This window comes from Scyliorhinus torazame, chromosome 20, assembly GCF_047496885.1.
Source record: "Scyliorhinus torazame isolate Kashiwa2021f chromosome 20, sScyTor2.1, whole genome shotgun sequence".
NCBI classification, from domain to species: Eukaryota; Metazoa; Chordata; class Chondrichthyes; order Carcharhiniformes; family Scyliorhinidae; genus Scyliorhinus; species Scyliorhinus torazame.
The window spans coordinates 1,142,879-1,287,057 of NC_092726.1; the positions used below are offsets into that span (position 1 = coordinate 1,142,879).

Consider the following 144,179-nt stretch of genomic DNA (forward strand, 5'->3'; position numbering starts at 1 on the left):
ATATGGGATTGGGGTGAGTGGTATATGGTATTAGGGTGAGTGGGATGAGGGATATGGGATTTTTGTGAGTGGGATATGGGAGAGGGTGAGTGGTATGTGGGTTTGGGATGAGTGGGATTGGGGTGAGTGGGATGTGGGATTAGGGTGAGTGGGATGTGGGAGGGTGAGTGGGATGTGGGATTGGGATGAGGGATATGGGATTTGTGTGAGTGGGATATGGGAGAGGGAGAGTGGGATGTGGGAGAGGGTGAGTGGGATGTGGGAGAGGGAGAGTGGGATGTGGGATTTGGATGAGTGGGATGTGGGAGAGAGTGTGGGATTTGGGGAGAGAGTGAGTGGGATGTGGGATTAAGGTGAATGGGATGTGGGATATGGGATTTTTGTGAGTGGGATATGGGAGAGGGTGAGTGGGATTGGGATGAGTGGGATTGGGGTGAGTGGGATGTGGGATTAGGGTGAGTGGGCTGTCAGGAGAGGGTGTGGGATATGGGATTGGGGTGAGTGGGATGTGGGATTGGGGCGAGTGGGATGTCAGGAGAGGGTGTGGGATATGGGACTGGGGTGAGTGGGATGTGGGATTGGGGTGAGTGTGATGTGGGATTGGGGTGAGTGTGATATGGGATTAGGGTGCGTGGGATGTGGGATTGGGGTGAGTGGGATATGGGTTAGGGTGAGTGGGATGTGGGATTGGGGTGAGTGGGATATGGGATTAGGGTGAGTGGGATGTGGGATTTGTGTGAGTGGGATGTGGGATTAGGGTGAGTGGGATGTCGGGAGAGGGTGTGGGCTTTGGGATTGGGGTGAGTGGGATATGAGATTAAGGTGAGAGGGGAGATGGTGAGTGGGATATGGGAGAGGGTGAGTGGGATGTGGGATTGGGGTGAGTGGGATGTGGGATTGGGGTGAGTGGGATGTGGGATTGGGGTGAGTGGGATGTGGGATTGGGGTGAGTGGGATGTGGGATTGGGGTGAGTGGGCTGTAGGTCTGTCTAAGTTTTAGTTACTCCTCAAGTCACTGGCTGTACAATCAGGTAGGGGAAAAAATACAGAGTTTTGTCAAATTTCATTGGTTCCTTCAGCTGCCTTTAAATTTGAGACATGCACAGAATGGGCACCAGGTGGCTGACAGCTATCTTTGTGAACACAATGTGACTTGTATCTCTTTGACAGGTAATGACGGTGTTTTTACTCAGCTTTGGATCCCTCTTCATCTACTTCGTAACATCAATAGAGTAAGTCTTGGCTTCAAGAGAGGAACTGAGATAGTGCTGCTGATGCCTAGGGTTCATCAGAAGCAGCAGACCTGGGGATATGATGACCTTTTGCCCACATTTCTATTAGCAGTACTCATGTCAAGAGGTTATCCGACTAACATCGCCTTCCTGAAACTGACAACACCAGACAGCCCACTCACCCTGTGCCAATCCCTCACCCAGTCCCACTCATACACACACACACTCACACATTCTCACACAAACACAAACAGAACCGCACTCACTGTGGTAGTCACCACTAACTGTATTAGATGTAGTACGGTAAGTCTCATATACTAGAGGTACATGGATAAATCCCTACCTACTGGCTCCGCCCAGTAGGTGGCGTATAAATGTGTGTGCTCACCGGTGCTGCTCCCATTCTGGTAGCAACTACAGGAGGCACAACATCTTTGCTCAATAAAGCCTCGATTATTCACTACTCTCGTCTTTGTAGTAATTGATAGTGCATCACTCACACACGTGTACTCACTCACATACCACAGTTTAACAGGATATTCCTCTAAATAGTACTGAGCTGCCTGCGGATGAAGGCTGCCGTGTCAGGGCAAGGTGCCCGATAGTTGTCCACTCCCTGTGAGAATAACCCACTGCTGCAGTACAAACATTTCCAATTCATTGCCTTGTATTCTCACTGAAGGTTCCCACCTCACCACCCATTTCACAGCACTTCCCCATGACAATGTGCCACTGTGCCAAGTAGAAATCGGCGGGACAAAATAAACGTGCTCAGTTCGCAGCCTGGATTTAGGTGACCACCTCCTGTCGAAATGGATGGGACCAAGTGCCCGTATTTAAATGAAGCTCCTCTGACACCTTTCAGAACCGAACATCACTTTAGAATCAGTTTGCTGAAAGGCCATGTCGGTGGAGCAGGACAGGAAGCGGCCAGGCTGTGAACGAGACAGGGTCAATTAGTGAAAGAGCTGGAGGTCGGGTGGAACCCCTATTGTTGGACTAGAAGCTCCAGGTTCCAGTCCAACACCAGGACTTGTTGGCCGCAGAAGGAGCATTGAATGCTCAGGAATCCTCCCAACGCTTCCCTCACTATTCCCCAAAGGGTAAAAACACGCTAAACAAACGGTGGAAGCTGAAAACAAGTCTCATCCTCGCTCTTACCTGATTCTTTGGGGAATTTAAAACCTTTGTTTTTGGATGTGCGGTTTGAATAATCTTAAGGGCAGCACGTTAGCACAGTGGTTAGCACTGTTGCTTCACAGCTCCAGGGTCTCAGGTTCTATTCCCGCTTAGGTCACTGTCTGTGCGGAGTCTGCACGTTCTCCCCGTGTCTGCGTGGGTTTCCTCCGGGTGCTCCGGTTTCCTCAGCACAGGTCCCGAAAGACGTGGTTAGGTGAATTGGACATTCTGAATTCTCCCTCTGTGACCCGAACAGGTGCCGGAATGTGGCGACTAGGGGCTTTTCACAGTAACTTCATTGCAGTGTTAATATAAGCCTACTTGTGACAATGAAGATTATTATTATCCAGCCAAAAGAGAGCCAGTGCTCTGTTGCCCCACACATCTTGATCCTACCTTTAAGATATCACAACATTAATCACCTTCCTAAGTGTGCTTTCTCTCGCAGTTAGTCGCAGGTGAGCCTGGAGTAATATTGTCTGAAATTCCCTTCCCCCCTTATTCTGAGTCTGACAAATCTTCACGCCTGAGGGCAAGCTGGCTGTGGGAGTGATGCGCAATCAATTACTCTCAAGACAAAATGATTCATAACTGAAGGCTTTAATCTGCTAGAACTCTTCCCCAGCAACTTCGATACAGAAAGTGAAGGCTGCTGGGACGGCACCGGTTCTTATACTCTGCCTCTCAGGGCGGGGCTATGTACATTATCCAATGGTAGACTCCTGGGTCTAACCAATGGTCATCCACCTCTCAGGTACCGCAATACCTGGTATTACCACAGGGAGCTTGCCATGTAGATGAATGCTTTGTGTAAATCTCCTTGGAGCAACCAGAAAAGGAAATTCCTCTCCTCGGGATTCTGGCAGTGACAATATTTTCATGAACTGAATTTGCTGTTCTTTTTCCACAGGAGCAATGACAGCACCAAAGTGGTTTTGACTACTCTACAGACGGTTGATCTGTGCTTCAATGTGTTCTTTTTATTTTACTTTGGACTGCGCGTAAGTAATTATCTTTTGTTGAAGTTTTAGTGTAAATGGGTCTCATTTCATTGCACACTTGCCTCTGAAAAGAAAAACTCACCTTTCACTCCACTATTGCCTTTCTCAGCTTCAAAATGACCCAAGCGCTTGATAACAATAAGTTCCTTCTGAAGTGTAGTCACTGTTGTAATGTAGGAAACATGGCAACATGTTTGTACAGAGCAAGATCTGTACAACAATCTGCTTCAGTGCTATTTGTGGAGGGATAGATATTGGCCAGTGTAACAGGGAGAACTCACTCGCCTCTTCTTTTTCAAATTATGTCATGGGAACGTCTGTGCTGAGGTAGCAGAGTAAAAAGAGCGTAGTTCAATGTCCCATCTGAAAGGCAGCATCTCTGACAGTGCGGCACTCCCTCAGTACTGACCCCCTGACAGTGCGGCACTCCCTCAGTACTGACCCTCTGACAGTGCGGCACTCCCTCACAGTACTGACCCTCTGACAGTGCAGCACTCCCTCAGTACTGACCCCCTGACAGTGCGGCACTCCCTCACAGTACTGACCCTCTGACAGTGCAGCACTCCCTCAGTACTGACCCCCTGACAGTGCGGCACTCCCTCAGTGCTGACCCTCTGACAGTGCGGCACTCCCTCAGTACTGACCCCCTGACAGTGCGGCACTCCCTCAGTACTGACCCTCTGACAGTGCAGCACTCCCTCAGTACTGACCCCCTGACAGTGCGGCACTCCCTCAGTGCTGACCCTCTGACAGTGCGGCACTCCCTCAGTACTGACCCCCTGACAGTGCGGCACTCCCTCAGTACTGACCCTCTGACAGTGCAGCACTCCCTCAGTACTGACCCTCTGACAGTGCGGCACTCCCTCAGTACTGACCCTCTGACAGTGCTGTGCTCCCTCAGTACTGACCCTCTGACAGTGTGGCACTCCCTCAGTACTGACCCTCTGACAGTGTAGCACTCCCTCAGTACTGACCCCCTGACAGTGCGGCACTCCCTCAGTACTGACCCTCTGACAGTGCAGCACTCCCTCAGTACTGACCCTCTGACAGTGCGGCACTCCCTCAGTACTGACCCTCTGACAGTGTGGCACTCCCTCAGTACTGACCCTCTGACAGTGCAGCACTCCCTCAGTACTGACCCCCTGACAGTGCGGCACTCCCTCAGTACTGACCCTCTGACAGTGCGGCACTCCCTCAGTACTGACCCTCTGACAGTGCTGTGCTCCCTCAGTACTGACCCTCTGACAGTGTGGCACTCCCTCAGTACTGACCCTCTGACAGTGTAGCACTCCCTCAGTACTGACCCTCTGACAGTGCGGCACTCCCTCAGTACTGACCCTCTGACAGTGCGGCACTCCCTCACAGTACTGACCCTCTGACAGTGCAGCACTCCCTCAGTACTGACCCCCTGACAGTGCGGCACTCCCTCAGTACTGACCCTCTGACAGTGCAGCACTCCCTCAGTACTGACCCCCTGACAGTGCGGCACTCCCTCAGTACTGACCCTCTGACAGTGCGGCACTCCCTCAGTACTGACCCTCTGACAGTGCTGTGCTCCCTCAGTACTGACCCTCTGACAGTGTGGCACTCCCTCAGTACTGACCCTCTGACAGTGTAGCACTCCCTCAGTACTGACCCCCTGACAGTGCGGCACTCCCTCAGTACTGACCCTCTGACAGTGCAGCACTCCCTCAGTACTGACCCTCTGACAGTGCGGCACTCCCTCAGTACTGACCCTCTGACAGTGCAGCACTCCCTCAGTACTGACCCCCTGACAGTGCGGCACTCCCTCAGTACTGACCCCCTGACAGTGCGGCACTCCCTCAGTACTGACCCTCTGACAGTGCGGCACTCCCTCAGTACTGACCCTCTGACAGTGCTGTGCTCCCTCAGTACTGACCCTCTGACAGTGTGGCACTCCCTCAGTACTGACCCTCTGACAGTGTAGCACTCCCTCAGTACTGACCCCCTGACAGTGCGGCACTCCCTCAGTACTGACCCTCTGACAGTGCAGCACTCCCTCAGTACTGACCCTCTGACAGTGCGGCACTCCCTCAGTACTGACCCTCTGACAGTGTGGCACTCCCTCAGTACTGACCCTCTGACAGTGCTGTGCTCCCTCAGTACTGACCCCCTGACAGTGCGGCACTCCCTCAGTACTGACCCTCTGACAGTGCGGCACTCCCTCAGTACTGACCCTCTGACAGTGCTGTGCTCCCTCAGTACTGACCCTCTGACAGTGTGGCACTCCCTCAGTACTGACCCTCTGACAGTGTAGCACTCCCTCAGTACTGACCCCCTGACAGTGCGGCACTCCCTCAGTACTGACCCTCTGACAGTGCAGCACTCCCTCAGTACTGACCCTCTGACAGTGCGGCACTCCCTCAGTACTGACCCTCTGACAGTGTGGCACTCCCTCAGTACTGACCCTCTGACAGTGCAGCACTCCCTCAGTACTGACCCCCTGACAGTGCGGCACTCCCTCAGTACTGACCCTGTGACAGTGCGGCACTCCCTCAGTACTGACCCTCTGACAGTGCTGTGCTCCCTCAGTACTGACCCTCTGACAGTGTGGCACTCCCTCAGTACTGACCCCCTGACAGTGTAGCACTCCCTCAGTACTGATCCTCTGACAGTGCGGCACTCCCTCAGTACTGACCCTCTGACAGTGCGGCACTCCCTCACAGTACTGACCCTCTGACAGTGCAGCACTCCCTCAGTACTGACCCCCTGACAGTGCGGCACTCCCTCAGTACTGACCTTCTGACAGTGCAGCACTCCCTCAGTACTGACCCCCTGACAGTGCGGCACTCCCTCAGTACTGACCCTCTGACAGTGCGGCACTCCCTCAGTACTGACCCTCTGACAGTGCTGTGCTCCCTCAGTACTGACCCTCTGACAGTGTGGCACTCCCTCAGTACTGACCCTCTGACAGTGTAGCACTCCCTCAGTACTGACCCCCTGACAGTGCGGCACTCCCTCAGTACTGACCCTCTGACAGTGCGGCACTCCCTCAGTACTGACCCTCTGACAGTGCGGCACTCCCTCAGTACTGACCCTCTGACAGTGCAGCACTCCCTCAGTACTGACCCCCTGACAGTGCGGCACTCCCTCAGTACTGACCCTCTGACAGTGCAGCACTCCCTCAGTACTGACCCCCTGACAGTGCGGCACTCCCTCAGTACTGACCCTCTGACAGTGCGGCACTCCCTCAGTACTGACCCTCTGACAGTGCAGCACTCCCTCAGTACTGACCCCCTGACAGTGCGGCACTCCCTCAGTACTGACCCTCTGACAGTGCAGCACTCCCTCAGTACTGACCCCCTGACAGTGCGGCACTCCCTCAGTACTGACCCTCTGACAGTGCGGCACTCCCTCAGTACTGACCCTCTGACAGTGCTGTGCTCCCTCAGTACTGACCCTCTGACAGTGTGGCACTCCCTCAGTACTGACCCTCTGACAGTGTAGCACTCCCTCAGTACTGACTCCCTGACAGTGCGGCACTCCCTCAGTACTGACCCTCTGACAGTGCGGCACTCCCTCAGTACTGACCCTCTGACAGTGTGGCACTCCCTCAGTACTGACCCTCTGACAGTGCAGCACTCCCTTAGTACTGGACCGGGAGAGTCCATTTTAATTTTTATTCTCAAGTCTGGAGGGGGACTTGACCCCACAACATACAAACTCAGAGTTGAGAGTGCTATCCACTGATCCAAATCCCACGCCAGTGACTCAATTTTAATATCTCAGCCTTGATTTGAAATTCCTCCATGACCTTACCTCTGTAATCCCCTGGAAACTCCTGAAATCTCCGCCCTCTACCAATTCTATCCTCTTGGCTGTTCCCGATTTTTATTGCTCAACTATTGTCGGCTGTGTGTGGGGCCCTCAGATAAGGTATTGGTGGAGTGGACATCAATCTTTCTCTGAGTTACTATGGAACAATGTCTGGTCGTGACGGGACCAGGTCTAAAGATTACTTGCTCTTTCCATTTACTCACAGTTCCTCGCAGCTGATGACAAGCTTCGCTTCTGGTATGAGCTCAACTCCATTGTTGACTTCTTCACCATCCCTCCCGTTATCGTCGCACTCTATTTTCACAAGGACTGTATTGGTGAGCGTACAAATGGCATCATTGCTGATCTTCTCTTCTTGTGCAGTCATCACCCACATTTAAAATATTCGTGTTGTCTTCTTTGCATCGAAACATCTCCCGGTTATTTCGCGAAACCAAGGGCTGCGGATCTGTTGCCGCCACCTCAGCTCGGCTTTGGTGGATTGTTCTAGAATCTCTGTCATTGTGCTCCGAACAAGCTGGGTACTCTGAGAAATGGGTTTGGAGTGGCGGATCCGATCGCTGGCACCTTCTCCATTGATGCACGATCAATTGCACAAAGACTAAAGTTGGGTACAACTGTGGCTTTATTACAGTCAGATGCGTGGCCTCCTGCTGCAGCCGGCGAAATGGCAGGGCACTGGAGGTCATGCATATTTATACAGTTCTCCCTGGGCGGAGCCAGAGGCAGGAGCTACCGGCGAACCTGTAGTGCAGGTCCTACCTTACATCTCCTATCACAGTGGTTCACCGCATCCATATTATCCGGGAGGATTGATGGTGCAACATCGCGCTATCCTCTTCTGAACCTCTGACTGATGCTGTTGGTGGCAGTAATATTATCACCAAAACGTGATAAGCCCACGTAGCACACCTCTCACTGGAGGTGCTGACCCAACCAGACAGCTGTCAAGAGAACCAGGCTGACAAGGCCCGAGCTCTCAAGCTCATAGTTGCACCACAGGAGATGGTGAAATTAACTTGAATAAATCTGCCAATTAGAAACTGTAGATAGTTTCTCGGGGAGCAGGTGGTGTTGTGGTGGTGTCACTGAATCAGCCCTCCAGAGACCCAGGGAGGTGAGTTCATGTCCCATTACTGCAGCTGGTGTAGTTTAAATCCAATTGGTAATTCTGGGATTAACAGCTAGTCTCGGTAATAGTGACCATTGCCGACAGTTGTGAGAACCCATCCTGTTCACTAATGTCCTGCAGAGAAGGAAATCTGCCATCCTTACATGGTCTGGCCTACATGTGACATCAGATCACAACAATGCGGCTGACTCTCGGCTGCCCCTCTGCAATGGCCAAGCTTTCAAACAGCTACTGAGTCTAAAAGGAATGGAACTGGACGGACCAGGCAGCATGGGCCTGGGCACACGGCACACCTAGCTACATCCACCCTGCAGGATTCTCCTTACGAACCCATGACAAAATTGGGAGAGTTGTCCCCAGGCTAGTCAGGCATGACATGGTCATACTCACAGAATGATCTTACAATGTCCCAGACACCACTGTCGCGATAGGCAACACAGGTGTTGGCACAGTGGTAAACAGTCAGGAGGCAGTTTTCTGCGGAGTCCTGAGCATCAACTCGAGACCCATGAAGTCTGTGCCGGACAGCCCACCCCCTGACGCTCCACTTGCCTGGATCAGCGGTGTCATGATATGCAGACAGGCAGCTAATGAACACAGAGAACAGGACATGACCAATGAGCAGGCAGGACACTCAGGGGTGGTATCTCACTATAAAAGGCACGAGGCACTCACACTCTGCCTCTTTCCACTGATGAACATCTACAGAGTGAGTCAGGGTGTATGTACAGTATCACACCTCCGGCATGTGGCTAAGAGCTAGTCTGGTTCAGCCAGACAGAGTAACCACACGTAGGTTAGCAGAGAGTCGAACTCATAGAGAACTGTGCTAACTGTGCTGCTGGTTCAATAAATCAGATTGAACTAACTTCAAGGTCTGGAGTATCTTTTGGTTCAAGCTGCATCCAGTTGCAGCCTGTGTTATCCCAGAGTACATAACACGACAAGCGCAGCTCCAACAACATTCAACACTGTACAGGGAAAAGTACCCATCCACCACTTTAAACATCCACTGTCTCCATCACTGACCCACCAGTGACAGTCGTGTGTGCTAAATGCATCTGCAAGATGCATTGTGGAAACACACCAAGGCTCCTTCGACAACTCTACCACCTAGAAGAACAAGGGAACCCCACCACCTGGAGGTTCCCCTCCAAGTCACTCACCATCCTGACTTGGAAATATATCGGCCGTTCCTTCACTTTCGCTGGGGCAACATCCTGGAACTCCCTCCCTAACAGCACTGTGGCTGTACCTACACCACAGGAACTGAAGCGGGTTCAGGAAGGCAGCTCACCACCACCTTCTCAAGGGCAACTAGGGATGGGTAATAAATGCTGGCCTAGCCTGGGACACCCACACCACCTGAAATAAGTTTTTAAAAGTTTCTACTCAAGTTCTGATCCATCAAATTTGACATAAAGTCTGACCCAACCAGATGACCCCAAGATCTCACCCAACTGGATTACCTCGGATCCAAACCAACAAGACCACCCAACAAGATAATGCAGGATCCCACTCAACCACATCCACCAGGATCCCATCCAACAGGATTAACCCAGAATCCCACCCAACCAGATCAATCCAGGATCTCACCCAACCACATCACACCTAGATTATATCTAACCTGATCAACCAGGATGCTAGCCAACCAGGTCAACCCTAGATTCCTCCTAACCCTAGGTCCCTCGAGACCAGATTCACCCGGGTTGCCACGCAACTAGCTTTAAGCTGACAGCTACCTAAACCTTCGATACAGAAGGCAGTTGAATATATGTGCAGATCGAGATGATGTTGTTTGTTTTTGATGTGGTTCCAGGTTTGAGGTTTATGAGGTCTCTCCGCCTGCTGCAACTGCCTGAAATACTGCAATATTTAAGGATCCTGAGGAGAAAGTAAGTTCTGCTGTGACTGGTCAAGTAGATAGTACCAACTTTGTAAAGTGATGTCATCCACAGAGTCGATTGCCAGAGGATGTTAAGTGTGGAAGACATGTACCTCCTGAAGATCGCTTACTTTGTCTTTCGAGACACTTTTCAGCCTGGCCCAAGAGGGTCAGCTGACTCCTCGCTGGGGATCTGCATATTCCAGGGGCTTGACTGCAATGGGGAAGGAAATGATGCTCTGAGCAGACAGTATCTGGAGTTCTGTCAGCAGGAAAGGTATATGGCTGGGGGGGGGGGGGGGGGGGGGGGGGGGGGGGGGGGGGGGGCAGCGCAGATCGCAGATTCACCAGGATGAGTTACATAATGGAGACTGGTTGCCTATCCTAGGCTTGTATTCCCTGCGGGAAAGGAGACAGAGAGGTGATCTATTCGTAGTGCGAAACACTTAGAAAGGATTCAGTAAGATAGCGGGATAGGATTGCTTTCTTCCTGAGAACGTGGGCATGGCCATTCGAGAGGAAAACCCGGAAGCATTTCATCAGACAAACAATGTGGAACTCTCTTCACCCGGAGGCGTTAAGCCATTGGGAATTTGCAAGACTGAGATTGATGGGTGTTTACTGGGTCAAGCAAAGTGGATTAACAAAGCTCAGCTAAAAATGTGTTTAACATCTAGACGACACTGCCACTGACTCTCTTAACAAAGATCATGGGCTGGATTCTCCGCTCCCGAAGCCAAAATCGCGTTGGGCGACGGGCAGAGAATTCATTTTCACGCCCATATTGGGAGTGGCGGCAGTTTTTGTATTCTCCGCCCCGAAAAGCGGCGTGCTCCAGGAGTGCGTCACGCCGATTATCCATGGCCTCAGGCCATTGCCTGAGGCTCGCCCCGCGATGCTCCGTCCCCGAACGGCTGAGTTCGCCACGGCAGGAGTTACGTGTGCTCACACCATCCGGGAACCTCGCGTGGCGGCTGCGGACTCAGTCCTGGGCCACCACAGTCGGGGGAGGACCTATCCGCGGGCAGGGCAGAGGCTTCATTTGGGGTTGGGGGCACAGTGGGCGGGAGGTCCGATGTCCCCAAGCGGCCGAAGTGGAGGGACTTCCTTTGCAGTTTTGGCTGAGTCCGCCACGGAGCACGACACGGCCGCTGCAGGCCGCCCCCATGCACATGCGCCACCACCGAACCGTAAGTGCTGAGGGCCGTATCGGCAGCTGGAGCTGCGAGCTCTAAGCTGCCTCCCTGCTAGCCCCCAGCAAAACGGCGAATCGATGGCCCTTTCGCTGGCGTAAAATACCATTGTGTTCAGGCGGGATTCTCTGAAAATGGAGCTATGTCCTCACGCCGGCGGGAATACCGGCGCCAACCACTCTGGAGTCAACAGCCCCCGAAAGTGAGGAATTCTCCAATTTCACGGGGGCTAGGTTGACGCCGGAGTGGATTCCGCAGCTCCAGCCGGCGCGAGTTTGCGCATGTGCGGAATGGCCGGCATGATCTCGCGCACGGACCGGCCGGCATATTTCCGATCATGCGCAGACAGGCCAGGGTATTTCCGCGTGTGCGCGGGCGTTCCGTTCGCCGGCCCACGGGCAATATGGCGGAGCCCTACAGGGGCCCAGCGCGGAGGAAAGAAGGCCCCCACGGAACCAGCCGATCGATAGGCCCCGATCGCGGGCCAGGCCACCGTGGGGCCCCCCCCCTGGGGTCTTATCCCCCCGCATCACCCCCAGGACCACCCCAGCACACTTATCTGCCTGGTCCCGCCGTGCGTGAGGTGAGTAGTTCACGCCGGCAGGACAGCCCAAAACATTACGTCCAGTTGGTCTATTGGGGCCTGGAGAATCGCCGGGAGGGCTGCTGTCAACGGCCCCCGACCGGCGTGGCAGGAATCCCGCCGGCCCCCGAAAAACGGCACCGGAGAATAGGGAAGCCGGCGCCGGGGCAGGATTCGCGCCTCCCCCGGGGATTCTCCGACCCGCCGCAGAGTCGGAGAGTCCTGGCCTTAGGACGGGATTCTCTCACCCCGGGGCAAGGCTGGAGAATCGCCGATACCGGTGCGAATCACGCCACGCCGCCCGACCTCTGATTCTCCAGAGAGCAGAGAACCGGCGCCATTCGCCCCGGCGCAGCGCCGGTTGGGGGCCGCTCTATGGGGGCCCCCCGGCAGATTCTCGGACCGGGATGAGGGCTGAGCGGCCATGCTAAAAAATGCTGAGTCCCGCTGGCGCCGTCCACACCTGCTCTTAGCCGGCGGGACGTTTGGCGTGGATGCACCTGGGGGCGGCATGGTGGGGGGGAAAGGGGTCTGACCCCGGGGGGCGCCTCCGCTGTGGCCTGGCCCGCGATCGGGGCCTACCAATCGGCGGGCCAGCCTCTCGGGCTGGGGGCCTCTTTTGTTCCGCGCCGGCCTCTGTAGCCCTACGCCATGTCGGGGCCGGTGTGGAGAAGGGAGCCACTGCGCGTACGCGGACCCCACGGCGCCCAGTTGACGCCGGGATCGACAGCTGGAGAGGCGTGGGTCACTCCAGTGCCGTGCTGGCTCCATGTAGGGGTCAGAATCGCTGATCCTGATGGCATTTTGATGCCGTCGAGATACGCAACGGCGTTTACGACGGCGGTTCACACTTAGTCTCAGGATCAGAGAATCCAGCGTGTCATTGGAATGGAGTTTAAACCTATGACCTGCGCACCCTGAAGAGAGGGTGCGATCCAATGAGTCAAACCAACTTCTGTTGAAGTTTTAGATCTTGGGCTTTCAGGTGGCAACAGGGAAACATCTGACAGAGAAAGCAGGCAAGAATAATATCATATATTTAGAGAGATTGAAGGGATGATTAATTCGTTCATATAGGGAGGGAAGGTGGCCAGAATTAAAAAGGTGCTGCGACAGAGAGGAGGGCAGGCAGGGGGTTTGGGTCTTCCGAACCTGATGTATTATTACAGGGCGGCGAATGTGGAGAAGGTGCGGAGCTGGGTCAGAGGGGTTGACTCCCAGTGGGTCAGAATGGAAGAGAGTTTGGGTAGGGGGTCGGATTGAAGGCGTTAGCGACAGCGCCGGTCCCGACGGCCCTGGGGAGATACTCAGGGAATCCGGCAGTAATAGCTTTCGACAGCACTTCGGTTTGGGGGCAGGGTCAAGGGAAATGCCGATTCGGGAGAACCATAGATTTGAGCCCGGGAAGTGGGATGGAAATTTTCGGAGATGGGAGGAGAAAGGAATTAGGACGCTAAAAGATTTGTTTCTTGGGGGTCGGCTTGCAGGATTGAAGGAGCTGGGAGCAAAGTATGGGCTGGAGCAGGGGAAATATTTAGATACATGCAGGTTCGAGACTTTGCCAGAAAGGAGATACAGAGCTTCCCGGTGGAGCCGGCCTCCACATTGCTGGAGGAGGTGCTGATGACAGGGGGCGCTGGAGAAGGGGGTAGTATCGGCGGTTTACGGAGCTATTTCGGAAGAGGAGAAGGCGCCGCTGGAAGGGATGAAGGCAAAGTGGGAGGAAGAGTTGGGAGAGGGTATGGAGGAGGGTTCTGGTGTGAAGTGCTCCGGAGGGTGAATGCCTCCACCTCGTGCGCGAGGTTGGGGCTGATACAGCTGAAGGTGGTGTATAGGACACACCTTACGAGGGCGAGGATGAGCCGGCTCTTTCAGGGGGTAGAAGATGTGTGTGAACATTGCAGGGGGGCCCCGCAAACGACATTCATATGTTTTGGTCCTGTCCAAAGCTGGAGGATTACTGGAAGGAGGATTTTAGGGTAATCTCTAAAGTGGTGCACGTGAAACTGGACCCGGGCCCTCGGGAGGCCATTTTCGGGTGTCGGACCAGCTGGGGTTGGAAACGGGTGTGGAGGCTGATGTTGTAGCCTTCGCCTCGTTGATTGCCTGAAGGCGGTTCCTGTTAGGGTGGAGATCAACCTCCCACCCTATGCCCTGGCATGGCGGGGGGACCTGCTGGAATTCTTGACTCTTGAGAAGGTTAAGTTTGAACTGAGGGGCAGGATGGAGGGGTTCTACAATTCTTGGGCCTTATTCATTATGCACTTTCGAGAATTGGATCACATCGAACATGAGGGGGGGTTGCGGGCTGGGAGGGTTGGGGGGAGGGGGGCTGTGTTAATGGCGACTATGGGTGATTCCTGATTCCTTTTTGTCATTTGTTTATGTTAACATGCGGGCCAATGTCTGGGGTTTGGTGGGAGGATGGGATCGTTGTTATTGATATGGGGATTGACATTACATTTGTTACTGATTATTGTTTATTGTTGGGTGTAAATTTGGGAGAAAATGTGAAAAAGGAGAAGAATAAAAAAATATTTAAAAACAAAGAATAATATCATATTTCTGACACTCATCTTGCTAACTTCCTTTCACATCTTTAATTTACAGTACAAAAATCAAATTGGCAAGTTTGCTGTCTGTATTTCTGGGTACATGGTTCACAGCAGCTGGTTTCATACACACGGTGAGTTCACAGACTGGCTCTTTACTGCCACAAATGAAGCTACTTCCATGCATTGTAACAGGAGTTTCATGTTCTCCAGGTTTTTGGTAACAAGACTTTGCATTATTGACAGCAACAAAGGCAGCTTGGGTTTAAAGGTCTTTTGTGTTTCAATACAATTGCGAGGAAATTCAACTTTAAGCTGAAGAAAGCACGATTAGGGTTGGGTCGGAGAATCGCCTGGGGCTGGCGTGAATCCCGCCCCCGCCGGTTGCCGATTTCTCTGGCACCGGATATTCGGCGGGGGCGGGAATCACGCCGCACTGGTCGGCGGGCCCCCCCCCGGTGATTCTCCAGCCTGCGTTGGGCCGAAGTCCCACTGCTGGAATGCCTGTCCCGCCGGCAAGAATCAAACCATCTCTCTTACCGGCGGTACAGGCGGGCTCCGGGGTCCTGGGGGGGGGCGCGGGGCGATCTGGCCCCGGGGGAGTGCCCCCACGGTGGCCTGGCCCGCGATCGGGGCCCACCGATCCGCGGGCGGGCCTGTGGCATGGGGGCACTCTTTACCCTCCGCCTTGGCCACAGCCTTCACCATGGCTGACGCGTAAGAGACCCCCCCCTGCGCAGGGATGACGTCAGCAGCCGCTGACGCTCCCGCGCAAGCGCCGACTTCCACCGGCTGGCAAAATCCTTTTGGCCCCGGCTGGCGTGGCGCCAAAGGCCTTTCCCGCCAGCTGGCGGCGCGCCAACCACTCCGGCGTGGGCCTAGCCCCTCAAGCTGAGGGCTTGGCTCCTAAAGTTGCGGAGAAATCCACACCTTTGGGGCGGCCCGACGCCGGAGTGGTTCCCGCCACTCCAGCCCGCCGGGACCCCCCGCCCCGCCGGGTAGGGGAGAATCCTGGCCTCGGAAACTGTTATCAAAAAATTTGTCAAAAAGATTGCTTTTAAGACAAGGGACTGGATTCTCCAATGGTGGGGCTCTGTCCCCAGGCCAGCGTCAAAACGCTGGCGTTTCACTCTGCACTTTCCTTATGAGGGCATAGACAGAGGGGATAGTCAGAGGCTTTTCCCCGGGGTAGAGGGGTCAATTACTAGGGGGCATAGGTTTAAGGTGAGAGGGGCAAGGTTTAGAGTAGATGTACGAGGCAAGTTTTTTACACAGAGGGTAGTGGGTGCCTGGAACTCGCTGCCGGAGGAGGTGGTGGAAGCAGGGCCGATAGTTACGTTTAAGGGGCATCTTGACAAATACATGAATAGGATGGGAATAGAGGGATCCGGACCCAGGAAGTGTAGAAGATTGTAGTTTAGTCGGGCAGCATGGTTGGCACGGGCTTGGAGGGCCGAAGGGCCTGTTCCTGTGCTGTACTTTTCTTTGTTCTTTGTACCTGCAGGGGGCTGGCAGGGCCCCGGAGTGCTTCTCGCAGCTCTGGCTGCGGATACGGGGCCCTGCACCTCCGGTCGGGAGTCCGCACACGGCTGTGGCCTGCGGCGGACGCCCCGTGCGACATGGCGGACTCTCACCGCGGACCTGGATAGAAGTAGGTCCCCCAAAGATAACACGTGCCTGCGGATCGGTGCCACCTGATCGCTCCCCTGGCCGTCCATGAGGCTCCTCCCGATGATCGATCCCCCCGCACCCCCCCCCCCCTGCAGGCTGTCCGTGGGCTGAGTCCGCAGCCGCCACGCGAGGTTCCCGACGGCCGATACGTGGTCAGAGCCACACCGTCGGGAACTCGGCCAGTTACCCTCGGAGAGTCGCGGGGGGGGGGCCTCTGTCAATGGCCCCCTTACCCGCGCTGAGTAGACCCCGCGCGCGATTCGCGAGTGATTCTCCGGGGATCGGAGAATCGTGGGACTGGTGCCGGCCACGAATCCCGAACAAACTCCCATCTCCGCCCCCGCTCCGATAGCGATTTCGGCGAGGAGAAACCTGCCCAAGGTCTTGAAGGCGGTGGAAAAGTTTCAAATTGGGATTTCAGAGAAGAGTGCCCAGTTTACCTGAGGCCATGGGGAATGGTGTTGTTGGGTGGGTTGCGTTGGAGACCATGAATCATTTGGACATAAGGCATTGGGGGAAGCAGAGGCCAATGGGATGGGGGCTGATGAATGGGTGGGACTTGGGGCAGGATTCTCCGACCCTCCGCCGGGTCGGAGAATCCCCGGGAGGCGCCTCAAATCCCGTCCCACCGCTGGCTGCCGTATTCTCCAGCGCCGTTTTCCGGGCGGTTGTGGGCATTGCTGGCCGGACTAGCATTTATTGCCCATTCCTCACAGCAGTTAAGAGTCCACCACATTGTTGTGGATCCTGAGCCACATGCTGGTCAGACCAGGTAAGGACGGCAGATTTCCTTCCCTAAAGGACATTCACGAACCAGGTGAGCTTTTATGACTATTGACAATGGTTTCATGTTGACTGTTAGACTTTTAATTCCAGATTTGTATTGAATTCAAATTTCACCATCTGCTGGGGTGGGATTGGAACCTGGGTTCCCAGAGCGTTACCCTGGGTCTTTGAATGACTAGTTCAGCGACAATACCACTGCATCCGTGAAGCTGTTCAAACACTTGCAATTTGTTCTGTAGATTTATTGTGCTCAGGGTCTTCAATTTCCAGGGTGATAGTTTACAAAAGTCCATGTTCTGTCTAAACAGGTTGCTTGGGCTGGTGGAAGGCTGAGGAAGGAGAAGAATTAAACAATCTGACAATGTCATGGACAATTTTTGTTGCTCCCAGAGCTGCACCTTTGCCGTAATATTTCAGTATGGTAATCGTTCATTTGGGTGGTCAGAGTCCAGTGAAAGAATTCCTTGCATGACTCTCATTAATTGTCACATTCTTTGTTTTCAGATTGAAAATTCAGGAGATCCCTGGTTGAAAACACCCAATGAACAAACCTTAACCTATTGGCAGTGTGTCTATCTGCTCATGGTGACCATGTCAACGGTTGGGTATGGTGACTTAACTGCCAGGACCACTGTTGGCCAGGTCTTCATGGTATTCTTCATCATCTTGGGCCTGGTAAATTTATTGCTTTATTTTATTCTGTCTGACAATTTATAGCCTGGACTGTTTTCTTTCCTTCTGCCTCCAATGTGCGCCTGCTTCGACTGGTGGCTAGAAGGGGCCAGCTTTGGCAAGATGGAAACCTAAAGAATGCCCAGGAGTCAGTTAAATACAGATGCCTTACTCATGGCAAAGCTTCGCTCACACACCATGCTGACTGGGTCACAGCCGCCATTTCGCATACTGCAATCCTGCAGTTCGCAAGGAAGGTGCTGAATTCTTTAACTTTTGTGCTATTAGGAAAGGTTCGTTCAATGCACATTTCTGCTGAATAAGGTGTTGAGAAGAGAGATCCAAATCTCACAATCATCTGTTCTTTGGGCATTTTTTGGACACTATGCAGCTTATTAAGGTGCCAATACAGTGGGTACACATTACTGACCACATCAGTCAAGCATTTTTAAACATTTAATTCATTTCTATAGGACTTTATTCTAAAGTAATATTACATTTACGCAATTGAAATTTTATTTGTTTTGTAAACACTATATAAGAAGGCTGGATTGAAGATCTGAATAACTTGTGTAGTGTTGTATCTGGATAAGATAGTTTCACTCAGCAGGAACATTTACAGGTCACAGAAATGTGTTCCCATGTGGGTCCAGCATTCCTTCCAGAATGTAGGGCGAAATTCTCCGCCGTCCGCCGGGTCGGAGAATCGCCGGTGGCTGGCGTGAATCCCGCCCCGCCGGTTGCCGAAGTCTCCGGCACCGGATATTCGGCGGGGACGGGAATCGTGCCGTGCCGGTTGGCAGGCCCCCCGCTTGATTCTCCGGCCCGGATGGGCCGAAGACCCGCCGCTAAAATGCCTGTACCGCCGGCGTAAATTAAATCACCTATCTTACTGGCGGGACAAGGCGGCGCGGGCGGGCTCCGGGGTCCTGGGGGGTCGCGGTGCGATCTGGCCCCGGGGGGTGCCCCCACGGTGGCCTGGCCCGCGATCGGGGCCCACCAATCCGCGGGCGGGCCTGTGCCGTGGGGGCACTCTTTCCCTTCCGCCTTCGCCACGGTCTCCACCATGGCGGAGGCGGAAGAGACTCCCTCCACTGCGCATGCGCGGGAATGCTGTCAGCGGCCGCTGACGCTCCCGCGCATGTGCCGCCCGGAGATGTCATTTCCGCGCCAGCTGGCGGGGCACCAAAGGCCATTTCCGCCAGCTGGCGGGGCGGAAATTCCTCCGCCGTCGGCCTAGCCCCTCAATGTTGGGGCTCGGCCCCCAAAGATGCGGAGCATTCCGCACCTTTGGGGCGACGTGAAGCCCGTGTGATTTGCGCCGTTTTGGGCGCCAGTCGGCGGACATCGCGCCGTTTCTGGAGAATTTTGCCCGTGTTGTGGGTTTTGGGAGGCAAGACGACTGCATTTGGCTGGTGTCTAATCCCTCCCAGTGGGCCACAGCACTGAAGTCAGGCACTAAATGTGCAGCAGACTTCCTTCCTAAGCCCTCAGTAAAAGAATGCAGGACATTCCTCCCATCCATGCCTCCAATAACAAATCCCTGTTCCTTTCTGCCTCTAGCCATCAGTTCCCCATCTCTCCTTGTCCACTGTCCACTCTGGGAAACGGCACACTACCTTCCCTCCCCAAGACACTGATCTATCCTGACCCATGCACCAATCGCGCCCAGGCCCAGTGATTGCATTCACCCAGGGGAGAAACCTCTATATGGAGTGACTGAGGTCAACAGCACTGATGCACATCAGAGGAAGTGAGATAAACACATCAGGAACAATGGTTATATGCCCATAGAGTGCAAAGCAAAGAGATGGGAATGGATGGGTGGTGTGTCTAATCACCAGCATGGACTTGGCTGGATCGAATGGCCTGTGCTTGTGCTGTAGACTCAATGTAATCTGAAGGCTGTGTCAAAAAATTGAGAATTCAAGTCTCACTCCAGAAACTGGAGCACAAAAAGCTTGACCAGCACTCCTGTGTAACACTGAGAGAATTGGTCTGCTGCATTTATCCCTGAATCAACCGAACAAAGGAGATTATCTGGTCATTATTGTATTGCTGTTTGTGCAAGCCTGTTGTGTACAAATTGGCTGCTGGATTTCCTGAATTACAACACAGAATGTACTTCAAAAGTACTTACTCGGCAGTAAGGATCTCCTTTGGCCAAGAAAGGCGCTATCGAAATTAATTATCTGGACAATGCTCATGGTCTATACATGGCAAAGCCCCAGAAATGGTTGTCAGCTTTGAGATGGAATTATGTTAACACTGGAAACCTTGCTAATTCTGACAGGCCCTGTTTGCAAGTCATGTCCCTGAGATTATCGAAATTATCGGGAGCCATCGGAAATACACTGGTAAATACAAACGGTTCACGGGTAAAAAGTGAGTATTTTCCATCTCTTTCCTCAGTCACTTTCCCGCTGATTCGTTACACTATTCCTGATCAATGTTTGCCTGATGTCTGAGTCATCGGGCTCGGGATAGACCAAACATGACGGGATACATTTCACACACGGATGTCACACAGGCAAAAGTCTGGATCAAACTTGCACCTGATTGGCTGAGATTTAGTAATCCTAAACCAATGGAAAATCGCAACTGAGAATGGGCAGGAGTTGCTGCTGGACGAGGTGAGTATCACTAGTTAAACGTTGTTAAATAATCAGAATTAGCGAGAGGGAACCTTATCGTGTTGCTCACGGTCTAGTTTCTCAACATTCCACCCTGAATATTTCCCATTTGACAGCTACAAGCCTGGATTCGGGCTGGGGTTTACTCAGCACAGCTTGCAGAATGAGGCAACTGATTTGGGAGTTGTTTCCAAGAGCTCTGGTTTCTCTTGGCTCTGAACATCCACTCTGGCACGATATGTGGTGGGTGGATGAGAAACACGACAGAGGGTGAAGGGACTGGGAGAGGAGAGTTAAGGAAAAGCAGATGTAAGTTACGGCCGAGCTTTCACTCAGGAACCTGACCGCTCACTCCTCTGAACCATGGGCTGTTGGAGCGAATTGCAAATGAAGACAGGGACTATTCACCACCTCCATGATGATCCCTGTGGCCGTCCCTGTGTCATGAACTTTCACGCTCCAGTAAATTGATTCAGAATTCTCCCAAGCCACTTCACATAAGTCTCCAAGGGTAAGAGAGGGAAAGAGTTACCACCCCCAATGCCAGATTCCCTATTCTTTCTTTAGCGTGTGCACTAATCACCAAGCTAGGCAATAATTTCCACAGTGGGGGGGAGGGGGGGCGCACGGTGGTGCAGTGGTTAACACAGGGTCGCTGTGCGTGTGGAGTTTGCACATTCTCCCCTTGTCTGGGTGGGTCTCACCCCCACAGCCCAAAGATGTGCAGGGTAGGTGGTGGCCACAGTGTCTAAGTGAGACTTTCTGAGCCCTCCGTTGAATTTTGTTATGGGGCTTGTGTTCAATATGAGACATTGATTGGGGGGGGCACCACAGCTACAGTCTGGGACCCCTGAAAGGCCCTACTTGTGCTGATTTGCTGCACAAAGACCTTCTTGGCCTGTGCGAAAACGGTTAAGGAGTGCCCAATGTTGGCGCGGCAGGTTGAAGCCGGGTAGCTGGGATCAGTGATGAGGGTGCGGTGTTTCATGGTGGCGTGTTGGTTCTGTTCCTTCTGCCACAGGGCATCTGCTCTTATTCCTGGGCACAGTGGTCTTAGCCACACAGGCTGGCATTATGTGAGGCAATCAGTAAGTGGATTGGTAAGGTCCTTGTGTAGTGGCAGGCTTGGGTTGATGTAAACCTCTCTGGGAGCTTTCTTGTTGCAATCTCCCTCCTTATGTGAGAGGGAGGGATGTTGCTCAGGACTGGGAGCCAGGGGAGTTGAGTTGATCAGAGGGTACCCAGGATGAAACATGTTGAGCTGGGTATCTACAAAACTGCGTTGTACCATATTGGTGCACAGTCAAGTAGACAAAGGCAAAAGCTGAAGTCTTAAAGGTTTGAGCATGTGCAGCCCATGAAGAGCCAGCAAGTTTGCTAGGGAGGTTGTTTCCTGCTTTGATCTTTGCTTTTGCCTTGCTCAGATGTTCTTTGTGTTGGGTCAATGATAACACCAAGATAAATGGGATGTTGTTTTCATTCATTCTCTTGCCAGTCAAGGTGATGTTGAGTTCCCTCTTGGTGCTGACACTGTGAAGTCGGAATATACTTGAGACTGTGTTGCTGCTGCTGGGCTGAAGGTGCCATGTCTGGCAGTAGTTGGCCAGCTTTGCAATTAGTGTTGCCTCTAGTTCAGACAATGTCCAAGCCCGAGAGGCACGCAGATATCGTCAGCATAAGTGAAATTACAGGACAGGATTGGAGGCAGATCGTTGATATAGAGATTGCAAAGGGTTGGAGTGAGGACAGATCCCTTGATTATTTCCTCCAGGAGCTTGCCAAGTAGTCAGTGTGCACCCTGAGTTGGAATAATAGTTTTATGGCATCACTTACCCCACGGAGGGAGGACTCTTGATATTTTAACAAGGAGCCCACCGTGTCGTACGCTGCAGTGAGATTAAGAAAGACAGTGCCTGTTTTGGGGTTATTTTCAAAGCCATTTTCAATGAAAGCGGTCAGGGCAAGGTGATGGCAAGGGGCTTCGCCCTTGCTGACAGCCAGCTTGTTCAGCTTTCAGGATTTTTTCTGTCGCTGGCTCCAGCCGCTGTAAGATGAGATGCTTTGGGAGCACAGAGAGCAGAGATATTGGTCTGCAGCTTGACGGTAAGTGTGGATCGATGACTTTAGACATGCATCTGGGTTTAGGCAGTCTTTAACCTTAGTGAGGAATTGAACCAACCAGCAGCGGGTGCATTGGCCAAGGTGTTTGGGGAACTCATAAAGCATGTTGTCAGGGCCAGCAGCAGATTTCCTGAGTGAATGAGAGACGATTCCCCCACTGCCCAGCTGCAAAGTGTCTCATTTTGGTTCAGAAGCTTTTGACCTCTGTGTGATCTGTTGCAGGTATGTCATACTCTGTGGCCACATTACACTCAACAGCCTCCATGATTTCCTGAAGGACTTCGCTTGCAAAGAAAGAGAAGAAATTTCAACAGAAATTGTAATTATGGAGAAGTAAGTTCATAAACGGCTTCATTCCTCGTTTCCTTGCAAGATCTGAAATATATTTCAGCAATTAGCATCCTTGGCAAAGATGGGAACGTTGTCCATCGCTAGTTACCTTGAGTGCGATACATTGAGGACTTCAGACCATTAGAATGTAAGAAGTAAGAGCAGGATTGGGCATTCAGCCTCTGAATCATTCAATGTGACCATGCAGATCTGGGCCTTAACTCCGCTTTCCCCCAAGGTCAGCACGGTGGCGCAGTGGGTAGCACTGCTGCCTCACGGCGCTGAGGACCTGGGTTCGACCCCGGCTCTGGGTCACTGTCTGTGTGGAGTTTGCACATTCTCCCCGTGTCTGCGTGGGTCTCACCCACCACAACCCAAAGATGGGCTGAGTAGGTGGATTGGGTGTGCTAAATTGACCCTTAATTGGGGGAAAAAAAAAATTTGGGTATTCCAAACTTCTTTTTTTTTTAAACTCCACTTTCCCCCTCGCCCTCCCATCACCCAGGGAACTTAAGAGTCAACCATGTTGGCAGGGTCCCAGAATGTGTACCGATGATGGCTGACGTCAATGACTAAATGAAGCAGTTCTATAAAAACTGCAACTGCAATTGGATTATGAGCCGCTGTGTTTATAGAACCGATCCAGCAGCCCAACCCTCATCTTGTTCCAACCAAAGTCCCAAGGCAACCTCCCACCTATCAGGTCTGGAGACCTCATTGTAGAACCACTATTTCACTGGGGTGCATTTCAAACTTAACTCTGGCCATGAAATTGGCTTGAAATGATCCTGAGAGATTTGACAGCCGATTTGTAACAAATACCAGCTGCTCCTCCCTCTGTGTTTGAGAACCAAGCAAAGAAACTGGGAATCACGTAGACAACAATCTAATCTTCATCTTCCCAATTAACGCATCTGCAATGCTTCCTTACAGCATTAACCCTGGCCTCGAGCTTCAGGCCCTGTTCAAACGTCACGTGACTGAGATGGAGTTTTTCCAAGGATCGGTGCTGAATCCCAGCGATTTGGACAGGATTCGGGTAAGAACGTCAAGGCGATGCTGCTGATGAGTTTGTCAGATGTCGGCCTACGTGTGTGCAATTGCCACTCTTCTATTTGGGTTAATTCCTCCGTGAAAATGGTGGGCCCAATAATGGCAGATATCTCCCCAAGCTGCTCTCTTGAATGAACAGGTCCTTTCTTGGTGAGTAAGCATCATCTATGTTGCCTGATGTATTGGCAATTTCCCAACTATTGCCTCAGCCTTATGACTGTCCATGTTCCTTTGAGATACAATACTTTTAACCAATAATTTGTAGAATTTGGGCCTTCTGACACGTTCTCCTTTGTTGAGAAGCCATTTTGAAGGTAACTGGACAGTCACCTGACTTTTCCCAGCAAGAAGGAATGTTGAAATTTAAACGTGCGGCGAAATTTAAAAGTATTTCACAGACAGTGCTAGATAGGTTGACATCAGTTTCAAAGCCCCAGAGCTGGAGTTACTGGAGACTCTGCAGTCCTTTGCATAATGCAGCTTCTGCACAATGTACTTCAGGGTCAACCAAGGTTTATATACTTTGAAGGATATCTCTCCTCAGCCCAGGCTAGTCCTGCATAGAACTTCCAATGTCCAGGCCATATTTGCCAAGAGACAATGGGCGGGATTCTCCGTTTTAGTGGCAGGGTGTTGATGCCATCGTAAATGGTCCGCGCATGAGCGTGGGTTTCCTTCTCCGCACCGGCCCCGACGCAACATGGCAGAGACTTACAGGGGCCCGGAGCAGAGGAACATAGCTCCCCCCTGGAATTAGCCTGCCCGCCGATCGGTAGGCCCCGATCGCAGGCCTGGCCACCATGGAGACCCCCCCGGAGTCGGATCCCCCCTCACCCCCACCAGGACGGCCCCCACAGCCAGAATGCCGAGGTCCCACCGGGTAGGACCGCACGCGAACAACGACGGCGGAACTCGGCCGAGCCCGGCGGGCACACAGCCTGTCAAGCGCGGAGAATTGCTGGAGGGGGGGGGGGGTTGCATTCAGCGTCCCCGACCGGCGCCATTGGCGTCAATTCTCTGGTCGCCGGAGAATTGGTGGCCCGGCGTCGGAGCAGCATGGTGGGATTCGCACCATCCCTGACGATTGTCTGACCCCGCGTGGGATCGGAGAATCACGCCCAATGTTCCTGTCAAGGGCATTCATTGACCTTTGACTCAGCTAATCCGACCTCTGTCTGACCCAGACTATTCCTCTTGGCATGTCCAGTAAGTCCATATGAACATACAAAACTGATGGGCAGCAAAAGAGCAGCTGATCCTGAAGCCTGTCTCATGTCCTGTGATGGCTGGAACCCACGATCAGATACCCCCCCCAGAGGGATTTACTGAGTGTGAACAGGAGTGGTGTCCTGTGATCAGGGTTCCTGAGAAAAATTGTGGCAGCAAGATAATTATTACCATCTTAGTTAACGTTTAAATAATATGTGATGTCCACTTGTCGCCTAAACGTTTCTGCATCTGATAGGTTTGTCATATAAATCCGTGCAATGCAATAATTACATTTGTGCTTCAAGTATCTTGTTCAGGAGATAGTTCTTAAAGGTCAAGCTCCATGAAGTAAACGGGAGGAAATTATGAAGATTTCCAAGCATTGCGAGTAAGCAAACAGTGCCTTTTTATATTTGCCATTCATTATGAATAAAGCCCTTTTTATTCTCACTGTAGCCGGACATTGCAGACGCCTGTTTGATCTTGGCAGACAAAAACTGCCTGAACCCTGAAGCGGAAGATTCTACAAATATCATGAGGTAGGGACCTGGGTGTGAGAAAGTGGGTGGAGTTGCATTCACAGAGAACCCTGACTTGTCAACACCCCAGCAAAAGGCACTGTCTACACTCTGCAGTTATTCAGCACCAAATATTTCCCACGCTGATCAATGGGATCGTAATCTGATTAAAGTTAGCTGAGGACAAGACGTTGGCCAGCGTGCCAAGGGGAGAACAACCCCTGTTCTGAAATGGTGTGGTGGAATCTTTCCCACCTGCCCCAGCAGGCAGGCAGGCAAGTCTTGTGGTCTAATGTCTTAACCAAAACTTAGCGCCTCTGACAGAACAGCACTCCCCCTGTCATGCTGCCTTGCTGACTTGGATGTGACCTACCTATTTTCTGAGCATATTAAATACCATAATTGCTTCCTTAATTATCGATCTGTTTAATATTTCTGTTTTCAAACTGAGGGCGAAATATCACTGCGAGTAATGTTCCAATAAAGTGGTCCCCATGGTCAATCCTGAGTATTCCCAGCTCACATCTCGGAATGCTGCAGATTGATGATACATCCGACCATGGGATACTGTCAATACCCTTTTCCTTCTAACTGCCTTGTCAGTTCCGGCCATCACAGTCCACCTCTGAGTCGGACGCCCCAGTCCAGAGAGTCCAGCACATCCGCAGGCTGATATTCCCAGCCTCGCACCATTCCAAGTGCCACCTTGTGGGCGAAGTGTAAAACTGTCTGCTCTCCCACGACATGTAAAAATCCCCAGTGTTATTGCCAGAAAAGTACTGATTGTTTTGAGCAATATTTATCCTCCAACAGCCATCAATAAAACAGATATCCTGTCATTATCACATTGCTGTTTGTGGGAGCTTACTGTGCAGAAGCTGATTGCTGAGTTTCCTGCACTGTAACAGTGACGAGATTTCAAGGAGCACTACAGGACTTCCATGACAGCAAAACTGGTGCCGCACCTGGATTGATTCAGCAACTGTGGAGGGGCTAGCACCACACGTGGAACACAATCGATTCCAATGAGAAATGGTGCCGGATTCACCGGGGTCTGGATTGACACTTGGGAGGCTGACAAGCTGCAGCTGCCTATACTGCCCACTCCCCACTTCACTCCCCACACACACTCATTCCAGCCATTGGCTGTGCTGGAGCGTGCCCATCCCGCTGATGAATCGGCTGGGGCCAGAGGGCACATGGGAGGTGTGCCCTGGGGGAGACCTATATGGACTGTGGCATTGAGTTCACAGTGGGCTGTTAGCGGCATGCACAGCTGCACGGCTGCCTTGCCGGCTGTGGCAATGGTGTTCCGTGCCCGTCCACCCCGATCCCACAGCCCACCTCCTGGCCACCCCCCCCCAGCCCTGACAGAAGCCCCCCAGCCAGCAGCACAACTGTCAGCAAACTATGGAGATGTTGGACACTTTCCGTACCCCCTCTCTCTCCCTCAGCTGCCACGGCGCCGGTTTCACGATGTTTAAAAGCACAAGTGAACCTTGCCGTCGGGATTTCGCCCCAGTGGAGGCGGAGAATCGCGGAGATCCCAGAGAATACCGGGTCGGGCCCGCTAATGATATGCCAACGGTGTTTACTGTACGTGCCTTCTGGAACGTATTGACGCCGCTGTCGAGGCGATGGAGAATTGCGATTTGGTGTGAAACCGGCGCCCGCCACAATATCAACGTCAAAACCGATTCTCCGCTCAATCCCGTTTCCCGATTCCGGCATCAGCTGACGGTGAATCCCGCCCAAGGAACCCTGCAAAGGGATATAAACGGGTCAAGTGAGTGGAAAAACTTTGGCAGATGGAGTATGATGTGGGAAAATGTGATTTTGTTAACTAGGACAGGGAGGATAGAAAAGCAGCTGTTTAATGGAGAGAGATTACAGAATTCTGTGGTATAGAGGGATCTGGGTGTGCTGGTACATGATTCACAAAACGTAAGTCTGCAGGTACGGCAAGTGATGAGGAAGGCAAATGGAAATTTGTCATTTATTGAAATGGGGTCAAAATATTAAAGAAAAGGGGCGAGATTCTCTGACCCCCCGCCGGGTCGGAGAATCGCCGGAGGCTGGCGTGAATCCCGCCCCCACCGTTTGCCGAAATCTCCGGCACCGGATACGCGGCTGGGGCGGGAATCGCGCCGCGCCGGTTGACGGGCCCCCCCGCGCGATTCTCCGGCCCAGATGGGCCGAAGTCCCGCTGCTAGAATGCCTGTCCCGCCGGCACAGATTAAACCACCTACCTTACGGCGGGACAAGGTGGCGCGGGCGGGCTCCGGGGTCCTGGGGGGGCGCGGGCTGATCTGGCCCCGACGGGTGCCCCCACGGTGGCCTGGCCCGCGATCGGGGCCCACCGATCCGCGGGCGGGCCTGTGCCGTGGGGGCACTCTTTTTCTTCCGCCCTCGCCACGGTCTCCACCATGGCAGAGGCGGAAGAAACCCCCTCCACAGCGCATGCGCGGGGATGCCGTGAGCGGCCAGTAACGCTCCCGCGCATGCGCCGCCCGGCAATGTCATTTCCGCGCCAGCTGGCGGGGCAACAAAGGCCTTTTCCACCAGATGGCGGGGCGGAAATTAGTCCGGCGCAGGCCTAGCCCCTTAAGGTTGGGGCTCGGCTCCCCAAGGTGCGGAGGATTCGGTCGGCGGACATCGCGCTGATACCGGAGAATTTCGCCCAAGGGGTTGGATTCTGCAAGTTTCTGCGCTGAAATCGCGTTCGGAGCGGGAGCGGAGAATGGTCAACAACTCGGAAATCAGGACCGGCGCTGCTCCCGTCCCCGGAGAATCACTCTGGAGACTCCCGTGCGAACTATGTGGCGCGGTTAGGGGGCCATTGACAGAGCCCCCCGCGTTTCTCCACGCAAAACTGGCCGTGCTCCCGACGGCGTGGTTCTCACCACCTATCGGCCGTCGGGAACGTCGGCTGCCGGCTGTGGACTCAGTCCGCGGCCGCCCTGGTCGAGGCAGGGGGTTCAATCACCGGGAGGGGGGCCTCATGGCTGGCCAGGCGAGCGATCGGGCGTCACGGACCCGCGGGCGCGCAAGATCTCGGAGGGGCCTACATTTTTGGTGACGCTCCGCGGTCGAAGTCCGCCATGTCCCACAGGGCGGCCGCTGCAGGCTGCCGCTGTGCGCATGCGCGGACTTCCGACCAGGCGTGCAGGGCCCTGTATCCGCAGCCAGTGCTGCGAGGAGCAGTCCGGGGCCCTGACAGTCCCCTGCAGGTAGGAGCATCGCTCAGGACTTTCTTAAGGAAAGTGCAGAGTGAAAGACCAGCGTTTTTACGTGGGCCTGGGGACAGAGCCCCATTATTGGAGAATCCAGCCCAGGATGTTTTACTACAGCTGTACAGGGCATTGGTGAGACCACATCTGAAGTACTGTGTACAGTTTTAGTCTCCTTATTTAATAAAGGACATAATTGCATTATAAGCAATTCCGAGAAGATTCACTCGAGTGATTCCGGGGATGTGGGGATTATCCTATGAGGAAATGTTGGGCAGGCTGGGCCTGTATCCTTCTTCTTCTTCGGCGATCACTCATAACGAGTCTGATTGTCCGTGTTACTGGCCATGGGTGTGGTCGTTGCATGGCTGATGAGCCCGATCCGAGAACCGCATCTTCGGCCGCACACTGAGCAGTTGTTTCCGGGAAGTGGGATTGGTCCTTGGACTCTCGATCACTGGTATTCCTTTTCCCAGGCTCCTTTCCTGGGCCTCCTCTAGCTGTCCGTGTCCTCGAAGAATTCTGTCCCTTCATTCAGGAGGTTCCTCCGAGCGGGTCTCTTTTGAGCAAGGCTCTCCCAGGTGTTGACCGTCTATGTTATATTTCTTGAGATCAGCCTTCAGGGTTTCGTTGGGGCTTAGATTAATGAGGGTTGGTCTTATTGAAACATAAAAGAGGCTGAGGGGATTTGACAGGGTGAATGTAGAAAGGATATTTCCCCTTGTAGGAGAGACGAGAACTAGGGCACACACTTTAAAAATAAGGGATCTCTAATTGAAGATGGAGATGGGAAGAAACCTGTTCTCTCTGAGGGTGGTCAGTCTGTAGAACTGTCTACCCCAGAGAGCGGTGGAGGCTGGTTCATTGAACATTTTTAAGGCTGAGTTAGAGAGATTAGATTGACTGATGAGGGGGTCAAAGCGTAGAAAGGATAGGAAGGAAAGTAGCATTGAAGCCGCAATCAGATCAACCATGATCTTACCGAAAGCCAGAGCAGGCTCAAATGGCTTACTCCCATTTCTCATTCAGAAATAAAATCCTCTAACTCCCTACTTGCTACCCATCCTCTATTCTCTTAACTCTGCCATTAAAAACTCTCCATCTGACTCCCGTTAATGGTCCATCCTCCCAGTGCCCTGACTCTTTTACAACCTGCAGAGACATTTCTCACAGTGCAATAGCCCCAATTCTCCGACTCACACTGCCAATGGGAACTGCCCCCCTTTGCACGGGTTGCAGTTACCCCTCTTGTGTAACTATTCTCACGACTCTTTAAATATTTACAGCACTTTTGTTTTGTTTCTGGTTTTAGGGCAATTGCTGTCAAGCAGTACTGGCCTGAAATAAGAGTGATTGCACAGGTACTCCAATACCACAGCAAGGTAAGTCAGGTCTCTGCTCAAGGGCTGAGGACTTTATTCCAGTTACTCAATCCTGACCCGTTATTCCACATCCTATAAAACAAGAATGGTTTCTGGAAAAAGAGGAAGGTCAGTAATCCCGCATTCAGTCCCAATTTATTAAATTACCCCCAACCTTCTCCTTAAACAGTGGTTCAGTGGGGCCAACTCTAGCCTCTGAGGCCGTCGGTCAGGGGTTCAGAACCCACTCCCAGATACTTCAGTCAATAATCTTGATTGACAATCCTACCGCCAATACTCAGGGAGTGTTCCTTTGTTGCAGCCACTGACTTTTGAATCTGACCTACTCACCTTGTCTCAAAGTGCTCTTAAATACCACTTCATCACATCCCTCAGGAATTCACCAAAGTTCCTAAGTCAGCACCTTCCAAACCCATCTTGAAGGACAAGGGCAACAGATACCTGGGAACCCAACCATTTGGAGGTTCCCCTCCAAGTCACTCACCACCCTGACTTGGAAATATATCGCCGTTCCTTCACTGTCGCTGGGTCAAAATCCTGGAACTCCCTCCCGAACAGCACAGTAGGTGTACCTACGCCACATAGGCTACAGCCGTTCAAGAAGGCAGCTCACCGCCATCTTCTCAAGGACGATCAGGGATGAGCAATAAATGCTGGCCTAGCCAATGATAACCACATCCTGTAAATTAATAGAAAAAAACATCCTACCTACCCGCCCACCTTCTCCCAATATTCCTCAGTCCCCACTTATGCACAGTCTCCAGATCCCTCGATCCCAACTACCCACCTTCAAACCATAACCCTCCACCACATCTCAGCATCTTCGAAAAATGTTATAGAAATGCACATTGTGGTTATTGTGTGGTACGACAGGCCTACCTGCAGAACCTCCCAAGCTGGGACATGAAGAAGAGGGATAGTGTGATCTGCCTGTCAGAGTTGAAGATGGGTTTTATTGCGCAGAACTGCATCGTGCCAGGTTTCTCCACACTGCTGGCCAACCTCTTTGTCAAGAAGTCCAAAGAAGAGGTAAGGATGAACAGCAAGTAGGTGTTCAATCTAATCTTCCTCTGTCAAGCCGCTGGGATTTGTAAGGGGAGTTGAGCTGTACGAACAAGGCTCCAGGGTCAATGCTCAGGATGCACTGATTATACAAGCTCAGCCAGGATAGGTTGACCCTAGGGCCGAAATGGGTGGTGAGGAAGGGATCTGAGGCAGTTTTTGGATGAGCTGGAATTCCCAAGGCTGGATGAGGAGAGAAGGATGGCGCTGGAGGAGCCGCTAGAGCTGAGAGGTGATGGATGACATAAAAGGGACAAAGTCGGGGAAGGCCCTGGGGCCCGACGGTTACCCGGCGGAGTTCTATAAGGAGTTTGAGATGGAGTTGACACGTCATTTATTGGGGATGTTTAGCGAGGCGCTGGAGAAGGGGGAGCTACCGGAGACACTGACCCAGGAAGTGCTTGGGACGTGATCAAAGATTGTGGGGGTAGAGGCCGGGCCGGACCCTATGGTGGTGATTTTTGGGGAATCGCAATTGCGGAGCTTATGGAGGGGAGGAAGGCCGATGTGGCCTTCGCCTCTCTGGTTGCCCGGCGAAGGATTCTGTTGGAATGGCGGTCGACAACGCCACCGAGGGTGGCGGCCTGGCTGGAGGACCTGTACGACTTTCTCCGGCTGGAAAAGATCAAGTTTGAATTGAGGGGATCAGCGGAGGTCTTTGAAACAAGGTGGGGACTATTCATGACCATATCTGAGGAATTGTTCGTCGTGCGATTGGGGGGGGGGGGGAGGGGGGGGGGGGGGGGTTGGAAAGGGGGACACACGTGCACAAACTGTGAAGTGTGGAGAATGTTTTCTGATTTATTTATGTTTTTGTACCTTTGAATATGTTTGGAATAAAATACATTAAAAGGATAGGTTGACCGGTGTGTGGTGAGGGGAAGGTGGCTGCTGGTCCAACAAACACCAGCTGGAAATGAGTGCATGTGGGATTGGGGTCAGGGCAGTATATCCTGTACAACTAGCTATATTACCCATGGAAGTCACTGGCAATTGATGGAAAACTCTCCACTGGTTGGGGTCATACCTGGGACAATAGAAGATGGTTGTTGGAGGTGGCCAAGGACGTGGCTGCTGGTATTCTTCAGGGTACTCGGCCCAACCATCTTCAGCTGCTTCATCAATGACCTTCCCTCCAGGATTGGGTCAGATCAGCTCGCTGATGATTGCAGCCTTCAGTACCATCGCACCATCTCAGCGGTCTGTGTGCATATAAAACATGGACAACATTCAGGCTTGGGCTGATAACTAACATTTGTGCCAAACAAATATCAGTCAATGATCATCTCTGACAAGAGAGGAATCTAACCAGCACCCCTCAATGGCATTACCATAGCTGAATTCCCCACTTATCAACATCCTGGGAGTTCCCATTGACCAGAAACCGAACTGGACTAGCCACATTAATACTGTGAGCTGGTCAGAGGCTGGGAATGCTGCAGTGATTCACCTCCTGATTCCCCAAATCTACAAGGCACAAGTCAGGAGTGTGATGGAATATCTCCACTGGCCTGGCTGAGTGCAGCTCCAACAATACTCGAGAAGCTCAACACCATCCAGGACAAAGCAGCCCCGCTTACTTGGCACCCCAATGGCTGTCATAATATGCACCCATGTACATCATGAGGTAAAAGCAGGCAGTGACAGACACCCAGGTGAGCCAATCACCAGACAGAACACCAGAGGGGGGCTTCCAACTATAAAACACACGAGGCATCAGCACTCCGCCTCTTTCCACTGGTGACAACTGTAGTGACAGTCAGGGTGTACAAATCATTCAGGCAGCTGTGGGTTGACTCTCTATTACTCTAAGTAAACTAACATTAACTATCTAGACCAGGCTAGCTCTGATCTACGTGTGGAAGGTGTTGAATGATTTGTACACCCTGACTGTCAATAAATCGTATTGAACCAATGCCTACGTTTGGTGTATGCTTGATCATTTCACTGCATCGTGTTGCCGTCCGTGTTACCCCAGGGTGAACAACACGACAATGGCTACTTTAAATATTCCCCCCTCTCGCACCGATGGACAGGAGCAACAGTGTGCACCATATTGCACTGCGGCAACTCGCCAAGGTATCTTTGACAGCACCGTCCAAACCCATTAGCTCTACCGCCCAGAAGGGCAATGGCAGCGGATGCATGGGAACGCCACCACCTGGAGGTTCCACTCCAAGCCACTCACTATCCTGATTTGGCAATATATCGGCCATTCCTTTAATGCCACTGTATCAAAATCCTGGCACTCCCTTCCTGACAGCAAGGTGGGGTGTACCTCGACCACTTGGTTTATAACGATTCACGACGGCAGAACACAAACATGTTCTCAGGGACAAATCAGATGAGCAACAGATTCTGGCCTTGCCGACAGGCAGGAAAAAGCCAGCTCACCCATCAAGCCTGCCGCCACGTTCATGATGCTTTTAGAAGATTACAACTTTACCCTCTCTGCAGCCAGCCCATCTTCCCACAGAAAATCCCATGGTCAGCAAAATTCCTCAATCACCAATTGATATTGGTGGAGGGATGAGCCCTTGTTATACACACATCAGCTTATCTGGGAAAGACCCAAAAACAGCCGTCAGTGAGTGATTCTGATTCCAACCAGGAGCAATTGGGACAAGGTTTAGTTGGGAATATTCCTCTCCAGCAAGGATTAGGATTTGCAGTGAGAATATCAGTTCGGGAATTCACTCTGAAGGTCAGCATGCAACACTTTTTTCACCCTGAACTTTTCTTAACCGTCTTGATTTTTCCTGTTCTTGATGAATTCTCTTCCCATTTACAGTTAAAAACTGGAACCTGGCTTGATATATACCAAGAGGGACTGAGCCAGGAGCTTTACACCGAGTTTCTGTCAGACACTTTCGTAGGCATGAACTTCAGCTCTGTGTGCGAGTGAGTGACTCCCCACCGTTGATAGTCATGTAGCAATAAAGATGGTGTGGGGAGGGATGGGGGAGGGCTGTGGTCAATGTCCCCGACACTCCCTCTCGATCCTCTCAGCACTCCGCCTCTCGTGCTGCCTTTCAATAACCTTTCCCATTGCTTATCAATGATCTAAAGCCTCATGAATCTCCAGTGGCGTTGCTCTGGATTTGAAGCCACACAGACACTGAATGAAATCCACGTTTCAAGTTTAAGCATTACCTGCCGTTTTATGTTGGCACTGTACATTTCTGTGCCCGTGTTTCAAATGGAAAGAGCCTATCTGAACACTGCAAATTGCAGTTTTACTGTCCTGTCAATGCAGCATCTCCAGTGGTACCAGGGCCGGAGAATTCATGTTATAAATAGGGACATGGAAAGAAATCACAAGAAGTCAGGTTTTAAAAAATCGCTAAAAGATTCCCAGTGTATTGGGGAAGTAACTGATTGTGCTCCAGACCTGAGGAGGTTGGGTGGAATACACTCACACCTGTGACAGAAGGTCTAGGATTCCACTCCCATCCCAAAATATAAGTCCAGAATGCCGGCTGAAACTCTGAGAGCAGGACCGAGGGAGTGCTGCACTGCTTGAAGGGCTGGTTTTCCAGCTGAGGTGTTAACCTGAAGTCTAGCTGCTCTCTCAGGCTGGGTGTAAAAGATTTGGTGGCAGCCATGGATAGGGATCTGGAGTCTCTTCCCTTGGCCCACAGCTGAAGATTACCCCTCAACAAGCGCCAATGGTTTTAAAAAATAAATTTAGAGTACCCAATTATTTTTTCCAATTAAGGGGTAATTTAGCATGGCCAATCCACCTACCCTGCACATCTCTGGGTTGTGGGGGTGAGACCCACGCAGACACGGGAAGACTCCACACGGACAGTGACCCCGGGCCGGGATCGAATCTGGGACCTCAGAGCCGTAGGCAGCAGTGCTAACCACTGCACCACCGTGCTGCCCATCACAAGCGGCAACGTTAATCTCTGATCACCATGCTGTTAGTGGGAGCTCACTGTGCGCAAATTGGCTGCTGCGTTTCTCTGGCAGGCAACAATGGGCTTTCTGAGGTTATGAACAAGATATAAATGCAAGTTCCTTCTTTGACTGACACTTTCTTACCTTCCTCTTTCTAAGGGGCTGGACACTCGTGTGTTCACCTCCTCCCCTCACACTCTCCAGAAACAATCATACTGTCCACCCCACTGACAACAGGCAAAACAAAACACACCAGAAACATCACAAAACAAGTCAAGCCCACAGTTTAAATGTCCCCATTGCAGAACCTGTTAGGTTCGCCGTTAAACTATTGCTGCTGCCTGCTGGCAGCTGCATTGATAAATTCCAGGGATGAGGCACTGACCACTCTTGCTGACCTATGATCAAAGTTACAGTCAATCTGTCATGACTGAATACTGCTGCCAATTGTGCCCGTTCCTGGACATGTGCAATACATCACATAGCCTGTTGGTGGTGCTGTTGGTTTGGTTATAGATTCCTGGTCAGACACTGCCACTCACAGGCCCTGCACAGGATAACAAGACAAACCTGTTCTTGTGCAGCACTTTCATGATCTAAAATATCTCAAATTGCTTCACAGGAGTATTAAAATCAGTGACCTAAACCGAGTGAGTGCAGAGATCCTCGAAGATTCTGGGACTGAAGGAGGTTACAGAGATAGGGATGGAAGTGGCCATGGACACTAAAGTCGGTGGAGTTGTGGACAGTGCGGAAGGATGTTACAAGTTACAGAGGGACATAGATAAGCTGCAGCGCTGGGCTGAGAGGTGGCAAATGGATTTTAATGTAGAAAAGTGTGAGGTGATTCATTTTGGAAGGAATAACAGGAAGACAGAGTACTGGGCTAATGGTAAGATTCTTGGCAGTGTGGATGAGCAGAGAGATCTCGGTGTCCATGTACATAAATCCCTGAAAGTTGCCACCCAGGTTGAGAGGGTTGTTAAGAAGGCATACGGTGTGTTAGCTTTTATTGGTAGAGGGATTGAGTTTTGGAGCCATGAGGTCATGTTGCAGTTGTACAAAACTCTGGTGCGGCCGCATTTGGAGTATTGCGTGCAATTCTGGTCGCCGCATTATAGGAAGGATGTGGAAGCATTGGAACGGGTGCCTGCAACAGTAGTGGACTCGCCAACACTAAGGGCATTCAAATGGTCATTGGATAGACATATGGACGATAAGGGAATAGTGTAGATGGGCTTTAGAATGGTTTCACAGGTCGGCGCAACATTGAGGGCCGAAGGGCCTGTACTGCGCTGTTATGTTCTATGTTCTATGTTGGACAGAGCTGAGAACATGGGTGTGAATTTTAAAATGAGAGATTGCTTGACCTGACGCTACAATAGGGTTTCGCTCAGCTGGGTGGACGGCTGGTTTGTGATGCAGTACAACACCAACAGCATGGGTTCAGCTTCCTGTACTACTGAGGCTATCCATGAAGCCTGATGTGTGGCGACCCTCAGGTTAAATTGTCACCAGTCAGCTCCTCCACCCCCCCCCCCCCCCCCCCCCCCCCAACCCTCACAGGGCAACAGACATGGGTGATTTTCACTTTCATACACCAGTGAAGAAGCTGTGTGGGGAGAATGGGGTTTCCTGCACATTAGGATATGCGCAGCAGCGTTTTTCAATGAGTTCAGCTTTAGAGGGCAGAATGTGAGACACCAGCCTAGAGTATATTGGAATAGTTGAGTCCAGCAGTAACAGAGGCAGAGCTGAGATGATGCAGGGATGAAGTCAGATGATGTTACAGCAGTAGAAATGGGTGGTCTTAGTGATGGCGGAAGTATACAGTCAGCAGCTTATTTCAGAGTAGAATATCTTTTTTTTTAAAATATTTTTTATTAAGGTTTTTTAACAACACAATTTTTCCCCTTACAAACAGTAAACCCCCCCCCCCCCCCCCCACCGGTAACAAAATAACGCAAAATCTCCCTGAGCAAGATATATACATGGCAAGATGGTATATTTACATAGCTTTATACACTGGCTCTTGGCCGCACGTACCGTTTCCCCCCACCCTCCATGTCATCTCCCGCTCGTCCATCCCCTCAAACAATCTCTCGTTCCCCCCCCCACCCCCCACCCAGGGTTGCTGCTGCTGCTGACCGACCTTCTTCTAACGCTCTGCGAGATATTCTAGGAACGGTTGCCATCGCCTGTAAAACCCCTGCGCAGACCCTCTCAAAGCAAACTTAATTCTCTCCAATTTTATGAACCCCGCCATGTCGTTAATCCAGGCCTCCACGTTGGGGGGCTTCGCCTCCTTCCACATTAGCAAGACCCTTCGCCGGGCTACTAGGGACGCAAAGGCCAGAATTCCGGCCTCTTTCGCCTCCTGCACTCCCGGCTCATCCACTACTCCAAATATTGCTAGCCCCCAGCTTGGCTTGACCCGGACTTTCACCACCTGGGATATTACTCCCGCCACTCCTCTCCAGAACCCCTCCAATGCCGGGCATGACCAAAACATATGGACATGGTTCGCCGGGCTCCCTGAACATCTTTCACATCTATCCTCTACCCCAAAGAACCTACTCAGCCTCGCCCTCATCAAATGCGCTCTGTAAAGCGTATAATTGTATCAGACTGAGCCTGGCACACGAGGAAGAGGTATTAACTCTACCCAGAGCGTCGGCCCATAGCCCTTCCTCAATCTCCTCCCCCAGCTCCTCCTCCCATTTACCTTTCAGTTCTTCTACCAGCGCTTCCCCCTCTTCTTTCATCTCTTGGTGTATTTCCGATAACTTGCCCTCCCCGACCCATACCCCCGAGATCACCCTACCTTGAACTTCTTGTGCCGGGAGCAACGGAAATTCCCTCACCTGTCGCCTCACAAAAGCCCTCACCTGCATATATCTAAATGTATTTCCCGGGGGTAACTCGAACTTCTCCTCCAGTGCCCCTCGGCTCGCAAACGTCCCGTCGATGAACAGGTCCCCCATTCTTCTTATCCCCGCCCGATGCCAGCCTTGGAACCCCCCGTCCATCTTCCCCGGGACAAACCGGTGGTTACCCCTGATCGGGGACCACACCGATGCTCCCATTGCACCCCTGTGTCTTCTCCACTGGCCCCAGATCTTTAGTGTTGCCGCCACCACCGGGCTTGTGGTGTATTTTGTCGGCGAGAGCGGCAGCGGTGCCGTTACCAATGCCCCCAGGCTTGTTCCTTTACAGGACGCCATCTCCATCCTCTTCCATGCCTCCCCCTCTCCCTCCATGACCCACCTGCGGATCATCGCCACGTTTGCTGCCCAGTAGTAACTCTCTAGGTTTGGCAAAGCCAACCCTCCTCGGTCCCTGTTGCGTTCCAAGAACCCTCTCCTAACCCTCGGGGTCTTATTTGCCCACACATACCCCATAATACTCCTACCTACTCTCTTGAAAAAGCCCTTGGTGATCACGATGGGGAGGCACTGAAACACAAACAGAAACCTTGGAAGGACCACCATTTTGACCGACTGCACCCTACCCGCCAACGAGAGCGGGAGCATGTCCCATCTTTTAAAATCCTCCTCCATTTGCTCCACCACTCTCGTCAAATTCAGTTTATGTAGGGCCCCCCAACCTCTGGCTATCTGGATCTCCAGATACCGAAAACTCTTCTCCGCCCTCCTCAGCGGTAGGTCCCCTATCCCTTTTTCTTGGTCCCCCGCCTGTAATACAAAAAGCTCACTCTTCTCTACATTAAGCTTGTAGCCCGAGAACTCTCCAAACTCCTTCAGAGTCTGCATGACCTCCACCATCCCCTCCATTGGGTCCGCCACGTATAGCAGCAGGTCATCCGCATATAGCGATACCCGATGCTCCTCTCCCCCGCGGACTATCCCCCTCCATTTCTGAGACTCCCTAAGTGATATGGCCAAGGGTTTGATCGCCAATGCAAACAACAGGGGGGACAGGGGGCACCCCTGTCTCGTCCCTCGGTACAGCCGAAAGTACTCCGACCTCCGCCGGTTCGTCACTACGCTCGCCACCGGGGCGCTGTAAAGGAGCTTAACCCATCTAATAAACCCTCCCCCGAACCCAAACCTGCGCAATACCTCCCAGAGGTACTCCCACTCTACTCGGTCAAAGGCTTTTTCCGCGTCCATAGCTGCCACTATCTCCGCCTCTCCCTCCTCCGATGTCATCGTTATCACGTTTAAGAGCCGCCGCACATTGGTATTTAACTGCCTGCCCTTTACGAATCCCATTTGGTCCTCGTGAATCACCCCCGGGACACAGTCCTCAATCCTAGTGGCCAGTACCTTAGCATCCACATTGAGGAGCGAAATCGGCCTGTACGATCCACATTGCAGTGGATCCTTGTCTCGCTTTAGAATCAAGGAGATTGTCGCCTCCGACATTGTCGGGGGCAGGGACCCCTCCTCGCTTGCCTCGTTGAAGGTCCTCACCAGTAGCGGGGCCAGCAGGTCCACATATTTTCTATAGAATTCCACCGGGAACCCGTCCGGCCCCGGGGCCTTCCCCGCCTGCATGCTCCCCAAACCCTTACTCAACTCCACCAACCCAATTGGTGCCCCCAAACCAGCCGCCACCTGCTCCTCCACCCTCAGGAACCCCAGCTGGTCCAGGAATCGCCTCATCCCCCCTTCCCCCCTGGGGGCTGGGATCTGTACAGCTCTTCATAGAAGTCCTTGAATACCTTATTTATTTTTGTTGCACTTCGAACCGTGGCTCCCCTTCCATCTTTGATTCCCCCTATTTCCCTCGCTGCCGTCCTCTTACGGAGCTGGTGCGCCAGCATCCGACTAGCTTTTTCCCCGTACTCATAAGTCGCCCCTTGCGCCTTCCTCCACTGTGGCTCTGCCTTGCCCGTGGTCAACAGGTCAAACTCCGTCTGGCGCCGTCGTCTTTCCCCAAGTAATCTTTCCTCCGGGGCCTCTGCGTATCTCCTGTCCACTCGCAAGATCTCCCCCACTAACCTCTCCCTTTCCATTCCCTCTATCTTCTCCCTATGAGCCCTGCTGGAGATCAGCTCTCCCCTGATCACCGCCTCCCATACCACCCCCACTCGCACCTCCCTGTTGTCGTTGGCCTCCAAGTACCTTTCAATACACCCCCTCACCTTCCCACACACCACACACCACCTCATCGGCCAGCAGTCCCACATCCAGCCGCCACAGCGGGCGTTGGTCCCTCTCCTCTCCCAGCTCCAGTTCCACCCAGTGCGGGGCATGGTCCGAAACGGCTATGGCCGAATACTCCGTCCGCTCCACTCTCGGGATGAGCGCCCTGCCCAGAACAAAGAAATCTATCCGGGAGTAAGCCTTATGCACGTGGGAGAAAAAAGAAAATTCCCTGGCCTGCGGTCATTGCAAACTTCCACGGGTCCACTCCCCCCATCTGATCCATAAACTCCCTAAGTACCTTGGCCGCCACCGGCCTCCTTCCCGTCCTTGATCTGGAGCGGTCCAGTGCTGGGTCCAGCACCGTATTGAAGTCCCCTCCCATTATCAGTCCTCCTACCTCCAGGTCCGGAATGCGCCCCAACATGCGCTTCATAATAGAATCATAGAATCATAGAAGTTTACAGCATGGAAACAGGCCCTTCGGCCCAACCAGTCCATGCCGCCCAGTTTTTTACCATTAAGCTAGTCCCAGTTGCCCGCACTTGGCCCATAACCCTCTATACCCATCTTACCCATGTAACCATCTAAATGCTTTTTGAAAGACACAATTGTACCCGCTTCTACTACTACCTCTGGCAGCCCATTCCAGACACTCACTACCCTCTGAGTGAAGAAATTGCCCCTCTGGGCCCTTCTGAATCTCTCCCCTCTCACCTTAAACCTATGCCCTCTAGTTTTAGACTCCCCTACCTTTGGGAAAAGATGTTGACTATCTACCTTATCTATGCCCCTCATTATTTTATAGACCTCTATAAGATCACCCCTAAGCCTCCTACGCTCCAGGGAAAAAAGTCCCAGTCTATCCAGCCTCTCCTTATAACTCAAACCATCAAGTCCCGGCAACATCCTAGTAAATCTTTTCTGCACTCTTTCTAGTTTAATAATATCCTTTCTATAATAGGGTGACCAGAACTGCACACAGTATTCCAAGTGTGGCCGTACCAATGTCTTGTACAACTTCAACAAGACGTCCCAACTCCTATATTCAATGTTCTGACCAATGAAACCAAGCATGCCGAATGCCTTCCTCACCACCCTGTCCACCTGCGACTCCACCTTCAAGGAGCTATGAACCTGTACTCCTAGATCTCTTTGTTCTATAACTCTCCCCAACGCCATACCATTAACTGAGTAGGTCCTGGCCTGATTCGATCTGCCAAAATGCATCACCTCACATTTATCTAAATTAAACTCCATCTGCCATTCGTCGGCCCACTGGCCTAATTGATCAAGATCCCGTTGCAATCCTAGATAACCTTCTTCACTATCCACTGTGCCACCAATCTTGGTGTCATCTGCAAACTTACTAACCATGCCTCCTAAATTCTCATCCAAATCATTAATATAAATCACAAATAACAGTGGACCCAGCACCGATCCCTGAGGCACACCACTGGTCACAGGCCTCCAGTTTGAAAAACAACCCTCTACAACCACCCTCTGCCTTCTGTCGTCCAGCCAATTTTGAATCCAATTGGCAACCTCACCCTGGATCCCGTGAGCTTTAACCTTCTGCAACAACCTACCATGCGGTACCTTGTCAAAGGCTTTGCTAAAGTCCATGTAGACAACGTCTACTGCACTACCCTCATCTACCTTCTTGGTCACTCCCTCAAAAAACTCAATCAAATTTGTGAGACATGATTTTCCACGCACAAAGCCATGCTGACTGCCCCGAATCAGTCCTTGCCTCTCTAAATGCTTGTAGATCCTGTCTCTCAGAATACCTTCTAGCAACTTACCTACTACAGACGTTAGGCTCACCGGTCTGTAGTTCCCAGGCTTTTCCCTGCTGCCCTTCTTAAACAAGGGCACAACATTCGCCACTCTCCAATCTTCAGGCACCTCACCTGTGGCTGCCGATGATTCAAATATCTCGGTTAGGGGACCCGCAATTTCCTCCCTAGCCTCCCACAACATCCTGGGATACATTTCATCAGGTCCCGGGGATTTATCTACCTTGATGCGCTTTAAGACTTCCAGCACCTCCTCCTCTGTAATATGCACACTTCTCAAGACATCACTATTTATTTCCCTTAGTTTCCTAACATCCATGCCTTTCTCCACCGTGAATACCGATGAGAAATATTCATTCAGGATCTCACCCAACTCTTGTGGCTCTGCACATAGATTCCCTTGTTGATCCTTAAGAGGCCCTACTCTGTCCCTAGTTACTCTTTTCCCCTTTATGTATCTTTATGTATTCATAAATCCCGCATCATCCCAGTTCGGGGCGTATACATTTACCAACACCACCCACGTCCCTTGCAACCTACCACTCACCATTACATATCTCCCTCCATTATCCGCTACGATAGTCTTGGCCTCAAATGACACATGCTTTCCCACCAGAATTGCCACCCCTCTATTTTTTGCGTCCAGTCCCGAGTGAAATACCTGTCCTACCCATCCCTTTCTTAACCTGACCTGGTCCGCCACCTTCAGGTGTGTCTCTTGGAGCATGGCCACGTCTGCCTTCAGTCCCTTCAGTCGCGAACACTCGAGCCCTCTTCACCGGCCCATTCAGGCCCCTCACGTTCCACGTTATCAGCCGGATTGGAGGGACTCTCACCCCCCCCCCCCCGCCGACTAGCCATCTCCTTTTCTGGGCCAGTCCCTTGGCCGCGTCCCCCTCACTCTCCAGTCCCCCAGCCGGGGGACCCCCGTCCCAGCCACCTCTTCTGTGTCCCGTTCTCTTTCGGCCAGTGCAGCAGCAACCCTTTCCCCCCCCACTTCCCCCCCTCCCTCCTCTCCCCCCCTTCCCCACCCCCCCCCCCCCCCAGCTCCCCGTCTAGCTTTTTTGCTCCCCCCATATCCCTCCCGTAAGTCAGCTGACACCTGCTGACCCCGGCTTCCCCCGCCATCCCTTTAACCCCCCCATGTGGGAATCTCCCAATCAATGTACATTCCTTTGTTCCCCTTCCTGCCTTTTTGCCGCGCGCGGAAAAGACAACCCCGCGCTTTCCAAAGCCTGCCCCGCCCTCCATGGCGCAGCTCCTGTCGTGGCCTTGTCCCTCTCCCCCAGCCCATATAGCATTTCCTGCGCGTGGTTGACCCCCTATGTACAACAACCATCATACTTCAACCCTCAAACACCCCCCTCCCACACAAACCCTCAATTAGAGTCCAATTTTTCAGCTAGTATAAAGGTCCACGCCTCTTTGGGCGTTTCGAAGTAGTGGTGTTGGCCATTATGTGTAACCCACAGTCGCGCCGGCTGCAACATTCCAAATTTCACTCCTTTCCGATGCAGCACCACTTTGGCCCGGTTGAAACCCGCTCTCCGCTTAGCGACCTCCGCGCTCCAGTCCGGGTATATTCTGATCTCCGCATTGTCCCACTTGCTGCTCCGTTCCTTCTTGGCCCATTTCAGGACCCTCTCTCTGTCCGTAAACCGGTGAAATCTCACCACCATCGCCCTTGGCGGCTCTTTTGCCTTGGGCTTCCTCGCTAGCACTCGGTGCGTCCCATCCAGCTCCAGCAACCCCGGGGGGGGCCTCCGCGCCCATCAGCGTCCCGATCATTGTGCCCGCATATGCCGCGGCGTCGGCCCCCTCCACTCCTTCTGGGAGACCCAGGATCCTCAAATTGTTTCTCCTTGATCTGTTCTCCAGGTCTTCGAGTCTTCCCGCCCACGTCCTGTGCAGCGCCTCGTGCCGCTCCACTCTCTCCGCCAGGCCCACGAGCTCGTCGTCGTTCTCACTCACTTTTTCCTGGATCTTCACCTCTTGGGCTTTCTGGGTTGCTCCAAGTCTTTCAACCATTGCCAGTATAGGCGCCACCATCTCCTTACGCAGCTCCTCGAAGCAGCACTTGATGAACTCTTTCACCTCCTCTCTGTCCGTGGGCGCCGCCATTTTGTTTTTTTCTTCTTTTTCTTCTCCCGCTGCTCCAGGGCCGCCTTTTACGCCGATTCGCTGGGGGTCCGATCCATGCAGGTCTGTAGGGGACTTTCTCCTTCCTTCCCCATGGGTTGGTTTTTTTTTAAAGTGCCGTTGGGGCTCCGTTAGCGTGCCCAAAAGTCCGTTTTCACGGAAACTGCCAAATCGCGCGGCTTAGCTCCGCATCACCGCAACCCGGAAGTCTCAGAGTAGAATATGACACCCAGTTTTCATACACGTTTAGTCCCAAGTGTGGGCTTAAATGGAATGCCCTTTCCAAGGACCGGTGCAGACTCAATGGGCTGAATGACCTCCTGCACTGTAAATTCAATGATAAATTCTATGATCACACCCATGAGATGGTTATATTAACTGGAAGCCATTAGCCTACTGAGCCTTTTACATAGGAACAGGAAGAGTCCATTCAGCTCGTCGAACATGCTACATAGGAACAGGAAGAGTCCATTCAGCTCTTTGAACATGCTACATAGGAACAGGAAGAGTCCTTTCAGTTCTTCGAACATGCTACATAGGAACAGTAAGAGTCCATTCAGCTTTTCAAACATGCTACATAGGAACAGGAGGTGTCTATTCAGCTCTTCGAACATGCTACATAGGAACAGTCAGAGTCCATTCAACTCTTCGAACATGCTACGTAGGGTCAGGAAGAGTTCATTTAACTCTTCGAACATGCTACTTCGGAACAGTCAGAGTCCATTCAGCTCTTCGAACATGCTACATAGAAAGAGGAGGCCATTCAGCTCTTTGAACATGCTACATGGGAACAGGAAGAGTCCATTCACCTCTTCAAACATGTTACATAGGAACAGGAAGAGTCCATTCAACTCTTCAAACATGCTACATAGGAACAGGAAGAGTCCATTCAGCTTTTCAAACATGCTACATAGGAACAGGAGGCGTCTATTAAGCTCTTCGAACATGCTACATAGGAGCAGGAAGAGTCCATTCAACTCTTCGAACAAGCTACATAGGAACAGGAAGAGTCCATTCAGCTCTTCGAACATGCTACATAGGACCAGATAGAGGCCATTCACCTCTTTGAACATGCTACATAGGAACAGGAAGAGTCCATTCAGCTCTTCGAACATGCTACATAGGAAAAGCAAGAGTTAATTCAGCTCTTTGAACATGCTACATGGCAACAGGAAGAGTTAATTCAGCTCTTCGAACATGCTACATGGGAACAGGAGGAGACCATTCAGCTCTTCAAACATGCTACATAGGAACAGGAAGAGTCATTCAGCTCTTCGAACATGCTACATAGGAGCAGGAAGAGTCCATTCAGCTCTTCGAACATGCTACATAGGAATAGGAAGAGTTCATTCAGCTCTTCGAACATGCTACATTGGAACAGGCAGAGTCCATTCAGCTCTTTGAACATGCTACATAGGAACAGGAAGAGTCCATTCAGCTCTTCGAACATGCTACAGAGCAACAGGAAGAGTCCATTCACCTCTTCGAACATGATACATGGGAACAGGAAGAGTCCTTTCAGCTCTTTGAACATGCTACATAGGACCAGGAGGTGTCTATTCACCTCTTCGAACATGCTACATAGGAACAGGAAGAGTCCATTCACCTCTTCGAACATGCTACATAGGAACAGGAAGAGTCCATTCACCTCTTCGAACATGCTACATCGGAACAGGAGGAGACCATTCAGCTCTTCGAACATGCTACATAGGAACAGGAAGTGTCCATTCAGCACTTCGAACATGCTACAAAGGAGCAGGAAGAGTTCATTCAGCTCTTCAAACATGCTACATTGGAACAGGCAGAGTACATTCAGCTCTTTGAAAATGCTACATAGGAACAGGAAGAGGCCATTCAGCTCTTCAAACATGCTACATAGGAACAGGAAGAGTCCATTCAGCTCTTCGAACATGCTACATAGGAACAGGAAGAGTTCATTCAGCTCTTCGAACATGCTACATAGGAACAGGAAGACTCCATTCAACTCTTCGAACATGCGACATAGGAACAGGAAGAGTCTATTCAGCTCTTCGAACATGCTACATAGGCACAGGAAGAGTCCATTCAGCTCTTCGAACATGCTACATAGGAACAGGGGGAGACCATTCAGCTCTTCAAACATGCTACAGAGCAACAGGAAGAGTCCATTCAGCTCTTCGAACATGCTACATAGGAAAAGGAAGAGTTAATTCAGCTCTTCGAACATGCTACATAGGAACAGGAGGAGACCATTCAGCTCATCAAACATGCTACAGGGCAACAGGAAGAGTCCATTCAGCTCTTCGAACATGCTAAATAGGAATAGGAAGAGTTCATTCAACTCTTCAAACATGCTACATCGGAATAGGAGGAGTCCTTTCAGCTCTTCGAACATGCTACACAGGAATAGGAGGAGACCATTCAGCTCTTCAAACATGCTACATAGGAAAAGGAGGTGTCTATTCAGCTCTTCGAACATGCTACATAGGAACAGGAAGAGTCTATTCAGCTCTTCGAACATGCTACATATGAACAGGAAGAGTCCATTCAGCTCTTCAAACATGCTACAGAGCAACAGGAAGAGTCCATTCAGCTCTTCGAACATGCTACATAGGAACAGGAAGAGTCTATACAGCTCTTCGAACATGCTACATAGGAACAGGAAGAGTCCATTAAGCTCTTCGAACATGCTACATAGGAACTGGAAGAGTTCATTCAGCTCTTCGAACATGCTACATTGGAACAGGCAGAGTCCATTCACCTCTTTGAACATGCTACATAGGAACAGGAACAGTCCATTCAGCTCTTCGAACATGCTACATAGGAACAGGAGGTGTCTATTCAGCTCTTCGAACATGCTACATAGGAACAGGAGGTGACTATTCAGCCCTTCGAACATGCTACACAGGAACAGGAAGACTCCATTCAGCTCTTCGAACATGCTACATAGGAACAGGAAGAGTCCATTCAGCTCTTCGAACATGCTACATAGGAACAGGAAGACTCCATTCAGCTCTTCAAACATGCTACATAGGAACAGGAAGAGTCCATTCAGCTCTTCGAACATGCTACATAGGAACAGGAGGTGTCCATTCAGCTCTTCGAACATGCTACATAGGAACAGGAAGACTCCATTCAGCACTTCGAACATGCTACATAGGAACAGGAAGAGTCCATTCAGCTCTTCGAACATGCTACATAGGAACATGAAGAGTCAATTCAGCACTTCCAACATGCTACATAGGAACAGGAAGACTCCATTCAGCTCTTCAAACATGCTACATAGGAACAGGAAGAGTACATTCAGCTCTTCGAACATGCTACATAGGAACATGAAGAGTCAATTCAGCACTTCGAACATGCTACATCGGAACAGGAAGACTCCATTCAGCTCTTCAAACATGCTACATAGGAACAGGAAGAGTCCATTCAGCTCTTCGAACATGCTACAGAGCAACAGGAAGAGTCCATTCAACGCTTCGAACATGCTACATAGGAACAGGAGGTGTCCATTCAGCTCTTCGAACATGCTACATAGGAACAGGAAGACTCCATTCAGCACTTCGAACATGCTACATGGGAACAGGAAGAGTCCATTCAGCTCTTCGAACATGCTACATAGGAACATGAAGAGTCAATTCAGCACTTCCAACATGCTACATAGGAACAGGAAGACTCCATTCAGCTCTTCAAACATGCTACATAGGAACAGGAAGAGTACATTCAGCTCTTTGAACATGCTACAGAGCAACAGGAAGAGTCCATTCAACTCTTCGAACATGCTACATAGGAACAGGAGGTGTCCATTCAGCTCTTCGAACATGCTACATCGGAACAGGAAGAGTCCATTTAGCTCTTCGAACATATGACATCGGAACAAGAAGAGTTCATTCAACTCTTCGAACATGCTACATAGGAACAGGAAGAGTCAATTCAGCTCTTCGAACATGCTACATAGGAACAGGAAGACCCCATTCAGCCCTTCAAACATGCTACATAGGAACAGGAAGAGTGCATTCAGCTCTTTGAACATGCTACATTGGAACAGGAAGAGTCCATTCAGCTCTTAGACCATGCTACATTGGAACAGGAAGAGTCCATTTAGCTCTTCGAACACACGACATAGGAACAAGAAGAGTTCATTCAACTCTTTGAACATGCTACATAGGAACAGGAAGAGTCAATTCAGCTCTTCGAACATGCTACATAGGAACAGGAAGACCCCATTCAGCCCTTCAAACATGCTACATAGGAACGGGAAGAGTCCATTCAGCTCTTAGAACATGCTACATTGGAACAGGAAGAGTCCATTTAACTCTTCGAACATGTTACACAGAAACAGGAAGAGTGCATTCAGCTCTTCGAACATGCTACATTGGAACAGGAAGACCCCATTCAGCTCTTCGAACATGCTACATAGGAACAGGAAGAGTCCATTCAGCTCTTAGAACATGCTACATTGGAACAGGAAGAGTCCATTTAACTCTTCGAACATGTTACACAGAAACAGGAAGAGTCAATTCAGCTCATCGAACATGCTACATAGGAACAGGAAGACCCCATTCAGCTCTTCGAACATGCTACATAGGAACAGGAAGAGTCCATTCAGCTCTTAGAACATGCTACATTGGAACAGAAAGAGTCCATTTAACTCTTCGAACATGTTACACAGAAACAGGAAGAGTGCATTCAGCTCTTCGAACATGCTACATTGGAACAGGAAGAGTCCATTTAGCTCTTCGAACATACGACATAGGAACAAGAAGAGTTCATTCAACTCTTCGAACATGCTAAATAGGAACAGGAAGAGTGCATTCAGCTCTTCGAACATGCTACATAGGAACAGGAAGAGTCCATTCAGCTCTTAGAACATGCTACATTGGAACAGGAAGAGTCCATTCAGCTCTTCGAACATGCTACATAGGAACAGGAAGAGTTCATTTAACTCTTCGAACATGTTACACAGAAACAGGAAGTCGATTCAGCTCTTCGAACATGTTACACAGGAATAGGAGGAGTCGATTCAGCTCTTCGAACATGCTACATAGGAACAGGAGGCGTCTATTCAGTTCTTCAAACATGCTACATAGGAATAGGAAGAGTCCATTTAGCTCTTTGAATATACGACATAGGAACAAGAAGAGTTCATTCAACTCTTCGAACATGCTACATAGGAACAGGAAGAGTCAATTCAGCTCTTCGAACATGCTACATGGGAACAGGAAGACCCCATACAGCCCTACAAACATGCTACATAGGAACAGGAAGAGTGCATTCAGCTCTTCGAACATGCTACATTGGAACAGGAAGAGTCCATTCAGCTCTTCGAACATGCTACATAGGAACAGGAAGAGTTCATTTAACTCTTCGAACATGTTACACAGAAACAGGAAGAGTCGATTCAGCTCTTCGAACATGTTACACAGAAACAGGAGGCGTCTATTCACCTCTTCGAACATGCTACATAGGAACAGGAATAATCCATTCAACTCTTTGAATATGCTACTTTGGAGCAGGAAGAGGCCACTCATCTCTTCGAACATGCTACATAGGAACAGGAAGAGTCCATTCAGCTCTGCGAACATACTACATAGGAACAGGAAGAGTCCATTCAGCTCTTCGAACATGTTACATATGAACAGGAGGCTTCTATTCAGCTCTTCGAACATGCTACACAGGAATAGGAGGAGTCGATTCAGCTCTTCGAACATGCTACATAGGAACAGGAGGCGTCTATTCAGCTCTTCAAACATGCTACATAGGAATAGGAGGAGTCGATTCAGCTCTTCGAACATGCTAGAGAGCAACAGGAAGAGTCCTTTCAGCTCTTTGAACATGCTACATAGGAACAGGAGGAGGCCATTCAACTCTTCAAACATGCTACAGAGCAACAGGAAGATTCCTTTCAGCTCTTCGAACATGCTACATAGGAACAGGAAGAGTCCATTCAGCTCTTCGAGCATGCTACAAAGGAACAGGAGGCGTCCATTCACCTCTTCGAACATGCTACATAGAAACAGGAAGAGTTAATTTAACTCTTCGAACATGCTACATAGGAACAGGAAGAGTCCATTCTGCTCTTTGAACATAGTACATATGAACAGGAAGAGTCCATTCAGCTCTTCGAACATGCTACATATGAACAGGAGGTGTCTATTCACCTCTTCGAACATGCTACATAGGAATAGGAGGAGTTCTTTCGGCTCTTCGAACATGCTACATAGGAACAGGACGCGTCTATTCACCTCTTCGAACATGCTACATAGGAATAGGAGGAGTTTATTTGGCTCTTCGAACATGCTACATAGGAACAGGAGTCCATTCAGCTCTTCGAACATGCAACATAGGAACAGGAAGAGTCCATTCAGCTCTTCGAACATGCTACATAGGAACAGGAGGCCATTGGTCCCCTCAAGCCTTTAACAGGGTCAGAAGGAGGTTATTCAGCCCCTTCGGCATGTGATATCAGAATAGTAGACCACCATTTGGCCTGTTTCAGAGAATCGGAGGACGCTGTTACACAACTGAACTTGTTACACAGCAACACAAGTAGGTCATTCAACCCTGCAATCCAATCAATTAAACCATGCTTGATTGTACTTCAACTCCATTTACCTGTCTTCGCTGCATGATATCCTCACCTCCCCCCTAAAAAAATCTATTAATCCCAAATTGCGCCTCAGCATCCACAGATAAGGGCAGTAAGGTAATAGAGAGTGGGGGAAGGAGTGGGAAGCAGGCACATTCATTTTAAAACATCCATTTACTCTTTCCAGTTTACATTGATCATACTTTCCCAAAGAACGTACCTTGGAGAGGGATTTGGAGGAATACTTGGGAGGACAGAGAGAGGGGGGGCGATGGGGAAAGACAAAGGGAATTAAGATAAGTTGGATAACTCATTTAGAAAACCAGTACAGGGACAACAGGCCAATGATTTCCTGTGTTCTTTGACTCAGTGATAAGCACAAAGAGGGTGAACGTGGTCAACTTGTGTGGCCTGCTGTGATAGGGTGAAATAAGATGTTGTGAAATAGAAAAATCTTTGGAAAATTTTTTTTTTTCAGGATATTAAATGACTGCATTAATTCATCCTGTGATATTTCCTCGTTTCTGTCTATCCAATTCTTCCCAGGCTGTGCTACATTCGATTGAAGCTACTATTAATAGCTATTAAATATAAGACCAGCAAGGATGAGATCAGGTACCCTTTGATTTAACCTCCATGCATTTGTTTTCATTCATTCTCAGGATGAGGACGCCACTAACACTCATTGCTGAACCTCTGGTTGCCCTTGAGATGGAGGGCCAACCTCTTGAACCACTGGAGTCCATCTGGTGTAGCTACACCCGCAGTGCTGTCAGGAAGTTCTGGAGTTTTGACCCAGTGCCAGTGAAGGAATGGCAATATAGTTCCACAATGTGACTATCTCGTTCATAATTCACTCACACTATAACTTTTAGTTTCAGGAATACAGGGGGCGATTGTCCGAGCCCCGCGCCGGGCCGGAGAATCGCCGCAACTGCGCCACGACACCGGCGCGCAATTCTCTGAGGTGCGGAGAATCGGCGGCATTTGCGGCGGTGCGTTTGGCACGACGCCTGGCGGGGGGCCGCTGGAATTGACGGGGCCGCCGACTCTCCGGCCCAGATGGACCGAGCGGCCGTGCCGATACGACAGAGTCCCGCCGGCGCCGTTCACCTCTGAGCGCTGCCGGCGGGAACTCTGCTGGAACGGTCGGGGGGGGCGGCCAGTGGGGGGGTAGGGAGGCTCCTTCACCCGGGGGGGAGGGGGGTGCACCGATGGGGTCTGGCCTGCGATCGGGGCCCGCCGGTCGGTGGGCCGGCCTCTCCCCCCGGGCCTACTTTCTGGAGCGGCTGGCCCCTGAACACCGACTCCATGTTGAGTCGGGGCCGGCGCGCTAAAGAAGTCCCCCACGCATGCGCAGGTTGGCGTGGCGCCCATTTGGCACCGCGAAAGGAGGCTGCAGCGGTGTGAACCGCTCCAGCGCCGTGCTGGCCCCCTGTGGGAGTTAGAATCGGTCGGAACAGGGCCCAGTTTGCGCCGTCGTGAAATGCGACGACGTTCACGACGGCGCAAATACTTGGGCTCCATATCGGAGAATCGCCCCCACACCTTTAGGTTGGAGGTCACAGTGTTAAATATAAAATCAATGGACATCTGATTGAGAAACTGATAGGCAACCGTGAAGTAAATGCAGTTCGAACAAGCCTGCGTTGTGTTTGTCTTGCAAGATACAAGGTGATCATAAAAAAAGAATTGAATAATAAATTTCCTCCTCTAAGCTAATAATTGGGCCAGGGGGCCTGGAGGGAAGGCTGTTATAAATATGGATACACCTATGCATTACAGATTCAAGGAGCTATTTTGAAGGGACAGACAAAAGCAGTTCCAGAAATGGTCGTGTCAGGGCAGTGGCGCAGTGGGTGCCTCACAGCACCGAGGTCCCAGGTTCGTTCATGGCTCTGGGGGTCACTGTCCGTGTGGAGTTTGCACATTCATAGAACATAGAACATACAGTGCAGAAGGAGGCCATTCGGCCCATCGAGTCTGCACCGACACCGGCAAATGGAGTTTAATGTAGAGAAGTGTGAGGTGATTCACTTTGGAAGGAATAACAGGAATGCGGAATATTTGGCTAATGGTAAAGTTCTTGAAAGTGTGGATGAGCAGAGGGATCTAGGTGTCCATGTACATAGATCCCTGAAAGTTGCCACCCAGGTTGATAGGGTTGTGAAGAAGGCCTATGGAGTGTTGGCCTTTATTGGTAGAGGGATTGAGTTCCGGAGTCAGGAGGTCATGTTGCAGCTGTACAGAACTCTGGTACGGCCGCATTTGGAGTATTGCGTACAGTTCTGGTCACCGCATTATAGGAAGGACGTGGAGGCTTTGGAGCGGGTGCAGAGGAGATTTACCAGGATGTTGCCTGGTATGGAGGGAAAATCTTATGAGGAAAGGCTGATGGACGTGAGGTTGTTTTCGTTGGAGAGAAGAAGGTTAAGAGGAGACTTAACAGAGGCATACAAAATGATCAGGGGGTTGGATAGGGTGGACAGTGAGAGCCTTCTCCCTCGGATGGATATGGCTGGCACGAGGGGACATAACTTTAAACTGAGGGGTAATAGATATAGGACAGAGGTCAGAGATAGGTTCTTTACGCAAAGAGTAGTGAGGCCGTGGAATGCCCTACCTGCTACAGTAGTCAGCTCGCCAACATTGAGGGCATTCAAAAGTTTATTGGATAAACATATGGATGATAATGGCATAGTGTAGGTTAGATGGCTTTTGTTTTGGTGCAACATCGTGGGCCGAAGGGCCTGTACTGCGCTGTATTGTTCTATGTTCTATTTAAACTGTCACTCCAACCTATCCCTGTAACCCAATAACCCCTCCTAACCTTTTTTGTCACTAATTTATCATGGCCAATCCACCCTAACCAGCACGTCTTTGGACTGTGGTAGGAAACCGGAGCCCACGGAGGAAACCCACGCAGACACGGGGAGAACGTGCAGACTCCTCACAGACAGTGACCCAACGGGGAATCGAACCTGGTACCGTGGCTTTGTGAAGCCACAGTGCTATCCACTTGTGCTACCGTGCTCCCCATTCTCCCTGTGTTTGCGTGGGATTCGCCCCCCAGAACCCAAAGATGTGCAGGGTAGGCGGAGTTGCCATGCGAATGGTAGGGAAATTACTGAGAGAATTCTTCGAGACAGGATCTACTCCCATTTAGAAGCAAATGGACGTGTTAGCGAGAGGCAGCACGGTTTTGTGAATGGGAGCTCGTGTCTCACTAACTTGATAGAGTTTTTCGAGGAGGTCACTAAGATGATTGATACAGGTAGGGCAGTGGATGTTGTCTATATGGACTTCAGTAAGGCCTTTGACAAGGTCCCTCATGGTAGACTAGTACAAAAGGTGAAGTCACACGGGATCAGGGGTGAGCTGGCAAGGTGGATATAGAACTGGCTAGGTCATAGAAGGCAGAGAGTAGCAATGGAGGGATGCTTTTCTAATTGGAGGGCTGTGACCAGTGGTGTTCCACAGGGATCAGTGCTGGGACCTTTGCTGTTTGTAGTATATAAAATGATTTGGAGATCAATGTAACTGGTCTGATTAGTAAGTTTGCAGACGACACAAAGGTTGGTGGAATTGCGGATAGCGATGAGGACTGTCAGAGGATACAGCAGGATTTAGATTGTTTGGAGACTTGGGCGGAGAGATGGTAGATGGAGTTTAATCCGGACAAATGTGAGGTAATGCATTTTGGAAGGTCTAATGAAGGTAGGGAATATACAGTGAATGGTAGAACCCTCAAGAGTATTGAAAGTCAAAGAGATCTAGGAGTACAGGTCCACAGGTCACTGAAAGGGGCAACACAGGTGGAGAAGGTAGTCAAGAAGGCATACGGCATGCTTGCCTTCATTGGCCGGGGCATTGGGTATAAGAATTGGCAATTCATGTTGCATCTGTATAGAACCTTAGTTAGGTCACACTTGGAGTATAGTGTTCAATTCTGGTCGCCACACTACCAGAAGGATGTGGAGGCTTTAGAGAGGGTGCAGAAGAGATTTACCAGAATGTTGCCTGGTATGGAGGGCATTAGCTATGAGGAGCGGTTGAATAAACTCGGTTTGTTCTCACTGGAATGAAGGAGGTTGAGGGGCGACCTGATAGAGGTCTACAAAATTATGAGGGGCATAGACAGAGTGGATAGTCAGAGGCTTTTCCCCGGGGTAGAGGGGTCAATTACTAGGGGGCATAGGTTTAAGGTGAGAGGGGCAAGGTTTAGAGTAGATGTACGAGGCAAGTTTTTTATGCAGAGGGTAGTGGGTGCCTGGAACTCGCTACCGGAGGAGGTGGTGGAAGCAGGGACGATAGGGACATTTAAGGGGCATCTTGACAAATACATGAATAGGATGGGAATAGAGGCATACGGACCCAACAAGTGTAGAAGATTGTAGTTTAGTCGGGCAGCATGGTCGGCACGGGCTTGGAGGGCCGAAGGGCCTGTTCCTGCGCTGTACATTTCTTTGTTCTTTGTTCTCTTTGTAAATTACCCCTTAATTGGAAAAAATGAATTGGGCATTCTAAATTTAAAAAAAAAAAAGAAGAAATGGTTGTGTGTCAGCTGAAACTCACTGAGTGGGGAGGAAGTGGCTGGGGATGAGGTGTGGTGGGAAGGAAATGAATGATACTCAGTTAGTACTTCAAGCACAGAAAATATTAATTTCATCGGTCATCACATGGAATGAGGATGGGGCTCCACCTCAGTTTGAATTTTGTGAGGGGAAGCCACTGGAGGATTTCCTCCATCACACAGCCACTGGCAGGAAGTGACAGTGGTCCTCACAGAGTCTTTTGGCAGAAAGCAATTACCTTGAATAGTTTGCTTATAAAGCGCTGTACATAAAGATGTGGAAGTAGACTGGGAAAAACCTTATCCAGAAAGTATATCCAACGGCAGGTCAAGGAGCTGAAGAGGCCACATTCATGAGCTTTGTAAAGGAAAATTGGAGTATTGATTAACCAGAAACTAATAGAAGGATACCCATAAAATCAATGCCATGAAGAATAACTGGACTACTAAGGAGAATTAAAGTGAATTCAGGAAGGCTGTGGCATTCCTGCAGGGTGGTCGCAGGAAAGGTGAATGAACATACAAGATTTTGTGCAACAAGGGAACTCTTGGGAGGGGGCGGGTGGGGGGAAGGGAAACCGGCTTAATAGCAGAAGTCTTTAAAAGCTATAAGGTTAAGTTCATAGTGCTTACGTTGTTTAATTCTTTTTGATGTGCAAGAAAGATCATTTGTGCTTAAAAGTATGAAATCTTGTGGCATAGTTCTGTTGGTTAATTGCTGGGTATTCAGCTTTCTTCCTTGAACTTAAGAAGCCCTTAACAAGGTAAAAATAGGACTGTGACTGACTTGGGGGATTTGCAAGTGGTGGTGTTCCTATGTGCCTGATGTCCTTGTCCTTCTGCATGGTGAAGAGGCCTTGGCAGGTGACTGAGTGCACCTTGTAGATGGTATACACTGCTACCATTATGTGTCGGGTGTTTGAGGTGCTGGTTGCTGTACCACCTACAATGGACTGCCTTGTCTAGGATTGTATTGAGCTTCTCGAGTGTTGTTGGAGCTTCACTCACCCAGGCAGGTCATTCAGAGGTTCCATCTCGTAACTCAAATGGAAGATGGAAGAGGCAGGTTTTTACCACTCAGTGCAGGATTCGAGAAACCTCAAGTCAGATTGGCCTACTACCTTAAAGGCACTGTTACATAGTCTACGAAAAGGAATGAAGCCAGGCGTACAACTTGGCATGGACCGAGGCGCTGGAAACGACAACAGCAAACGCAGCCCTTCAAACCTGCAAAGTCCTCCTCATAACATTTGGGGGCTTGTGCCAAAAGTTGGGAGAGCTGTCTCACAGACTAGTCAGGCAACAGCCTGACACAGTCATACTTAGGGAATTATACCTTACAGACAATGTCCCAGACACCACCATCACCATTCTTAGTAAGAAGTCTTACAACACCAGGTTAAAGTCCAACAGGTTTGTTTCAAATCACTAGCTTTCGGATTTGAAACAAACTAGTGATTTGAAACAAATCTGTTGGACTTTAATCTGGTGTTGTAAGACTTCTTACTGTGCTCACCCCAGTCCAACGCCGGCTTCTCCACATCATTGTCACCATTCTTGGCTGTGTCGTCTCAGCATAGTGGCGGTGGCACAGTGGTATACAGTTAGGAAGGAGTTACACTGCTCGTCCTGCCTGTGCACAAGGCACAGGTCAGGAGTGTAATGGAATTCTCTCCACTTGCCTAGATGAGTCACTCCAGAAACTCAACACCATCTAGGGCAACACAGCCCCACTTGACTGGCACCCCATCAGTCACTTCCTCTATCACCGACACACAACTGCAGCGGTTCAATAGAACTCAACAACAACTTCTCACGGGCAATTAAGGATGGGCAATAAATGCTGGACTAGCCAGCGACATCCCATAAATGAATTTAAAATTGCATCAACAAGATACAATGCAGCAACTCACCAAAGCTCCTGCAACATCTACCACCTAGAAGGGCAGCAGGCACAAGGTATCAACGCCACCTGCAAGTTCCCGTCTAGGTCACTCACCACCCTGACTTTGAAATACATCACCGTTCCTTCGCTGTCGCTGAATCAAAATCCTGGAACTCCCTCCCTAACAGCACTGTGGGTGTACCTACACCACATGGACTGCAGCGTCAGCTCACCACCACCATCTCAAGGGGCAATTAAGGATGGGCAATAAAAATGCTGGCCAAGCCAGTGACACCCAGTTTCGTGAAAAGGTGAAAAAATAAATTGTCTGTCTGTGTGTTGCTGTGGTCCTGCTTACCTCCCTGTGCATGCATGTGGCGGTGAGCGTGGAAATGATAAATGTGTCTATGAAGTTTACCAAATGTATACTGACCCCCTTTATTCATTAACCTTTTCTCCTCTGTCTCCGCTTCCAGTATATTGATCAACCCAGGCTCCAGCGTTCTGATTCAGGAGCAAACTCTTGGATTCTTCATTGCCAAGAAACGTTACCTCGTCAACAGGTAATTTCTATTGGGTAGAACACTCAGGGTGACACAATGGGACCAGCTAAGGTGCAGTACCACACCTGAAGTGCTAGGTGTAAAGTGTGACAGGTAATATTTTTGATGCCAGCAGGAAGCCATTGAACATTTTATTCACAAACTATTGGGATTTTAATGATTTTGTTATATTTCAGGTGGGCAATGTGTTATTGTTTGCACTGTGTCTACTTGGCCTATGTTTATCCCTAGATGAAAGCATTACATAGAAACACAGAACATACAGTGCAGAAGGAGGCCATTCAGCCCATCGAGTCTGCACCGACCCACTTAAGCCCTCATTTCCACCCTGTCCCCGTAACCCAATAATCCCTCCTAACCTTTTGGACACAAAGGGCAATTTATCACGGCCAATCCACCTAACCTGCACATCTTTGGACTGTGGGAGGAAACCGGAGCACCCGGAGGAAACCCACGCAGACACGGGGAGAACGTGCAAACGCCGCACAGACAGTGACCCAACGGGGAATCGAACCTGGGACCCTGGTGCTGTGAAGCCACAGTGCTAGCCACTTGTGCTACCGTGCTGCCCTAACAGTGTACAGCCAGCCAGTACTGCACCCCCTCAGTACTGACCCTCTGACAGGGCAGCACTCCCTCTAATGACCCTCCAACAGGGCGACGTGTGCTTGAGGGAGATATATGTGTGTGTGAAAGAGGGAGGAGCGTGTGTGAGACGTGCGTGTATGAGAGGGATGTGTGTGAGACAAGTGTGTGAGATGAGCATATGAGAGATATGTATGTCAGTGTATGTGTGTGAGACAGTCATGTGTGTGAGAGAGGTGTGTGGGTGAGAGAGGTGTGTATGTGTGTCTGATCTTAATATTATTTATCCAGCATCATTCCTCCTATTAAAAATGACAAAAGGTTTAATTTATTTTACTAACAGCTTTTTAGATGACCCACACCTAAAGTGGGTAATACTTCCAGGGGTTAATGTTAAGGAGCCATGGCTTGCCGAAGGGTTAATGTGAGGGAGCCACGTAGCTGGTGAATGTACTTGTGATTATGTACCTCCTCCTGAGAATGCCGGGTTGCGAGGAGCTCCGCGGATTGAAACATTTGGGAATTGAGATTGTGTGCTGAAGTCTCTGAGTGATCTGACAATCTTCTAACCCAGGGCTGTGAACGCTACCTGTCACTGATCCTCAGCCTGGTTCGTGCCAGTGTGGGAAGGTCTATCCAGCACACTAGTCATTTCTTCACTTCCCCTTGTCGTGGCTTTTCTTGGCTATCCAATGAGGTTTGAGGAGGTAATCCGTGGTTTTTCCCCCTCCACAGAGCAAACATTTACTGCAGTGAATGTCACGCTGATACTATGGACCCCAGGCGGATCAAGAAGTGTGGGTGCAAACGAAGTGAGTGCCTCGGCGTGTATTTTACAGTGCCTTTCAGCATTTTGATGTTCCATAGCTCTTCACAGCCAATAAAATAGTTATTGAGGTATAGTCACTAATGAAATAAAGCGACAAAGCTGGTAGACCTCACAAGAAGCCTCCCACGAGACAGGCAATGCTTGGAACGCCTCGCAAGATCTAATGGTCTAGATTTTGCCCTCGCTGGGCGTGGTCCATACCTACATGTTGAAGAGGGCCATTGGGATTCTTTCAAAGCCGGGGAATGAATGCCCATGCCTAGGAGACCTCACCATGGCATCGCTTTGTACTGGTCCTTCAGGCGTAAGGCCACCTGGAGGATCTCCCAGGCCATCGGAGACCCTGGGTGGATGAGCTCTAGGTTGGATGGTATCCTGGCACTCCCGATGCCACCTGGGAACCTTGGCATTGCCAGCCTGGGAAAAAAGGCCCTGTTTTATAGCGGGGTTGTTAGAGCCGAGAAACACACTGCCCTAATCACTCTAAACAGGACTCTTTTTTGGATGTTAAGTCTTTGAAGGTGGTGGGGTTTGTGTGTGGCGGGTGTGTTTGAAGGTGTAGGGGTTTGTGTGTGGCGGGTGTGTTTGAAGGTGGAGGGGTTTGTGTGCTGCAGAGTGTGATCTGCCTGCTGTTTGGTCACCCACCCCTGGCCTATCTCATTTTATGGGGTACGTTGAAGATGTTGGGTGTTCTGCTCTCCCTGGGTCTATTCAGGCCCTTACTTTAGTGTCTTATCATAGAATCATAGAATTTACAGTGCAGAAGGAGGCCATTAACCCATCGAGTCTGCACCGGCTCTTGGAAAGAGCGCCCTACCCAAGGTCCACACCTCCACCCTATCCCCATAACCCAGTAACCCCACCCAACACTAAGGGCAATTTTGGACACTATGGGCAATTTAGCATGGCCAATCCACCTAACCTGCACATCTTTGGACTGTGGGAGGAAACCGGAGCATCCGGAGGAAACCCACGCACACACAGGGAGGATGTACAGACTCCGCACAGACAGTGACCCAAGCCGGAATCGAACCTGGGACCCTGGAGCTGTGAAGCATTTGTGCTATCCACAATGCTACCGTGCTGCACCGTCTTGTCCCAATCCCACCACATCAGGGGAGGCCAAGGCCAAGCAAGTAGTGCAGCAGGTTTTACTGCATGAGTTTGTACCGACCGTCCTTTGGCAGGGTGCCCTGTGCCCATTGGAGGCATCTCCTCAATTTCCCACTAGACCCCTTAACCCTCTCCAGCCCCGGCCCTCTCAATCCTGGGCTCTCCACTTCCATTACTCACCCTACTGCTGCACTACCTGTTTGGCCTTGGCCTCGCACTGATGTGGGGGGATTGGGACGAGACACTAAAGTGCCCCATGTAGCCACCTGAGTTGGCCACTTCCCAACTTAAAATGGAGAACCGCAAAGGCTGAAGGGAAATTCAGCCAACACAGGCAAAGACTAGCAAATACAGAAATCATGTATATTGGAACCTGCAAAACAGCCAGACAGCACTGAAACCAGCAGCCATCTGCATAGTAATGTGCAAATCCCAGGCACAATGGCAATAGTTAAGGTAAATAAAGCCAAGCCAGACCCCTTGGCGCCAGCAGGAGCCAAGACAAAGTAAGGCAACGGACACTTAGGGACCGCCCAGTGATCAGGGAACCGCTCCAGCATTGGAGAAATCGATCCAAGTAGTCCAATCACTTGGAACCAGGTACGGGGTCCGCCCCGAAGGGCGGTAAGCCTCTGGAGACTATAAAGTAAAGCCCCCAAGTTCAAATCATCCTTCTTTAGCAGGGTCACTCAGCAACTTGAATCAACCTGTGACAGTGACCTGTCTTGTTGCCGCCAAGCAAGTAAGTCTCCAGTTAACGCTCGCTACGAGATAGGCGCTCCTAGCTACCAGTCCATACCAGCTTTTGAATCCTGCAGACTCGGGACCTGAACAAAAGGCCATTTGTTCCCCTGACCTGGTGGGCCAGTCCGAAGCTAAGTATAGGCCTTTTAGTAATAGGAATAGCTTAGAAAGTAGAGTTTGTGCATGAGTAGTGATTTACTGAGTATAATAAATGTGTTTTGATTTGAATCTTACTAATTGGTGTGTTGAGTTATTGATCATTACTTGTACTTGAACCTCGTGGCGGTATCATAAAGATACCTGGTGACTCTCGAGCAAAGGTTAAACAAACAGAGCAAATGACGATTTAAGAGCCAACCAAAAGTTAGCAACACCCGTAAGGGCCTGAATAGACCCAAGGGTGAGCAGAACACCCACCATCGTCAACGTATCCCATAAAAGCCTTCTCTTTTTCAGGCTGTAGTTTTAGCAGTGACCACCACTTGTACTTGGTGCTTCTGGGGTTACAGAGCTGGCTGACAATTGAATTGGCCAGCAATGTTCTCGGGTGGGACCTGCACCTCCAGAATGGGGCAAAGTCTCTATCTTAGGCAATTAATACAATGTCAAGGGTAAAATAGCGGGACAGCCGGCTTTCTCAGGGTGGGGAGGAGCAGGCAATCCGGCATTCCATAAAATCCAGTCCCTGCTCTGAACTAGGTCATCATATTCAGTTCTCTGGCCATCTGCTCTTGGCCTGAGAGACTGATGTGCTGAGAGATGAGGCTCACTCTGCCCTCTCTGCTAAAGATCCTGTCCGTGTGGACAGGAAGAAGAGGGGTCTCAACTAAATCTCAAGGCTATCGTCACGATGCCATGTATGGGATCGTGCCATGCACAATAGCTGCTGATCTTCCCTGTACAGCAACAGTCATTACACTCAAAACTTTAAAGACGGATCACGGATTCATTTCAATTGGGAACTAATTTAGCAATCAGTTTCTGACCTGGAGAGCGTATAAATTATAAATGATGGAGCTCCAGTCTGGAGATTAATTCAGAGAGACACCTCTGCTTAGGAATGAGAGTTCCAAACAATGGGAATATGTTGGTTCTGTTCTCGATCCTTGGGTTTTCTGTTGGCTTCCTGATTCTCTTTGTCGTTTCTGTTCCTTTCCAGCACATGACCCTGAGGCGATGTATTACTCTCCGAACAGTAGAATGTCGCTGGGAGGAGTGACAAAGGACAACCAATCACAGGGAAAGTAAGTCAGTCACCCATCCCCACCATTTAAAGCTGCACCAGGAGCACTGTTATCCAACCCTTAACCCTGGTCCGATGCCCTTCCGACTCACATTCACCCGCACTTCCCCATAAATCTCCATCCCCCCATCTCCCAGAAATAGAGGCTGAACCTCAGCTGTATCTTTACAGATCTGTACAGAGTTAGAAAGATAACACAAGCTACAAAATCTTCTACGCTAATGTGTTCAGTAAGGTACACAGTCCCTGTAAACCACTGGATGAAATGTGGTCAGACACACCCCATTCTGAAACCAAGTTACAGACGCCATTCAAAACAACTTCTCATCAAACTGGTCTCATTGGAACTCGGGCTTTCACAGGAGGGTTTCCAATTTTTCCCACGAAGATCGTGCCTCTTTCCCCAACAATGCCTTCTCTCCGATGCCTTTACCAACGATCCACATGCGGGATTTCAACCTCTCCTTCCAGTATTCCTCCGTCCCTGAACACCCTGTGCATTCCAGCTGTACCCAGCGACAGCAACAGAGCACCACTGCTTCACAGGCTGCCTTAAGGTGTCACCAAACTTAGTATCACCCCCGATGTCAAATCTGCACAACATCTCTGTCCTCCTAGCTTTGTTTGTCTCTTCTTTCAGTGCCCGAGTTAACTTCCACCTTTGTGTAATCTCTTTCCCTATCCTGCACTGGGAATCTCCAGCTTGCCTGGATCACACCGTGTGCAATGGACTATGTCAGAAACGTAGAGGTTTCCCCCTAACCACTACTTTCTGAGCCTCATACGGGTGTGGCCTCCTTCTTGGGAAGGTTTTCCAAGTCACGCAGCGTGCAGGATACAAGCACTGGCATAAGAGTCGGCCTGGATTGTGTGCTGAAGCCTGTGGAGTGGGACTTGAACCTACAATCTTCTGACGCAGAGGTAACAGTGCTTCCCACTGACCATAGCCGACACAGAAAGCTGTCTACTAAAATGTACTGTCCATTGTCAAATTAAAAGTGGGTTCTATAGCACTCTTTATTCATCCTCAAGAGCTGCGAGGCGCATAATTTGCCTAAATACTGATGTGGAGAGCAGAAATACTTCATATTGAATCTGCTTATTGTCGTCAGCTCCCAGTGCAGACAGCAGTCCTGCCACAATCCATTGTGAACAGTATTTTTCATGACAAGCTTACAATGGGTTTGATGTCAAATATCCCTAACTAATAGAATTTACAACGGGCGCCTGCCAGCAATGACACATTATTTGGAACACATTCGTGGAGGCTGAAAAACACTCCATCAGAAAGGGAAACAGAACACAGTTTGGAATTGAGACACAATCCCCCATACCTCCCTCTCCAGTCTTATTCCCCCTCCCCTCCCCCCACTCCAGTCCTAGCCCCCTCTCATATTTTGCCTCCCCTCCCGCCTCCTCACAATCTCCCATTCAAATTCAATTCCCCCCCAGCCTCTCGCTTGTCTTCCCCCCCCCCCCCCCCCCCCCCCACTCCACTCCAGTTCTCCCTCTATTAACCTCTCCATCCCTCCCCTTCTGCGTTCCTCTCGTACCCTAACTCTCCTACCGCAGCGCCCGTTTCTTAGTCCCCAAATAGTGATTTCAGGTTGATCCAAAATCAGGAGTGCGGGAGATTAACAGGAAAGTAAGACATGGATGGACCTACTCTTCAGGGTTTTTTTGACTTTTCCTATTTTACTTTAATTGATCATCCTTTTCCAACTACCCCTCTTCCAATCCCACTGTATTTACCTTTCTTCCCATCGCATCTTTCTATCTGACTGTCAGCCTTTCTTTTCTCCTTCTTTCTGGCACCTCCAGCACTCATTTCCTCTTGCTCCAAAAAAGATAACCCTATCGTTTCAACCTCTGCTTGATTAATTTTTTTGATGTTTCCATAATCTTCACCGGAGGTGCTGGTTCCTGATCTTGTTCTTTCTCATCACTCCACACTTCCCTCTCAACAGCCACAATTCATTAGTATCCAGTTGTTGTTCCTCTTCTTGATGTTGTCCAATTTCCTGCATTTATAACAAGGCAAAAAGGGCAGGGGGGTGTGCAGTGGTATTGTCACTGGACTAGTAACCCAGAGACCCAGGATAATGATCCGGGGACACAGGTTCAAATCCCACCACGGCAGGTGGTGGAATTTAAACTCAATAAAACATCTGTCGATTGTCGTAAAAACCCATCTGGTTCACTAATGTCCTTTTAGGGAAGGAAATCTGCCGTCCTTACCTGGTCTGGCCTACCTGTGACTCCAGACCCACAGCAATGTGGTTAACTCTGAAATACCCTCTGAAATGGCCTAGCAAGTCACTCAGTTGTATTCAACCGCTACGAAAACACAATAAAAAAGGAATGAAACCGGATGGACCACCCGGCATCGACCCAGGCACCGGAAACGACAACGACAAACCCAGCGCTGCCAACCCTGCAAAGTCCTCCTCACTAACATCTGGGGGCTTGAGCCAATGTTGAGAGAGCTTCTCACAGACTAGCCAAGCAACAGCCTGACATAGTCACACTCACAGAATCATACCTTCCAGACAATGTCCCCGACACCACCCTCGCCATTCCTGGGTGTGTCCTGTCTCACCGGCAGGGCAGACCCAGCACAGGTGGAGCACAGTGGCACACAGTCGGGAGGAGTTGCCCTGGGAATCCTCAACACCGATACATGGCTTCAGTTTAAACATGGGCAACGAAACCTCCTGCTGATCACCACATACTGGCCGCCATCAGCTGATGAATCAGTACTCCTCCATGTTGAACACCACTTGGAGGAAGCACTGAGGGTGGCAAGGGCACAGAATATGCTCTGGGTGGGGGGACTTCAATGTCCATCACCACGAGTGGCTCGGTAGGACCACCACAGACCGAGCTGGCCGGGTCCTAAAGCTGCTGGACTGGGACTGCCGCAGGTGGTGAGGGAACCAACAAGAGGGAAAAACATACTTGACCTGATCCTCACCAACGTGCCTGCTGCAGATACATCTGTCCCTGACAGTATCGGTAGAAGTGACCACTGGGCTGGGTGGGCAATAAATGCTGGCCTAACGAGCGAAGCCCACATCCTGTAAAATCGCCTTGTAGATTCTTTCTTTCAGTGTCAATTATACTTCTCTATCACATCATAGTCCACTGAATTGCTTTGAATTAGCGCAGCCCTCCCAGAATGAAACCATTGCTTAATTTCCATTCCCATATTTCCATCTTCTGCAACCACTGCCCCTGGTTATTGAAACTGCTCTTTTTCCGGGTTTTCATCCATAATCTTTCCAATGATCCTTTTCCCGAAGGTCAAACTGGCAATCCATAAATTGGGTCTTTGGGGTCCTCTGAGCTTCATACCTGTGTCTTCCATGGTCCTCTCCAGTCCTTTTCTTCCTTTAATCTTTTATGGGATGAAGGCGCCACTAGCCAGGCCAGTATTTGTTGCCCTTCCCTAAGTGCCTTGAACTGACAGGCTTGCTGGGCGATTTCAGAGGGCAGTTGTGTCACCCACATTGCTGTGGGTCTGGAGTCACATGTAGGCCAGACTGGGTAAGGATGGCAGATTCCCTTCCCTAAACGTTTTTTACGATTACCGATGATAGTTTCATGGTCGCATTACTGAGATCAGCTTTATAGATACATAGAAGATAGGAGCAGGAGGAGGCCTTTTGGCCCTTCGAGCCTGCTCCACCATTCATCACGATCATGGCTGATCATCCAACTCAACAGCCTAATCCTGCTTTCTCCCCATCTTATCTCTGCATCTTATCTTCCAGATTTATTAACTGAATTTAAATTCCACCAGCTGCCATGGTACGATATGGACTCATGTCCCCAGACAATTATATGAATGGGGTGGGAACGGAAGGATACGGACTCTGTAAGTGCAGACGGTTTTAGTTTAGGCAGGTACCATGGTCGGCGCAGGCTTGGAGGTCCGAAGGGCTTGTTCCTGTGCTGTATTGTTCTTTCTTCTTTGTTAGTCTGGGCCTTTGGATTGCTTGTCCAACGACACCACTGTCTCTCCCAAATTCTTCAGTGCCAATACCTGATGCAAACCAACTTTGAAACTCTCACTCTCCACACCATCTCTGCATCTTACTCATGTCTGCCACTCCTTCTATCTCTCCTGTAATAGGAGACTCCATAAATTCCAGCATAACTCCAGACTTCCTCACTAGACACTCAATCAGAAACCTTCTCTTAAGTGATGAATACAATCTTTGTGTTGCATTGGGACTCCCAATATTTCTCCATCAAAGAACAAACAAAGAACAAAGAAAAGTACAGCACAGGAACAGGCCCTTCGGCCCTCGAAGCCTGCGCCAACCATGCTGCCCGTCTAAACTAAAATCTTCTACACTTCCTGGGTCCGTATCCCTCTATTCCCATCCTATTCATGTATTTGTCAAGATGCCCCTTAAATGTCACTATCGTCCCTGCTTCCTCCACCTCCTCCGGCAGCGAGTTCCAGGCACCCACTACCCTCTGTGTAAAAAAACTTGCCTCGTCCATCTCCTCTAAACTTTGCCCCTTGCACCTTAGACCTATGCCCCCTAGCAATTGACCCCTCTACCCTGGGGAAAAGCCTCTGACTATCCACTCTGTCTATGCCCCTCATAATTTTGTAGACCTCTATCAGGTCGCCCCTCAACGTCCGTTGTTCCAGTGAGAACAAACCGAGTTTATTCAACCGCTCCTCATAGCTAATGCCCTCCATACCAGGCAACATCCTGGTAAATCTCTTCTGCACCCTCTCTAAAGCCTTCTGGTAGTGTGGCGACCAGAATTGAACACTATACTCCAAGTGTGGCCTAAGGTTCTATACAGCCGCAACATGACTTGCCAATTTTTATACTCAATGCCCCAGTAAATGAAGGCAAGCATGCTGTATGGCTTCTTGACTACCTTCTCCATCTGTGTTGCCCCTTTCAGTGACCTGTGGACCTGTACACCTAGATCTCTCTGACTCTTGAGGGTTCTACCATTCACTGTATATTCCCTACCTGCATTAGACCTTCCAAAATGCATTATCACTGGTCTCAAAATAAGAAAGACATCAGTGGTGTTTCTTCTGGAATAACCTTCATAGATTTCCACTATTTTTCCCAGTGTCTGGTATATGACTCCCCTTTATATCTCGGATTTGTGACAGGAGTTTAATTCCTTGCGATCTTCAACGTCTCCTTTTCATTTCAATAGTGGTACCAGTATGCTTTACCTGTATGCCCTTCAGACTTTTTCTCTTATCATAACACAATTGAGTAGCTTGTTTTGGACCTGGATCCCTAGGCAGGTCTACACTTCCGCTGACACCTCATCCAGTACCTTTGCTTTGTCATTTCTCATTCCTTTTAGTACTGTTCTGATTTCTTCCAGATCACTGGTTACCATTCTTTGACTTGCAGATAACTTGTCTGCCTTTGTTCTTGGGTTTTCGTCATTCACTCATTAAAGTATTGGCCTCACCTCTCCCTCATTCCATCCTCTTTCACTGCAGGTTCCACCTGCATCGTTGGTTGTACGTATATTCCGGCAAGGTTTTCACTACCTTTTGTGTGTTTCTTGACATCACCCCTGAGTAGACTAGGTCTAATTTTAAGGTCTGGCTCCCTTGGTCTGGACTTTCCACCCCCTACCTTGAGGCAGTAGTTTTTTACCACTTGAATTTACTTTTCATTTTGCCCACTTACATGCCCCACCTTCTGAAGCTAAAGGAATAGCAGCCGAGTAAACTTATTGTCCCAGTCTCATTCTGGTAGATCTACAAGGCCAGTATAGCCTTGGTGATATATTGTCTGCCTATCTCCTGGGAATTGGCCATTGACCATTCCCAATTAGGCCTCATCCCTTAGAGCTAGTTGGAGGACGCTGCAATTGTAGCTGATTTATTGCTCGATATAAAGTGCAAAGCTCTGAAAAATGAGAATCACTTGACTTACTAAATACAAATAACTCATCAGTGAAAGATGAACTGGCATTCTTTTGTAAAGAGGGAAATGAGTTATGAAGGCTATTTGTTGCAGGAGTAAGTTCCAGACTCATTCTTTCCTCATAAGTTTTTCCACCAGTACTTTGCACCTTTAACTTTTTCTCATGGAGAAAACAAGAAATGAGTCTCCTCTTGAAGAATCAGAGATGGGAGCTGCGTGAAACCATTCACCAATCTGCACCAGCATTTCGAACTTCACCTTTCAGAATGACCTCCCACAGCATTATGCCTCTGACAGCCGAAGCCAAGTGTAGCCATCAGGTGAAGGAAGGGACTTGGATTGGATTGGATTTGTTTATTGTCACATGTACCGAGATCCAGTGAAAAGTATTGTTCTGCGTACAGTCCAGACAGATCGTTCCATCCATGAAAAAAGCATAGGGCTTTACATAAATACACATAACTGGGCCTAGGTGCTCTGAAGTAATCCAATCTCCAAGAAGTGAGGCACCCTGTCCTTTTTGTATAAGCTCTGATTTACAGAGAAGTGGCAGCAGAGAAAGAGGCCGCTCGGCCAAGCTGGTCTGTGCTGGCGTCTACGTTCCATATGAGTCTCCTCCCAACCTCTAACCCAGACCAACGTATATGTAATATCCCGCATGGGACCTACGGGGTGGGAATAGAACATAGAACATAGAAAATACAGCACAGAACAGGCCCTTGTCTTTCCGTGCTCCTTGCGGAGGACGAGCTCCCCCGCTAGGGGTGGGGTATCTCAATTATGCAGTGTATATAAGGTCAGCCAGTAAGGCACCAGTCAAGCAGGAACCTGCTCGGGGTCTAGCGGGAAGTGTATATATATTGTTTGTAAATAAATCTTTGTTCTTATTTTTACTCACCATGTCTCACCATGGACACCCTGTGTGCTTATTAAAATACCCTTCTATTTTTTTCTCCCTCATATGTTTATCTTGCTTCCCTTAAATGCACCTGTACATTTCATTTCACCTTGACTATACTCCCTGTGGTAAGTACCAGTGGTGAGTACTCACTGGGTAAACAAGTTTCTCCTGATTTCTCTATTGGATTATTAATGATGATTTGATACTTATGGCCTCTAGTTTTGGTCTCCCACACAAGTGGAAACATCTTTCCCACCTCTACTCGATTGTTTTTAAAGACCTCACTCAAGTCACCCTCAGTCGTACCTAAATGAGAGAAAACTGCCCTAGCCTGTCCAATATTTATTTGTTGTTAAACAGTAAAACTCACAGCAGAATTGGTTGGGGCAGAGGCCTGAAGATACTGTAACTGTGGGATGCACAAGTGAGGCACCAGGTCCCACTACTGGCAGGTGGATGCTATTGCACTGTGACACGTTGACACAGAAAATTACCATTCTACAGGCAGCAACATAACAGGAAGTGTATCCAGATATAACATTTTAAATAAATAACGCACATTTCAAAAGCATGTTTCACAACATCGATACTTCCCAAAGCCATTCCCACAGCCAATTAAGTTTTTTTCAGAAAAGTCACTGCTAGTTTGTCGGAAAATGTGAGAGCCAATTTGTGCATCGCAAGGTAGCACAAACAGCATACAAGATGGTTGTTTCCTGCTGGTTGTGAGAACAGTGTTGACCAGGGTCTCTTCCTTGCCGTTCTTCAAGGAGTGCAGTGTCCAGTTGGGAGGAAAGGCTTGGCGTTGGTTAAAGTCTCGTCCAAAAGACAGTACCTCTGACAGTGCAGCACTTCCTTAACATTAGCAGCTGATATAAAGAGATGACGGCAGATTCTGAATGCGCAGGTTCTGCACCCTGACCGTTTGCTGGCTGGGACATTGCTGGGGTCCACATTCAGATGGCTGCTGTGGCTCAGTGGGGTAGCTCCAGCCTCTGAATAAGAGGATTGTGGGTTCAAGCCCCACTTAGGGGTACTGCACTGCTGAAGGTGCTGTCTTGCAAATGAGATGTTCAGCCTATCCTGTGTGTCTTCAACAGATCCTAAGACATATAAAGGACTATTTGGAAGAAAAGCGCAACAGCTCCCCATAGCGCCCTGGTCAATATTTATCCCTCAACTTACACCACGAACAGACTGTTGTAGTCATTATCCCCTCATTGCTTATGGGGCCTGATTGGAAGCTGCATTTCCTCCATTACAACACTTAACAGTATCTCATTGGTTGTGAAATGCTGGAGTGTCCTGCGGCTGTGTAAGGCGCTGTACAAATGTAAATCTTCGCTTGTGTGGAACAGGGTGGGAAAGGACAGGAAAAAATGCGTCTCACTTTCTGTCTCAATAAATCAGATGAGGAGCTCACAGTACAGCCCTTCCAAAAAATAGTCAGGAGACAGAGCAAATCGCATTTAGCAACCGATTGCTGCCTTAAACATGTAACATTATTGCTTGTGGTATTTCATTTACTTGGATTGACACTTTGATAAATATCTCTATGGCTGATACCATAACTTGCTCCAGGGGTCATTATTATTAAGATCTGTCACCAAGAAGCGTCTGAGCGATGACTCAGTGAAAAGATTAGGACTACAAAATAAATCTTCCATCGGCACTCATTGCCTTCTACGGCTTGCAGAAACCCCTCGAAGCGCTTTCAAAACACTTTTCTGTGGCGTTAATAGATTCTGTGTCTTCAGATAATCGAGCATAAAGAAGGAAGAGGGGAATGGGGGGGGGGAAGGGTGTCAAGTTTTCAACTAACTAATACCCTGGGGCAATTTGACTGGCAAGGATCTGCGTCAGAATCGGACTTCACAGCAGAAGTGTTTGTCTCGCTGACACTAACCCATGAGGCACAGTCATGGGAAGAGTGAACCTACCTTCAGCCACTTGGCGAATGGTGGGGCATGTATTGAAATCAGAAACCAAGTATACTGCGGATTAATTTGTTCAGGCATACTGCACAGGCTGAGGGCGACCTATATTCTCCAGGGTGCGTGGTGTTTTAAAGTCTGACAACAAGTGGTAACGTGGGACAGGAGTGAGAGAGAAAGAACCGTTCTTCTGCAGACAAATGTATTAAAGTCCTCTGTCACAAACCACTCCTCGGCCAATGAAACACTTTGGAGTGTGGTGTCTGTTGTAACGTAGGAAATCTGGCAACCAACGTATGCACAGCAAGATCCCACAGCGGCATCTGCTTTTGCTTGAGGCGTAAGTATTGAGCAAGACACTGGGGAGAATGCCCCTGTTCTTCTTTGAACCTGTGTACATGGGATCTGAAAGGGAAAATGGGGTTTATTTAACGTGTAATTCTAAAGATGGCACCTCCAACAGCACAGCACTCCCTCACTTTTGCACTGGGAGTATTTGCATTGATCGTTGGACCCTGGTGTTCAGCACAGAATGAGGCCATTCAGCCCATTGACTCTATGCGTGCTATTCAATAGAGGGAATAGTTTCATTCTGCATCATGATTTTTAAACGTCTTCATTAAATCTCTTCGCCTCAGGTCTGCTCAATTAGATCATGACCCCATCTGCAATCTCTTTGCACTGTTATTAGACTGAGGTTAACTGTTATGATACCTTGATGGATATTGTGTAAATGCCAATCAGGAAACCATTCCTAATGGCTATAGAGGTGACCACTGATGATACTTGCAGGTCCATGCTTGCCTAATTTGTCCGCTCTTGACCGTTGTCAAGACATTAGGCAAGTGTAGCATTTCCACCTTTGGTGGATGGAGAATCCCAAATCCCAGCCTCAGCTTCCTGAAAAAGATAGGCTTCCCACAGATTGTAATCCTGGAAAATCAGCCCACTCAGACAAATAGTTTTCCATGGATTCTAAAATAAAAGCAAATTACTGCAGGTGCTGGAATCTGAAACAAAAACAGGAAATGCTGGACAATCTCAGCCAGTCTGACAGCGTCTGTTGGGAGAGAAGGGAGCTAACGTTTCCAGTCTAAATGACTCATTGTCAAAGCAAAATGTGATGTTCTGGGGCGAAATTCTCCTACCCGCCCCGCCACTTTTCTGCCCCGACCGGCCGGCGGGAGTCTCCGTAACACCGGCCGGTCAATGGGGTTTCCCATTGTGGGGCAGCCCCACGCCGTCGGGAAACGCCCGGGCGCTGGCAAAACGGAGACTCCCGCCAGCGGAGAATGACGCCCCAGATTCTTTATCAAAGAATCCATTGATTCTGATCAACTTAGATACATGGAGCATGTACTGTAGACTAAAGCAGGCTCTTGCTGATTAGGTTCCTGAACCAGGGTCACACTTCTCCTGGTGTAGGTGAAACCCGGATAGGACACCATCTTTTAACTACAAAAGCACCTTTGATTAGATCACCCATCAATCTCCTCCAACTAACGATCCAGACAGACACTGCCAGATGTTTGCAGATGACTGCACAATGTTCAGCACCATTTGCGACTCCTCAGATAATGAAGCAGTCCATGTCCAAATGCAGCAAGACCTGGACAATATCCAGGCTTGAGCTGACAAGTGGCAAGTTACATTCGCACCACACAAGTGCCAGGCAATGACCATCTCCTACAAGAGAGGATCTAACCATCGCCCCTTGACATTCAATGGCATTACCATCGCTAAATTCCCCACAATCAACATCCTGGGGGTTACCATTGATCAGAAACTGAACTGGACTAGCCACATTAATACTGTGGCTACCAGGGCAGGTTAAAGGCCAGGAATCCTGCTGTGAGTAACTCACCTCCTGACTCCCCAAAGCCTGTCCACCATCTACAAGGCACAAGTATTGCTTTGATTCTTTGATAAAGAATCTGACCATCTCATTTTGCTTTGACAATGAGTCATTTAGACTCAAAATGTGAGCTCCCTTCTCTCTCCACAGACGCTGTCAGACCTGCTGACGGTCAATGGAAGAGCCCTGGGGGAAATTGATGTACAGAGAGATCTGGGAGTTCAGGTCAATTGTACCCTGAAGGTGGCAACGCAGGTCGATAGAGTGGTCAAGAAGGCATACAGCATGCTTGCCTTCATCGGACGGGGTATTGAGTACAAGAGTTGGCAGGTCATGTTACAGTTGTATAGGACTTTGGTTAGGCCACATCAGGAATACTGCGTGCAGTTCTGGTCGCCACATTACCAGAAGGATGTGGATGCTTTAGAGAGGGTGCAGAGGAGGTTCACCAGGATGTTGCCTGGTATGGAGGGTGCTAGCTATGAAGAAAGATTGAGTAGATTAGGATTGTTTTCGTTGGAAAGACGGAGGTTGAGGGGGGACCTGATTGAGGTCTACAAAATTATGAGAGGTATGGACAGGGTGGGTAGCAACAAGCTTTTTCCAAGAGTGGGAGTGTCAACTACAAGGGGTCACGATTTCAAGGTGAGAGGGGGAAGGTTTAAGGGAGATGTGCGTGGAAAGTTTTTTACGCAGAGGGTGGTGGGTGCCTGGAACGCTTTGCCAGCGGAGGTGGTAGAGGTGGGCATGATAGCATCATTCAAGATGCATCTAGACAGATATATGAACGGGCGGGGAACAGAGGGAAGTAGATCCTTGGAAAATAGGCGACAGGTTTAGATAAAGGATCTGGATCGGTGCAGGCTGGGAGGCCTGAAGGGCCTGTTCCTGTGCTGTAATTTTCTTTGTTCTAAGTCAAGAGTGTGATGGAATACTCTCCACTCGCCTGGATGAGCGCAGCTCCAACAGCACTCAAGAAGCTCGACACCATCCAGAACAAAGCAGCCCTGCTTGATTGCTCCCCCTTCCACAAACATTCACTTCCTCCACCACCGACACACAGTGTCAGCGTGTGTACCATCTACAAGATGCACTGCGGGAACCCACCAAGGTTCCCCAAACAGCACCTTCCAAACCCACGACCACCACCATCTAGAAGGACAAGAGCAGCAGATACCTGGAAACCCCACCAGCTGGAGGTTCCCCTCCAAGTCACACCAGCCAGACTTGGAAATATATCGGCCGTTATTTCACCATCGCTGGGTCAAAATCCTGGAACTCTCTCCCTAACAGCACAGTGGGTGTACTGTGTAAGAAGGTAACTCACCATCACCTTCTGAAGGGCAACTAGGGATGGGCAATAAATGCTGGCCTAATCAGCGATGCCCACACCTCATAAATTAATTTTTAAAAAACAACCTCTAGAACAGAAAATTGAATCATAGAAGCACAGAAGGAGGCAACTGATCCATTATGTCTGTGCCAGATCTTTGAAAGAGTGTGTCCACCTAATCCGGTTCCTATGCTCTTGGCCCTCCTGGCCTTATTATCACTGGATATATTTTCATCAGTCCTAGAATCCAGCCAAGGCAGCAAAAGTCTGGTGAACAGGGTCAGGAGTGTTTCTCATAAGCTTGGTAAAAAAGACAGGTGGACAGAAGCTCGAGTGATGAAGTGTTCTTGCACAAAGCGTATTTCAGATGTTTCCTTCAGTCCTTCTCTTGGCTTAGCAGCTAGCTGCCTCCATTCTGACAGCTGCTCTGTAAATGTTACAGGAGCCTTTCGGAACAGGATGTCTGCTGATTGATTTGTGATACTGCAAATTACTCAAGAACTTTGGTGAGACAACTCAGCTGGCCAGTTTAATGTTTTATTATAGGCAGCCATTAATCACTCGCTGAACATTAGCAGCTCATACACTCGAGTCCATAATTTTTCTCTCCCCCTTGCTGCTTTGCATTGATTTTCCATCACCCTGACTGGATCAGACAACAGATGTAGTTCATTAAAACTTTAATCGTTGACGACTCGCGCTGCTCTGATATCAGCTTCCTGGCTCAACAGAACACCATTCCATTTTACAATTCAAAATCGCCCATGGTCTCACCCCTTTCTGTCTCGATAATCTATGAAACCTCTCCCAGCCCTACCAACCTTCTTAGATCCCTCCTTCTTTACTGTTCTCTGCTCTGAGAACAACCCCAGTTTCTTCCAACGCCCCCTCATCCCTTGGACTGTTCCAGTAAGTCTCTGCCACCTTCTCCAAAGCCTTGGCACATCCAAATTGTGGTGCCTAAAATTCGACACAATGCTGAGGCCTAACCAGTGACTTCTAAAGGCTGAACATAACTTCCTTAGTTGTGTACTCTGTCTCTGCTCGATACAATTTTAGCAACTTTATCAACCTAACCCTAAAGAATGTTTGATACTGTTGTAGTTTGTACCGGGTAGGAAGCTGGAAGCTCAGTGAGATTGAAAGCCCGGTCATACCTCCAGGCCCTCAAACAGCTTGATGACGAGAAATGGCCCGTCGCTCACAGACTGGATTTATTTCTTCTGCTGGCACTCGCTGAAGGGAAAGGTTTGAACAGCCTGACTCGAGCTGTTTCACAGGCCACACAGCCTTAATTTAATTAAGCAAAGGGAAAGCAATGGGCTCAAAGCCAGTTCCACAGATCAGAGCTTGTCAGAATCCCCAACCCAGCCCCCTCACTGCGAAAGAAAATTAATAATGTGAAAAACAGAAATGCTCCTCAATCCTTCAGAAGGTAGAAGGTTGACTGTAAATCTGGTTGAGGCATTAAGGGGGCAAGGCAGAGTTCAGCAGCAAATAAAAGCCCTGCTTGCTCGGACTCGAGAGATTTCTGTCAAACGAGCTGTACAAGGCTTGGAGTGAAGCAGAATCTCCTTCAAATTAGTTCTTCCTCGCATGTCAGGCGCATGCAAACATTTCTTTGCCTCATTTAAGCTGTGGTGTATCTCAATCATTGCTGTTTGTTATCGGGCAGGAGTGACACTTTGGCTCTGTTTAGTCAACTGGGAAAATATAAGCTTGCCATAATAGAGAGTTTGAGCCAAAAATAACTATTTCACTATGTGGGAAAACAAACACCAGCAGTGATTGGCTCTTGAAGGTCAAACTGACCTGTTTGTGAACTTCATTCAGTCCTGGGACTGAAGGTCGTTGATCACCCGATCGGGGTCAGATATCTGCTGTAGGACTGGGAAGGGGAAACTGGCATCAGTTTCACCAAAGGTACTGTTCACTGACACTTACACAACTGGAGGAGATTACAGAGGTAACCCTCTGAAATAATCTGTATTTCTCTTATTTTGCCCGTTTGAAGATCCCTGATTTCCTTCATCCCTCCAGTTGTGACCATCCCTGGAATTTCCTCCCAAATGTTCTTCGCTTCTGTACCTCTCTCCTCTCATGGGAGGAGCAAAAAGGAATGGAGGGGTAGGAGGGGACGGTCGAGTGAGCAGGATGCGTTGACTGCCTGGTTCCTGGGTTTGGAACATCTGCTCAAGGCTGGAGAGGAACTTGCAGTGGAAGGGACAGGATCCGGTCACTGTTGCCCAGGTAGGTAACAATGACAGAGGCAGGACAAAGAAAGGAGTTCTGCACAGTCGGTATGAGGAGCTGGGCACCAAATTAAGAGGCAGAACCTGAACCACATGTAAAGTGGCACAGGGCAAATAAGATGGATGCATGGCTGAAAGACTGGCAAGGTAGAGGTTGGTTCCGATTCATGGTGCACCGGTCATAGTATTGGGGGAAGTGGGGGCTGTACTGTGGCACAGTCTACACCCGAACTGTGCTGCGACCAGGGTTCTGCAGAGTGCAACTATAAGAACATACATCGGAGCAGGATTAGTCATTCAGTCCCTCGAGCCTACAATAAAGTAATTGGGAAGACAGTATTAGCGGGATGTCAGAGTTTGTGTTAACAGTGGAAGACAATCGAGACAAATGAATCCTGAATGTTGTTGTAAAACCACGGAGTACATTCGCTGGTTATAAGTGGAGCAGAAACTCTGTTCATAAGTCTTCTGGAAAACGATCATGGCTGATCTCATCTTGACATCATCTCCACCTTCATGCCCAATCCCCAAAGCCCTTCATCTCGCTATTCATTAAGAATCTATCAAGCTTGTTTGCTGACGACATGACCGCAGTGGGTCGGATTTCGAACAATGATGAGTCAGAATACAGGAGGGAGATAGAGAACCTAGTGGAGTGGTGTAACGATAACAATCTCTCCCTCAATGCCAGCAAAACTAAAGAGCTGGTAATTGACTTCAGGAAGCAAAGTGTCGTACACACCCCTGTCAGCATCAACAGGGCCGAGGTGGAGATGGTGAACAGCTTCAAATTCCTAGGGGTACATACCTCCAAAAATCTCTCCTGGTCCACCACGTCAGCGCTACCACCAAGAAAGCACAACAGCGCCTATACTTCCTCAGGAAACTAAGGAAATTCGGCATGTCCACATTGACTCTTACCAACTTTTACAGGTGCACCATAGAAAGCATCCTATCAGGCTGCATCACAGCCTGGTGTGGCAACTGCTCGGCCCAAGACCGGAAGAAACTATAGAGTCGTGAACACAGCCCAGTACATCACACAAACCTGTCTCCCATCCATTGACTCCATCTACACCTCCCGCTGCCCGAGGAAAGCGGGCAGCATAATCAAAGACCCCTTCCACCCAGTTTACTCACTCTTCCAACTTCTTCCATTGGGCAGGAGATACAAAAGTCTGACAACACACACTAACAGATTCAAAAACAGCTTCTTCCCCGCTGTTACCAGACTCCTGAATGACCCTCTTATGGACTGATCTGACCTCTTCACACATCTTCACCCGATGCCTGTGTATTTACATTGTGTATTTTATGTTTGCCCTATTATGTATTTTCTTTTCATACAGAATGATCTGTTTGAGCTGCACGTAGAACAATACTTTTCACTGTACCTCGCTACACATGACAATAAACCAATCCAACCCAATCCAAGCTCTGTTGGGAAAACAAAGTTGGTTTCAAGAGATTTAAATTTCTATTGGTAAACATGAGAAATAAGGTAGTTTTAGGTGAGTTTAATTTAATGTTTCGATGCCTGGAAGGGACCTATAGTTAGATTCATGCTGGACAAAGGTGTTTGTATGTGTGAAGGTTGGTTTCAATTTCAACTGGGATTCTTATTGTGCTTAGAGAGAGCTACAGTGTGAAGAATATGTGGCAAATCAAAGAGTAGAGACAAGGCAGGAGAGAAAGGTGTTCATATGGGAATGAGAGACTATGACATAAGAACATAAGAACTAGGAGCAGAAGTAGGCCATCTGGCCCCTCGAGCCTGCTCCACCATTCAATGAGATCATGGCTGATCTTTTGTGGACTCAGCTCCACTTTCCGGCCCGAACACCATAACCCTTAATCCCTTTATTCTTCAAAAAACTATCTATCTTGATCTTAAAAACATTTAATGAAGGAGCCTCTACTGCTTCACTGGGCAAGGAATTCCATAGATTCACAACCCTTTGGGTGAAGAAGTTCCTCCTAAACTCAGTCCTAAATCTACTTCCCCTTATTTTGAGGCTATGCCCCTTAGTTCTGCTTTCACCCGCCAGTGGAGACAACCTGCCCGCATCTATCCTATCTATTCCCTTCATAATCTTATATGTTTCTATAAGATCCCCCCTCATCCTTCTAAATTCCAACGAGTACAGTCGCAGTCTACTCAACCTCTCCTCGTAATCCAACCCCTTCAGCTCTGGGATTAACCTAGTGAATTTCCTCTGCACACCCTCCAGTGCCAGTACGTCCTTTCTCAATTAAGGAAACCAAAACTGAACACAATACTGCAGGTGTGGCCTCACTAACACCTTATACAATTGCAGCAGAACCTCCATAGTCTTAAACTCCATCCCTCTAGCAATGAAGGACAAAATTCCATTTGCCTTCTTAATCACCTGTTGCACCTGAAAACCAACTTTTTGCGACTCATGCACTAGCACACCCAGGTCTCTCTGCACAGCAGCATGTTTTAATATTTTATCATTTAAATAATAATCCCTTTTGCTGTTATTCCTCCAAAATGGATAACCTCACATTTGTCAACATTGTATTCCATCTGCCAGACCCTAGCGCCCATTCACTTAGCCTATCCAAATCCCTCTGCAGACTTCCAGTATCCTCTGCACTTTTTGCTTTACCACTTATCGTCGTGTCGTCTGCAAACTTGGACACATTGCCCTTGGTCCCCAACTCCAAATCATCTATGTAAATTGTGAACAGTTGTGGGCCCAACACTGATCCCTGAGGGACACCACTAGCTACTGATTGCCAACCAGAGAAACACCCATTAATCCCCACTCTTTGCTTTCTATTAATTAACCAATCCTCTATCCATGCTACTACGTTCCCCTTAATGCCATGCATCTTTATCTTATGCAACAACCTTTTGTGTGGCACCTTGTCAAAGGCTTTCTGGAAATCCAGATATGCCACATCCATTGGCTCCCCGTTATCTACCGCACTGTTAATGTCCTCAAAAAATTCCACTAAATTAGTTAGGCACGACCTGCCCTTTATGAACCCAAAACAGGAAGGCATAGAGTCCAAATCGAAGAATAAGTCAGCAGATAGAGGTTACAAAAATAATAAATGCACAAAACTAAAGACTCTGCATATGAATGCACATGGCATTCAGAACAAAATACAGGAACTGACAGTGCAAATGTAAATAAGTAATAACCATTAAAGGGCCGTGGCTGCAGGATGTGAGAGATTGGGACCTGAATATTGAAGAATGTATGATAGTTGAAAAGGATAGGAAGCTGGAAAAAGTGGAGGATGGCTCTGTTAATTAATGATGGTATTAGCACAATAGAGAAGGACGACCTAAGTTCAGAAAACCAGGATAAAGAAGTGGTTTTGGTAGAGATGAGAATGAGAATTTACTTGTGGGAGTGATATCCGGGCCCACTAACAATAACTACATCGTAGGACTGAGTGTAAAGGAAGACGTGATTGGACCTTGTCAGAAAGATATGGTGATTATTTTAGGGGATTTTAATTTACATACAGACTGGAATAAAACCAGATGGGGAAAGATAGTCTAGATGGGAAGTCCATAGCATGTTTTCGGGATAGTTTCTTAGAATCGCACATCTGAAACCAATCAGGGAGCAGGCTATATTACAGCTGGTACTGTGTAATAAGATAGGATTAATTAATGACCTCATATTAAAGGTGCCCCAAGGTAACAATGGTGATAATATGATTTAGGTTTACATTCAGTTTGAGAGAGAGAACTGGGGAACTAAGACTAGTGTTTTAAACCATAATATGGGCAATTATGAGAGCAAAACAGCAGAAGTTAAAGTTAGCCGGCAAATTAGGTTAAGGGACAGGTCAATAGAGATGCAGTGGCGGAGGTTGAAGAGGATATTTCAGAATACACAGAACATGTACATTCCAATCAGGAAGAAGAACTTTGGAATTCCCGTCCTCAAAAGGCAGTGCTAGATAGATACTTGATAAAGAAAGGTTATTAGGAATTTGGAGTTGAGGTCACAATCAGATCAACCACGATCTTATTCAATGGCAGGGCAAGCTCAAAGGACGAGTAGTCTACTCCTGCTCCTAAACTGTATGTTTGTATGCACCTCTTTCTCTTGGTTTAAGATGTTTTGTAAAATCTATCTCTTGGACCAAATTTTTGGTCACCAGCCCAAATATCTCTTCAACTGGTTTAGTATCAAATCCTATCTGAAAATGCTTCTGTGAAGCATCTTGGGATGGCCTGCCATGTCCAAGATGCTATATAAAGGCACGGTGTTGTTGCACTGATGCAAGGCTAAGGAGAGAGCGCAAGACAGCAAAGTTAGATCTAGATTGCTCAAGAAAATGGTGAATCAAATGCTCTCCTTCTGTGGTCATAATCCCGCAAAATACTCCCAGCATGCAGTACCGGAGAGCCAGCCAAGATAAATGGGTTTGTGACCACAATCTTCTGATACTGAGCCAGCCGATAAGCTAATGTGTCAAACTACAGAAACAGGCACGTCAACATTCTAGCCATTTGTGTCTGAGGCTCAATGTTGTTCCCATATTTCTCTCCACAGCCACGTCGCTAGCTCACAAAGATTGGTTCTCACACCTGGTGTACACCTCTGCCACCCGACCCCAACATCCACCCAGTTCATTTTTGGCGAGAGCACATGCCGTCACTTAGAACCAAGGGGTAAATCTCACTTTATTCTTCCAATTGATTTTGTTTTTTCAGGTCTGAAACAGGGTTACAAAAAGAGTTAGTGAAATTGGATTCCACTGGCATGTTCCACTGGTGCCCTCCAAAGGGCATCACTCAAGTAACACTGGTGAGTATTCTGATTTAGCTGGAATATCGAGGTGTGTATTCCTGACAGGAGTCTCTCCCAGACTTTTGGCTTCAGTGCCAGAGTGCTTGACTCCTTTACCATTGTTATGATTGTCATGGGAATGTCACTTTAAGAAATGTTTGTCTGCTCAAGTGGCTGCAGTGATGTCAGAGTGTGGGTGGAGCTGAGCTCTGGCTCTGCTTTTTAGTTTCGCTTTGAGGAAAAGCTTGGGTGTGTCTGTGTTTTTTAGTTTTGTTTTAGTGTTGGAGCTGCAGCCAGCCAAAGAAGGTGTACTGCTGTTCTCTCTGTCATCTAAAAACTATCTCCAGATCACTTGGTGAATTCAGAGTGATAACTGCTCTCAGTAGAGAATTTAAACCTGATGTGTTTCTGTAAAAAGGATTTTTGTCTTATGGATGTTAAAAGGAAAGTTTAAGGATTACTTAGTGTTGTATTCTTTGGGGGTTGTATTTGAATTGATGGTTGCAAAGATGTTCACTGTATGTTTTAAAAAGGTTAATTGAGTTCATAGAATAAACATTGTTTTGCTTTAAAAATTACTTTTCCATTTCTGCTGTACCATACCTGTAGAGTGGGCAGTGTGCTCCCCATTCCACAATCTAGTAAAAGTCGTGGGTCAGGTGAACTCCATGATACACTTTGGGGTTCTCTAAACCCTGGCCCATAACATGATAGAGAAGTCTGTCAGTCTCACTGCTCCATTAAGTTAAATGTTCTTGGCATGACACCAGGGGCGTCATTCCCCGACCCCCCAGCGGGTCGGAGAATGGCCGTTGGCCGCCGTGAATCCCGCCCCCGCCGGTTGCCGAAGTCTCCGGTACCGGAGATTGGGCAGGGCGGGAATCGGGCCGCGCCGGTTGGCGGGCTCCCCCACTGGATTCTCCGGCCCAGATGGGCCAAAGTCCCGCCGAGAAGTTGCCTGTCCCGCCGGCGTAAATTAAAGTAGGTATTTACCGGCAGGACAAGGCGGCGTGGGCGGGCTCCGGGGTCCTGGGGGGGGGGGCGCGGCGCGATCTGGCCCCGGGGGGTGCCCCCACGGTGGCCTGGCCCGCGATCGAGGCCCACCGATCCGCGGGCGGGCCTGTGCCGTGGGGGCACTCTTTTCCTTCCGCCTCCGCAACGGCCTCCATCATGGCGGAGGCGGAAGAGACTCTCCCCACTGCGTATGCGCGGGAAACTGTCAGCGGCCGCTGACACTCCCGCGCATGCGCCACCCGGGGATGTCATTTCCGCGCCAGCTGGCGGGGCAACAAACTCCGTTTCCACCAGCTGGCGGGGCGGAAATCCCTCCGGCGCCGGCCTAGCCCCTCAATGTCGGGGCTCGGCCCCCAAAGATGCGGAGCATTCCGCACCTTTTGGGCGGCGTGATTGGCGCCGTTTGGGGCGCCAGTCGGCGGACATCGCACCATTGGGGGAGAATTTCGCCCCAGATCTTGGAACAATGTCCCCTCATGAAATAATGTTCCCTCTCCCTTTGGTATGGAATTACATTCAATTTATAGCACAGAAGTCATTTGGCCCAAATACTCTGTGCCGTCGATTATGCCCATACCCTGTCACCATATCCTTCCTTTCTCCCTCATGTTTATCTAACTTCCCCTTAAGTGTATCTATCCTATTCGCCTCTCTCTGAGGTCAAAGAGTAAACGCTGGAAAATCTCAGCAGGTCTGACAGATTCTGTAGGGAGAGAAAAGAGCTAACGTTTCGGGTCCAGATGACGCTTTGTCAAAGCTTGTCACTCCCTGAAGTAACGAGTTCCACATTCTCACTATTCCCCAGAGGGAGGCAATTTCTCTGAAATTCCTTATTAGATTTATGTGTGATTAGCTCATATCATAGAATTTACAGTGCAGAAGGAGGCCATTCGGCCCATCGAGTCTGCACCGGCTCTTGGAAAGAGCACCCTACCCAAGGTCAACACCTCCATCCTATCCCCATAACCCAGTAACCCCACCCAACACAAAGGGCAATTTTGGACACTAAGGGCAATTTCTCATGGCCAATCCATCTAACCTGCACATCTTTGGACTGTGGGAGGAAACCGGAGCACCCGGAGGAAACCCACGCACACACGGGGAGGATGTGCAGACTCCTCACAGACAGTGACCCAAGCCGGAACTGAACCTGGGACCCTGGAGCTGTGAAGCAATTGTGCTAACCACTGTGCTACCGTGCTGCCCAAATCGCACTATAACCTTGATCCAACCATGGATAAATGAGGGAAAAAAGGATCAAATACCATCCTCTTATTTCCTGTGTGTTAGGCACAGGGGCTCAGTTTCCTAACATGAACATTGTAGGTTTGATCCTGATTGCAATAACTCAGCATCAAATTAATACATGGTCCTAATTCCCCCTCTTGCAGAATCGTGCAATGGCATCTCGACTGCGGCTCACCAAACACGTGATAGTCTGTATCTTCAGTGAGCCGCACTGCCCTGGAATCGGCCTGCGCAATTTCATCATGCCTCTGCGAGCAAGCAGCTTCACCTACGATGAACTCAAGTCCATTGTGATTGTGGGCTCCCTGCAGTACATAGACCAGGACTGGTCGACCATCAGCAACTTCCCCAAGGTCTTTATTCTGCCGGTAGGTACCAGAACCAGAGATAGTATTAATCCACGGCAGCCTGAAAATGTGAAATGTTCCTTGCAAACACAGAAAGGATTGGTGCGCGAAACGTAGGTTCCGTTGAACATCATCCCCAAATCAGACCATGGGTTCAAAACCCATTCTAAGACTTTAGTGCATTAATTAAATTGACACCCTGTGGTAAACCACGTTATTGTGTTCATTGTATTATATTCACTGTGCTGTGTTGTACATGCCTGGGCTTGTCCAGGCTGGCTCCGCCTGTGGCCTCAGTTACGTTTATCACTCGTCGTCTATTATTGATGGTGTATCACACCCCAATGCAGAGAGAGAGAATTATAGAATTTACAGTGCAGAAGGAGGCCATTCGGCCCATCGAGTCTGCACCAGCCCTTGGAAAGAGCACCCTACCCAAGCCCACGCCTCCACCCTAACCCCGTCACCCAGTAGCCCCACCTAACCCTTTTGGACACTAAGGGCAGTTTAGCATGGTCAATCGCCCAACGTACACATTTTTGGACTGTGGGAGGAAACCGGAGCACCCGGAGGAAACCCAAGCAGACACTGTCAATGTTGTCAACTTTTGAATGAGATGTTAAGTTGCAGCGGTGTCTCCCTACCATACAGATATTAAATGGTCCCTGGCACTGTTGGTTGGTGGGGGCGGCACTGTGGCGGTGTTTAGCACGGCTGCCTCACGGCGCCAAGGACCCGGGTTCGATCCCGGTCCCGGGTCACTCTGTGTGGAATTTGCACATTCTCCCCGTGTGCGCGGGTCTCACCCGCACAATCCAAAATGATTTGCAGGGTAGGTGGATTTGCCACGCTGCCCAAGTCATTTGGAAAGAGGAGGTAATTGATTGGTGTAAATTTGACAAAGTGGAGGTACAAGCCAAACTGGCGATAATAAGGTTGATAAGTTACCAGAACTCAATGCGAAGCATCCAGGGGTACAGAGGGAAGTAATGGTGTAAATTGTAGAGTTCATAATCCCCTGCGGACACGAGCATTTCCAACTTTACAGCAGTGACTTCACTCCAATCATGCTTCATTAATTGTAAAATTATTTGGGGCATCCAGAGGTTGTGAAAGATTAATGCAAACGCATCGGCGGCACAGTAGCACAATGGTTAGCACTGTCGCTTCACAGTACCTGGGTCCTAGGTTCGATTCCCGGCTTCGGTCACTGCCTGTGTGGGGTCTGCGTGTTCTTCCCAGACACTTGAACTCATAATGTGATACCTCAGTGCAGCGCCGAGGAAAAGCTACTTTGACGAATGTGCCACCTTTCGCATGCAACGTGAAACTGAGGCCCCCATCTCAGACGGCTGTAGCAGATCCCACAGCACTACTCCAAGTAGAGCAGCCTTTATCTCCCCAGTGTCCTGACCAATATTTATGCCACAACTTAAGTCATTAAAAAAATCATCTGGGTAGCTTATCTCATTGCTGTTGCTGGCTGTGGGGCAGTTGGCTGCTACGTTTTCTACATTACCACAGTGACAACACTTCAAAGTACTTCATTGGTCTTCAGAAGTTTTGGGACGTCCCGAGGTCAATGCGCGACATAATCACATCTCTTTATTTTCTTTGGTACTGACCCTCTGACATTGACAGTGCAGCACTCCCTCAGTACTGACCCTCTGACAATGCAGCACTCCCTCAGTACTGACCCTCTGACAATGCAGCACTCCCTCAGTACTGACCCTCTGACAGTGCTACACTCCCTCAGTACTGACCCTCTGACAGTGCAGCACTCCCTCAGTACTGACCCTCTGACAATGCAGCACTCCCTCAGTACTGACCCTCTGACAGTGCAGCACTCCCTCAGTACTGCACTGGGATTGTAAAACTAGATTATATGCTCACCTTCAAAGGAAAACTGGCGTTCTCCACAGTATCCTTGCCAATATTGATCTCTCAACTAACATCACTGAAATCAAACAAGTGGTCTGGTAATTAGCACATTGTCATTTGTGAAATCTTTTTATGTGCAAATTGTTTGCCAGGTTTACAAGAGGTGACTACACTTTCAAAGAAAAGTGCCTGATTGGCAGTAAGGCACTTTGAGATGTCCCGAATTGTGAACGTTGCTGTATAAACGCTGTATAAAAAGTCTTTCCTTCCCTCCCTCTCTCACTGTTTCTCCGAGCTCGGCTCCATTGGCTGTGTATATCAGCAGAGGCAGAGTTTGGATGTTTGTGAATTTGCTGAGAGTTCTGTCACGATAAAGAATGATGTTTAATTACCTCTTGGTCTTGGTGTAGGGTTCACCGTTATGCCGTGCCGATTTAAAAGCAGTCAGCATCGGCTCCTGCGACATGACTGTCATCATATCGTCAAACCGGACCAACGTGCTGGAGAAGACCCTCGAGGACAAGGAGTGCATCTTGGCAACACTCAATATCAAGGCAATGGTCTTTGAAGAAACCATGGATTCCAGCAGTCTTTTGTCAGCGCTTTTTTCAGGTACATGGGGGGGTGTTTGCTAGAGCTGTTGGGGAGAGTTTAAACTTATGTGGCAGGGGGATGGGAACCGATGCAGGAAGTTGGAAGGTAGTAAAACAGGGACAGAAATAAAAGGCAGTAAGGGGGAAAGTGTAAGGCAGAGAAGCCATAGTCAAAAATCAAAAAGGGCGACAGTACAAGGTACAGTGACTGAGGGGAGCTCAGTGAATAGGACCAGGAATACTAAAAGAAATAAAACGGGAAGTGAAAACATTAATGGTAAGCGATGCGGCAGGTTGATACAGGAAGATGTGGGTTCGACGACAAGGAAAATTAGGAGAAAGGTTAAGAGGAAATATAACTTAGGAGAGGTTACTGATCGAGGTGTTAGGATTAAGAACAGAGGTAAAAAAGCCAACATACGTGTACTTTACCTGAATGCTCGTAGTATTCGGAATAAGGTAAATGAGTTGATGCCGCAAATCATCGTGAATGACTATGATTTAGTGGCCATTACTGAAACATGGTTAAAGGATGGTCACGACTGGGAGTTAAATATCCGAGGGTATCAAACTTTTCGGAAGGACAGAGTGGATGGTAAGGGAGGTGGTGTAGCTCTGTTATTTAAGGATGACATCCGGGCAACAGTAAGGGATGACATCGGTGCTATGGAGGATAAGGTTGAATCCATTTGGGTGGAAATCAGGAATAGTAAGGCGAAAAAGTCACTGATAGGAGTAATCTATAGGCCACCAAATAGTAACATTATGGTGGGGCAGGCAATAAACAAAGAAATAACAGATGCATGTAGAAATGGTACAGCAGTTATCATGGGGGATTTTAATCTACATGTTGACTGGTTTAACCAGGTCGGTCAAGGCAGCCTTGAGGAGGAGTTTATAGAATGTATCCGCGATAGTTTCCTCGAACAGTATGTAATGGAACCTACGAGGGAACAAGCGGTCCTAGATCTGGTCCTGTTTAATGAGACAGGATTGATTCAGGATCTCATAGTTAGGGATCCTCTCGGAAGGAGCGGTCACAATATGGTGGAATTTAAAATACAGATGGAGGGTGAGAAGGTAAAATCAAGCACTAGTGTTTTGTGCTTAAACAAAGGAGATTACAATGGGATGAGAGAAGAACTAGCTAAGGTAGACTGGGAGCAAAGACTTTATGGTGAAACAGTTGAGGAACAGTGGAGAACCTTCCAAGTGATTTTTCACAGTGCCCAGCAAAGGTATATACCAACAAAAAGGAAGGACGGTAAAAAAAGGGAAAATCGACCGTGGATATCTAAGGAAATAAGGGAGAGTATCAAATTGAAGGAAAAAACATACAAAGTAGCAAAGATCAGTGGGAGACTAGAGGACTGGGAAATCTTTAGGGGGCAACAGAAAGCTACTAAAAAAGCTATAAAGAAGAGTAAGATAGATTATGAGAGTAAACTTGCTCAGAATATAAAAACAGATAGTAAAAGTTTCTACAAATACATAAAACAAAAAAGAGTGGCTAAGGTAAATATTGGTCCTTTAGAGGATGAGAAGGGAGATTTAATAATGGGAGATGAGGAAATGGCTGAGGAACTGAACAGGTTTTTTGGGTCGGTCTTAACAGTGGAAGACACAAATAACATGCCAGTGACTGATGGAAATGAGGCTATGACAGGTGAGGACCTTGAGAGGATTGATATCACCAAGGAGGTAGTGATGGGCAAGCTAATGGGGCTAAAGGTAGACAAGTCTCCTGGCCCTGATGGAATGCATCCCAGAGTGCTAAAAGAGATGGCTAGGGAAATTGCAAATGCACTAGTGATAATTTACCAAAATTCACTAGACTCTGTGGTGGTCCCAGCGGATTGGAAATTAGCAAACGTGACACCACTGTTTAAAAAAGGAGGTAGGCAGAAAGTGGGTAATTATAGGTCAGTGAGCTTAACTTCGGTAGTAGGGAAGATGCTGAATCTATCATCAAGGAAGAAATAGCGAGGCATCTGGATGGAAATTGTCCCATTGGACAGACGCAGCATGGGTTCATAAAGGGCAGGTCGTGCCTAACTAATTTAGTGGAATTTTTTGAGGACATTAACAGTACGGTAGATAACGGGGAGCCAATGGATGTGGTGTATCTGGATTTCCAGAAAGCCTTTGACAAGGTGCCACACAAAAGGTTGTTGCATAAGATAAAGATGCATGGCATTAAGGGGACAGTAGGAGCATGGATAGAGGATTGGTTAATTAATAGAAAGCAAAGAGTGGGGATTAATGGGTGTTTCTCTGGTTGGCAATCAGTAGCTAGTGGTGTCCCTCAGGGATCAGTGTTGGGCCCACAACTGTTCACAATTTACATAGATGATTTGGAGTTGGGGACCAAGGGCAATGTGTCCAAGTTTGCAGACGACACTAAGATAAGTGGTAAAGCAAAAAGTGCAGAGGAGACTGGAAGTCTGCAGAGGGATTTGGACAGGCTAAGTGAATCGGCTAGGGTCTGGCAGATGGAATACAATGTTGACAAATGTGAGGTTATCCATTTTGGTAAGAATAACGGCAAAAGGGATTATTATTTAAATGATAAAAAATTAAAAAATGCTGCTGTGCAGAGAGACCTGGGTGTGCTAGTGCATGAGTCGCAGAAAGTTGGTTTTCAGGTGCAACAGGTGATTAAGAAGGCAAATGGAATTTTGTCCTTCATTGCTAGAGGGATGGAGTTTAAGACTAGGGAGGTTATGCTGAAATTGTATAAGGTGTTAGTGAGGCCACACCTGGAGTATTGTGTTCAGTTTTGGTCTCCTTATTTGAGAAAGGACATACTGGCACTGGAGGGTGTGCAGAGGAGATTCACTAGGTTAATCCCAGAGCTGAAGGGGTTGGATTACGAGGAGAGGTTGAGTAGACTGCGACTGTACTCGTTGGAATTTAGAAGGATGAGGGGGGATCTTATAGAAACATATAAGATTATGAAGTGAATAGATAGGATAGATGCAGGCAGGTTGTTTCCACTGGCGGGTGAAAGCAGAACTAGGGGGCATAGCCTCAAAATAAGGGGAAGTAGATTTAGGACTGAGTTTAGGAGGAACTTCTTCACCCAAAGGGTTGTGAATCTATGGAATTCCTTGCCCAGCGAAGCAGTAGAGGCTCCTTCATCAAATGTTTTTAAGATAAAGATAGATAGTTTTTTGAAGAATAAAGGGATTAAGGGTTATGGTGTTCGGGCCGGAAAGTGGAGCTGAGTCCACAAAAGATCAGCCATGATCTCATTGAATGGCGGAGCAGGCTCGAGGGGCCAGATGGCCTACTCCTGCTCCTAGTTCTTATGTCCTTGAGGGGCAAGGGCAGAACCCATTTAGTTTGAGTGAGTACCCAAAAAGTGTATGATCACACTACTAGGGATATTCCACCGGCTTCCTAATGGTGAGAGAGATAAAGAGGAACACATCTGCAGGGAAATCATAGAGAGGTGCACAAACTATATTGGATGGTATTGGGGCACTTTAATAACCCAAATGTCAATTGGCATGGTGTTAAAGGGTAAGGAGAGGAAAACATTTCTGAAATGCATTCAGGAGAACTTCTTAATTCAAAAAAGAGGGAGGCAAAGCTTTATCAGGTGCTGGGGTATGAGCGCCTGTGGACAAAACATTTGTTTAAGAGTGATCGCTGTATCAAACGGTCTGGGTTTGTCAGGGAGGAGAGCAAGGAACAACTTCAAGTAAAATTGAAGTTATGAGGAGGATATAAGGAGGCTACAAAGAGATGTAGCTCTGCAAAGATTGGCAAATGCAATATAATGTGGGAAGATGTGAAATGATCCAGTTTGTCAGGAAGACTGAAAAAGCATGCTATCGACATGGTGAGAGATTGCAGAGCTCTGAGATGCAGAGGGATCTGGCTGTCCTACTGCATGAATCACAACATCTTAGTCCATAAGTACAGCAGTGATTCAGAAAGCTCAGAAAATGTTATTGCTTATTGCGAGGGGAATTGAATACAGAAGTAGAGAAGTTATGTTTCAGTTGTGCAAGGTATTGATCTGGAGTACAGTGTGCAGTAATGGCCTCAGAGAAAGTTGACTCAACTAATTACCGAAATGTGCAAGTTGTCTTATGAGGAAGGTTGGACAGGCTTGCCTTGTGTCTGTTGGAGTTTAGACGAGGAAGAGGAGACTTGATTGAAACACCAAAGATCCTGAGGGATATTGACAGAGTGGATGTGGAGAGGATGGTTCCTCTTGTCAGAGAATCTAGAACTCGGGGTCACCCATTTCAGACAGAGATGAGGAGAATTTTTCTCTCTTAGCGGATCATAAGTCTTTGGAAGTCTCTTCCGCACAGGGCAGTGGAAGCAGGGAGCAGTGCGTTCAGTGTTAAGGGTCAACACAGTACTCATGTTCTGCATGGAGTCCTCCATGATGGGGACCACGGCACACAGACTCCCATGGGTCCCTGCCAGATCTCCCCACTGAGCCAGCATATGCCACATGAGGCTCATCTTCTTCTTCAGATGCAGCATGGTCAAGGTCTCTGGCAGAGCGCCCTGGGACCTCTCTGCCTTTGCCAGCTACTATGCCCACCGATGTGTGAATTCTGCACTGTGCCTGGTTCTGAGAGATGGAGTGAAGCTGGTGAAGCAGGAGTGATGTCTTCCTCTGAGTTTAACGGGAGATTGTTTGGATTGTCAGCGGCCCCTGCAGATGGCATTACTGTGGAAAGAAGGCAAAAGATATGTAAAATTCAATCTTGGTGGTGATTTTGAGCCCTTCCGATTATTTGGGTACAATCGACCTTCCCCTGCATCTGAGGGAAGCCTGCTTATGGTGTAAAAGGCAAAGCCCTTTGTGCCAAATCATTGGGGAAGTTAATGTGCCCTCCCACATGAAGAAACAGGGCATCAGCTACTGCCTTGATGCAGCTCTGTGTGGCAGACTGAGATATAGCAGACAGGTTCGCTGCTGGGCCTGATGCAAAAACATTTAGTCATGTTGTACTTCCCACTTCGAGCTGATGAAGATTAGACCTGCAGTTTTATATAGGCAGCGGCCTCTATGAATCGTGCAAATCTACATTCTGACCCAGCCCCATTCTGCCTCCTGAAAAAAAGGTGAGAGCTGGCTTCGAGGCCAGGGCTTCCTCAGTCATTTCCGTTGCAAGGAAGAAGGTTCTCCTTATGCTTAAAAATTCAGGCCACCCAGGAAAACAGCAGGAAAACTGTGGAGATCCTTGAGAGGGAGGAAATGGTCCCAAGGCTGAGGGGTTTTGGTGACACAGTTGGGTTGGAGAAGTTGGGGCTGTTTCTTAATGGGGCTGAGGAGAATGAGAGGAGGTATGATAAGAGTACACAAAATTTTGACAGGTTTACATAAGAGAGGCAAAAAAAAGCTGTCAGCTCATCATAAAAGAACTAATAATAATAATCTTTATCAGTGTCACAAGTAGGCTTACATTAACACTGAATTGAAGTTACTGTGAAAATCCCCTAGTCGCCACATTCCGGCACCTGTTCGGGTATACGGAGGGAGAATTCAGAATGTCCAATTCACCTAACAAGCACGTCTTTCGGGACTTGTGGGAGGAAACCGGAGCACCCAGAGGAAACCCACGCCGACACGGGGAGAACGTGCAGACTCACACAGACAGTGACCCAAGCCGGGAATCGAACCTGGGGCCCTGGAGCTGTGAAGCAACAGTGTTAACCACTGTGCTACTGTGCTGCCCAGGGTGATGTGTTGGGTGTTCTGGATCACAAACAGGTCACTAACACTGGAAGTGGTGCAACTCTATTTTATTATAAGGTTAACCATATTAACATACTTGAACTGTGGGTAAATGCAATACCAGTTTTAACTATTGGCCCTTGCCTAGTCCTAACCATGTGATGCACTCAGCACATGGTGAATGTCTGTGTTGCAGGCTGTGAGCTCTGTGCTCCGAGCTGGCTGCTACTAGAATGAGCGGGAACTCTCCTGTCCCCTGTCTTTACAGTGCATGTGCTCTCCCTGGTGATTGGCTGCGGTGTTGTGTATGCTGATTGGTCCAACTGCATGTCCATCAGTGTGTGTGTCTGCACCATAATATACTGGTGTATATTATGACACAGGGGACACAGATGTAGGTTTTTGGTCAACAGGGAGGATGTAAGGTGGAACGTTTTTAAGCATCGAGTGTTAATGGCCTGGAACTCAGAGTCAGAGTCAGAGTGGTGGAAGCAGAGATCATCAATGATTACAAAAGGAGATGTGATGAAATGAAAATCGCTTATTGTCACAAGTAGGCTTCAAATGAAGTTACTATGAAAAGCCCCTAGTCGCCACATTCCGGCGCCTGTTCGGGGAGGCTGGTACGGGAATTGAACCGTGCTGCTTGCCTGCCTTGGTCTGCTTTCAAAGCCAGCAATTTATCCCTGTGCTAAAGAATAAACTTTCAGGCCTACAGTGACAGAAGGAGGGATTGGGGCTAACTAGATTATTCTGCAGAGGGCAGGCATGGACTTGATGAGCCGAAAGGCTGTAATGACTCCTTGGATGGTATTCTACCCTACCCGGCGGGGCGGGCCACTCCGGCGGTGACGAGTGGCGTGAACCACTCTGGCATCGGGCCGCCCCGAAGGTGCAGTATCCTCTGCACCTTCAGGGGCTAGGCCGGCGCCGGAGTGGTTTGCGCCAGCCGGCGCAGAAAGGGCTCCGCCGGCCGACACGAGTTGGCGCATGCGCATGCTGGCATCATCCCAGCACATGCGCAGGGGGATTCTTCTCCGCGTCGGCCATCACGGATTGTTACAGCAGCTGACGCAGAGGAAAAGAGTGCCCCCACGTACCAGGTCCCGCAGGTAAGGACCTGTTGCAATTTACGCCGGCCGTACCGGCCGGAAACGGGCGGCCACTCGGCCCATCGCGGGCTGGAGAATCGCCGGGGGTGGGGGGGCGCTGCTAGCGGCTGCCGACCAGCGCGGCGCAATTCCCGCCTCCGCCAAATCCCCGGCTCCGGAGAATTCGGCAGCCAGCGGGGCGGGATTCACGCCGCCCCCGGTGATACTCCGACCCGGCGGGGGAGGGTCGGAGAATCCCACCCCATGATCGTATTGCTGTAAGACTTTTCTAGGATCAGGAGGAGGCAATTTAGCCCTCAAGCCTGTTCCACCATTCAGTTAAATCATTGCCTATCTGTAACTGAGGTTGGAACTAGTCAGGAAGGTCATCAATTCATGGTGCCATATCCCATTTTGAAGGGTGGGGAGTGCGAAGGAAAGAGGAGAGGAGGGAGGGTGGGTGAGTGAAGAAGTAAACAAAGCTCATTAACAATTACACAAATGTCAGGTCAAATCTATTCCAACAGGGTTTCAGGTGTGCGCTGCAGCACGATCAGGAGCTGAGGGCTCTAATTGAAATGTGCGTTGTTATTCTTTTCTGTAAATCAGGCTTTCTGGTCTTAATTACTGACTTGTCTTATCTCTGTTTCTCTTGTACAAACCAGCAGAGTAGAGTGGAATAGCAGGCACCAAAACATGAATTAACATGCACTACAACTGACAGCCACTGGATGTGGGCCAACTCCGAAATAAAGCAGTGATAACTATGTTAATTAGGAAGCAACCCTTTGGTGTTAATGTCCGCTCACAGACTCAACTGTGGCTGCAGTTGTGGCTTTCCCAAGGGCTTTGATTTCCCCTTTCCAAACCTAAGCTCATTCAAACTGTTGCAATGTATTCATTTGGCGTATTGGGCAGCATTCCTAATTTTCCTCAACATGTCCGGGTTTCACTTCCGGATAAAATCAATGCTTAGATTTCCAACGCAGCATTGAAGCAGCACCGGTCAGTACTGAGGGAGCGCCGCACTGTCAGAGGGTCAGCACTGAGGGAGTGCCGCACTGTCAGAGGGTCAGTACTGAGGGAGTGCCGCACTGTCAGAGGGTCAGTAGTGAGGGAGCACCGCACTGTCAGAGGGCCAGTACTGAGGGAGTGCTGCACTGTCAGAGGGTCAGTACTGAGGGAGCGCCGCGCTGTCAGAGGGTCAGTACTGAGGGAGTGCCGCACTGTCAGAGGGTCAGTACTGAGGGAGCGCCGCACTGTCAGAGGGTCAGTACTGAGGGAGCGCCGCACTGTCAGAGGGTCAGTACTGAGAGTCACACTGTCAGAGGGTCAGTACTGAGGGAGTGCCGCACTGTCAGAGGGTCAGTCCTGAGGGAGTGCCGCACTGTCAGAGGGTCAGTACTGAGGGAGTGCTCCACTGTCAGAGGGTCAGCACTGAGGGAGTGCCGCACTGTCAGAGGGTCAGTACTGAGGGAGTGCCGCACTGTCAGAGGGTCAGTACTGAGGGAGTACACTGTGTTTTGGAAAAGATTTAAAATTGAAGTCTCGACTCTCAGGTATAGGTCACAGATCCCATCATAGTACACACAGACAACCAGGGCTGCATTTTTAGTCTTTGATGAGGTGAGAACAGTGATCGTGGGGGAGGGGGGGGGGCTATGTAATTCTATTTTCCCATAAACGGGTTGGGGGGGGTTGCTGGTTGGGCTACTCTTCTGAAACCAATGGTTGATATCTATGTTTGGTACCCTGCCACATCCAGCATGAGTCGTGGTAAACATTGAAACCAGAGAAATTCTACAAATATCCTCATCCTCAATGATGAGGGAACTTTGTGCATCAATGCAAAAGACAAGGCTGAAACATTTGCAAAAACTTCAGCAAGAAGTGCCAAGTGGATGATCCGCCTCGATCTCCTCCTGAAGTCTTCAGAATCATGGATGCCAGCCATCAGCCAATTCAACTCTCTCCCAACTGAGGCACTTAAAGCCGTATTCAGACTTACTGGTGAAGGCTGACTGGGACTTTCAATCGGCCCCTCGCAGTTCCTCGCAGGTGCTGAGAATGGTGGTGAACAATACAAATGCCTGGAGGCAGTCTGGGGAGCCAATGCTCATGTCAGGCCTAGAGGCCTTCATTGCCTGTCTATGTTCAGCTGATGCTGCAAGCAGCCTTGTGCAGTAGATCCCCCCTCCACATGCAGTCTTTTTTCAATTTAGATTTTGAAAGGTTTGAGAGAGAGCACCCAAATTTCGGCCTCCTCTCCCTTAGCAACAGAGCAGGGCACCCTCCCGCTGCTTCAAGCTGAAGTTCCTCAAATTAGCTCTTTGGTTTTGAGAGACTGCCAGTCATCTTCAATTTGACCATTCATTGGCCATTCACAGGTGATTGACTGTCCCTCACAGAGAGTGGGCTTCTGATTCCCTTTCCAGCCTGATGTTGGAGGTCTTGAAGCGGAAAGGGACATTCTTACCCAAGTGGGTGTTACTTGGTGAGTAACACTGCTACTTGTACATGTGATGTTGGCAGGAAAAGTCTTCAAGGCTACTAAGACTGCTGAATTAAAACCTGTCACAAAATTGTTTACTTATAGTGGATATTTGTCTTTCAGGAAATGAGGCCAAATCTGTGAATACTCCTCCATCCATCGAGAACAAGCACTACTATAGAATTCCCATCATCACTGCACTCGGTAAATGATTCTGTCTTTTGGCAGTTCTTAACTTGCACTTTTATTTATTCTTTCATCGGGTGTAAGACCAGCGTTTCTTGCCCATCCCTAATTGCCCATGAAAGTGACTTGTTTGGCCATTTAAGAGTCAACAACGTTGCCGTGGATTCGGGTCTCCTGTAGGCCAGACCTAGTAAGGGCCGCAGATTTCCTTCCCGAAAGGGCATTAGTGAACCAGATGAGTTTTTAACACCAACTGATGACATGACTGGCTTTCGTTTCAACAGTAGAAAATAGCTAGTCTCAGTAAAGTGGCCAAGATAGCTTCATATTCCTGATTTATTTATTGATTTTACATTCACCAGCTGCCATGGTGAACGTCTCGGAGTATGAGCAGGGGGCCACTGGATGCAAAGGTAATTTTTCAATTTAGATTTAGAAACGTTGGAGGGTACCTACCTCAGTTTTGGCCTCTTCTGCCTCAGTAACAGACCATGGTGTCATCCTGCTGCTTCGGCTTTGAGAAAATGCCAGCTATCTTCAATTGGGTTGCAAACCCATCCTCTGACCATTAACTGATCCATTCAATTTACATTCCCATTACACCACCATCAACCCTCCTTGGTGTTTTCTTAATTTCTCATCGCCAGACAGACTGTAGTCATCCTCCAATTATCTGTGGCTTCAATGCAATTAGTGGACTATGAAAACCCAAAGTATTCTAAGATAGTGAAACAATGGTGTGGGCTGTGTGGTATTGGCATTTTCATATCTCTCCTAATCCAGCAATCGGAGCACACAATGTGCCAACATTAAGGGATTGCGGTCATAGCTTCCAATTTTCAGATGAGACACTGAGTCGAAGGTCTGTCTGCTCTCTCAAGTGGATGTAGAAGATCCTGTGGCCAATGTTTTAGACAAGCAGGCAAGTTACCCTGGTGTCCTGGGTCCAATCTGCAATCAACATCATCAAGCTCATTATCTGCTCATTTATCTCATAACTCTCATTCGGTGACGTACTGGTACTGTTGTAAAAACCCCATCTAGAAATCTGCCATCCTTACCTGGTCTAGCCTACATGTGACTCCAGATCTAGCAGTGTGGTCGACTCATAAATGCCCTCTGAAACGGGCGCACTCCACTCAGTTCAAGGACAATCAGGGATGGACAATAAATGCTGGCAAAAGAAAACTGCAATTTGCTCTGTGAAAAATTGCAGGAGTGACGTGACTTCCTGTTCTGTCATGGCTACAAACTCTGCTCTGGCCCTCTCTCAGCTGCCTTTTTAATTACAGTTCATGATTCCAATGTCCATCTTTTGGACCAGGAGGACCGCGATGACCCGGATACGGAATTTTACCTCACACAGCCATATGCCAGTGGATGTGTCTTTGCGTCCAATATTTTGAATTCCTTGATGTGCACAGTGAGTTACTGTTTTATGTTTCAACCCTGGGAACCTTAGTGGAGATCAAGCTGGATGAATAAGTGTCTTTGTGTCCAGACTGAGGTGCAATCAGGTTGTTTTGAAGGTCCTGATTGTAGTGATCTGCATATCTTTATGTATATTAAGAGAAAATGCTGGAAAATCTTAGCAGGTCTGGCAGCATCTGTAGGGAGAGAAAAGAGCTAACGTTTCGAGTCCGGGTGACCCTTTGTCAAATATAAAGGGTTAATATAAGGGCAGCATGGTAGCATTGTGGATAGCACAATTGCTTCACAGCCTCAGGGTCCCAGGTTCGATTCCGGCTTGGGTCACTGTCTGTGCGGAGTCTGCCCGTCCTCCCCGTGTCTGCGTGGGTTTCCTCCGGGTGCTCCGGTTTCCTCCCACAGTCCAAAGATGTGGTTAGGTGGATTGGCCATGATAAATTGCCCTTAGTGTCCAAAATTGCCCTTAGTGCTGGGTGGGGTTACTGGGTTATGGGGATAAGGTGGAGGTGTTGACCTTGGGTAGGGTGCTCTTTCTAAGAGCCGGTGCAGACTCGATGGGCCGAATGGCCTCCTTCTGCACTGTAAATTCTATGATGATATAAAGAAGCAACAGCTAGATAAGCACTAGAGATGGATATAACAGATAAACTCAAGGAGAGTTCCCGCCTCTTCGTGTTTGGAGTTCCTAGTGTTATGGGCCAGAGTTTAGAGAACCCCAAAGTGTATCATGGAGTTCACCTGACCCACAACCTTTAATAGACTGTGGTTATGGGGAGAACACAGGCCTACCTTACAGGTGTGATGCACCAGAGATCCACAGTACTTTTAAATTAAAACAATGTCTATTTATGAAACCAGTTAACACTTTATAAACCCAGTCGTAAACATCTTAACGACTATCAACACCAATCCTCCCCACAGATACAATATTCTATAAGTAAACTGTAATGACCTCCAATTGGCATTATTGGTTGGCCAATTGGAGTATGAGCTCCCTCAATGATAGCTCATTGAGGGGGCCCATATAAGCACCTGTGTAGGCTTTGTGAGGCAGTCTTAAGTTGACTGGAATGCTAGCAGCACGGTTTGGAGCTGCTCTTATATATATAGTTATTGCGAATAAATACTGGTGTAGTGACGGGGTGACGGAACCCCTGCCTCCTGTGGATTATTACATAAACCTTAATCTTTCCTTATTAACATCCATAAGACAAAAGACCATTTTTAACACCGAGATCAGGTTTAAATTCACTACTGAGAGCAGTCAGCACGTTGAAATCACCCAATTGATCTGGAGACAGTCTTTAGTTTGCAGAGACAGATCCTTATACAACTCCTTGCTTTGCGTGCAGCTATCCAGTTCTCAAAACAAAACTAAACCACACCCTGTAGCAAACAGCCTAAAATGAAAGTAAAGCAGACAGACAGCCCAGCTCCACCCACACTCTGACATCACTGATAAAGATCCATTTCTTAAAGGTACATCCACTATAGCTATTTTTATAAACATCCAGTTCTTACACACCCATTTCATAGATTATCATAGAATTTACAGTGCAGAAGGAGGCCATTCGGCCCATCGGGTCTGCACCGGCTCTTGGAAAGAGCACCCTACCCAAGGTCAACACCTCCGCCCTAGCCCCATAACCCAGTAACCCCACCCAACACTAAGGGCAATTTATCATGGCCAATCCACCTAACCCGCACATCTTTGGACTGTGGGAGGAAACCGGAGCACCCGGAGGAAACGCACGCACACACGGGGAGGATGTGCAGACTCCGCACAGCCAGTGACCCAAGCCGGAATCGAACCTGGGACCCTGCAGCTGTGAAGCAATTGTGCTATCCACAAGGCTACCGTGCTGCCCGCGGTAGTAAAGGTACTCTCACATGACACAGGGCTAAATCGCCGGCTTTGAAAGCAGACCAGGCCAGCAGCACGGTTCAATTCCCGCACCAGCCTCCCTGAACAGGTGCCGGAATGTGGCGACTAGGTGCTTTTCACAGGAACTTCATTTGAAGCCTACTTGTGACAATAAGTGATTTTCATTTCATAAAGGGGCTGGTTTAGCACACTGGGCTAAATCGCTGGCTTTTAAAGCAGACCAAGGCAGACCAGCAGCACGGTTCAATTCCCGGAACAGCCTCCCCGAACAGGCACCGGAATGTGGCGACTAGGGGCTTTTCACAGTAACTTCATTGAAGCCTACTCATGACAATAAGCGATTTTCATTTCATTTCATTACACTAGTGACCACAGTTGGAGAGAGATAGCTTAGAGTGCAGGTGTTGTTAATCATAGTTAATATATATTTAATTTTGTTAATTTAATCTCTAGTTTAGATGTTGAAGAGAGAACAAACTCACAGTTCAATTGTTATCATTACTGAATAAACAGTATTTGCTTTATTCGAAGACTTTGAGTGTTGATGAACATCCATCTTGGAAAGAAGCAAATGAATAATAACATATTATACAGTGTAACATAATGCTGATAGCTCTCATTACATTAATGAGGAAGTAAATGGAAAATCTGAATGTGGTTGGTCAATCAGATCAAAGGGATGCTGGACCCAGAGGTAATAAGAGAGGTGAGGCTGGAGATTTGTGAGTTGCAGAGGGGCCTCAATGAATGCCTGGAAGGTGCAAACAGATGTGAAATACTTTTCAAAGAGTCACCAATGGCGATCAGACAGTTTGGCTCTGTTGTAACCATGTAAAATTATGGACTTGGTTATCAGGAGCCATCTCACAACAACTTGCATTTATATAGCATCTTTAACCTGGTAAAACAAAATGTTGCATCAAGCCACACCAGGAGACATTCGAACAGGTTTGATCAAGGAGGGAAGTTAAAGGAACACCCTGAAGGAGGAAAGAGAGAGATAGAGAAGCAGAAAGATTTAGAGAGGGAGTGCCAGAGCTTATGACCCAGGTAGCTGAAGGCACAGCCATCAATGCAACAGTGATTAAAATTAATATTGTGAACTGGTGGAAAACAAATATGTTGGAAGAGTTTGGGGAGGGAAGGAGGAGATTATAGAGATGGGAAAAGGGTGAGGCCATGGTGAGATTTGAACAAAAGGAAGGGAATTTTAAAAATGGTGCATTGCTGGGCTGGAAATCAATGTGAACCAGAGAGGGCAGGAGTGATTGGTGAATGGGACTTGGTGCGAGTTAATAGCAGAGTTTTGGATGAGCAGAATCTTAAAAGGGAGGAAGGTGGGACACTAGCCAGAAAGCACTGAAATGGACAATATATAAACCTGTCTTCATCTAATTTCACAGCTGATTGTTTCACACCCAGTCTAAAGAATGTTCTTGCTCTCCCTCTCCAGACATATTTTAATGACAACATCCTGATGCTGATACGCACCCTGGTTACAGGGGGTGGAACCCCTGAGCTCGAAGAGCAGTTGGCTGATGAGGATGCCCTGAGGGGTAGCATCCATGCCCAGGGCAAAGAAAGGCAGCGGGACCGGTGCAAGCTGGCACGAATCAGCCTGTGTGACGAGCGTTTTACAGAGTTTGCAGTAAGTGAACTCTCATGGTAGTGCTTTGTGGCAAGGGATTGAGGCTTTGCTTGCTGACTTCACTACCTAAGTCTTTTCATTGATGTTGGTTTGAATACAAGATATCATGGCTATCAAACTGTTCATTAACTGACTCCTGTGACTCTGTTCAATAGCTACCCTGCATGTTTTTAAGCAAAAAGGTAAAAATTAGAATCCATCAAGCCAGGTTTCACACTGATATCTGACTCCTCCAGGAGTAACATCAGCTGGGATTGAAACAAGATCCTTCTGTACCACTGGTTTATGCAATATCCGATTATCTATCTCTAGACGTTGGGTCAGAAGGTTGAAACCCGGGTCACCTGGTACCTCAAGGTAGCATCAAAGTGGTGCTCATTCACCAGAACTAGCAACAGTGATGGCAAAAGAATTCATAAAATTTAATGCATCCAAATCAACCTAAATCAATAACTTGGATGAAGGGGCCAAATGTTTGCAAATGACAGTAAGATACGTTGTAAAGTAAATTGTCAAGAGGGAGTCGACGAGTGCACAAAGCGATATAGACAGGTTAATGGGCGGCATGGTGGTGCAGTGGTTAGCACTGCTGCCTCACTGCACCGATGACCCAGGCTTGATCCCGGTCTCGGGTCACTGTCCGTGTGGAGTTTGAACATTCTCCGTGTGTCTGCGTGGAACTCACCCCCACAACCCAAAGATGTGCAGGGTAGGTGGATTGGCCACGTTAAATTTCCCATTAATTGGAAAAGAAAATATAGACTGGTTAACTGCGTGGAGAAGACAGACAGATAGAGGTAGCAAACAAGACAGACAGACCATACATACATTCTGGAACGAGCATAGCACTGGTTTCCCAGTCCTGGTATCATGCAATAAAATAGGATTAATTAATGATCCCAAGTGAAGCCATTGTCACGCCACTCTGGGCTAGCGGGCGGTCAATTCCAGTCCCACTTGACCCGGAGTCGCAACGCAGGTAAAATTAGATTTTATTTAAAATACCCGAGGTTCTTGGTTGACCTCAATAAACTACAGTCACCTGGTTTGTAACTTTAACACAGGTAAACTTTTATAACATACAGTATTATCATTAAATGGACAGAAAATGTAACGGACTATCAAAACCCCTTTCCCAACCAGCCCCTTTCTTTTTTTAAAAATATTTTTATTCTCCTCCCTTTTCACATTTTCTCCCAAATTTACACCCAACAATAAACAATAATCAGTAACGAATGTAATGTCAATCCGCATATCAATAACAACGATCCCATCCTCCCAGCAAACCCCAAACATTAGCCCGTGTGTTAACATAAACAAATGACAAAAAGGAATCAGGAATCGCCCATAGTCGCCATTAACACACACAGCCCCCCTCCCTCCAACCCTCCCAACCGGCCCCCCTACTAATGTTCAATGTTATCCAGTTCTTCAAAGTGCATAATGAATAATGCCCATGAATTGTAGAACCCCTCCATCCTTCCCCTCAGTTTAAACTTAACCTTCTCAAGTGTCAAGAATTCCAACAGGTCCCCCCGCCACGCCAGGGCACAGGGTGGAGAGGTTGCTCTCCAACCCATCAGGATCCACCTTTGGGCGATCAACAAGGCGAAGGCTACAACATCAGCCTCCGCACCTGTTTCCAACCCTGGCTGGTCCGACACCCCATATGTGGCCTCTCGGGGGCCGGGGTCCAGTTTCACGTGGACCACTTTAAAAATTACCCTAAAAACCTCCTTCCAGTAATCCTCCAGCTTTGGACAGGACCAAAACATATGAACGTGATTAGCCCCCCCCCCCCCCCCCCCTCCCCACAACGTTCACACACATCTTCTACTCCTTCAAAGAATCGTCTCAGCCTCGCCCTCGTGAGGTGTGCTCTGTATACCACCTTCAGCTGTATCAGCCCCAACCTCTCCGGAGCACCTCACCCCAGAACCCCTCTTCCATATCCTCCCCCAACTCTTCCTCCCACTTTCTTTGATCCCTTCCAGTGGTGCCTTCTCTTCTTCCAAAATAGATCCGTAAACCGCCGACAAAACCCCCTTCTCCAGACCCCCTGTCATCAGCACCTCCTCCAGCAATGTGGAGGCCGGCTCCACCCGGAGAACCCCCCCCCCCTTTCTAATCACCCCCACTCTTACACACACAGGGAAAGGGTGGTGGTAAAACAGAGATGAGGAGGAATTTCTTCAGCCAGAGGGTGGTGAATCTGTGGAACTCTTTGCCGCAGAAGGCTGTGGAGGCCAAATCACTGAGTGTCTTTAAGACAGAGATAGATAGGTTCTTGATTAATAAGGGGGTCAGGGGTTATGGGGAGAAGGCAGGAGAATGGGGACGAGAAAATATCCGCCATGATTGAATGGCAGAGCAGATTCGATGGGCCGTGTGACCTAATTCTGCTCCTATGTCTTATGGTAAGGCCAAAAAAAATTCATAGAAATAAAAGGATAAAGGTCTTTGATGCACTGGGATGATTTTCAGTTATTGTCGCTCTGAAGTTCAGCTTTTAATACTGTTTCCTTCTAGGTTTGAGCTGGTTTTATCTGGTAAGGTTGCCTATTTTCTCTTCAAACTCAGCATCATTCCAAAGGGTGTGCCAGGCACTTTGTTTTCAGAATAATAAAGCAGTTCTTTCACTTCAGTGAGCAGGAGAGAGAGATAGGGAGTGTTTGTTTCACTTCCAAGGTCTAAACACTTCTGCCCAGTTCTCTCTGAAAGCATCATGCACGAACCAAGCACTGATAGTTGGGCCTTTAGCCATTAGGGTTCAGAAAAATAAGGTGACCTTATTGAAACATACGATCTTTTGGGGATTTTACAGCCTAGATGCCGGGAAGATGTTTCCATTGGGGAGAGACTAGAACCAGGGGACGCAGTTTCAGAATAAGAGGTCCACCATTTAAGACAGTGATGAGGAGACATTTATTATCTCAGAGGGTCATTAGTCCGTGAACTTCTCTTCCCCAGAGAGCAGTGGAGGCTGGGTCACTGAGGGCAGAGTTGGAAAGCATTTAATAGACAAGGGTTATTGGAGGCAGACTGCAAAGTGGAGTTGAGACCATGACCAGGCCAGCCATGGGGTAGCACAATCGTCAGCACTGTTGCCTCACAGCGCCAGGGACCCGGGTTCAATTCCAACCTTTGTTGACTGGCTGTGTGGAGTGCGCACATTCTCCTCGTGTCTGCGTAGGTTTCCTCCGGGCGCTCCGGTTTCCTCCCACAGTCAACAGCTGGGCAATATGGGTGGATTGTCCATGATAAATGTGCAGGGTTAGGGCCATGTTGAATTGCCCTTAGTGTCCAAAAGGCTGGGTGGGCTGACTGGGTTATGGGGATAGGGTGGGGCTGTGGACCCACGTGTAGGTGTTCTTTTGGAGGGGTTGGTTCGCACTGTAGTGATTCTACGATTATATCTTACTGAATGACAGAGAAAGTTCGAAGGGATGAATGGCTTACTGTTCTCTCATGCAGTAAAGCCTGAACAATCATTCAGGCTGAAGCTGATATGTGGCAAGTAATATTCATGTCACACAAGCACCATGCAAGAGAGAGTCTAATCATCTCCTCTTGGCATTCAATGGTATTACCATCACTGTGTCTCCGACATTTAGCATCTGGCCATTGGCCAGAAACCTTGGTTGGTGAGGACATAAGTACTCTGGTTCTCCGCTGTCGGGATTCTCCGCTGTCGGGATTCTCCGTTGGCCAGCAGCCCGGGGATTTCCCGAGGGTGTGGGGCTGCCCACAATGGAAAATCCATTGGCTGGCTGGCGAGATGGAGAATCCCCGCAGAGGCAGGGGGAGACGGGACAGAGAATCCCACCCCCATGTCTCATGAACAGCCGTGGTTGTTTATCGCTACAAGTCATCTACTGAGTAGTTCATACCCAGTTTGCACAAAGCTTACAGATTTCATCAAGGACATCCATTGGCGTGGCAAGATTGGTCAGAAGAAGGGGTGGTTGTGGTTTGGTGTGGTTGCGAGATATGAGGTCAGTAACCTCAGGAAAATGAAAAATCAGCCAAAGGGGCTTCTTTCGAAAATAATATCATCGAATCATAGAATCCCTCCAGTACAGAAGGAGGCCATTCAGCCCATCAAGTCTGCACCGACCCTATCAAGGCCTAATTTCCCGCCCTATCCCCATAACGCCACCTAATGTAAACTTTGGATGCTAAGGGGCCAATCCACCGAACCTGCACATCTTTAGACTGTGAGGAAACTGGAGCACCAGTAGCTAACCCACGCAGACACAGGGAGGAAGTGCAAACTCCCCTCAGTCACCCGGGTCGGAATTTAATGTACACTTTTCGATGGTGTGAGAACGTGACTTCTGCCAAATGGCTCAGTCTACCCAGGCCGTGATGTGGATAGTCCTCACATCTGCTTTGCTCATGCTACCTCAAAAGCTTGTTTATTCTGTAACGAATCTCTGTCTTACTAGGAACGAGGCACGTACGGGGATCTGTTCTGCAAAGCTCTGAACATCTACGGGATACTTTGCTTTGGGATATTTCGATTGCAAGATCCAGAGAAGCAATCAAAGAAGCGGTAATACTTCCTAATGTCGAGCATTGCTGATACAGCCAGGCTCTGTACTCACAATGACAACCAATGAATTTTAATTGCCAGAACAAATTTGCTAACATCTACCACACTTGCTGACCGAGGAACTGAAGAACAGAGGGATAGAAAGAAGCCACTTAGTCCCTTGAGTTTGTTCCACTATTCAATCAGATCAGAGCTGACTAGTGTCGGAACTCCATTGACCTGTCGTATTTAATCCCTCACAAAAAACAGTCAATCCCAATTTTGAACTTTTCAGTCATAGAATTATCATAGAATTTACAGTGCAGAAGGAGGCCATTTGGCCCATCGAGTCTGCACCGGCTCTTGGAAAGAGCACCCTATTTAAGACCACACCTCCACCCTATCCCCATAACCCAGTAACCCCACCCAACACTAAGGGCAACTTTGGACACTAAGGGCAATTGATCATGGCCAATCCACCTAACCTGCACATCTTTGGACTGTGGGAGGAAACCGGAGCACCCGGAGGAAACCCACGCACACACGGGGAGGATGTGCAGACTCCACACAGACAGTGACCCAAGCCGGAATCGAACCTGGGACCCCGGAGCTGTGAAGCGATTGTGCTATCCACAATGCTACCGTGCTGCCCCAGTCGATCCCAAGAACAACTTTTTGGGAGAGAGTTTGAGATTTTCACCAGTCCTTCCTGACATCATCTCTGAGCGACCTGACTCTGATTTTAAAGTTAGCCCTTCTTTTGGACTCCCCACACCAGACACAATAGATTATCTCCATCTATCATTTAATCACCTGAAACATCTAAATTAGATTACACCTTAATCTATACTCAAGGCAATAAAAGCCGAGATTGCACAAACTATCCTCCGAACTTACCCTTTCTGTCCTATATCCTGCTGGTAAATCCATTCTGCACTGGCTCTAAAACCAATATATCCTTTCTGAAGTGTGGAGCCCAGAACTCGAGGCAGCACCGTCGCCTCAGTAACGCTCTGGCTCATAACCTCATGGGTTACAAGCCCCACTTCAAGGACTTGAGAACATAACCTCGGATGACCAGCGCAGTGCTGTGGGAGGTGTGTTTGGGTGGGACTTTAACGCAATTAAAGCTTCATCCATCTGTTCAGATGGGCGCCATGGCACTCTTGGAAGAGGAACATGGGGGTAATCAGTGAATTAAGCAAGAATACATAAATCAGCAGAATAATGTGCCATTTTGGACTGAGATGAGGAGGACCTTCTTCACTTCTGGTAATTCTATGGAATTCTCTACCTCTAAGGGCTAGGAGATTCAGTCATTGAGTGTGTTCAGAAATCTACAGATTTCTAGACAGTAAAGACATCAATGGATATGGGGATAGTGTGAGAAAATGGTATTGAGGTAGAAGATCAGCTCGATGGGCTGAATGGCCTAATCCTACTTCTATTTCCTAAGTTCCTATGTCCGCATGTACAAGTAAATGTTCCTGCTTCCCCAATTCCACCACCAAAAGCAGATTATCTGATTGTTCATCCGATGACAGACACAATTGTCAGCCGTGTGGTTCCACACCTACAACTGAGGTTGGCCTGAAAAGGAAATTTTCCTTTCTATAGGATCTTGAACACCCCAAAATGCTTCACAACTGGACTGATGTATAGTCATTGTTGTAATGTAGGAATCAGGTGAACTGACTGTAAACGGTAAAGGTAAAGTCACCATAGTCCCAGATGATGACAGGCTGGTTTCCCCTTTGAAGGGGAGAGCTGACAGGTGGTGATTTAACCTGAGGATCACCACACCTCAGGCGAGGGGCAAGGTTGAGAAGGCGGGGCCTTCATGAGTAACCGCAGCCGGTACGGGGAATTGAACCCCCGCTGCTGGCCTCGCTCTGCATCAAATACCAGCTATCCAGCTGACTGAGCTAAACCGGCCCCAGGGCACTGTGACAAATTCTTCTGCAATGTTGTGATGAAATGTTGTGCGGCCCTTTTATGTCCACCCAAAATGGAAGCCGGAATTTTAGTTTAAAGTCTCACCTGAAAAATAATGGCATTTAGCTTTGGTTTTGTCTTCACAAAAGAGAACAGAAATCAGATACCAGATATGTTGGAGAATGAAAGGTTTAGTGATAGGGAAGAACTGAGGATCAACATTAGTAGAGAAATGGTTCTGGGAAAATTGATGGGATTGAAGGCGGATAAATCCCAGGGCCTGAGAATCTGCATCCCAGAGTGCTTAAGGAGGTGGCTCTGGAAATAGTGGACACATTGGTGGTCATCTTCTGGGATTCTATAGACTCTGGAACTGTCCCTGCAGATAGCTCACGTCACTCATATTCAAAAAGGGAGGTAGGCAGAAAGCAGGGAATGATAGACCAATAAGCCTAACATGTCACCAGACTCCTAAATGACCCTCTTATGGACTGATTTCATTAACACTACACCCTGTATGCTTCATCCGATGCCAGTGCTTTTGTAGTTACATTGTATATGTTGTGTTGCCCTATTATGTATTCTCTTTTATTCCCTTTTCTTCTCATGTACTTAATGATCTGTTGAGCTGCTCGCAGAAAAATACTTTTCACTGTACCTCGGTACACGTGACAATAAACAAATCCAATCCAATCCAATCCAATCGGTAGTGGGGGAAATGCTTGAATCCATTATCAAGGATTTTATAGCGGAACATTTAGAAAGCAGTGGCAGGATCAGTCAGAGTCCGCATGGATTTATGAAGGGGAAATCATGCTTGACAAACCTGTTGAAATTCTTTGAAGATATAACCAGTACAGTTGACAATGGGGAGGTTTACTTGGACTGTCAGAAGTCGTTTGACAAAGTCCCACATACGAGATTATTGTGCAAGATTAAAGCGGGTGGAATTGGGGGAACTGTATCGAGATGGATAAAAACTGGTTGGCAGAGAGGAAACCAAGAGTAGGAATTAATGGGTCCCTTTCAAATTGGCACGTAGTAACCAGTGGGGTGCCACAGGGAATGGTGCTGGGACCCCAGCTATTCACAATATATATTAATGATTTGGATGAGGGAACAAAATATCATATCTCAGTTTGCAATGATACCAAGTTGGTGGGAGGGCGAACTGTGACGAGGATGCAGAGATCCTACAGCATGATCTGGACAGGTTGGGCGATTGGCAATTCAATGGCAGATGCAGTATAATTTGGATAAGTGTGAGGTTATTCATTTTGGAAGCAAAACCAGGAAGGCAGATTACTACCTGAATGGTTATAAATTGGGAGAGGGGCGTGTGCAGCGGGACCTGGATGTCCTTGTGCACCATTCACTGACGGTAAGCATGCAGGTGCAGCAGGCGGTAAAAAAGGCTAATGGTATGTTGGCCTTCATTGCAAGAGGTTTCGAGTATAGAAGTAGGGATGTGTTGCTGCAATTATACAGTGCCTTGGTGAGGCCACACCTAGAACATTGGTCTCCTTTTCTGAGGAAGGATGTTCTTGCTCTCAAGGGAGTGCAGCGAAGGTTAACCAGATTGATTCCATAGGAGGAGAGATTGACTAGATTAGGATTGTTCTTGTTGGAGTTCAGAAGAATGAGGGGGGATCTCCTAGAGACTTACAAAATTCTAACAGGACTAGACAGGATAGATGCAGGGAAGATGTTACCAATGATGGGTGTGTCCAGAACCAGGGATCACATCTGAAGATTCAGGGTAAACCATTTCAGACAGAGATGAGGAGACATTTCTTCACCCAAAGAGTGGTGAGCCTGTGGAATTCATTACCACAGGAAGTAGTTGATGCCAAAACATTAAATATGTTCAAGAGGTGGCTAGATATAGCACTTGGGGAGAATGGGAGAATGAGAAAGCAGGATTAGGCTATTGAGTTGGATGATCAGCCATGATCGTGTTAAATGGCGGAGCAGGCTCGAAGGGCCAAAAGGCCTCCACCTGCTCCTATCGTCTATGTATCTATGTTTGATGCCTTTAATATCGGGACATCCCAAAGTTGTTCACAGGGGTGGAATGTAAAACAGAAAATAGAGATCAAGCAAAGAAGATGCTTAGAGGGGTAATTAAAAGCTTGGTCCAAAGGAATATGTTATGTGACAACACTTTTGGCTTCATCAGTGTGTGACCTGGAATGCACTTTTTATAAGGACAGGAGAAGCAAACTCAGTAGCAACTTTTAAAAGGGAATTGGAGAAATCATTTAAAAGGAAACAAATGCAATGGGCTAGGTGGTGGGAGCAGGGGATTGGGACTAATTGCATAGCCCTAACAAGAGCCAGCAGAGACTCAGTGGGCAAATGATTGTGTTCTGTATTGTACTATGCCGATTCTAAGACACTCTTGTTGTCCTCCCCTTCAGATTCGTCATCACAAACCCCTCCCCGTTATTTGAACTTAACAGCACAGACTTCATCATGTGCTCTGTGCCTTTTCCCGACACGCAAACCATGGCTACCGCCCCCTACTGTCAGAAGAATTTCTCTTCCAAGTTCACCCCATTGCACTCACTGACCAGGAGAAGCTCCATTAGATTTACAAAGGTTCATCAGAACCTCGCCGACTCGTCGAACGAATTAAAACTAAAGGATGAGCAGAGATTAAGTGACGCTAAATATGTGAGCACAATTAAAGTTGCTGAAGAAGGCTTGCGAGCTTCCTCCAAAAGTAAGCTGAAAAGCGTGGAACAAACTACGATTGAGCAGGTGAAGGAAATTCTGAAAACAGGTGACTGGATGAAGAGTTCAAAGGATAAAAAAAAATCTATTGACTTCACAGTGACTGAATATTCAAAGGAAGCGCCAAAATATGATGACGAAATCGTAGCTAGACAATCAAAGAAACAGTTAAAATCTGGTGAAGAAATTATACCTGAAGTATTAAAGAAAGAGTTACAAGTCATAGTTGGAGAATCAAAGGACGAGGCAAAATCTGGTGAAGAAATCACAGTTGAAGAATCAAATGAAGAGGCAGAATCTGGTGAAGAAATCACAGCTGGAAAATCAAAGAACGAGGCAAAATCTGGTGAAGAAATCACAGCTGGAAAATCAAAGAACGAGGCAAAATCTGGTGAAGAAATCACAGCTGGAAAATCAAAAGACGAGGCAAAATCTGGTGAAGAAATCACAGCTGGAAAATCAAATGAAGAGGCAAAATCTGGTGAAGAAATCACAGCTGGAAAATCAAAAGACGAGGCAAAATCTGGTGAAGAAATCACAGCTGGAAAATCAAATGAAGAGGCAAAATCTGGTGAAGAAATCACAGCTGGAAAATCAAATGAAGAGGCAAAATCTGGTGAAGAAATCACAGCTGGAAAATCAAATGAAGAGGCAAAATCTGGTGAAGAAATCACAGCTGGAAAATCAAAAGACGAGGCAAAATCTGGTGAAGAAATCACAGCTGGAAAATCAAAAGACGAGGAAAAAGTCTGAAGATCTTCATACTGAATGAAATTTGAATGGTAATATGGGTCTGGCAGCAGGTATATTATCATTTTTGTATTTCTGTGCCAGTCAACAATAAAGTTCAGACAACACCTTTTTTACTCATTTCACTCTTCGACTTGACCAATCTTTACATTTGAATTGTGACTGCGAACCACGGCACTTTTCAAGAAGACATCTGTGTTTGACTTTCTGCCAAGATTCGGGCGGAGGTGGGAAATGGATGTGAGGCAAAGAAAGTGTGAAGAGTCATAGAATCATAGAATTTACAGTGCAGAAGGAGGCCATTCAGCCCATCAAGTCTGCACCGGCCCTTGGAAAGAGCACCCTACCCAAGCCCACACCATCACTCTATCCCCGTAACCCCACCCAACCTTTTTGGACCCAAAGGGCAATTTAGCATGGCCAGTCCACCTAACCTGCACATCTTTGGACTGTGGGAAGAAACCGGAGCACCCGGAGGAAACCCACACACACGGGGAGAACGTGCAGACTCCACACACAGTCACCCAAGCCGGGAATCGAACCTGGGACCCTAGAGCTGTGAAGCAACAGCGCTAACCACTGTGCTTCCGTGCTGCCCACGAAGTGTATGCATCTGACAGAGATGTGGAATCAGTAATATACATATAATCCCTTTAGCAACAGCACAGGGAATAGGACAAACAACATCACCTGCTCCCGTTCACGGGATGTGGGTGTCGCTGGGTCAGCTTTTATAGCCCATCCTTCAGAGCATTTAAGAGTCAACCACATTGCTGTTGGTCTGGAGTCACAAGTAGGCCAGACCGGGTAAGGATGGCAGATTCCCTTCCCTAAAGGACATAGAACAGTACAGTACAGTACAGGACCTTCGGCCCACGATGTTGTGCAGACCATTTATCCTAATCTAAGATCAACCTAACCTACACCTCTTCAATTTACTGCTGTCCATGTGCCTGTCCAAGAGATGCTTAAATGTCACTAATGTCTGACTCCACCACCTCTGCTGGCAGCGCATTCCACACACCCACCACTCTGTGTAAAGAACCTACCTCTGACATCGCCCCTATCCTCCAATCACCTTAAAATTATGTCCCCTCATGACAGCCATTTCCATCCTGGGGAAAAGTCTCTGGCTATCCACTCTGTCCATGCCTCTCAACACCATGTACACCTCTATCAAGTCACTTCTCTGCCTTCTTCCCTCCAGTGAGAAAAGCCCTAGCTCCCTCAACCTTTCTTCATAAGACATGCCCTCCAGTCCAGGCAGCATCCTGGTAAATCTCCTCTGTCCCCTCTCCAAAGCATCCACATCCTTTCTATATTGAGGCGACCGGAACTGGACACAATGGGCGGGATTCTTCCCTACCCGGCGGGGCAGGGGGTCACGGCGGGATGGAGTGATGTGAACCACTCCGGCGTCTGGCCGCCCCAAAGGTGCAGATTTCTCCGCACCTTTAGGGGCCAAGCCCTCACCTTTAGGAACTAGGCTCGCGCCGGAGTTGTTGCCGTCCCGCCGGCTGGCGTGGAAGGCCTTTGGCGCCACACCAGTCGGGACCGAAGGGACTCCGCCGGCCAGCGGAAGTCCACGCATGCGCGGGAGTGTCAGCGGCTGCTGACGTTATCCCCGCGCATGCACGGGGGGGGGGTCACCTATGTGTCGGCCATCGCGGAGACCTACACGGCCGACGCGTAGTAAAAGAGTGCCCCCACGGCACAGGCCCGCCTGCGGATTGGTGGTCTCAGATCGCGGGCCAGGCCACCGTGGGGGCACCTCCCGGGGCCAGATCCCCCCCCGACCCCCCGAGGATCCCGGAGGCCGCCCGCTGAGTCAGGTCCCGCCGGTAAGTCCCTGTTGTAATTTACGCCGGCGTGACCAGCCTAAAACGGCTGGCCATTCGGCCCATCGTGGGCCGGAGAATCGCCGGGGGGGGGGGGGGGGGTAGGGGCGCTGCTAGCGTCACCGTCACTGCCTCATTACCACCGTCACTGCCTCATTATCACCATCACCGCCTCATTATCACCGTCACCGCCTCATTATCACCGTCACCGCCTCATTATCACCGTCACCGTCTCATTATCACCGTCACCGCCAGCCAATTCTGTATCCAGACAGCCAAATTTCCCTGTATCCCATGCCCCCTAACTTTATGAATGAGCCTTCCATGGGGAACCTTATCAAATGCCTTGCTGAAATCCATACACACCACATCCACTGCCCAACCTCCATCAATGTGTCTCGTCACATCCTCAAAGAATTCAATGAGGCTTGTGAGGCATGACCTGCCCCTCACAAAGCCATGCTGACTATCTTTAATCAAACTATGTTTTTCTAAATAATCATAAATCCTATCTCTCAGAATTCTTTCCAATATTTTGCTCACCACATACGTAAGACTGATGGGTCGGTAATTCCCAGGGAATTGAACAGGGGAGCAATATTCGCCAACCGCCCATCATCCGGTACTACTCCGGTGGAGATTGAGGACACAAAGATCATCGCCAACGGCGTAACAATCTCCTCCCTCGCTTCCCATAGTAAACTTAGGTATGTCCCGTCAGGCTCAGGGGACGTATCTACCCTGATGCTTTTCAAAATTTCTAGCACATCCTCCTTCTTGATATCGACCTGTTCGAGTCTGTGACACTAGTGAACCAGATGGGTTTTTACAACAACGGTTCGGTGGTCACATTTTAGACTTTTATTTCCAGGTTCTTACTGAATTCAAATTTCACCGTCTGACAGGGTGGGATTCGAACCCGGGTCCCCAGAACAGGAATCTGGGTCTCTGGATTACTAATCCAGTGATAATATCACTAAGCCAGTGCTTCATTATCCCCGTCACTGCCTCATTATCACCGTCACTGTCTCATTATCACCGTCACTGCCTCATTATCCCCGTCACTGCCTCATTATCACCGTCACTGTCTCATTATCACCGTCACTGCCTCATTATCACCGTCACTGCCTCATTATCACCGTCACTGCCTCGTTATCACCGTCACTGTCTCATTATCACCGTCACTGCCTCATTATCCCCGTCACTGCCTCATTATCACCGTCACTGCCTCATTATCCCCGTCACTGCCTCATTATCACCGTCACTGTCTCATTATCACCGTCACTGCCTCATTATCACCGTCACTGCCTCATTATCACCGTCACTGTCTCATTATCACCGTCACTGCCTCATTATCACCGTCACTGTCTCATTATCACCGTCACTGCCTCATTATCACCGTCACTGCCTCATTATCACCGTCACTGCCTCATTATCACCGTCACTGTCTCATTATCACCGTCACCGTCTCATTATCACCGTCACTGTCTCATTATCACCGTCACTGCCTCATTATCACCGTCACTGCCTCATTATCACCGTCACCGCCTCATTATCACCGTCACTGTCTCATTATCCCCGTCACTGCCTCATTATCACCGTCACCGCCTCATTATCACCGTCACTGTCTCATTATCACCGTCACTGCCTCATTATCACCGTCACCGCCTCATTATCACCGTCACTGTCTCATTATCACCGTCACTGTCTCATTATCCCCGTCACTGCCTCATTATCCCCGTCACTGTCTCATTATCACCGTCACTGCCTCATTATCACCGTCACTGCCTCATTATCACCGTCACTGTCTCATTATCACCGTCACCGTCTCATTATCACCGTCACTGTCTCATTATCACCGTCACTGCCTCATTATCACCGTCACTGCCTCATTACCACCGTCACTGTCTCATTATCACCGTCACTGCCTCATTATCACCGTCACCGCCTCATTATCACCGTCACCGTCTCATTATCCCCGTCACTGCCTCATTATCACCGTCACTGTCTCATTATCACCGTCACTGCCTCATTATCACCGTCACTGTCTCATTATCACCGTCACTGCCTCATTATCACCGTCACCGCCTCATTATCACCGTCACCGTCTCAGTATCACCATCACTGCCTCATTATCACCGTCACTGTCTCATTATCACCGTCACTGTCTCATTATCACCGTCACTGCCTCATTATCACCGTCACCGCCTCATTATCACCGTCACCGCCTCAGTATCACCGTCACTGTCTCATTATCACCGTCACTGCCTCATTATCACCGTCACCGCCTCATTATCACCGTCACCGCCTCAGTATCACCATCACTGCCTCATTATCACCGTCACCGCCTCATTATCACCGTCACCGCCTCAGTATCACCGTCACTGTCTCATTATCACCGTCACCGTCACTGCCTCATTATCACCGTCACTGTCTCATTATCACCGTCACTGCCTCATTATCACCGTCACCGCCTCATTATCACCGTCACCGCCTCAGTATCACCGTCACTGTCTCATTATCACCGTCACTGCCTCATTATCACCGTCACCGTCACTGCCTCATTATCACCGTCACTGCCTCATTATCACCGTCACTGCCTGATTATCACCGTCACCGCCTCATTATCACCGTCACCGCCTCATTATCACCGTCACCGCCTCATTATCACCGTCACTGTCTCATTATCACCGTCATTGCCTCATTATCACCGTCACCGCCTCATTATCACCGTCACCGCCTCATTATCACCGTCACTGCCTCATTATCACCGTCACTGCCTCATTATCACCGTCACTGCCTCATTATCACCATCACTGCCTCATTACCACCGTCACAGCCTCATTATCACCGTCACAGCCTCATTATCACCGTCACTGTCTCATTATCACCGTCACTGCCTCATTATCACCGTCACAGCCTCATTATCACCGTCACTGCCTCATTACCACCGTCACAGCCTCATTATCACCGTCACTGTCTCATTATCACCGTCACTGTCTCATTATCACCGTCACTGCCTCATTATCACCGTCACCGTCACTGCCTCATTATCACCGACACTGCCTCATTATCACCGTCACTGCCTGATTATCACCGTCACCGCCTCATTATCACCGTCACCGCCTCATTATCACCGTCACTGCCTCATTATCACCGTCACTGTCTCATTATCACCGTCACTGTCTCATTATCACCGTCACTGCCTCATCACCGTCACCGTCACTGCCTCATTATCACCGTCACTGCCTCATTATCACTGTCACCGCCTCATTATCACCGTCACCGCCTCATTATCACCGTCACTGCCTCATTATCACCGTCACCGCCTCATTATCACCGTCACCGTCACTGCCTCATTATCACCGTCACTGCCTCATTATCACCGTCACTGCCTCATTACCACCGTCACTGTCTCATTATCACCGTCACTGCCTCATTATCACCGTCACCGCCTCGTTATCACCGTAACTGCCTCATTATCACCGTCACTGTCTCATTATCACCGTCACTGCCTCATTATCACCGTCACTGCCTCATTATCACCGTCACTGTCACTGCCTCATTATCACCGTCACTGCCTCATTATCACCGTCACTGCCTCATTACCACCATCACAGCCTCATTATCACCGTCACTGTCTCATTATCACCGTCACTGCCTCATTATCACCGTCACTGCCTCATTATCACCGTCACTGCCTCATTACCACCATCACAGCCTCATTATCACCGTCACTGTCTCATTATCACCGTCACTGCCTCATTATCACCGTCACTGCCTCATTATCACCGTCACTGTCTCATTATCACCGTCACTGTCTCATTATCACCGTCACCGCCTCATTATCACCGTCACTGCCTCATTATCACCGTCACTGTCTCATTATCACCGTCACTGCCTCATTATCACCGTCACTGCCTCATTATCACCGTCACTGTCACTGCCTCATTATCACCGTCACTGCCTCATTATCACCGTCACTGCCTCATTACCACCATCACAGCCTCATTATCACCGTCACTGTCTCATTATCACCGTCACTGCCTCATTATCACCGTCACTGCCTCATTATCACCGTCACTGTCACTGTCTCATTATCACCGTCACTGTCTCATTATCACCGTCACCGCCTCATTATCACCGTCACTGCCTCATTACCACCGTCACTGTCTCATTATCACCGTCACTACCTCATTATCACCGTCACTGCCTCATTATCACCGTCACCGTCTCATTATCACCATCACTGCCTCATTATCACCGTCACCGCCTCATTATCACCGTCACCGCCTCATTATCACAGTCACTGCCTCATTATCACCGTCACCGCCTCATTATCACCGTCACCGCCTCATTATCACCGTCACCGCCTCATTATCACCGTCACTGCCTCATTATCACCGTCACCGCCTCATTATCACCGTCACCGCCTCATTATCACCGTCACCGTCACTGCCTCATTATCACCGTCACCGCCTCATTATCACCGTCACTGTCTCATTATCACCGTCACCGTCACTGCCTCATTATCACCGTCACTGTCTCATTATCACCATCACTGCCTCATTATCACCGTCACCGTCACTGCCTCATTATCACCGTCACTGCCTCATTATCACCGTCAGTGCCTCATTATCACCGTCACTGCCCCATTATCACCGTCACCGTCACTGCCTCATTATCACCGTCACTGTCTCATTATCATCGTCACTGCCTCATTATCACTGTCACCGTCACTGCCTCTATATCACCGTCACTGTCTCATTATCACCGTCACTGCCTCATTATCCCCGTCACTGCCTCATTATCACCGTCACTGTCTCATTATCACCGTCACTGCCTCATTATCACCGTCACTGCCTCATTATCACCGTCACTGCCTCGTTATCACCGTCACTGTCTCATTATCACCGTCACTGCCTCATTATCCCCGTCACTGCCTCATTATCACCGTCACTGCCTCATTATCCCCGTCACTGCCTCATTATCACCGTCACTGTCTCATTATCACCGTCACTGCCTCATTATCACCGTCACTGCCTCATTATCACCGTCACTGTCTCATTATCACCGTCACTGCCTCATTATCACCGTCACTGTCTCATTATCACCGTCACTGCCTCATTATCACCGTCACTGCCTCATTATCACCGTCACCGTCTCATTATCACCGTCACTGCCTCATTATCACCGTCACTGTCTCATTATCACCGTCACTGCCTCATTATCACCGTCACTGTCTCATTATCACCGTCACCGTCACCGCCTCATTATCACCGTCACTGCCTCATTACCACCGTCACTGTCTCATTATCACCGTCACTGCCTCATTATCACCGTCACTGCCTCATTATCACCGTCACCGTCTCATTATCACCGTCACTGCCTCATTATCACCGTCACTGCCTCATTATCACCGTCACTGCCTGATTATCACCGTCACTGTCTCATTATCACCGTCACCGCCTCATTATCACCGTCACCGCCTCATTATCACCGTCACCGTCTCATTATCACCGTCACTGCCTCATTATCACCGTCACCGTCACTGCCTCATTATCACCGTCACTGCCTCATTATCACCGTCACTGCCTCATTATCACCGTCACTGCCCCATTATCACCGTCACCGTCACTGCCTCATTATCACCGTCACTGTCTCATTATCATCGTCACTGCCTCATTATCACTGTCACCGTCACTGCCTCTATATCACCGTCACTGTCTCATTATCATCGTCACCGTCACTGCCTCATTATCACCGTCACCGCCTCATTATCACCGTCACTGCCTCATTATCACCGTCACTGCCTCATTATCACCGTCACTGTCTCATTATCACCGTCACTGCCTCATTATCACCGTCACCGCCTCGTTATCACCGTCACTGTCTCATTATCACCGTCACTGCCTCATTATCACCGTCACTGTCTCATTATCACCGTCACTGTCACTGTCTCATTATCACCGTCACTGCCTCATTATCACCGCCACTGTCACTGCCTCATTATCACCGTCACTGCCTCATTATCACCGTCACTGCCTCATTACCACCGTCACAGCCTCATTATCACCGTCACTGTCTCATTATCACCGTCACTGCCTCATTATCACCGTCACTGTCACTGTCTCATTATCACCGTCACTGTCTCATTATCACCGTCACCGCCTCATTTTCACCGTCACCGCCTCATTGCCACCGTCACTGTCTCATTATCACCGTCACTACCTCATTATCACCGTCACTGCCTCATTATCACCGTCGCCGTCTCATTATCACCATCACTGCCTCATTATCACCGCCACCGCCTCATTATCACCGTCACCACCTCATTATCACAGTCACTGCCTCATTATCACCGTCACCGCCTCATTATCACCGTCACCGCCTCATTATCACCGTCACCGCCTCATTATCACCGTCACTGCCTCATTATCACCGTCACCGCCTCATTTTCACCGTCACTGTCTCATTATCACCGTCACCGTCACTGCCTCATTATCACCGTCACTGTCTCATTATCACTGTCACTGCCTCATTATCACCGTCACTGTCTCATTACCACCGTCACTGCCTCATTACCACCGTCACTGCCTCATTATCACCGTCACCGTCACTGCCTCATTATCACCGTCACTGCCTCATTATCACCGTCACTGCCTCATTATCACCGTCACTGTCTCATTATCACCGTCACCGTCACTGCCTCATTATCACCGTCACTGTCTCATTATCACCGTCACTGCCTCATTATCACCGTCACTGCCCCATTATCACCGTCACTGTCTCATTATCACCGTCACCGTCACTGCCTCATTATCACCGTCACTGTCTCATTATCATCGTCACTGCCTCATTATCACTGTCACCGTCACTGCCTCAATATCACCGTCACTGTCTCATTATCATCGTCACCGTCACTGCCTCATTATCACCGTCACTGCCTCATTATCACCGTCACTGCCTCATTATCACCGTCACCGTCACTGCCTCATTATCACCGTCACTGTCTCATTATCACCGTCACTGCCTCATTATCACCGTCACCGTCTCATTATCACCGTCACTGCCTCATTATCACCGTCACTGCCTCATTATCACCGTCACTGCCTCATTATCACCGTCACTGCCTCATTATCACCGTCACCGTCACTGCCTCATTATCACCGTCACTGCCTCATTATCACCGTCACTGTCTCATTATCACCGTCACTGCCTCATTATCACCGTCACCGTCTCATTATCACCGTCACTGCCTCATTATCACTGGAGTAGCCTGGGGGCCATTGGGCACACCGAGGGAGGATGAGGTGTTGGGGCCCGTGCCGGTCACTGCTACACAGAGGTGTCGGAACACCGCAGCACCTCCGGCTCTTCCCCCCCCCCCACCCCCGCACCCACCTCTCCTGGCGCAACACGTGGGCAGCGATAGGGGCTAGGGCACCATCATCACCTCTGCCACCTCATGGATTCGATGGGACCCTGAGATGAACTGGCCAGCTCGCATGCAGGGATCACCCAGATGGGCGGTGGAAAGTGTTCCCTTGGGTAGGAGTCAGACGAGGCGGAGCACCAGAGCTCATCGCAGAGCGGGTTGTCATCATCCTCCATTCCATGTACCATATCCGTCCTTACCACTTAGAGCAGCAGGTATGTATCACGGAGGGGGTTTGTAGACGGGGTGGCCTGGGGAGATGGGGGGGGGAGCGGTGTCCGGGCCCCTGGCCAGTGTCCACCCTTCCCTCCCACCCCACTTGTCAGTGAACCTGGAGGCGATTAGAGCGATCCGTATGCGCGGCCCTGGTGCACACGTTGTGCAGCCTAATGTGCCTGTCCGGGCCCCATGTCCTGCCCATACACGCCGTTCGCCGCATCCTCCTCGCCACACGAGGACTGGCGTTCTTCATCCTCCTCCTCCTGCGCATCGTCCCTCTGCTGCACAATGTTGTGGGCGATGCAGCAGGCCACCACGATGCAGGCGACCTTCCCAACACTATATTGGTGGGCACCTCCAGAGTGGTCCAGGCACCTGAACCGCATTGTAGCGGGCCTCCACATCGGTCTGTGGCCTCTGGATAGGCGTCATCGGCCATGACTGCAGCGGGTAACCCTTGTCGCCCAGGAGCCAAGCACCAAGCCAGGGGGCAGGTGGGGCACCTCAAAGACATCGGGAGCTGTCGAGTGTGATGAAGGCATCATGTATACTGCCCGGGTATTGGGCACACATGTGCAAGATACACATCTGATGGTCACACACAAGCTGCACGTTCATCGAATGGAACCCCTTTCGGTTTGTGAAGAGCGGCCTGTCATCTGTAGGTCCTTGTAGGTCGACACACATCCTGTCGATCACCCCTTGGATCCAGGGCATCTCTGCGATAGCGGCGAACCCCACTACCCGGGCATCCTGGTGGGCTCTGTCCACATTGAAAATCAATCAATTAGGTAAGATCCATTTGCATTTATTTACATGCTCCTGGTGGCGTATGACGCGGACCTCTGCTCCGCCGCCAGCAGGGAGTCAGAGCATCGCGTACCAGTTGGTGCCCTGTATCAATCCCTATTTTTCTCCATTCTCCATCCCATCGGGGAACGCAGTCCAGGCGTCCCGGGACGTAGAATCCTGCCCACGGTCTTTATCCTATCATGGGGATTATTGGCCAGACCAGCATTCCTTGTCCATCCCCAATTGCTGGGGCATTTCAGAGGGCAGTTATGAGTCAACCACATCGGCGTGGGTCTGGAGTCACAGGTGCAGGTCTGGGTAAGGGGCATTCGGGAACCAATCAATGATAGTTGACATGGGGGAGGGGGTCTCCGCCCCGAGCCACATGTTTCTCGGCCGTTCACTGGATGCAGGTTTCTCTGCTCCTGCCGCTCGGCAATGGGATTTCCCAATGAAGCCACCCCATGCTGCCGGGAAACCTGCGGGGTGAGACCACAGGATCCCGTCACCAGCGAATGGCCGGATAATTCCGCCCCTGTTTACTGAAACAGTCTTATATTCCAGACGTACGAATTGGGTTTAAATCCCACAGCTGCTTTGGAGGGATTTGAACTCATGGCTCCAGGGCATTAGCCCGATCTCTGGGTTACTAGTCCAGTGACATCACAATTAAACAGCCATTGGTTCATCAAATCTCCTTCCCTTTAGTAAAGACCCACTTAATGTACTTGCAGAAGTCCGCTGCAATTAATGTTCTACAAAGAGGGTAGTGGGCGCCTGGAGCTCGCTGCCGGAGGAGGTGGTGGAAGTAGGAACGATAGTTACGTTTAAGGGGCATCTTGACAAATACATGAATAGGATGGGAATAGAGGGATACGGACCCAGGAAGTGTAGAGGATTGTAGTTTAGACAGGCAGCATGGTCGGCACGGGCTTGGAGGGCCGAAGGGCCTGTTCCTGTGCTGTACATTTCTTTGTTCTTTGTTTGTTTAGCCTCTGTAAACTGACAGAAGGAAGGCGAGGAAAAGTTTTTTCTGCACTGTCTAAAAGGGTGGTGGAAGTAGGTTCAATAGTAACTTTCAATTAGGTAAGATCCATTTGCATTAATGGATTTGAAAAGTATTTGAATAGGAAAACAAATACGGGGATGTGGGAAGTGGGACTTATTGGACAGCACGCGCAAAGAGCCAACACAGGTCCAATGGGCCAAATGGCCTTCTTTGAGCTGTGCAATTCTATTTGATTAAATATATTTTGCTTCCTATCCTGCCTTTAATCAGAAAACTGGTATCGTGCTACAGGCTCTAAACACTGGGCAGATGATTGAAGTCACCTCCGGAAGCCCCCTGATATGTTTGAGTTATAACCAGTGATGAATGGAGGATTTTAGGAATATTGGATTCGAAATATTGGGACAATTTAAGGATTAAAAGCCCAGGGTTACAGTGTGTTGGACTGCAGTGGTCATGTTTAAAAAAAAAAGAATTTTCTTTTGTGAAGGCCTAGGGGCTTCTCGGAGACACATGGTGAAATTGACCAAAGGAATGTGGTTTATAATCTGGGCTAATGCACTGTGGTTCGACATGGCAAAATTCCTGGGCAGCTAAGTACTTTCCGGCTGGCGAGTTCATTTGCTTTTCAGCTTGGGGAGATGATGTCATTGCTGGGTGGAGCCAAGGAATGCAGAGAGCCAGTTTTGGAGAAGGCTTTGGAGAGAGAAGAGGTGAAGTCTGATCTGTCTGATATTTGAGTCTACAATTCTCTCGCAGTGGGAACAGTAGTTAAAGATTAATAATGTTTAAAGCAGAACAGTCTTGTCTCGGGACAAGGAAGAAGCACAAACACGCCAGCCGAACCAGCTTTTTGAAGATATTCATCCAGAGTCAGAAGGGGTTCTAACTGGAGCCAAATCTGTTTTATAAAGCAAATGTTACCCTATGCCATGCTAATTTTAAGATAGATTGAGAGCTGTCTGTTTCTTTTCTTGTTATTTAATGGGAAATTGAGTCGTAGTGTTTAAGGGGTTAAAGCTGTTCTTTTCAGATGTGAAATTAAAGAGTTTAAAATCGTATTCATTATAAAGTTTAGTTTTAAAAACCAAATTCCTATTTCTTCATACAATCACTCCTGGACTGATTCGTTCCTTCCGCCGTCTGACAAATAAACTCAAATATTAGAGTTTCAGTCCAGTTTCCTAGCCACTGTTAGGGTCTGGTCTGGGATCGTAATAACCAATACTCAATTAGGGATTGTAAACACATGCTGGCCCACTAGCGATGTCAACATTGCAAAACATGAACCCGTGCTGATTTAGATGAACACTGGATTGGCTGGGATTCCTCTATTAAACGCAGCAAATGTTGCAAATCTGAAATAAGAACATAAGATGCTGGACAAACTCAGCAGGTGAGTCACCTGAGGAAGGAGCTGCGCTTCAAAAGTTAGTGATTTGAAACCTGTTGGACTTTAACCTGGTGTTGTAAGACTTTTTACCTGCTAAGCAGGTCATGGAACTTAGTGGGTCACTGATGATGTAATAATGGGAGGAGCCAGATCTGTCTGTAGTTTTGCAGGCTGCTAGAATATTTTAAGTAACAACAGTTTGCCACAGGATTTTAGTCTGACAAGGCAGGAATGTACTGGATCTGCTCTTGAAAAGATCTCTCTCCAAAGTCTCTACACGGCTAAGCAATTAACCTGTTTCGTTAACTTTATTTATTAGTGGCATTTGAACTAGATTGGTAAATGTAGATAGTAAGTTCAAGTTCAAGTATACCGCTTTGGATACTTGTGGGGGGGGGGACTTACCAGGGGTAAGCCATGGGGTACGGGCCTCTGGCACAGAGTCTGTCCCTGTTGATCAGAAGGGAAGTGGGGAGAGGAGCAGAGCATTAGTAATTGGGGACTCTATAGTCAGGGGCACAGATAGGAGATTTTGTGGGAGCGTGAGAGACTCACGTTTGGTATGTTGCCTCCCAGATGCAAGGGTACGTGATGTCTCGGATCGTGTTTTCCGGGTCCTTAAGGGGGAGGGGGAGCAGCCCCAAGTCGTGGTCCACATTGGCACTAACGACATAGGTAGGAAAGGGGATAAGGATGTCAGGCAGGCTTTCAGGGAGCTAGGATGGAAGCTCAGAACTAGAACAAACAGAGTTGTTATCTCTGGGTTGTTGCCCGTGCCACGTGATAGTGAGATGAGGAATAGGGAGAGAGAGCAATTAAACACGTGGCTACAGGGATGGTGCAGGCGGGAGGGATTCAGATTTCTGGATAACTGGGGCTCTTTCTGGGGAAGGTGGGACCTCTACAGATAGGATGGTCTACATCTGAACCTGCGGGGCACAAATATCCTGGGGGGGAGATTTGTTAGTGCTCTTTGGGGGGGTTTAAACTAATGCAGCAGGGGCATGGGAACCTGGATTGTAGTTTTAGGGTAAGGGAGAATGAGAGTATAGAGGTCAGGAGCTCAGATTTGACGTCGCAGGAGGGGGCCAGTGTTCAGGTAGGTGGTTTGAAGTGTGTCTACTTCAATGCCAGGAGTATACGAAATAAGGTAGGGGAACTGGCAGCATGGGTTGGTACCTGGGACTTCGATGTTGTGGCCATTTCGGAGACATGGATAGAGCAGGGACAGGAATGGATGTTGCAGGTTCTGGGGTTTAGGTGTTTTAGTAAGCTCAGAGAAGGAGGCAAAAGAGGGGGAGTTGTGGCGCTGCTAGTCAAGAGCAGTATTACGGTGGCGGAGAGGATGCTAGATGGGGACTCATCTTCCGAGGTAGTATGGGCTGAGGTTAGAAACATGAAAGGAGAGATCACACTGTTGGGAGTCTTCTATAGGCCTCCAAATAGTTCTAGGGATGTAGAGGAAAGGATGGCGAGGATGATCCTGGATAAGAGCGAAAGTAACAGGGTAGTTATTTTGGGAGACTTTAACTTTCCAAATATTGACTGGAAAAGATATAGTTCGAGTACATTAGATGGGTCGTTTTCTGTACAGTGTGTGCAGGAGGGTTTCCTGACACAGTTTGTTGACAGGCCAACAAGAGGCGAGGCCACATTGGATTTGGTTTTGGGTAATGAACCAGCCAGGTGTTGGATTTGGAGGTAGGTGAGCACTTTGGGGACAGTGACCACAATTCGGTGAAGTTTACGTTAAGGATGGAAAGGGATAAGTATACACCGCAGGGCAAGAGTTATAGCTGGGGGAAGGGAAATTATGATGCCATTAGACGTGACTTGGGGGGGATAAGGTGGAGAAGTAGGCTGCAAGTGTTGGACACACTGGATAAGTGGAGCTTGTTCAAGGATCAGCTACTGCGTGTTCTTGATAAGTATGTACCGGTCAGGCAGGGAGGAAGGTGCCGAGCGAGGGAACCGTGGTTTACCAAAGAAGTGGAATCTCTTGTTAAGAGGAAGAAGGAGGCCTATGTGAAGATGAGGTGTGAAGTTTCAGTTGGGGCGATGGATAGTTACAAGGTAGCGAGGAAGGATCTAAAGAGAGAGCTAAGACGAGCAAGGAGGGGACATGAGAAGTATTTGGCAGGAAGGATCAAGGAAAACCCAAAAGCTTTCTATAGGTATGTCAGGAATAAGCGAATGACTAGGGAAAGAGTAGGACCAGTCAAGGACAGGGATGGGAAGTTGTGTGTAGAGTCTGAAGAGATAGGCGAGATACTAAATGAATATTTTTCGTCAGTATTCACTCAGGAAAAAGATAATGTTGTGGAGGAGAATGCTGAGCTCCAGGTAAATAGATTAGATGGCATTGAGGTACGTAGGGAAGAGGTGTTGGCAATTCTGGACAGGCTGAAAATAGATAAGTCCCCGGGACCTGATGGGATTTATCCTAGGATTCTCTGGGAGGCCAGGGAAGAGATTGCTGGACCATTGGCTTTGATTTTTATGTCATCATTGGATACAGGAATAGTGCCAGAGGACTGGAGGATAGCAAATGTGGTCCCTTTGTTCAAAAAGGGGAGCAGAGACAACCCCGGCAACTATAGACCGGTGAGCCTCACGTCTGTAGTGGGTAAAGTCTTGGAGGGGATTATAAGAGACAAGATTTAGAATCATCTAGATAGGAATAATATGATCAGGGATAGTCAGCATGGCTTTGTGAAGGGTAGGTCATGCCTCACAAACCTTATCGAGTTCTTTGAGAAGGTGACTGAACAGGTAGACGAGGGTAGAGCAGTTAATGTGGTGTATATGGATTTCAGCAAAGCGTTTGATAAGGTTCCCCACGGTAGGCTATTGCAGAAAATACGGAGGCTGGGGATTGAGGGTGATTTAGAGATGTGGATCAGAAATTGGCTAGCTGAAAGAAGACAGAGGGTGGTGTTTGATGGGAAATGTTCAGAATGGAGTTCTGTCACAAGTGGAGTACCACAAGGATCTGTTCTGGGGCCGTTGCTGTTTGTCATTTTTATCAATGACCGAGAGGAAGGCGCAGAAGGGTGGGTGAGTAAATTTGCAGACGATACTAAAGTCGGTGGTGTTGTCGATAGTGTGGAAGGAAGTAGCAGGTTACAGAGGGATATAGATAAGCTGCAGTGCTGGGCTGAGAGGTGGCAAATGGAGTTTAATGTAGAGAAGTGTGAGGTGATTCACTTTGGAAGGAAAAACAGGAATGTGGAATATTTGGCTAATGGAAAAGTTCTTGAAAGTGTGGATGAGCAGAGGGATCTAGGTGTCCATGTACATAGATCCCTGAAAGTTGCCACCCAGGTTGATAGGGTGGTGAAGAAGGCCTATGGAGTGTTGGCCTTTATTGGTAGAGGGATTGCGTTCCGGAGTCAGGAGGTCATGTTGCAGCTGTACAGAACTCTGGTACGGCCGCATTTGGAGTATTGCGTACAGTTCTGGTCACCGCATTATAGGAAGGACGTGGAGGCTTTGGAACGGGTGCAGAGGAGATTTACCAGGACGTTGCCTGGTATGGAGGGAAAATCTTATGAGGAAAGGCTGATGGACTTGAGGTTGTTTTCGTTAGAGAGAAGAAGGTTAAGAGGAGACTTAATAGAGGCATACAAAATGATCAGAGGGTTAGATAGGGTGGACAGTGAGAGCCTTCTCCCGCGGATGGAAATGGCTAGCACGAGGGGACATAGCTTTAAACTGAGGGGTAATAGATATAGGACAGAGGTCAGGGGTAGGTTCTTTACGCAAAGAGTAGTGAGGCCGTGGAATGCCCTACCTGCTACAGTAGTGAACTCGCCAACATTGAGGGCATTTAAAAGTTTATTGGATAAACATATGGATGATAATGGTATAGTGTAGGTTAGATGGCTTTTGTTTCGGTGCAACATCGTGGGCCGAAGGGCCTGTTCTGCGCTGTATTGTTAAAAAAAAAAAAAGTTTTTCCTTTTATTTAACAACTGTTTAATTGCTAATTATAAAGCAATTCTTTGATGTTAATGTGACCAATTCAGTGTATAAATTAAAGTTTTTTCTAAACATAAAAGAAAGCTGTTGGTCAGAATCATCACTGCTGGGATGATGTATCCTTTCCTCACAGTTTTACAAGTAGAAAAATTGTTTGGGGTTCTTCTCTGGTATCTTAACAAACATTGGGGTCTGATAGTGGCATAAACATGAGCTAGCAGAATGTGTTAAGAGAATAAAACCAAACGACCGGCGGTGGGCATTAACTTTGGGACAAACAAAGGATAAAAAATGGGTCAAGATAGAGGGGAATGTTCACAGTCTGACGTTGTTGAACTCAACATTAAGTCCAGAAGGCTGGACTGTGCCTAATTGGAAGATGAGGCGCTGTTCCTCCTGTTTGCGTTGGGGTTAGCTGAAGTTTTGCAGAAGGCCAAGGACAGACATGTGGGCATGAGAGCAAGATGGTGATTTGAAATGACAAGTGACAGGAACAAAGAAAAGTACAGCACAGGAACAGGCCCTTCGGCCCTCCAAGCCCGTGCCAACCGTACTGCTCGACTAAACTACAATCTTCTACACTTCCTGGGTCCATATCCCTCTATTCCCATCCTATTCCTGTATTTGTCAAGAAGCCCCTTAAATGTCACTATCGGCCCTGCTTCCACCACCTCCTCCGGCAGCGAGTTCCAGGCACCCACTACCCTCTGTGTAAAAAACTTGCCTCGTATATCTAAACCTTGCCCCTCGCACCTTAAACCTATGCCCACTAGTAATTGACCCTTCTACCCTGGGGAAAAGCCTCTGACTATCCATTCTGTCTATGCCCCTCATAATTTTGTAGACCTCTATCAGGTCGCCCCTCAACCTCCGTCGTTCCAGTGAGAACAAACCGAGTTTATTCAACCGCTCCTCATAGCTAATGCCCTCCATACCAGGCAACATTCTGGTAAATCTCTTCTGCACCCTCTCTAATGCCTCCACATCCTTCTGGTAGTGTGGCGACCAGAATTGAACTATGCTCCAAGTGTGGCCTAACTAAGGTTCTATACAGCTGCAACATGACTTACCAATTCATATACTGAATGCCCCAGCCGATGAAGGCAAGCATGCCGTATGCCTTCTTGACTACCTTCTCCACCTTTGTTGCCCCTTTCAGTGACCTGTGGACCTGTACTCCTAGATCTCTCTGACTTTCAATACTCTTGAGAGTTCTACCATTCACTGTATATTCCCTACCTGCATTAGACCTTCCAAAATGCATTACCTCACATCTGTCCGGATTATACTCCATCTGCCATCTCTCCGCCCAAGTCTCCAAACAATCTAAATCCTGCTGTATCCTCTGACAGTCCTCATCGCTATCCGCAATTCCACCAACCTTTGTGTCATCTGCAAACTTACTAATCAGACCAGTTACATGTTCCTCCAAATCATTTATATATGCTACAAACAGCAAAGGTCACAGCACTGATCCCTGCGGAACACCACTAGTCACAGCCCTCCAATTAGAAAAGCATCCTTCCATTGCTACTCTCTGCCTTCTATGTCCTAACCAGTTCTGTATCCACCTTGCCAGCTCACCCCTGATCCCGTGTGACTTCACCTTTTATACTAGTCTACCATTTAAAAAAATATATATTTATTGAAGTTTTTTAACACAACTTTTCTCCCTTACAAACAATAGCCCCCCCCCCCCACCGTAACAAAATAACAAGAAATCGCGCAGAGCAAGATACATACATGGCAAAATGGTATATTTACATAGCTTTATACACTGGCTCTCTCCCGCACGTGCCAGTTTCCCCAACCCTTCATGTTATCTCTTGCTCATCCACCCCCCCAAGCAATCCCCCATTCCCCCCCCCTTCCCAGGACTTTCCCCCACACCCCCCTGGGTTGCTGCTGCTGCTGACCGACCTTCCTATAACGCTCCGCGAGATAGTCTAGGAAAGGTTGCCACCGCCTGTAGAACCCCTGCGCCGACCCTCTCAAGGCAAACTTAATCCTCTCCAGCTTTATGAACCCAGCCATGTCATTTATCCAGGCCTCCACGCTAGGGGGTTTCGCCTCCTTCCACATTAGCAAGATCCTTCTCCGGGCTACTAGGGACGCAAAGGCCAGAATGCCGGCCTCTTTCGCCTCCTGCACTCCCGGCTGGTCCACTACTCCAAATATTGCTCGCCCCCAGCTTGGCTTGACCCGGACTTTCACCACCTGAGATATTGCTCCCGCCACTCCTCTCCAGTTCTCCTCCAGTGCCGGGCATGACCAAAACATATGGACATGGTTCGCCGGGCTCCCTGAGCACCTTCCACATCTGTCCTCTACCCCAAAGAACCTACTCAACCTCGCCCCCGTCAAGTGCGCTCTGTGGACCACCTTAAATTGTATCAGGCTGAGCCTGGCACACGAGGAGGAGGAATTAACCCTACCTAGGGCATCAGCCCACAGACCTTCCTCGATCTCCTCCCCCAGCTCCTCCTCCCATTTACCCTTCAGCTCCTCTACCAGCGCTTCCCCCTCTTCTTTCATCTCCTGGTGTATTGCCGAAACCTGCCCTCCCCGACCCATATACCCGAGATCACCCTATCTTGAATTTCTTGTACCGGGAGCAACGGGAATTCCCTCACCTGTCGCCTCACAAACGCCCTCACCTGCATATATCTAAAAGCATTTCCCGGGGGTATTCCAAATTTCTCCTCCAGTGCCCCTAGGCTCGCAAACGTCCCGTCAATGAACAGGTCCCCCATTCTTCTAATCCCCGCCCGATGCCAGCTCTGGAACCCCCCTGTCCATCCTCCCCGGGACAAACCGGTGGTTACCCCTGATCGGGGACCACACTGAGGCTCTCATTGCACCACTGTGCCGTCTCCACTGACCCCAGATCCTTAGCGTTGCCACCACCACCGGAATCGTGGTGTACCTTGTCGGTGAGAGCGGCAGCGGTGCCGTCACCAACGCCCCCAGGCTCGTTCCTTTACAGGACGCCATCTCCATCCTCTTCCATGCCGCCACCTCTCCCTCCATCACCCACTTGCGGATCATCGCCACATTTTGCTGCCCAGTAGTAGCTCCCTAGGTTTGGCAGCGCCAACCCTCCTCGGTCCCTACTTCGTTCCAGGAACCCTCTCCTTACCCTCGGCGTCCTATTCGCCCACACAAACCCCATTGTACTCCTACCTACTCTCTTGAAAAAGGCCTTGGTGATCACGATGGGAAGGCACTGAAACACAAACAGAAACCTCGGGAGGACAACCATTTTGACCGACTGCACTCTAGCCGCCAGCGAGAGCGGTAACATGTCCCATCTTTTGAAGTCCTCCAACATTTGCTCCACCAACCTCATCAGATTCAGTTTATGTAGGGCCCTCCAACTCCTGGCTATCTGGATCCCCAGATACCGAAAGCTCCCCTCCGCCCTCCTCAGCGGTAGGTCCCCTATCCCTCTTTCTTGGTCCCCTGCCTGTAATACAAAGAGCTCACTCTTACCTACATTGAGCTTATAGCCCGAAAACTCCCTTAGAGTCTGCATGACCTCCACCATCCCCTCCATTGGATCCGCCACGTACAACAACAGGTCATCCGCATATAGCGACACCCGATGCTCTTCTCCCCCTCGGACCCCCCCTCCATTTATTAGACTCCCTCAATGACATGGCCAAGGGTTTGATCGCCAATGCAAACAACAGGGGTGTCAGGGGGCATCCCTGCCTCGTCCCTCGGTACAGCCGAAAGTACTCCGACCTCCGCCGGTTTGTCACTACACTCGCCACCGGGGCTCTGTAAAGGAGCTTAACCCAATTGATAAACTCTCCCCTGAACCCAAACCTACGCAGCACCTCCCAGAGGTACTCCCACTCTACTCGGTCAAAGGCCTTTTCCGCGTCCATAGCTGCCACTATCTCCGCCTCTCCCTCCTCCGATGGCATCATTATCACGTTTCAGAGCCGCCGCACATTCGTGTTTAATTGCCTGCCCTTTACAAATCCCGTCTGGTCCTCGTGGATCACCCCCGGGACACAGTCCTCGATCCTCGTGGCCAGCACTTTTGCCAACAACTTAGCATCCACATTGAGGAGCGAGATAGGCCTGTACGATCCACATTGCTGTGGGTCCTTGTCCCGCTTTAGGATCAAAGAAATTGCCGCTTCCATCATTGTCGGGGGCAGGGTCCCCTCCCCTCTTGCCTCATTAAAGGTCCTCACTAGTAGCGGGGCCAACAGGTCTACGTACTTCGTGTAGAACTCCACCGGGAACCCGTCCGGTCCCGGGGCCTTCCCCGCCTGCATGCTCCCCAAACCCTTGCTCAGCTCCTCCAACCCAATTGGTGCCCCCAAACCAGCCAACTCTTGCTCCTCCACCCTCGGGAATCTCAGTTGGTCTAGGAATCGTCTCATCCCCTCTTCCCCCGCTGGCGGCTGGGATCTGTACAGCTCTTCATAGAAGGCCGTTTATTTTCGTCGCACTCCGAACCGTGGCTCCCCTTCCATCTTTGACTCCCCCTATTTCCCTCGCTGCCGTCCTCGTACGGAGCTGGTGTGCCAGCATCCGACTAGCCTTTTCCCCATACTCGTAGTGTACTAGTCTACCGTGAGGGACCTTGTCAAAGGCCTTACTGAAGTCCAGATAGACAACATCCACTGCCCTACCTGCATCAATCATCTAAGGTTTGGGTCATGCTTGTCGACTGAGCGAAGTGCTCCACAAAGTGATCACGAGGCAGCATTTAGTCTCCCCTTTGCTCTGACCCATCCCGAACATTACATTCTGCACTACCTTCCCTTCCCCCTCCACCCCCCTCCAACTATATAATCCATCACATTTCTACCCTCTTCAGCTCTGAAGTCGTACGGACTCGCAACATTAACTCTTTCTCTGACCCCAGAATCTGTCAGACCTACTGAAGTGTAGATGCAAAGATGGATAGAGGGAAATCTTATTATGGCTCGGGTTCCTCCCCAGCTGAGTATCCCCACATTTGCACATGGTCCCTGGGCACCTGTGCCAATGTGGCAGGGGTGGGAGAGATTGGATTGGATGTAGGGGTGCTTGGATTTGATTTATTGTCACGTGTACCTTCAGGGGCCTTCTGGGAGGTGAGTAGTGAGTTTAAAAGCCTTACCTTTCCAGGAGCAGCCCTTTGGATTTCGGCGGCAGCGGTGCGCAGGGGCCTTCTGGGAGGTGAGTAGCGACTTTAAAACCACTTACCTTTACAGGAGCAGCCCTTTGGATTTCGGCGGCAGCGGTGCGCAGGGGCCTTCTGGGAGGTGAGTAGTGTATTTAAAAGCCTTACCTTTACAGGAGCAGCCCTTTGGATTTCGGCGGCAGCGGTGCGCAGGGGCCTTCTGGGAGGTGAGTAGTGAGTTTAAAAGCCTTACCTTTCCAGGAGCAGCCCTTTGGATTTCGGCGGCAGCGGTGCGCAGGGGCCTTCTTGGAGGTGAGTAGCGACTTTAAAACCACTTACCTTTACAGGAGCAGCCCTTTGGATTTCGGCGGCAGCGGTGCGCAGGGGCCTTCTGGGAGGTGAGTAGTGAGTTTAAAAGCCTTACCTTTACAGGAGCAGCCCTTTGGATTTCGGCGGCAGCGGTGCGCAGGGGCCTTCTGGGAGGTGAGTAGTGATTTTAAAAGCTCTTACCTTTCCAGGAGCAGCCCTTTGGATTTCGGCGGCAGCGGTGCGCAGGGGCCTTCTGGGAGGTGAGTAGTGAGTTTAAAAGCTCTTACCTTTACAGGAGCAGCCCTTTGGATTTCGGCGGCAGCGGTGCGCAGGGGCCTTCTTGGAGGTGAGTAGCGACTTTAAAACCGCTTACATTTACAGGAGCAGCCCTTTGGATTTCGGCGGCAGCGGTGCGCAGGGGCCTTCTGGGAGGTGAGTAGTGTATTTAAAAGCCTTACCTTTCCAGGAGCAGCCCTTTGGATTTCGGCGGCAGCGGTGCGCAGGGGCCTTCTTGGAGGTGAGTAGCGACTTTAAAACCACTTACCTTTACAGGTGCAGCCCTTTGGATTTCGGCGGCAGCGGTGCGCAGGGGCCTTCTGGGAGGTGAGTAGTGTATTTAAAAGCCTTACCTTTACAGGAGCAGCCCTTTGGATTTCGGCGGCAGCGGTGCGCAGGGGCCTTCTGGGAGGTGAGTAGTGAGTTTAAAAAGCCTTACCTGGTCCCGTGTCTGTTCTTCTTTTCTGTTTTATTTGTTTTTATATAAGGCGGGAACCGGAAGTTCGACCTCTGGCAAGTCCCCCCCCCCCAACCAATAAATTCTGGTGGAGAGGAAACCCGAGACACTACACGTGTAGTGTCTCCCACCCGCCCTCCTCCTCTAACCTAATAATAAGACCCATTGGTGTAAGGTAAGTGCCTTATTATATTATTAGCATTGTGCAGGTCAAGGATCAGAGGTGGAGGAGCAGTCTCTGTCAGCGAGAGAACCTGAGAACATCTCAGACACTCAGAAGGTAAGAAGGTAAGTAAGTGATTTTTACTTTTATGCCTTTTTTCAAATTGTGTGTGTCGGGGGGAAACTGAAGTGACATCACAGAAAAGCTGTGACCTGAGTGGCTGGTTGGGATTCTAACCTAAATTTAAAAAAAAAAAAAAAAAAATTTGAGTATTTGGGAACTAATTAAACATAATAACTTAATTATAATTTAGAGGATATCTAAGCCAGAGATCGGAGAATATTATAGTTAGCTATCGCATTTCTATTAGAAATCTAGTGCTAGGAAACAGATAGTTGACAGTAACTTTGCAATTTAAAAAAAAAAGTATTTAAAAGAAAAAGACAAATTTTAATTTTAATTAATTGACGCAATGTCAGTTAGAGGGGTGCTGTGCTCTGACTGTGAGATGTGGCAGGTCCGGGAGGCTTCCAGCGTCCCGGATGGCTTCATCTGCAGAAAGTGCACCCAACTGCAGCTCCTCACAGACCGCATGGTTCGGTTGGAGCAGCAATTGGATGCACTTAGGAGCATGCAGGTGGCGGAAAGCGTCATAGATCGCAGTTATGTAAATGTGGTCACACCCAAGGTGCAGGCAGAGAAATGGGTGACCACCAGAAAGGGCAGGCAGTCAGTGCAGGAATCCCCTGTGGTTGTCCCCCTCTCGAACAGATATACCCCTTTGGATACTGTCGGCGGGGATAGCCTATCAGGGGAAAACAGCAGCAGCCAGAGCAGTGGCACCACGGCTGGCTCTGATGTTCAGAAGGGAGGGTCAAAGCGCAGAAGAGTAATAGTAATAGGGGACTCTATAGTCAGGGGCACAGATAGGCGCTTCTGTGGACGTGAAAGAGACTCCAGGATGGTATGTTGCCTCCCTGGTGCCAGGGTCCAGGATGTCTCCGAACGGGTAGAGGGAATCCTGAAGGGGGAGGGCAAACAGGCAGAGGTCGTTGTACATATTGGTACTAACGACATAGGCAGGAAGGGGCATGAGGTCCTGCAGCAGGAGTTCAGGGAGCTAGGCAGAAAGTTAAAAGACAGGACCTCGAGGGTTGTAATCTCGGGATTACTCCCTGTGCCACGTGCCAGTGAGGCTAGAAATAGGAAGATAGAGTAGACAAACACGTGGCTAAACAGCTGGTGTAGGAGGGAGGGTTTCCATTATCTGGACCACTGGAAGCTCTTCCGGGGCAGGTGTGACCTGTATAAGATGGACGGGTTGCATCTAAACCGGAGAGGCATAAATATCCTGGCCGCGAGGTTTGCTAGTGTCACACGGGAGGGTTTAAACTAGTATGGCAGGGGGGTGGGCACGGGAGCAATAGGTCAGAAGGTGAGAGCATTGAGGGAGAACTAGGGAATAGGGACAGTGTGGCTCTGAGGCAGAGCAGACGGGGAGAAGTTGCTGAACACAGCGGGTCTGGTGGCCTGAAGTGCATATGTTTTAATGCAAGGAGCATTACGGGTAAGGCAGATGAACTTAGAGCTTGGATTACTACTTGGAACTATGATGTTGTTGCCATTACAGAGACCTGGTTGAGGGAAGGGCAGGATTGGCAGCTAAACGTTCCGGGATTTAGATGTTTCAGGCGGGATAGAGGGGGATGTAAAAGGGGAGGCGGAGTTGCGCTACTTGTTCGGGAGAATATCACAGCTATACTGCGAGAGGACACCTCCGAGGGCAGTGAGGCTATATGGGTAGAAATCAGGAATAAGAAGGGTGCAGTCACAATGTTGGGGGTATACTACAGGCCTCCCAACAGCCAGCGGGAGATGGAGGAGCAGATAGGTAGACAGATTTTGGAAAAGAGTAAAAACAACAGGGTTGTGGTGATGGGAGACTTCAACTTCCCCAATATTGACTGGGACTCACTTAGTGCCAGGGGCTTAGACGGGGCGGAGTTTGTAAGGAGCATCCAGGAGGGCTTCTTAAAACAATATGTAAACAGTCCAACTAGGGAAGGGGCGGTACTGGACCTGGTATTGGGGAATGAGCCCGGCCAGGTGGTAGATGTTTCAGTAGGGGAGCATTTCGGTAACAGTGACCACAATTCAGTAAGTTTTAAAGTACTGGCGGACAAGGATAAGAGTGGTCCGAGGATGAATGTGCTAAATTGGGGGAAGGCTAATTATAACAATATTAGGCGGGAACTGAAGAACATAGATTGGGGGCGGATGTTTGAGGGCAAATCAACATCTGACATGTGGGAGGCTTTCAAGTGTCAGTTGAAAGGAATACAGGACAGGCATGTTCCTGTGAGGAAGAAAGATAAATACGGCAATTTTCGGGAACCTTGGATGACGAGTGATATTGTAGGCCTCGTCAAAAAGAAAAAGGAGGCATTTGTCAGGGCTAAAAGGCTGGGAACAGACGAAGCCTGTGTGGCATATAAGGAAAGTAGGAAGGAACTTAAGCAAGGAGTCAGGAGGGCTAGAAGGGGTCATGAAAAGTCATTGGCAAATAGGGTTAAGGAAAATCCCAAGGCTTTTTACACGTACATAAAAAGCAAGAGGGTAGCCAGGGAAAGGGTTGGCCCACTGAAGGATAGGCAAGGGAATCTATGTGTGGAGCCAGAGGAAATGGGCGAGGTACTAAATGAATACTTTGCATCAGTATTCACCAAAGAGAAGGAATTGGTAGATGTTGAGTCTGGAGAAGGGTGTGTAGATAGCCTGGGTCACATTGTGATCCAAAAAGACGAGGTGTTGGGTGTCTTAAAAAATATTAAGGTAGATAAGTCCCCAGGGCCGGATGGGATCTACCCCAGAATACTGAAGGAGGCTGGAGAGGAAATTGCTGAGGCCTTGACAGAAATCTTTGGATCCTCGCAGTCTTCAGGGGATGTCCCGGAGGACTGGAGAATAGCAAATGTTGTTACTCTGTTTAAGAAGGGTAGCAAGGATAATCCTGGGAACTACAGGCCGGTGAGCCTTACTTCAGTGGTAGGGAAATTACTGGAGAGAATTCTTCGAGACAGGATCTACTCCCATTTGGAAGCAAATGGACGTATTAGTGAGAGGCAGCACGGTTTTGTGAAGGGAAGGTCGTGTCTCACTAACTTGATAGAGTTTTTCGAGGAGGTCACTAAGATGATTGATGCAGGTAGGGCAGTAGATGTTGTCTATATGGACTTCAGTAAGGCCTTTGACAAGGTCCCTCATGGTAGACTAGTACAAAAGGTGAAGTCACACGGGATCAGGGGTGAACTGGCAAGGTGGATACAGAACTGGCTAGGCCATAGAAGGCAGAGGGTAGCAATGGAGGGATGCTTTTCTCATTGGAGGGCTGTGACCAGTGGTGTTCCACAGGGATCAGTGCTGGGACCTTTGCTCTTTGTAATATATATAAATGATTTGGAGGAAAATGTAACTGGTCTGATTAGTAAGTTTGCAGACGACACAAAGGTTGGTGGAATTGCGGATAGCGATGAGGACTGTCTGAGGATACAGCAGGATTTAGATTGTCTGGAGACTTGGGCGGAGAGATGGCAGATGGAGTTTAATCCGGACAAATGTGAGGTAATGCATTTTGGAAGGGCTAATGCAGGTAGGGAATATACAGTGAATGGTAGAACCCTCAAGAGTATTGAAAGTCAAAGAGATCTAGGAGTACAGGTCCACAGGTCATTGAAAGGGGCGACACAGGTGGAGAAGGTAGTCAAGAAGGCATACGGCATGCTTGCCTTCATTGGCCGGGGCATTGAGTATAAGAATTGGCAAGTCATGTTGCAGCTGTATAGAACCTTAGTTAGGCCACACTTGGAGTATAGTGTTCAATTCTGGTCGCCACACTACCAGAAGGATGTGGAGGCTTTAGAGAGGGTGCAGAAGAGATTTACCAGAATGTTGCCTGGTATGGAGGGCATAAGCTATGAGGAGCGATTGAATAAACTCGGTTTGTTCTCACTGGAACGAAGGAGGTTGAGGGGCGACCTGATAGAGGTATTCAAAATTATGAGGGGCATAGACAGAGTGGATAGTCAGAGGCTTTTCCCCAGGGTAGAGGGGTCAATTACTAGGGGGCATAAGTTTAAGGTGAGAGGGGCAAAGTTTAGAGTAGATGTACGAGGCAAGTTTTTTACGCAGAGGGTAGTGGGTGCCTGGAACTCACTACCGGAGGAGGTAGTGGAAGCAGGGACGATAGGGACATTTAAGGGGCATCTTGACAAATATATGAATAGGATGGGAATAGAAGGATACGGACCCAGGAAGTGTACAAGATTGTAGTTTAGTCGGGCAGTATGGTCGGCACGGGCTTGGAGGGCCGAAGGGCCTGTTCCTGTGCTGTACATTTCTTTGTTCTTTGTTCTTTGTACCGAGGTACAGTGAAAAGTACTGTTCTGCGTACAGTCCAGACAGATCATTCCATACATGAAAAAACATAGGTCACACATAAATACACAATGTAAATACATAGACACAGACATCGGGTCAGGCAGACAGAGTGTAGTACAACTCAGTGGAGAAGATGTGTGGAGAGGTCAGTTCAGTCCATAAGAGGGTCATTTAGGAGTCTGGTAACTGCAGGGAAGAAGCTGTTTTTGAATCTGTTAGTGCGTGTTCTCAGACTTTTGTATCTCCTGTCCAATGGAAGAGGTGGAAGAGAAAATAAGATGGGTGGGAGGGGTCTCTGATTATGCTGCCCACTTTCCCAAGGTAGCAGGAGGTGTAGATGCAAAGCTGGGTAGAGGGAAATTTAGAAAGGATTAGAAATTTACAGACGGACTACAGGGTATTCAAATTCTGACCTTTTTCCTTAAATAAGGTAACAGGAATAAGCTTCCTTCCCTTTTCTGTAACATGGAAAAGTTGACATTTTGACAGGATAATTAGTGATAAGTGGGAACAGAAGGCAGAAACAGAACTATCAATGAATCAGACACTCAGCTTTGGAAACCTATCCGGTATCATCACAATTTCAAACTTCAAACACCACTCGATTCCCCCCCCCCCCCCCCCAATGCCTCGTGTTCTCTGGTCCCTGTTCATGTGCACTCAACATCAGAGCTTAATTATGGCTGATACCCTCCCTTGACATTGCCAGGCAGGGTTCAAAGCAGCATCTGGGTGAGGCAGATCCTGCAAATCTATCCTGACTTTCAAGTGAACCACATGTAAACAATGAGTGGCTCCTCCCACTGCCACATCTCACTAAAACTTGGCTGAATGACTTGGTAGCTGCTTTTGGAGGTTTTTCAGCAAACAGCCCCTTTTCTCATTCTCAAACCAAGTTAAACCCTTCAGGTGACTCAAAGTCTGACAATTACATTGATGAATTCAAGAGTTACTGACTCGAAGAGTTAACAAAAATGAGAGTTAGAATTTGTAAATCCAGACCGAAACTCCATGGCAGCCAATCATTTTTCATTTGAAGTCAGATGAATTAAAAAGTGCTCGAGGTGTTCCAATATTGTTTTCTCTCTCTCTCTCTTTTAGCTCATTAATAAGAACAGAAAGAACTTTAATGATTGATTGAATTGTGTGTGTTGTGCAGTGCAATATCTGATCCACTCTGCTGCCAAATAATTAACGCCAACTAATGACTCAGATACAGAGGAATTGTATGTTTTTAGCTGTGGCTCAATAGGAACACTGTCCCGGGTCACAGGCCATAGGTTCAAGCCCCATTCCAGAGCCTTGAGCCCATAATGCAATACTGAGGGAGTGCTGTACTTTCGAAGGTGGGTAGTATTGAGGGAGCGCCGCACTGTAGAAGGGGTCAGTACTGAGGGAGTGCTGTACTTTCGAAGGTGGGTAGTATTGAGGGAGCGCCGCACTGTAGAAGGGGTCAGTATTGAGGGGGCACTGCAGTCGCAGCGTCCATTGTTTGGTTGAGGTATTAAATCATTGCCCTTTCAGCTGGATATAATGATCCAGCAGCACTATTGGAAGAGCAAGGGAGTCCACCTGCATCCTGCTCAATACTGATCCTTCAACCTAAAAATATTCAGTGCTGCCTTTTGGCATCCTCTGTGCATTGCAATAGCTCTGCATTTGCCCTTGTAGCAGTTCAACGCCTTTAATTCATTACTTGTGAGCCTCTCTGACATGTTCCCGATACTCTACATCAATGCAAGTCTTTGTTTTGAAAATTTACGAGACAGGAGATTTCAAAACCTTGTCAGTCAAATCAAAAAGGCTGCTTTCTTCAAAAACTTTTGTTGAATGAAATCCAAAAGCTTCAGTAATGTGATTGACTTGTAATAGCTTACCGCCTTGATAAGATTAAAACGTAATCTTTATTCGTTCCTTACTCGCTGGCATGTAGAAATGACAGAAAGACACAAAATAACTCCCAGGATATCCAACATCACCTGTACAATAAGCAGAGAGGATTACACCAAATAACCTGCACGTATGGTTGTGAAAGAAGCCCTTCACAGAGTTCTCACATCTGCATTCAGCTCACTAAACTACAGTAAACACCCTCTCTCACATGCTTGTGCTTGCCCTGGCCTCTTAAAAGCTGTCAGCTCTCCCACAGCCACAGCTTTGTCAATCCACGGGGTCTGTTGATAGAGTCTGTCTCCAGAACAAGCGGCTTGGTGAGGCGGTCATTGTGTTTGTGATGAAAGCCCGCCTCTGGCAATACTCTCAAGCTGGCAAGGTAGGCGAAGGCGGGCTAACATGGGGGGCAGAGAATTTATTAATTCATTCCTGCACCTGGAGGTGGCGGTGGCGAGCAGAGAGAGAGAGAGCGAGCACAGTAGGAGAGAAGGTGCCTTGCTACTTCCTGTAGTTACGCTCTGAAAGGATTGCGTTTATAGAGCACCTCTCAGGATGTCCCAACGTGGTTTATGTAGTGATCTGCATTACTGTGTATATACACAATGAAATGAATGGAAATGAAAATCGCTTATTGTCACAAGTAGGCTTCAAATGAAGTTACTGTGAAAAGCCCCCAGTCGCCACATTCCGGCGCCTGTTCGGGGAGGCTGTTACGGGAATTGAACCGTGCTGCTGGCCTGCCTTGGTCTGCTTTCAAAGCCAGCGATTTAGCCCAGTGCTAAACACAAGGGATCAATGTAAATGCAATACAACTAAGCAATCACTAGAGGGAGCGCAGGAGATGTATAAATACAGACAGAAAGTCAGGGAGACTCTTCACAGGAACGGCAGCTGGTGAGCAGGACACAGACTGGCAGCTCAGATGTAACATAGTATAAGCACTGGAGAGAGAACAAACTCATACAAATAAAGCATCTACTTCAACTGTAAGAGTACGAGCTTTATTCAGACACAAGGAATAACACAGTTGATGGCCAATGAGTTAGTTTGACGTGTACTTGCTGCTGTGACGTCAGGAGTCCATTGTTGCACAACAAGCACCCACAAACAGCAATGGGGTAAATTGCCAGATCTTTTTTTTTCCGGAGTCAGGTGGTAAATGTGTCACTAACTGAATTTAGTTAGCAATAATGCACCACTTCTCTCAACTCAACCACGATCAAGGCTCAAAAAAAAAACCTTAATTGGAAAAAATGAATTGGGTACCCTAAATTTTTTAAAAAACAACAACAAATCGTAACATAATCAACAGGAGCAGTGTCAGGATTGCGGAAGAACCTCATGATAAATTTGCAGGATAAAGACACCTTTCACGTTGCCCAAGGGGACAGAATATAAGTTGGGATCAGCCAGCACTCTTCAGGATCTCTCAACGATTCCAACGACCAAAGCACAAGACGCCATCACCCACCATGCTATCTCTGATGCCCTAGGCCCTGGCCGGGGGGGGAAATTATTCGTCCTGCTTGGTCACTTCCTCACGACAAGCACCGAGAACTCAACAATAAAGGACCAGCCATTGATTGGCCAGATCAACCCCTGGCCTCGAAGTAAGGACACGTTGTGCTCCATCGAATCTGAGCTTTCAAATCAAGTTTACCAAGCATGGCAGGCAATTCTCAAACTCAATCAGGAACTTGCCTCCTTGGCAGGGGCTGGGCTCAGGGACACACCCCGCCTGGACCCGCTCTCCCAAACCAGGGTGAATGACACAACATGCAATCGGATTTCAACAACACAAAGGCAGATCCTCCACCAGGGAAAGTGCTCCTTCAATAACAAGACCCTTCCTGTGCGCCTCCACCACTCTCATAAAGACACCCCGCCATTCTTCAAAATGAGCTTCAGCGACCTGCACCGTAGAGCTGAGACCCTCAGTCAAGACAACATCTTGGATGGAGACCATCATCCGGCTGCATGCAGCACCACTAAGGTGAGGGCCTGCTCAGCTGCAACTGTGCAAGCTAGGTCCCACCCCGGCCCACTCCGAACAACCGAGCAATTGAGGATTTCAACATTTTATCTCAGCTCTTCCTCCCAAAGACACCAGCCAGGAACTTCCAGTGACATAGCACATGGTGTGTAACCCAGAAAAAGAAGAATACGAAGTGCACACCAGGATGAAATGACAGATTAAAGAATGAGCAGAACCAGAGCTGGTGGGAAAATGGCCGCTCCCGCTCTCACATCCTGCGACCCCCCCAGGTTAACAAAGCAGTTGTAAAAGAATCTGTGGAAGAATCAGGAGAAGCAGAGATCCCCCTGATGTTCCTGATCAATTGTTATCCCTCAACCAGCACCATTAAACACAAATCATCTGGTCGTGATCACATAGCTATTTATGGGATGTAGCTGAGCGAAAATATGCTGCCTCACTTTACTGCAATAGTGACCAGATTTAAAGTAGTTATAATTGGCTGTAGGAGGGCCTGAGGCACAACAGAAATGCAAGTTCTTCTCGTTTCCAAGTTGCTGTAACCCACAGCAACCTGTCCTTCTCACACATCCATTTCAGACGTTGTGATGCTAAAATGGTGGGGGGAGCTGGAGACCCCTTTGAAAAACAAGTGCCCCATTTGCTGAAAGTTTATTTTTCTGCCAATTTGTCTTTGTGTAACCGGATGCTTGACGTGCTGTGTACATAATAAGAGTGATTTCACTTTGGTGCAAAAAGAGGTGTTGACAGAGCTGCATCAGAAGGTTTCAAAGACCATCATTAAGCATTTATGGCTTCACTTTGTTGTGTTATGTCGACTAAACAACACGCACCCTTCTGTCAATTAAGCTTCTTAAGCTTGTGTGAGGCAGAGTGCTGACAGATGTCTACGGGTTTTTGACATTTGTACAATTGAGATGTATATTTGAACTGATTGCATTTAGAAACAAAACAATACAGAATAAGAATCCTTCACTGGAAAGTAAATCTTGTCTCCAAGTGTCAGGTTTCTGCTGAAGGTCAAAAACACTCCAAACGTTGTCCTGCTGTGTCAGAGAACGAAGGGTTAACCTGCTGTCAGCAATTAGGAGCATTACAAAAATGTGCTCTTTCGCATTTCTGTGACACTTTTCATTTATTGATGATAAGAATATTGGAGATGGCGACGTGGCCGGTTTGCAGCAGTTGTGATGGGAGATCACGATGCAGCCTTTTCTCGGATTGGTATCACCACCATACTGCAACATTGACTCTCATCCCAGCTGTGAGACTTCGTGCCTTTTAGGAATATGGTCGCTGCCTAAACCTGCTGAGTCATCAGAAAAACAAACGTGAGGAGAACAGAAGGTCTTGTCTTTATCAATCTGCTCCCTGGCACTGAGTTCCATGGAATGTGGTCAACTCTATAATTACCTGTTGATCTGCTGCATGGAGGCCGTTCCGTCAGACAGCCAGTGTAAGATGTATGGAGGTACAAACAATGCAGACTGAGTCAGTCAGAGCCCCGAGGTGCCTTTCTAAAATGAGGTCACAGGCTTTGAATGTGATTGCTGGCCTGATATCCGAGTGCCGGAGTCTGCAAGTCTGCTGCAACAGTTGATAAGCCTCACAACAAAAGCTCTGCACTCTGATCGATGGAAGTGGCAACACACATCAGTCACCAAGCAAGCAGAGTTGAAACATTCACCTTTTACTTCCTTGAACCTGCACCAGGATATTCTTCTTTTTACAAGAAGCACCCTCATCCTAACCAGCTCCCAGTCCCAGGAATCGACCCGGAAACTCCATGTCGTTTCTCACTGACTCAGAGGGGGGAATGGGTTGGAACAGGGTTTGGTGGGAGGGGAGGGGTTGGGATGGGGAAGGGACAATGTGGCATAGAGTTTGGGTTAGGGAGCGGAGTTCAAGAGGAAACAATGGGGATAGTTGGGATTTGGTGGAGTGCCCCCTTTTGAACGATACCTCTGATTGGGACTGAATACGTGGCTGAGTGAGGCCAGAGGCAGGTTTTGGTCAAATAAACAATTTTAACAGGTAAGAACATGATTAAGGGCCTCAGTAGAAACAGTTGAAAGAAATTCCACTTATATACAGCCTTGTCGGCACGGTG

The 144,179-nt window shown here is 48.9% G+C and overlaps 1 protein-coding gene across 1 annotated transcript; it reads left to right on the forward strand.

The window, feature by feature from the left end:
• The first annotated feature begins 1,173 nt into the window (after window positions 1-1,173).
• On the forward strand, window positions 1,174-110,837 carry LOC140397062 (calcium-activated potassium channel subunit alpha-1-like). The gene is made up of 25 exons (XM_072486094.1): window positions 1,174-1,232; window positions 3,322-3,412; window positions 7,416-7,527; window positions 10,162-10,237; window positions 14,614-14,689; window positions 17,517-17,687; window positions 19,978-20,069; window positions 22,661-22,771; window positions 23,702-23,807; window positions 25,487-25,569; window positions 30,091-30,160; window positions 31,034-31,189; window positions 34,014-34,123; window positions 51,289-51,357; window positions 57,677-57,763; window positions 59,084-59,160; window positions 62,194-62,278; window positions 81,191-81,284; window positions 83,672-83,896; window positions 86,167-86,368; window positions 95,762-95,842; window positions 97,117-97,247; window positions 100,591-100,785; window positions 105,234-105,340; window positions 109,675-110,837. The coding sequence occupies exons 1-25, from the start codon at window positions 1,174-1,176 to the stop codon at window positions 110,741-110,743; spliced, it is 3,735 nt and encodes a 1,244-aa protein (XP_072342195.1). The 3' UTR covers window positions 110,744-110,837.
• Window positions 110,838-144,179: the final 33,342 nt, after the last annotated feature.

Coding starts and splice junctions, on each gene's coding strand:
- LOC140397062 (XM_072486094.1), top strand. CDS start 1,174: ATGACGGTGTTTTTACTCAGCTTTGGATCCCTCTTCATCTACTTCGTA. Junction 20,070..22,660: donor AAACGGTTCACGGGTAAAAA/GTGAGTATTTTC, acceptor GATCTGTTGCAG/GTATGTCATACTCTGTGGCC. Junction 25,570..30,090: donor GATTCTACAAATATCATGAG/GTAGGGACCTGG, acceptor TTCTGGTTTTAG/GGCAATTGCTGTCAAGCAGT.